Source organism: Primulina eburnea, chromosome 18 (assembly GCF_022965805.1).
Source record: "Primulina eburnea isolate SZY01 chromosome 18, ASM2296580v1, whole genome shotgun sequence".
NCBI lineage: Eukaryota > Viridiplantae > Streptophyta > Magnoliopsida > Lamiales > Gesneriaceae > Primulina > Primulina eburnea.
The window spans coordinates 2,342,108-2,477,681 of record NC_133118.1 but is presented as its reverse complement, the minus strand read 5'-3'; the positions used below and the strand labels follow the sequence as shown (position 1 = coordinate 2,477,681).

The 135,574-nt window shown below is 36.1% G+C and overlaps 15 protein-coding genes across 20 annotated transcripts; 10 read left to right on the top strand and 5 right to left on the bottom strand.

The window, feature by feature from the left end:
- Positions 1–8,876: 8,876 nt before the first annotated feature.
- On the bottom strand, positions 8,877–9,281 carry LOC140820173 (uncharacterized). The gene has a single exon (XM_073180496.1). The coding sequence runs from the start codon at positions 9,279–9,281 to the stop codon at positions 8,877–8,879; it is 405 nt and encodes a 134-aa protein (XP_073036597.1).
- A 16,197-nt stretch (positions 9,282–25,478) lies between these two features.
- Positions 25,479–29,721, top strand: LOC140819512 (maltose excess protein 1-like, chloroplastic). Its single transcript, XM_073179638.1, has 10 exons — positions 25,479–25,709; positions 26,215–26,463; positions 26,591–26,764; positions 26,863–27,153; positions 27,246–27,335; positions 28,213–28,314; positions 28,398–28,516; positions 28,857–28,919; positions 29,015–29,076; positions 29,396–29,721. The coding sequence occupies exons 1-10, from the start codon at positions 25,707–25,709 to the stop codon at positions 29,476–29,478; spliced, it is 1,236 nt and encodes a 411-aa protein (XP_073035739.1). The 5' UTR covers positions 25,479–25,706; the 3' UTR covers positions 29,479–29,721.
- A 1,707-nt stretch (positions 29,722–31,428) lies between these two features.
- Positions 31,429–34,097, top strand: LOC140819513 (alcohol dehydrogenase 2). The gene is made up of 10 exons (XM_073179639.1): positions 31,429–31,690; positions 31,786–31,922; positions 32,040–32,086; positions 32,284–32,609; positions 32,700–32,782; positions 32,915–32,990; positions 33,136–33,197; positions 33,292–33,387; positions 33,630–33,791; positions 33,878–34,097. The coding sequence occupies exons 1-10, from the start codon at positions 31,654–31,656 to the stop codon at positions 33,986–33,988; spliced, it is 1,137 nt and encodes a 378-aa protein (XP_073035740.1). The 5' UTR covers positions 31,429–31,653; the 3' UTR covers positions 33,989–34,097.
- Positions 34,098–35,254: 1,157 nt separating this feature from the next.
- Positions 35,255–39,816, top strand: LOC140819511 (probable beta-1,4-xylosyltransferase IRX10). The gene is made up of 8 exons (XM_073179637.1): positions 35,255–35,698; positions 37,251–37,397; positions 37,493–37,557; positions 37,795–37,864; positions 38,154–38,372; positions 38,960–39,103; positions 39,201–39,336; positions 39,419–39,816. The coding sequence occupies exons 1-8, from the start codon at positions 35,336–35,338 to the stop codon at positions 39,646–39,648; spliced, it is 1,374 nt and encodes a 457-aa protein (XP_073035738.1). The 5' UTR covers positions 35,255–35,335; the 3' UTR covers positions 39,649–39,816.
- Positions 39,817–40,253: 437 nt separating this feature from the next.
- Positions 40,254–41,250, top strand: LOC140819514 (uncharacterized). Its single transcript, XM_073179640.1, has one exon. The coding sequence runs from the start codon at positions 40,420–40,422 to the stop codon at positions 41,248–41,250; it is 831 nt and encodes a 276-aa protein (XP_073035741.1). The 5' UTR covers positions 40,254–40,419.
- Positions 41,251–46,663: 5,413 nt separating this feature from the next.
- On the top strand, positions 46,664–48,962 carry LOC140819515 (psbP domain-containing protein 4, chloroplastic). The gene is made up of 5 exons (XM_073179641.1): positions 46,664–47,189; positions 47,803–47,906; positions 48,173–48,284; positions 48,407–48,634; positions 48,719–48,962. Exons 1-5 carry the CDS (start codon positions 46,871–46,873, stop codon positions 48,781–48,783), a joined length of 828 nt encoding a protein of 275 aa, XP_073035742.1. The 5' UTR covers positions 46,664–46,870; the 3' UTR covers positions 48,784–48,962.
- On the bottom strand, positions 48,180–50,751 carry LOC140819510 (pentatricopeptide repeat-containing protein At3g21470). 2 transcript variants are annotated; one of them, XM_073179634.1, is made up of 3 exons: positions 48,989–50,751; positions 48,550–48,625; positions 48,214–48,312 (listed from the first exon to the last, which is right to left on the bottom strand). In XM_073179634.1, exon 1 carries the CDS (start codon positions 50,682–50,684, stop codon positions 49,092–49,094), a length of 1,593 nt encoding a protein of 530 aa, XP_073035735.1. In that variant the 5' UTR covers positions 50,685–50,751; the 3' UTR covers positions 48,214–48,312; positions 48,550–48,625; positions 48,989–49,091. The 2 variants fall into 2 exon arrangements, with proteins under 2 accessions (XP_073035737.1, XP_073035735.1); XM_073179636.1 differs by lacking the exon at positions 48,550–48,625 and having other exon boundaries at positions 48,180–48,312.
- A 2,355-nt stretch (positions 50,752–53,106) lies between these two features.
- Positions 53,107–55,759, top strand: LOC140820002 (bidirectional sugar transporter SWEET1-like). The gene is made up of 6 exons (XM_073180297.1): positions 53,107–53,220; positions 53,762–53,798; positions 53,926–54,021; positions 54,774–55,059; positions 55,226–55,345; positions 55,556–55,759. The coding sequence occupies exons 1-6, from the start codon at positions 53,178–53,180 to the stop codon at positions 55,733–55,735; spliced, it is 762 nt and encodes a 253-aa protein (XP_073036398.1). The 5' UTR covers positions 53,107–53,177; the 3' UTR covers positions 55,736–55,759.
- Positions 55,760–70,383: 14,624 nt separating this feature from the next.
- On the top strand, positions 70,384–76,980 carry LOC140820326 (transcriptional corepressor SEUSS). Its single transcript, XM_073180673.1, has 9 exons — positions 70,384–71,740; positions 71,878–71,997; positions 72,241–72,289; positions 72,632–72,846; positions 72,931–72,999; positions 73,126–73,223; positions 74,378–74,471; positions 74,948–75,017; positions 75,552–76,980. Exons 1-9 carry the CDS (start codon positions 70,847–70,849, stop codon positions 76,433–76,435), a joined length of 2,493 nt encoding a protein of 830 aa, XP_073036774.1. The 5' UTR covers positions 70,384–70,846; the 3' UTR covers positions 76,436–76,980.
- A 2,578-nt stretch (positions 76,981–79,558) lies between these two features.
- On the bottom strand, positions 79,559–82,516 carry LOC140819955 (uncharacterized). Its single transcript, XM_073180236.1, has 5 exons — positions 82,263–82,516; positions 81,710–81,839; positions 81,140–81,340; positions 80,532–80,699; positions 79,559–80,200 (listed from the first exon to the last, which is right to left on the bottom strand). The coding sequence occupies exons 1-5, from the start codon at positions 82,394–82,396 to the stop codon at positions 79,760–79,762; spliced, it is 1,074 nt and encodes a 357-aa protein (XP_073036337.1). The 5' UTR covers positions 82,397–82,516; the 3' UTR covers positions 79,559–79,759.
- A 569-nt stretch (positions 82,517–83,085) lies between these two features.
- LOC140819381 (small RNA degrading nuclease 5) lies at positions 83,086–89,686 on the top strand. 2 transcript variants are annotated; one of them, XM_073179457.1, is made up of 14 exons: positions 83,086–83,251; positions 83,817–83,873; positions 83,959–84,024; positions 84,596–84,729; positions 84,835–84,947; positions 85,252–85,377; positions 85,486–85,556; positions 86,706–86,765; positions 87,435–87,490; positions 87,951–88,011; positions 88,127–88,394; positions 88,518–88,699; positions 88,805–89,097; positions 89,432–89,686. In XM_073179457.1, the coding sequence occupies exons 1-14, from the start codon at positions 83,156–83,158 to the stop codon at positions 89,550–89,552; spliced, it is 1,704 nt and encodes a 567-aa protein (XP_073035558.1). In that variant the 5' UTR covers positions 83,086–83,155; the 3' UTR covers positions 89,553–89,686. The 2 variants fall into 2 exon arrangements, with proteins under 2 accessions (XP_073035558.1, XP_073035557.1); XM_073179456.1 differs by having other exon boundaries at positions 85,249–85,377.
- Positions 89,687–90,395: 709 nt separating this feature from the next.
- On the top strand, positions 90,396–94,400 carry LOC140819787 (ras-related protein RABC1). Its single transcript, XM_073179998.1, has 7 exons — positions 90,396–90,581; positions 90,669–90,829; positions 91,898–91,966; positions 92,202–92,267; positions 93,311–93,432; positions 93,599–93,727; positions 94,148–94,400. The coding sequence occupies exons 2-7, from the start codon at positions 90,691–90,693 to the stop codon at positions 94,253–94,255; spliced, it is 633 nt and encodes a 210-aa protein (XP_073036099.1). The 5' UTR covers positions 90,396–90,581; positions 90,669–90,690; the 3' UTR covers positions 94,256–94,400.
- Positions 94,401–95,439: 1,039 nt separating this feature from the next.
- On the top strand, positions 95,440–99,379 carry LOC140819504 (chaperone protein dnaJ 10). The gene is made up of 10 exons (XM_073179626.1): positions 95,440–95,970; positions 96,295–96,354; positions 96,658–96,740; positions 96,848–97,001; positions 97,450–97,579; positions 97,690–97,848; positions 98,102–98,280; positions 98,410–98,490; positions 98,697–98,831; positions 99,119–99,379. Exons 1-10 carry the CDS (start codon positions 95,884–95,886, stop codon positions 99,197–99,199), a joined length of 1,149 nt encoding a protein of 382 aa, XP_073035727.1. The 5' UTR covers positions 95,440–95,883; the 3' UTR covers positions 99,200–99,379.
- Positions 99,380–99,442: 63 nt separating this feature from the next.
- On the bottom strand, positions 99,443–119,408 carry LOC140819503 (proline-rich receptor-like protein kinase PERK3). Its single transcript, XM_073179625.1, has 10 exons — positions 118,751–119,408; positions 118,015–118,154; positions 117,651–117,748; positions 108,435–108,787; positions 101,936–102,361; positions 101,596–101,756; positions 101,122–101,195; positions 100,896–101,043; positions 100,403–100,552; positions 99,443–99,857 (listed from the first exon to the last, which is right to left on the bottom strand). The coding sequence occupies exons 1-10, from the start codon at positions 118,962–118,964 to the stop codon at positions 99,780–99,782; spliced, it is 1,842 nt and encodes a 613-aa protein (XP_073035726.1). The 5' UTR covers positions 118,965–119,408; the 3' UTR covers positions 99,443–99,779.
- A 7,690-nt stretch (positions 119,409–127,098) lies between these two features.
- On the bottom strand, positions 127,099–135,099 carry LOC140819854 (probable serine/threonine-protein kinase PBL23). Of its 4 annotated transcripts, none has more exons than XM_073180093.1 (11): positions 134,110–135,098; positions 133,000–133,136; positions 132,265–132,362; positions 130,132–130,496; positions 129,502–129,699; positions 129,054–129,425; positions 128,783–128,943; positions 128,378–128,442; positions 128,127–128,280; positions 127,833–127,982; positions 127,099–127,591 (listed from the first exon to the last, which is right to left on the bottom strand). In XM_073180093.1, exons 1-11 carry the CDS (start codon positions 134,315–134,317, stop codon positions 127,553–127,555), a joined length of 1,947 nt encoding a protein of 648 aa, XP_073036194.1. In that variant the 5' UTR covers positions 134,318–135,098; the 3' UTR covers positions 127,099–127,552. The 4 variants fall into 4 exon arrangements, with proteins under 4 accessions (XP_073036194.1, XP_073036197.1, XP_073036196.1 ...); XM_073180096.1 differs by having other exon boundaries at positions 132,265–132,357; positions 134,110–134,244; XM_073180094.1 differs by having other exon boundaries at positions 127,100–127,591; positions 130,141–130,496; positions 134,110–135,096.
- Positions 135,100–135,574: the final 475 nt, after the last annotated feature.

Sequence of the window (135,574 nt, the reverse complement as noted above, 5' to 3'; positions counted from 1 at the left end):
ATCTCGGTGACGCTCTTTGGTAATGGCCACTCTCTCACAGCTTCCACTTTACTTGGATCGACCTCCACTCCACTACTAGATATGATGTGGCCTAAAAACGCCACTCTATCAAGCCAAAACTCGCACTTACTGAATTTTGCATAAAGCTTTCTGTCTTGTAGTACTTGCAGTGCGGTTTTCAAATGACGGCTATGCTCCTCTCTGCTCTTGGAATAGATCAAAATGTCATCAATGAAGACAATAATAAACTGATCCAAATACGGCTGAAAGACGCGATTCATGAGATCCATGAAGATCGCTGGCGCATTGGTCAACCCGAATGGCATGACCATAAACTCATAGTGCCCATATCTCGTGCGAAATGCCGTCTTGTGAACATCAGACTCCTTAAATTTCAATTGATGGTATCCCGATCGCAGATCAATTTTAGAAAATATAGAAGCTCCTTGGAACTGGTCAAATAGATCCTCAATTCTTGGCAGTGGATACTTATTTTTTATAGTGACCCTATTGAGCTCCCGATAATCGATGCAAAGACGCAAGCTACCATCTTTCTTTTTCACAAATAAAATCGGAGCGCCCCATGGAGAGTAACTAGGGCGAATGAAACCCTTGTCCAGCAGTTCTTGGATTTGATCTTTCAATTTTTTCATTTCAGCAGGTGCTAGACGATAAGGTGCTTTAGATATAGGAACAGTGCCCGGCATGAGATCAATAGAGAACTCCACCTCACGATCGGGTGGAATACCAGACACGTCTTCGGGAAAAACGCTAGGAAAATCTCTCACAACATCAACCTCTTCCAACCTCTGACTGATAGACTCATGTGCAGTGGTGACAGATGCTAGATAGGCTTGGCATCCACGCTTAATAAGCTTCCTCGCACATAGACAAGAGATAATGTGCGGCATTTGTTTGTTTCTTGCCGCCTCGAAAACAAAAGATTTACCACTGGGCGGCCTAATAGATACTGACCGCTGATGAAAATCAATCGAAGCTCCATTCGCTGATAACCAATCCATCCCAAGTATAATATCGAATTCGGGAATAGGAAGCACGATAAGATCTGCCGGAATAACATCTCTGAATAAACGAAGCTCCAGATTCTTAACAATCTTAGACGTGAGCATCAGATCATCGGAAGGAATAGTAACTTTGAAACCCAAACCCATATCTTGAGGAGTAATATTCAGTCTTTTGATGAAAGTTTCTGATATGAAAGAATGTGTAGCTCCTGAATCTAGCAAAGCATAGGTAGCTACACCTAGAACGATAATCCTCCCTGCGGTGAAAATGTCTTTAAATCTTTTCATGTTGAAACATAAGGATTTACTATCATATTTCCCAAGGTTGAATGAAGATTTCGTGTTGAACTTAAACATTTCTAGGAAGAATTGCACCTTAGTCCCTCAACTTGCAAAATTTGCAAAATTGACCCCAAAATTTCGAATTATTGCAATTAAGTCCTTATATTATTCGAAGTTCTGATTAAGCCCTTCATGTTTCGAAATTTGCATTTTTATCCTTAAGAGTTCAGAATTTGCACTTAGGTCCCTTAATTTCGAATATTTGCATTCAAGTCCTTTAAATTTTCGAAAATTGCATATTGACCCCCCAAAATTTCGAAACCCCCTTTTTGATTTTCTTTAATTTTGGCCCTAACACTTTTTATTTGGAATCATAACATCCTTCTCATATAATAAGGCACAAAAATTCAAATCATTTTTCTATGGTTTCTAAAATCATCGCTTAAGTCCAACTAAGTAGAACATGCAATCTAATTTATTCTAGGTTGAAACTTAATCACAATTCAGTCCTAATAACCAATTTAACATTTCATGCAGAAATAAGCAATATAAAAATGTTAAATGACTAGGTTACCCGTGATGAGTGTAGTGTCTGCCTCTCCTTCAGCTTCCTCGGCATTCATAACATAAGCTCGGGCCGTAGTAGCTGCTTTCCTCCTTGGGCAATCATTGGCTATGTGTCCATCCTCTTTGCAGTAGAAACATTTACGAGATCCCCATTCGCATTTGCCAAGATGAAAACGGTTGCACTGTTTGCAAGGTTGCCTCTTAGTAGGCTTTGGTGCCCCCGGATTCTGTGGCTTTGGTGGCACTGGCTTCTTGACTTGACCTTGGGGCTTTTGAGGCCCTTGATGTCTAGGAGGTCCCGTATACGGCTTCTTGGCAGGTTGATTATTATTCTGATGTTGTTGCCTCTTACGCTGTAGCTCAAAGTCGATGTCCCTCAAAGATTGCTCAGCCTGGTATGCATAAGTAGCTGCCATAGCATAATTTCCCGGACGCATCATCATAACCTTATCCCGAACGGTAGGTCGTAGGCCATCCATGAAATGCCTAAGCTTTTCCTCCGCATCTCCAGCAATAAGGGGCACAAAGTGGCAACCCCTATCGAACTTCTTCACAAAGTCGGCAAAAGATACGTCTCCCTGACGGCGAGTCATGAATTCCCTCTTTATCCGACTTCGGACATCAGCAGTAAAGTATTTCTCGTATAATTTCGTCTTGAACTGTGCCCATGTGAGTGTAGCAAGGTCAACACCATGCTCGGCTCCTTCCCATCATAAAGAAGCGTCATCCCTAAGCAGATAAGTAGTGCACCTCACACGGTCGGCGTCTCCCATGTCTAGATAGCGAAAGTGCACCTCAAGCGAACGGATCCAACTCTCAGCAGCGAATGGATCGGTGGTGCCAGAAAATTCCTTTGGCCCTAGCCTCCAGAACTGCTCATAGATATCCTGCTGTGGCCTAGGTGGCGGCTGTTGTTGCATATGTTGTAACTGCAGCTGCAACTGCTGCTGCTGTAACTCTTGCTCGAAAAGACGAGCCATGCCTTCTAATGCGCGAGTAGCAGGATCCCCCGGTGGGGGTGGTGGTGGTGGTGGTGCATTTCCTTGACTGTTCCCTCGACGGTTAACACTGTTCTCGGCTTGATTCTCATGAGCGGGTGCACGTCTAGGAGGCATTATATCTGAATGTTTTCCAAATTCTAACGTAACCAACATGAATTTAAATCTAAGTTCTCTAATCAAGCGACAAATCCTAACTCAATTAGCAAATTAAGCATGCAAAGCATGAATACTCAAAAAGCTAATCATAAACATAATATCCATAACTTCATGCAGGTTAAATCATAAAATCACATAGAGCATGAAAAACTTACAACTTAGAGGCTTGACGACTGATCTTCCCAGCGCTGATGGTGGCACAACCCTTTACAGAACCATTGCTCTGATACCAACTGAAACGTCCTGATGTTTTTATTGCTTTAAAAGTAGTAGAAATTTTGTTTTTTTTAATACTTCGGCCAACTCAATATACACCTGAAAATATTTTTATAAAATATTTTGCCCTTTATAAATAAAACCTCAACCAACTAGCATTTAAAAATTCAAGTGAAATATTCGCAAAGCATAAACGTCTGTTGTTTGACCAAACCTAAAAAGCAATAATTTGAAAAGTATAGCCCATACTAAACCTCTCAAAATCTCTCAAAAAGCATAAATAAATAGTCTTAAAATCTTTAACATAAATCATGAGTCAAAAGTCGTAAATGCGGAATAATAGAAGCGATGGTCCTCGGGTTGTGTGCACCTTCAGTCCAGTCAAATCACCCATCAAGTCCTCCCTCAATACCACCTGCATCCATCACACCTAGTGAGTCTAAAGACTCAACACACCATAATCTTTATAACGAGTAATACGTAATACAGTCAACATATAACGGTGAAAAATATTTGTACTTAAAATATCGTTTTCATGAAGATGCATAAACATAACCATTTTCGTAAACATTTCCATGATACATAAACTTTAAACATAAACATTTTCATGACATGCATAAATAAATCCTTAACTTTTCCTCAACATGACATGAACATTTAACATGATCATAAACATTTTCCTTTATCTTAGTTGAATTCAGATCGTTAATTGTGACTTTCCTCAACATGACATGACATGACGATGGATCCATCTACGTGAAACCTCAGTACTGGGCGGCGGGGGACACCAGCAACACTCTCACCGGTCAACTGGGCCCTGGCCTAACATGATCGAATAGAAATACGATCGTCGGGGCTCCCTCTGGGGCCTTTTCCCATAAATAGGCTCTCTCTGGGGCCTTCTCCCCTCACGACATTCCCATTCTTACCTCAAACCTCATAACCTCATATTCGCAACAATGGAAACACGATCGTCGGGCTCCGACTGGGACCATAACCCTCACGACGTCGCCATCATTAACGAATTAGTCACAATCACTTCAATTCCTTCAACATTTTCATTCGCATCACTTTATAAAAATCAGGCATAACATTTTTCATTTTGAAACCAAGCATGCAACATGTATTTTAAATGACTTCTTAAACATCATAAAAATCCTTCAGGCATTTAAAAATCATAATTAAATCATGAGAAATTCATAAACATTTCCAAACAATCATAATATCATAAAAACAGCATTTAGGGCACTGCCATGACCTTTACTAATTTCTAGGTGTAAAAAGACCGTTTTACCCCTGGACTCGACATTTTACGTTTTCGACTTTTTTCTTGATTTCATGACTCTAACATATCCCAAATAATTATTTAAGCTTACGTGAGTTTTTTCATAATTTTATTTGGCTTAAATGTTAGACTTTTTCAATTATCTTTTCTTAATTGTTTTAACGGTGTTTTAATCCCGAAAAATACCAAACTTTAATATAAAATTCCTAAATTCTAAATTTAGTCTTTTTATATTATTTTAGCCCTTATGGACCACGACTCGACCCCCGTGAGCCGTTTTCCATTTTTTTCTTCTTTTTAAAACCCTAAATGACACCTAAACTTCGACCCCGAGCCAACTTTTGATTTTCGCGAGTTACCCCCAAACCCATCCGAGCCAAAACGTGCCCAACAACCCATAGTACCCTACTGGACTCTAGGTTTGCCAAGAAACCTATCTAAACTTCAAAAATGTGCAGCCCAAAACTCCCCTAAGCTTGGCCGAGAGTTTCACCTAGGAGGGACTCTACGTTATGGAGCTTGTGGCTCCGGCCAACGCCCCAACCCTTGGACCCAACCCATGTGCGCTTACTTAGGACCCTAGGGACTCCTTCTAACGCAGCCCATGACCCCCGAACCAAGCCCCTCACCTCCTGGACACCTATCCTCTCCCAGGCTCATGTAGCGCGTTTCTCGGGTGGGCTAGGACTCCTTCCCAGCCCTTATCGTGAGTCCTAGCATGGCTAGGACTCTCGCCCTGACCCCTGACAGGCCCTGACCGAGCCTTGGCTCAAGCCAAACCCTGGTCGACCACTCCCTCGTTAACCTACGCTTGCGATCTTGCACAGAATTGCACCAGCAGGTTTCCCTCGATTATGCAGTGTTTAGGGTGTGGTTCTAGGGCTCTAACTCATGTAAAAACTTGGCTTGATCATGTCCTAATCATGGCAGCCCTTAGAAGCACATAAAAACATGATTTAGGAATCAAAAACTTTGCTTAACAATTCATATGATGATTAAAAACGAAAATACATAAAAGTGACACTTGTTTTCATGCTTTTCATGCATAAAAGAATACTATGATGTAACGGATGAGAAAATGAGATTAAGGCGTGCCTTTGCGTAGATTATGCTCGAATATCCGTTGACGACGAAGAACGGGACGCGAAACCTTGGCTTAAATCCCTTGGCACCTTCGAAATTCTCCAACAAAATTGTGTGGTGCCGTGTGTGTTGCGTTGTGCAAGGGGTGGGGAGTGTTTTTCAGAATTTTATAAAAAGTGGCCGATTTCTTGTGTGTAGGGGAGACTAGGGTTTTGAATAATTAACACTTTAAATATAAATGAATCCCTAATCTAGACCTTAGGCCTAATAAGCCATTAAATTAGGCCCATTAGTCTATTTTAGGATTAAATCAAAATTATAACAAAGTTTTCTTTTATTTAAAATGTGAATTTAATAGCCGGGTTGCTAAAAAGCTCGCATTTTAGTTGAAAAAACCAACACCGATAAAATTTACGTCCCGGCGTATAAAATCACCTCAAAACCCCTTATTATTTTTTTAAAAAAAATACTAAAAAAACATCGACCATCTTTTAAATAATTAAAAGTAATTATTTAATAAAAATATTTTACATTTTCTTCAGCCCTCGGTCCCCGTTCCTCGATCGTCGCTTGAATATTCCTAAAATACCATTTTATGCATGATGACAGTAAAATCATATTTAACAATTAAACATGTATGTCACATAATTAATTAGTAATTAAAATAAATTAATTACTCATTTTATGAACTTCCTAGATTTGCATGCAGTTGGATTACGTCGTCTAAATTTTTGGACCTTACATGGCGGCTCTGATACCACTAAAATGTCACGCCCAGAAACCGAGACATGTCATCGGCGTTGTTTAACGATTTAAATCGTATAACAACAAGCCATATAGTACATCAAATAACCAAAAGTCAGTCTATTACATAACTCAATAATCGTATTTACAATGCGATTGAAACGAAATACAGAAGCATAAAATACGATAATCTAACTAAAAGATAGAATAACGAGACTGGTCCTGAATCGAATCACCATCCCCAAAAGTATTCTTGTTCTTTATCTTCAATTTGTTTCTCGTTCTTATCTGGGGTGGGAATGTAAAGATTGAGTATTTGGTAAATACTCAGTAAATGTGGGCCGATCGGACATAACAAATATCAAGGTGATAATTATACAAATATATTATCATAATTTCAATGTAATCATAATTTCAATAGTAAGCATGTTGAGTCGAATGTAAACAAAGTACAAACGTATCACTAAAAATCATTTCATTTTTATGGTTTACTGATCACTCTCCTATATGTTACTCCTCTAAAGGGCGAGGCCAAAAGAACGGTTATTATATCCCACTGCATCAGGGCTTTAACAAAACATATCAAATATCGGAATTTCCTTGTCATTTCTAATTCGAATCATTACAGTACATTTCAATTATTTCAAACATACTTTCAAATATTATAACTAATATCCAACAACAAATTGTTCAAGAATTTTCATAACAAATAGAAATGAATATATCATTCTGATCGAATTTCAAAAAACACAAATAATGTATTTTTAAGCAAATGTTGACATACTTACGAAAGAAAAATATGTCGACACACACACACACACACACACACACACACACACACATATATATATATATATATATATATATATATATATATATATATATATATCAAGTAGTACACTTATGAAATGCAATTGTACGTAAAAATATAGCAAAAACCCACTTACTTGATGATAATCTTCAAAGATTTGAGGGAAAGACAACTAAAATTCGGACACGAAAGCTGCTGGACTGCGTTGAACCGGACAAGAATTCGGCTGCTGCGGTGCTTCGAAAATAGCTGCTAGGGAGCTCGAAAGTATGGCTATTTTTCTGCTGAAATTTTCATAATGTTTGTGATGTTTTGTGCCTTTTTTTGGTCATCATGCATAGTATTTATAGGCTCATGGAGGGGAGATGAAAAGGCTCTCATTCAAGGCCATTACATCCATGTTTATGGCCTTCTTGATGACCTTAAACACCATAAACATGTTGTTATGGCTCTTCAAATTCCTCCTTGAATTCATGGCTTGAATGTCATGTTGTTATGGCTCTTCAAATTCCTCCTTGAATTCATGGCTTGAATGTGATTTAAAGGCTTGCCTTGTGTGGTTAATTCAGGTCACAACATCCTTCACACCTTATGAGAAGTTTCGTCCTCGAAACTTAGCTATACTCGATCCTCAAAGAGATAAGGGTAGTGTCCTCGCATCTTTTTTCTCAACTCCCAAGTAGCTTATTTTTCGGTGTGATTTGAACATTGTACTTTAACATATGGAATATTTCGTCGCCTCAGTGCTTGATCTTTGTTATCCACAATTCGGATTGGAACTTCCTCGTACTTCAGTTCTTCATTTAGATTGCCCTCAACCAAAAGTGGTTCAGCCTCTAGAGTATGACTTGGATCAGAAATATATTTTCTTAGCTGCGAAACGTGAAAAATATTGTGGAATCTTGACATATCGGGTGGAAGTGCTAATCTGTAAGCAAGTTTTCCCACTTTCTCAAGAATTTCAAAAGGTCCGACATATCTAGGATTCAATTTCCCAGTTTTATTGAACTGCGTCACACCCTTCATGGGTGACACTTTCACATATGCTTTTTCGCCCATTTCAAATTCCATGGGTCTTCTTTTCAGGTCAGCACAACTTTTCTGTCGATCCTGTGCAGTTTTCAGTCTCTCTTTAATCATAGCAATTTTATCCACTGTTTCTTGGATCAGTTCGGGTCCAACCATGGCTTTTTCCCCTACTTCATCCCAATATAGTGGCAATCAACACTTTCGTCCATACAGATTCGTCCATACAGAGCTTCGTACGGTGTCATTCCAATACTGCTGTGATAATTATTATTGTATGCGAACTCGATTAAGGACAGATGTTCGTTCCAGTTACCACTAAAGTCTAGAGCACATGCTCTCAGCATGTCCTCAATAGTTTGTATTGTTCTCTCAGTTTGGCCGTCCGTTTGAAGGTGATATGTCATACTAAGAGTAAATTTTGTCCCCATAGCTTTTTGAAAGCTCTTCCAAAAACGGGATGCAAACCTAGGATCCCTGTCTGATAATATGCTAACTAGAACTCCATGTAACCATACGATATTATTCATGTATAAGGTGGCCAGTTTATCCAGATTATAGTTCATGCGAACAGGTAAGAAATGTGCAGATTTTGTGAGTCTATCTACGATTACCCATATATCATCATGACTTTGTCTAGACTTTGGTAAACCGAATACAAAGTCCATGGAAATATGTTCTCATTTCCATTCCGGGATTTCCAAAGGTTGAAGAAGTCCACCAGGTCTTTGGTGTTCCGCCTTGACTTTTTGGCACACGTGACACTTGGAGACAAACATTGCAACGTCCTTTTTTTTCATTTCACTCCACCAAAAGTTTTTCTTCAAATCTTTATACATTTTGGTACTGCAGGGGTGGACTGAAAATTTTGACTTGTGTGCTTCATACATTACTTCATGTCGAAGATTTTCAATGTCAGGTACACACAATCTCCATTTCATCCACCCAAATCCTTTGTCATCTGTCTGGAGATCCGATGAATTTCTTTCTTCAGCTTGTTGTTTCAGTTTCACCAAAGTGGGGTCTCGATCTTGACTTATCTTGATCGTTTCCCAGAGGCATGGTTGTGTTGAAAGTGACGACATGATTACTTTTCTAATATTCTTCTGACTCAAAGCATCAGCTACCTTGTTTGCCTTGCCCGGATGATAGTTTATCGTCAAGTCATAATCTTTTAGGAGTTCAATCCATCATCTCTGTCGCATATTTAGTTCTTTTTGCATGAAAAAATATTTGAAAGTTTGGTGATCAGTGAAAATCTCACACTTGGCTCATTAGAGATAATGTCTCCATATTTTTTGTGCAAACACCACTGCAACTAGTTCGAGGTCATGCGTCAGATAGTTTTGCTCATATGGTTTCACTTGCCTTGAAACGTAGGCGATCACCCTTCCATCTTGCATGAGCACACATCCTAAACCTCCTTTTCAAGCATCACTGTAGTTGGTGAAATCTTTTTCTTCAGTTGCCAATACCAATACCGGAGTAGAGACAAGTTTCTTCTTCAAGGTCTTTAAACTTTGCTCACATTCTTCACTCCATTGAAACTTAGAGTTCTTTTGCATGAGTTCAGTTAGGGGTATAGCTATTGAAGAGAATCCTTCAACAAATTTTCGATAATAGCCCGTTAATCCCAAGAAGCTTCGAATTTTTGTCACATTCTTTGGTCTCGACCAATCCATGATTGCTTCTACCTTCTTAGGGTCCACAGACACTCCTGTTGCTGATATTATGTGTCCCAAGAATGTGACGCTCTTTAGCCAGAACTCTCATTTCTTAAACTTGGCGTACAGTTTCTTTTCTCTAAGCGTCTGGAGGGTGAGACGAAGATGTTCATGGTGGTCCTCCTCACTTGATGAATATACCAGAATATCGTCGATGAACACCACAACAAACTTGTCAAGAAACAGTTTGAACACCCTGTTCATGAGATCCATGAAAGCTGCCGCAGCGTTTGTTAACCCGAACGACATTACCATGAACTCATAGTGTCCATACCTTGTTCTGAAGAATGTCTTTGGAATATCTTCTGTTTTGAACTTTAGTTGGTGGTAGCCTGACCTTAAGTCGAGCTTGGAAAAGACTGTAGCTCCTTTCAATTGGTCAAACAAATCATCTTTCCTTGGAAGCAGGTACTTATTCTTGATTGTGATCTTATTCAGTTCCCTGTAATCAATACACAATCTCATAATTCCGTCCTTTTTCTTTACAAATAGGACAGGAACTCCCCATGGGGATGTGCTTGGTTGGACTTGCTTCTTATCCAACAGTTCTTGAAGTTGTTCTTTGAGTTCTTTCTATTCTGCTGGAGCCATTCGGTACGCTGATTTTGAGATTGGTGTAGCATTGGGTACTAAATTAATCTCAAATTCCACTTCGCGGTCGAGGAGTGTGCCAGGAAGTTCTTCAGGGAAGACATCCGAAAACTCTTGTACTACCGGAATATCTCCTTTACCTTGCTTAACATAGCTAGGTAAACTTTTTCTCCACTTTTCATGGTTTTCCAAGTCTAGGAAGCAAATAGTAAGGATTCGTGTTTCTTGACTTTGCCATAGTAAACGATTTCTTCTTGGTTCGGAGCCCTTAGTTTGACGTTCTTCAAACGACAGTCTACAATTGCGTGATTATTTAATAGCCAATTCATTCCCAGAATGGCGTCGAACTCCACCATGTTTAGTTTAATCAATTCAGCTTGAAATAGGTGATCATTGATACAGATCTCACAATCTCTGTGCACCCTATGTGTTTCAATTGTTTTACTAGTGGGAGTTGCTACTTTAAAGGTTCGACAAGTATTTCAGGTATCAGCCTTAATTTGTTATTGAACCTCTTAGATATGAACGAATGAGTGGCATCACAATCAAACAATACATATGCTGACATTTCATTGATTATAATGGTATCTGTCATGACATTGTTTGAGTCATTTGCCTCTTTCTGAGTCATTGCAAACATACGAGCGTTAAGCTTATTTTCCTTTGGCTTGCTGGGGGTAGTATTAGTATTTGACCATGACCCTTTCTTAGGCTTGGGACAATCAGCAATTGGATGTCCCAACTTCCCACAATTGAAGCATGCACCAGTCTTCCTACGGCATTCCTCAGAATGGCAGTTATTGCAGATATGAAATGTCCCACTGGACTGGTTTGGTCTTTTGAATGGTTGTGTGCCTGGAAAAAATTGTCCAGAAGGAGGTCGCTTATTCTTGTTCTCATCCTCTCGGCGCTTGATGTCTGTCTCGACTCGTATTTCTGCGCCCGTCAAGTCAGCAAAACTCGTGGGTTGGTAAACTGATAATGCTGACTGAATACGACTGCTCAGACCACACTTGAACCGGTGCATCTTTAAGGTATCATCAGCCATAATCGTGGGGGCATAGGTTCCAAGAGAGTTGAACTTTGAAGTATAATCCACCACAGACATATTTAAAGTTTGAGTGAAATTTTCAAATTCACTCAACTTCTGTAATCTCACTTTGCTGGGTAGTACTGTTTCAGGAATACCTCTCGAAATTGTTGCCATGTGAATGGTCCATCTGCTGTCAAAGCAGGTGAGACTGTCTCCCGCCATTTGGATGTTTTTTCTTCTAAGAATGGTGTCACCACATCTACCTTGAACTCCTTGAGAATCTCGAGTAGGCGGAGTTGGGACTCGATATTTTGATCCATTTTTGGGCAATTTCGGGGTCGGGGTCGGGGTCTCCTTTGAATGTTTGAGTTCGATTCTTTCGTACAGACTCATAGTGGTACTTGATCCCATGTGCCGGAGGTCCTGGTGGTGGCGGATTGCCGTTGGCATTTGTGTTACCCAACCCTTGGATGGTAGTGGCCACAATAGTTGATATGGTCATTAAGTCAACTTGACTTAGGCCCAGTCTTGGTGGTGGTGGTGGCGTAGGTAGGTTCTCCTCATTGTTGGTGTTATTACGGTTGTTGTTGCGATTTCCCTAACGCGAGTTGCGGTTGTTTCGTACCGATCTTCCGTCCATATCCTACAAGGGTACAAGCTTCAAAAATATTTGTTTGCCAATATATATATGAGTTAATCATGAACTGAAATCGACCAGTGACAAAATCAAATAAAATTTTATTGATTCTAACGAAAAGAGAAGCAATACAAATTCAAGTTTTAGGAAGCACAAAAAGAGAAGAAATTCATGAGAAAACAAATGGATTATAGATCCTTATTATAACTAGTCGTGACACTAAATCCTCAATCATCTAAAATCTCGCCATCTCCTAATGCTTCGTCTTCCATGGGCTTTTCTATTGGTTCCATTTCAGGTTCCAAGCCGATAAGGGCATCCTGAAGTTGTTGAACCTGATTTTGTAAGTGTTTGTTATGCATAATCAGATGTTGCACTGAATCTTGCAATTATTGAATGACCAAGGCATCCTGCTGATGTCATTGGACCGCTGTAAAAGAGGTCTGCTCCAAGAGAGCCCAGAGATGAGCTTTCTGTTCCTCCAGCTCGTGCTTCTCTATTTGCAGAGTATGTAGAGTTGCAATCAATTTCCCGTTGTCTTTCTGTTCTTGGACTAGAGATGCTCGGAGATTCTTAAAGATAGTATCTTTGTCAGGGATGGGTATAACACTCATGCGAGCCGTGGTCCGAGTGCGAGGCATAGAATAATTTGAAGCCATTTCCTGAAATAAAACAAATGTAAAGGCTTAGAATAATAGAATAAGATGGATATCAACGTTAACGGATAGTTTAAAGTGTTTTGACACCCAAGAAAATTTCCAAGAGTAGAAAATTCGGAAATTTTTATAGGGAATTCATGCTTCAAAAGGATTCAACATGCATGGAAGATGTTATTCATGTGCTAGATTATGATGAGGAGGTCAAAATAAGACTGAACCCGAGGATCCACGCTAGGAAGTCTAATTAAGAGTCCTAAGTTACTTGGTAACTAGATTTTTCTTTAGATATCTTTTTTATTCGTAATATATGCACGTCGGGAAAATCCCAGCCAGATTTTGGACCTGGCGGCTCTGATACCACTAAAATGTCACGCCACGAAACCGAGACATGTCATCGGCATTGTTTAACGATTTAAAATCGTATAACAACAAACCATGTATGTGGGGACCCGGACGCTAATCATATTCTTAATCGTTATTGGGACTAAATCAATTATAATAATCAGGGTCTAAATTTTTTTTTTTTTTTTTAAATGCGGAAGGTAATGGAATCAAACTCCTATACATATCAGTATAAAAGTATAAATCTGATAAAATATACAATCATACATACTCAGGTTCAACAACTACTATCAAGTGTTCAAACCCTAGCTCTAATCCAAGTCCGGTATCACCACTCTAATCTCGATCTGTCTTCACCTCTGTGACCCTGAACCTGTCCCACCTGTTGCCATGCACACATACAAACAAGACAACAGCCGGATAACTCCGGTGAGATATAAATATCCCAGTATAAACAATGTATTAAATGCAATCATATAAAACATATATAAAAGCATAAACACACATCAAAACATGTATCTAATCTGACTACATGAATCAATGACTCGTGATCTAATCTTATCTTATCTCAAATCTAGAGATCCCAATCTAATTTAGACTCTGGCATTCTGTATCGAGTGTCTGAGATAGACGTCGATCTACATCTAAGGCTCTTCGATACACCGTAAGTCTAGAGTCTTATCGGTTCTGAGAAAGACTCGGCGGTTCTGCCCTAGCTAGGCTGATCTGCCCTAGACTCGGACTCTAACTCTGTTCTAAGTCAATACATTAACATATCAATCTGATAATCTGCAAATATCAATGCAATAAAGTAAAGTATGTGATTTAGGGAAACTCAAGTCAAACCTAACTCGAGTTGTGCAATCCCGAATCAACATTTATTTATACCTTTCTTGCTGTCTTTCTGAATCTGTCGAAATCTCGAACACAAAGTCTGTCAATACTCAATCTGGCAATGACAATATCAATATATTTTGTATCAATAATCTATCCAAATCACAACATCTCTGTTTTATCAAATTCTGACAGTACAACAGTACAATCTTGCGATACTGATAATACTATATCAGTCTATATCTATTCCAAACATTTACAATCAACCACTGTACCAATCTGATATCAATTCTAGTCAATTTCATTCTGAAATTCATAACAATTCCATATGATATCCGTTTCTCAATCTGACTTCGATTCTACGTTGTCTAACATGTCAAGAACAACATATATGACGTGTATTCAATTCTAACAACATCATAATTTCCAAACATGTCAAAACGTAGTAAAACTTACGTCCAGTTGTAGCCTGTGTTGCTAGGAGCACGGTACCGAAGTTGGATTTAAAATCTAACGGACGGATTTCTCACAAATCAAATTCTAAACTCAAAGATCAAAAGTTTCTCTCGATTTTTACTGATTCTGAAGGATGAATACGTTTTGTATATATATATATATATATATATATATATATATATATATATATATATATATACCAACGTTGCATATTAGGCCAAATGTCAATTCTTCATTCTGCATGTCTCGCGCATATGCGCGACATTTCTGGCGCATATGCGCGAGACCTACTGGTCTCGATCTCGGCAACTCGCGCATATGCGCGACATTACTGGCGCATATACGCGAGGCCTACTGGTACTCAACTGCAAAGGCTCGCGCATATGCGCGACATCTTCCGCGCATATGCGCGGGGTCTTCTGCCTTTTTGGCGCATCTGCGCGCATCCGGTCGCGCATGTGCGCCGATGCTACTGTCCTCGCACATCAATTCTCACACGCGATCTCATTTTGTGTCTCGGTTAGCCCTTTCATAATCGTCTCGATTAAAAATCAATAATCGTAATTTAACACGATATAAAATCTCGGGCATTACAATGTAGTACATCAAATAACCAAAGCCAGTATATTACATAACTCAATAATCGTATTTACAATGCGATTGAAACGAAATGCGGAAGCATAAAATACGATAATCTAACTAAAAGATAGAATAATGAGACTGGTCCTGAATCGGATCACCATCCCCAAAAGTATTCTTTTTCTTTATCTTCGATTTGTTTCTCGTTCTTATCTGGGGTGTAAAGGTAAGGGGTGAGTATTTGGGAAATAAGTAAATGGGGGTCGATCGGACTTAACAAATATCAAGGTGATAATTATACAAATATATTATCATAATTTCAATGGAATCATAATTTCAATAGTAAGCATGTTGAGTCAAATGTAAACAAAGTACAAACGCAGCACTGAAAATCATCTCATTTTTATGGTTTACTGATCAGTTTCCTATATGTTACTCCTCTATGGGGCGAGGCCAAAAGAACGGTTATTATATCCCATCACATCAGGGCCTTAAACAAAACATATCAAATATCGAAATTTCCTTGTCATTTCCAATTCGAATCATTACAGTGCATTTCAATTATTTCAAACATGCTTTCAAATGTTATAAATAATATCCAACAACAAATTATTCAAGAATTTTCATAACAAATAGAAATGAATATATCATTCCGATCGAATTTCAAGAAACATACATAATGTATTTTTAAGCAAATGTTGGCATACTTACGAAGGAAAAATATGTCGATATATATATAAGTAGTACACTTATGAAATGCAAGTGTACGTAAAAGTATATCAAAAACATATTTACTTGATGATAATCTTCAAAGATTTGAGGGAAAGACAACTAAAATTCGGACACGAAAGATGCTGGACTGCGTCGAACCGGACAAGAATTCGGCTGCTGCGGTGCTTCGAAATTAGCTGCTAGGGAGCTCGAAAGTATGGCTATTTTTCTGCTGAAATTTTCAGAATGTTTGTGAATGTTTTGTGCCTTTTTTTGTCATCATGCATGGTATTTATAGGCTCATGGATGGGAGATGAAAAGGCTCTCATTTAAGGCCATTACATCCATGTTTATGGCGTTCTTGATGGACTTAAACACCATTAACATGTTGTTATGGCTCTTCAAATTCCTCCTTGAATTCATGGCTTGAATGTCATGTTGTTATGACTCTTCAAATTCCTCCTTGAATTCATGGCTTGAATGTGGTTTAAAGGCTTGGATTGTGTGGTTAATTTCAGGTCACAACATGGATTACGTCATTTTAATTTTTGGACCATACAGTTGCGACATCGATTTTGTCATTATTTGAAAAAGTGATTTACGTGGGTCTCGAAGTCGAGATATATCTCAAATTAGGAAAATAGATGTCAGTGGACCAAAAGATATAAGATTTTAACGATTTGAGAATGCGAAAAACATAAGTCTGTGCTTGGACAAAATGATTTGATTTTGATGAAATTATTTGATTGTGTTAATTATATACAATATCGTTGTAAAATCCCGAGATTGTCGAAAATCTCTATGATTATTAGCTCTCTGTATTTTCAAATTTTGAGCAAACATACCCCTGAAAACAAGTACAAACAACCATGCATGTGCTCGGGATTTGAAAATATGGAGATGTGTGTGCTCAATATATGAAAACACTGAGAGTTAATAAAAGTTTTTTTCCATTATGTTTTTTTAGCAATATCAGGATTTCACAGAGGTAATGTATGCAATTAAACCTATTTTATTTGAATAAATATTTGAATAATGCATATGAAATATCACATATTTTGGATGTATTTCAAATGCATCACAATTACTCATTACATCTAAATAAATTAGTAAATGAGTCTATTTAAAATTTAACAAACATAAATTAATCAAAACGATCAAATCGATTTGAATATCATGACATCAAATCCGTCAATCAAAAAACAACCTAAAAAAATTATGAAAACAAAATTGTCTCGTACAAATAAAATTTTCAAAAAGATTTATAAATTTTTGCAAATAGATATATATATATGTACATATCTCAAATACTAAATTAATTGTACAAAATATTTATTTATAATATTTTGGTATATTGATATCACCATTATGACCAATAATAAATGTCCACGTACTGAATATATATTAATCAGAAAATTAATTAATTATTATTGCGATAAATTTACGGAATGCTAGAACGACTTGGAAATTATTATTATTATTTTTACAAATTTTTCTAAAATAATTTTGGATAAGTATGAATCCCAAAATAAAAAAATAATAATAATATCAGATCAGGAATCTAACACATTGCTAGATTTCGGATATGTTGAGGCTTTTGCATTGGTTTCCTATATAAAAACACACTCCGACAAATTCTGAAGCGATTAAAGAATGGGTTTTGCTGCAAATTTGAAATTTCGGATGAGGTATTCACACTGAATGATGCATTTATAAAATGGCAATTCAACACATCTCATTATCGAGTTCTTCTCTCAACTCAATACATTTTTATTTGAGTGCTTAATTCTATAATATTTGTGAGGTCTTTAGTTCTCATGTATTCAGAGAGTTTGAGTTCTTTTTTGAAACATAGTGAGTATTGTACACCTGTTTCTCACGAAAATTGCGGGGCATGGCAGGCACGTGATCGTGCCAAATGTGAATGATTCGACTTCTTATACCAAGCGTTGCGAGTCTCGATTCGACTGTTAATTATAGTTCTTTCGATATGGCTTCAAAGCTAAATATAAACTGAGGAAAATAAAGAAATTATAGGGAGAATACATGAGCAACATCAAACTTAAATATGTTGTTCTGAAAATTGCCATCATCAACCTCCTTCGCATCAAGCCACACCTTCTCAAGGTAAGTATATTTCACCATTTTTCTCAATCCTCTATCTTAAAAACATTGTAGATGCTGCACTCGAGGTGTTTGTGAATATGTCTGAATAAGTTTTTGATGAAAAATACCTTGTAAACGCCCACTACTTGATATCTTAAATAATTTGCCTTCAATGTTTACAGCTTTTCAGGATTCAAGCCTCACTTGTTCGGAGACGTTGATTCAAGTGGTAGATTTTTCAAAGCACAAAAGAAAAGTTGGACAGCATGCTCTCGGAGAGAAAGCCTAATTCAACATAAAACTGATATGATGGTCCTTCTGCATGATAGTGAAACCTTGAAAGTTTCCTCTGATAAGATCAAGATCGACATCCAATGCTCGGGTGATGATCTGGTGCAACAAAATCATGCCTATCAGTAGTGGGATGACTTCTTGAAAACAGCGGAGCAGACTCGGGCGGAGTGCCTATCCAAGTGGGAAGAATTACGCCGTCTTGACCTTTCTTAAGTGCTCGTGCATCACCATTAATATTTCATTTGGTATTTTGTTCGACGTTCGGACAACTCTGTGTTAGATCTTTTGATTGGTTGTATTTCTTTGCCATGATTTGGCTTAATGTTGAATTTTGGATGTTGCATAATGCCTGGAAATCGAATTTTGTTGATGGAATTATGTTATATCTGTTGCTTAGGTTTGTCCACATGTGTTTGCACATATTTGTATTTCTGGGATGTCACGTTTACACGGGAAACTCTGCCCGGATTTCTGTACAATAAATTAAAAACAACGGCTAAATAGCTTGTTTTCTTCAATATTATCACAACATGCTATAACCATTGTTCATTATCACCCGTACTTTCCAAACAGCATCAAAGTACCGAAATATGTAATAAACGTACTCTACACGTCATCAATTCGACCATCAAGACAACACATTATTCTCTTAAAAACACATCAGCTGCAAAGGATTCAGTGAGCATATTTTCTTTTTATTTATTCACAGATGCTTCATCATTATTTACAAACAACTTCAACAAGGAATGACTTAAAAGCTTATTCCTCGCATATTTACAGAAAACTTCTTATCAGTCAATATGGCAAAAGTAACCAAGTAGCCATCCAGCCTACTTTGTACGATACTTCTCATCTACTCCATCTTTATGAACCATTTGTCTCCGGCTTTCGATATTTCATTTGAGCCGGTGCTAAGATTAAATTCTTCATTTGTAACTCTTCTTCATCGCTACCTCTACATTTCTCCTCAAATATTACTTCTGCTCCATCAATATCCCACAATTCCTGAGACTGCACTTCGTTCACTAGCTGCTGCATTTTGGATTTCTTCTGAGAAGTTGCAGCGAATTCCATCTCTTCTTTAGTGAACTTAGTCATCGACCTCCTCGATAATAGGTCGGACCATGGGTCTAAGAGAGACCATGGCAGTAGGTTTGAGAACCTTCTCAACTGCTTGTTTAACCTTTTGAGTGTCCATGTACAATGTTCCTGGTTGTCCACACACTAGCCTCTACTGTGTTGGAATTAGATTGATACGGCTGCGAATCAGCCCGTACTTCCACCTCATCCCCTTTCCACATCAACAATAATTGGTGCATGGAGGATGTCACACAATGATTGGAATGAATCCAATCCGTCCCTAACAAAGCATGGAAGCTAGCACTGGAATTGACCACGAAAAAGGCTGACAAAGAGGATCGAGACCCTACAGTAACATTTGTTGGTAAAACTCTCAAGGTTTTGGTGGATTCTCCAGTAAAAGCTGCCACAGAGACTTCTGTCAGAATCAAGTCTTCCACACCTTTGCCCAACTTCTGCAGAATTCTGTGGGGTAGAATATTTAAAGAAGATCCATTATCTATCAATAATCTAGACACATGTTTCCCATTAACATATTCCATGATATAAAGTGGTTTGATATGTTTAGTCATTTCATTGGTAGGTTTCTTCATGACCACTCTTTTCTCTTAATCAACGAGAACTCCAGTACAATCTTTTGAAACATTATTCTTGACGGAATCTGAAGAAATTTCATTTCCCATAAATCCACCAGACCTAAACATTATTTTGCGTTTAAACTCATTTGGTAACATTAATGAGCCTGTGTCACACTCAAATGAGACAAGAATATGCCCTACCTTGAAGGTAGCTTTCTCGACAACGTTACTGTCTTCCTCCGACAGCAAGTCATCACATTCCTCTTCTTTATCCTCAGTAGCCTTCCTGCCGAACTTCTTCTTTTAAATGATACTTCCATTTTCAACCTTTATTCTGTAGCTTTTTCTCTCAACAAATGTCTTTTTTGGGTTCGAGAAAGCGGTGTTGGAAACTTTGGATGTTACACACGTCTCCATTTTTTTTTGGGAGTTACCATCGGAGGAACAACAAAACGAAATTTCCTTTCATATTTTTGATGATCATTCAGGAATGGGGATCCCTGAAGTATCTTTTGGGATGACTGCTGGCAATATTTTCTTTCACCATTCCTGACATTTGTAGAAGAGCTTCCCTCGAGGTAAGGGTTTACCGGCCTCTTGGTCACGGATTCCCCATCATACCTTCCATTCTCCCTTCTGTAAGATATATTCCCCCTGCTGTAATGATGATCTCTTTCATGAAAAGTCTCTGTTCTTATGTCATTGACATCAAATATCATCTTACTGGGTACCCAACACTTCTTTATAGTAACTCTTGCCCGGAAAGATCTGTTTCCAACTACATTCCTCTTCTCATTGATTAGAAATCACAAGTTGGTATTATTCAAATTCACGTTGGCTACAGGAGGAAGATGGTCTTCATCCACTATCATTATCTTTTTTTTTCTCAGGGAATCTCAGGATTCCCTTGTTGATTCTCTCTTGCAAAACATTTTTAAAAGCCCAAGAATCTTAGTATTATGGTTGAAAGAATTATGATACTTACAATAGTGTCTTCCCTTCCTCTCTGTTTGGTACTTTATGATCTGGGAGGAAGGTTGTGAATTTTTCCTTCATCAAATGATCAAAAATTTCTTTTTTCTTTGTTGAATCAAAGGATAAGGCGTTTGAACATGAGAAGCATTTTTTCTGGGAAATTCTTCATTCTTGTGCTTTAACAACGAGACTGTACGTGATCCAGAATTCACCACTTTTGCCAAGGCGACTTCTTCAACTTCCTGGAAGTAAGAGCCAACAGTATACTTCCTTTTATGACTTTCTTCACTCAATAATTCCTCATTTCTGATACCTTGGCAGCAAGCTCATAAAAATCGCGGAACTCCATCCTTTGGAATTTCTTTCTCAGCTCAAAGCCAAGTCCTTGCTGTGCCATTTTCACATATTCTGATTCTGGAATGAAAACTTTGCACCTAATCCTCACTCTTTTGGATTTGCAATTGAAATCATTAGCAGATTCTCAATCCAAAATGAAATCATTAGCAGATTCTCCCGGTTTCTGGACCTCTCTCGACAATTCCGATATACTGATCTCAGGTATTGTTCTGAAAAACTGTGTATGGAACTGGCGTTCCATGTCATGCCAAGTCATAATAGAATTCCAATGTAGTGTGTCATACCAAGTAAATGCAGTACTAGTCAATGAATTGGGAAACAAACGTACCTTGTAGTTGGAAAAGTTATCCAAATTTGCTAGTTCCCTACACTGTATTGTAAACCTCGCCACATGTTCCACGCTAGATTGACTGTCTTTCCCCGAGTACAAAGTAAAGTCTGGAATGCGATATCCTCGTGGGTAAGGATTTTCACAATCAACCACATCGGGATATGGTTTGTGGAACTCTGGTCGGTTGATTGGCCTCACCTCTGGGCCATACAACTCTTGGATGACATCATGTAAAGTCTCGAAGTCCAAGACTGGAGTTCGTCGTAATGGGTATGGGGAATAATTTGCCCCCCGAGTGTTATTCGCCGAACTTGGAACTGAATACCCAAGCATTCTCCCATCACCAACATCCCCGGATGCATGTTAGGAGAAGTCACAGCGAACATATTACCATCTACTTGTTTACCACTGCTGTAACTTTGGTGTTTCGGCCCCAATTCATCTTCCTTCATGTGTGGAGGAGTATACTTTCTTTCTCTAACAGACCCTAGTGTTGGAACTTTCAAGTTCGCAATCTTTGCTTAATTTTGATGCTAACAAAACTTGTTATTTTGTTTCTAATAATCTACCTTAGTGTGCAGTAAGCTGGAACTGAAATAATCAGTTACGAGCCAAAACTAAAGCTGTCGAGGAATGCTAACTGAAGACGTCCAACTGATCGCGTAAACTGAAAACAGTAGAACTGAAGTGCCAACTGAAAGACTAGTTCAACTGAATGTCCAGCTGATGAGCAGTTCAGCAGAAGACCTTCAGAAGCCCGGCCAGCTGATGAAGTGTTCAACTGATGAAGAGCCCAGCTGACCAGTTCAACTGAAAGAGTGAAATCAGTTCAACTGATTTCACCAGCCCAACAGAAGACCAGTTCAACTGACCAGTTGAAAGCATCAGTCAGAGTCAATCAGTTGCAGATCAAGACAAGCTTAATAATGGAATCCAGCTAAGCACGAAGGTACAAAAGCTATTGTACTACCACAGTACAATAAGAGACGTTGCATCAGAGCTTAAAGCCAAAAGTTCCGGAAAGATGTCGAGGAACAAATTCAAAATGCAACGGACACATTATTGAGTCTTACTGTACGGTCAGCCAAACGCCTATAAATAGAAGCTGAAGTTCAGTGAAGACTAACACTGAGAAAAACGAGAACAGAGAACAAGGGCACGCTTATTACATATCAGCTTGTTAGAAGCAATCAGCCCAGAGGGAACACTTCATTGTATTATCAGCTTAGATTAGAAGCCTTTTTCCCTCAGTGTGTGAGAACACTTTCGGGTAGTGTTCATTGATCAGTTCTCACACACACACACACACTCACTCATCATCTCAGATTCCGTCTTGCACACAGACGTAAAACATGTGTATGTAGTCTTTCTCACATAGACGTTAAAGAAGTGTTGACTGGAAGGTGATGCCTTCAGTTTAGAACTAGGAGTTCAGTTAGGCAGTGGGTAAGTCCTAAGCTGGGTGGGTTTGTACAAAGGTTTGTATAAATCAAAGTCTTCTAGTGTATCCTACCCGAGGAGGTAGAAGGGGTGACGTAGGAGCAGTTGAAGTCTCCGAACATCCATAAACATATCTTGTGTTTTGTTTTCAGTCTAACTGTTTAACTGTGTTGTTCTTAATTGTTTCATCAGTCCAGCTGATATCAGTTCAAGTTCTGTCCATAACCGAACTGATATAAGCTCTAACTGACTTCTTTTCTTCAGTTAACCAGTTGCACAAGATATATAAAATTGATCAGTTTGTTTTCTTAACGAAGGATTATTTTGAGTGTCTTCCGCTTAGTTGTTTAACCAAACTCGATCTAATTCATCGGTGTATTTATTCTTAGAACACGAGCTATTGCAGCTCATTGGTAGATTAGTCAGAAGGGTCAACGACTGATGCACAGCTTCGTAACTGATGTTCAGTCGGGGCCCCCATAACCGATCCTGACACCTAGAGTCGGAGATTCTTCCAAGCGGCGGTTTCCATCTGCTTGAGAACTTCCCGACCCCTGGTCTTGGTCTTCACACAGCTTAGTTTCATTTTCTTTGGTTTTACCCACTTCTGGTGACTTGTTCTCCTCATTCGAAGACTTACTACATTCCCTTACTTCTGCCATAAATTCCATCATAACAGCAGTTATGGCTTTGGTCATTTCATAGAGATCATCACGGATATTTTTCTACATGAACAACATAATGTTTGCTGGAAGTCCCTCACCACCAGAAAATAAAATCCCTTCCTTCACAGCCTCTTCTTCGAACTTGTGTATCAATCGTTCCACTGATCTTCCATCAGCATCGGTCTCTTCTTCCTGTGAACGATGACCATTTCCCTGTGATGGAGGAATTCCTTCATGTCTCTCAGTATGCTTTGGAGGCATTTGGTCCCACCGGTTGTGCCAATTTATTTCTCACGAAAATTGAGGGGCGTTTCAGGCACGTGATCGTGCCAAATGTGAATGATCTGACTTCGTATACCAAGTGTTGTGAGTCTCGATTCGACTGTTAGTTATAGTTCCTTCGATATGGCTTCAAATATAAACATATAAACTGAGAAAAATAAAGAAATTATAGAGAGAATCCATGAGCAACATCAAACTTAAATATGTTGTTATGAATTTTGATCAACATTCTACAATAAAGTTGAAGAAATGAGAAAATAGACTGCTTCGAAAATGGAAAATGAGCGAACAATTAATGATATAATTCTGCAGAAGTTTGCTGTAGATTTTTTGTGTTGATTTGTCGATGATTCTTTCTGAATACTCCTTCTGCTTTTGTCACACTCCACGGGGGAGTTTCAACAACATTCCACGATCACTCACGTTGGGTCGTGGCTCAACTCCTCGCATCGTGCCTTTTTTAGGACCAACTGTCTGCAACTCTTGTGGGCTTGGCATATGTTGGGATGTGGCTTGGAATTCCATGGGCTTTGATAACTCCTGTGGACTTAGTTTATTTTAGGTATAACAACACCATAAAATATTATGGTGGAAATCTTTTCATCTTAATCGTGGTTTTTAAACCTAATAATTTTAGGAGTTTTTCACGTAAATATCAGTGTCCGGTTCTATATTTTATTTTCATATTATTATCTCAAATTGCACGTAGTTCATATTTGAATTGTTGGTTTATATTTGAATGTATTTTAATTAAATGGAGCTTGCACGCTATGTTTTGCTATTAAGACATAAGATTTTGGTTTATTTTGAAACACTGTGTTGAAGTTGATTTTTCAATCTCGAAATCTAATGGAGGGAGGCGTTACAAAATCGGATAAAACGGAATTCACGTGGCGTGCGACTTGGAACACACCTTATATCATGCATCTGGCCTTCCGGACAGGCTTAGGAGGGCTTTTGTTTGGTTATGATACCGTTATGAAACTCCTATGTCTATTCAGTTTTCGAATTCGTTTTTCAGCAGATTTCATATGGCTAAAAAAGTTTGTGTTGCACGCTCACTAGGTGTTATTTCTGGTGCCCTGCTCTACATTCGAGATGAGTATCCATATGTGGACAGACACACATGGCTTGCAAGAAAATTTTCTTTAAGATTCATACCATTTTTTGTTTGTGGCAAATAATTGTTTTTGTTCATCGATGTTGAGGAAACAACGGTGAGCATGGCAGTAGCCAGGCTATCATCGGCATCAGCGAAGTTGTGTGGAGGTCTTGAGGAAGCTGATGATTCCCAATCATCGAAGAAGAAGATAATTTTTTTAAACCAAAAAATAATTAAATTAATAAGTCATTATATTTCATTAAAAAAAGAGTAATCTCACGGTCTCACGAATCTTTATCTGTGAGACGGGTCAACCTTACTGATATTCACAATAAAAAGTAATATTCTTAACATAAAAATTAATATTTTTCATGGATGACTCAAATAAGATATATGTCTCACAAAATACGACCCATGAGATCGTTTTACACAAATTTTTTTAAAAATATATTATCTAAATATGGTGAATCCCAATAAGATATTTTGCGGCTATACGGACCTCTCAGATCGTTTGTTTCCGTCCTACTAAACAAGCACATTATACCTCTCACATGCTGCCACCTCTACGTTCTGATTCACAATATTCAAGAAACCCACTCCCGAACACTGCACCGCACATTTAATTTTGGCCCAAGACTTGATTTTTCTTCTTGATTTTCATGCTTCAATCGTCCTGTTCTATTGATGCGTGAGATTTTGGATCTGCTGGTTGCAAGAAAAGACTGAGCATTGGAATGGTGAGTGTTTAGTTTGATTGTTTGTGTTGTTTACTGCTTGTTGAAATGCCCAGGAGAATTTTTGGTTATGGGGAGGCTGGCTTTGAGTGGAATCACGGCAACTTGCTTAGCCCTTTGTGTTTCTTGGCTTGATTACGGATTGTGGTTTGATTGGAGGAAGATGTGGTAATAGGGTCTTGATTAGCCAGTCAAATTGATTGATAAGATGTCTGCACGAGTTCTTGTTGTGTAAAAAATGCAGTTTTGTGAAATTATTACTTAAAAGAATGTTGCAATTGCTGAAGAGGTTTGGTGAATTCTGTAGTTTGGAATTCAGCTATTTCGCTGTTCCCAAAGTAGCATTGTGCTATGTTTGATCGATAATTTTGGCACTTGCTTCAGGGTTCTACAAGAACATCCATGGGGAATAATGGGGTTTTGTTTTTGAAAATGCTACTTTATATATGTTTCTGGCACTAGTCTAAGCTGACCGGACACATAAACCTGCTCTTTTTCTCTGTTATAGTCAATGGCGGTCTCATTACGGCCCTTGTGTAAGGTACCTCTGTTAGCTTCTCTACCATCAAACAGGTGTTCCTTTAGTTGCTATCCTCGAAGTTTAGATTTCGATCGTCGTCGTCAACCACAAATACAACAAGTCATCGATGGGAAGTTTAAGCTGAAAGAGGCACCATTATATAGCCGTCCAGTTAGCTCTCACCATCTCGAACCAGTGTTTGCGCTTAACAAGGACCATCAGCATCCCTCGGATGAGGTACTTGCATTTACGAGAATTACCTTATAATTAACACGGGCACTAATACTTTTTGAATAATCATAGAATGAATTTTCTTTTCCTTTTCTTGTCGTCATTGCTGACTACGGAATAAATTCATATGAAGGAACCAGTGAATTTGAAAAGAGGCGAGAGCTTTGAGCAATGGGATTCAGTCACGGGTAAATTTGCAGGAGTTGCAAATCTACCTTTTTTACTGCTGCAACTTCCCCAGATCATACTAAATTCCAGGAATCTTCTGGGAGGAAACAAGTCAGCACTCCTGGCTGTCCCATGGCTTGTAATGCATTAGTGTTCCATATCATTAGGACTTGGGTTGTGGTTAATATGACCTCTAAGATTCATTCATATCAATTGTTTTTTTTTATTGTTTTTAAGGGTATGCTGACTGGAATGCTTGGGAATCTTTCATTGCTGTCATACTTCATTAAGAAGAGGGAGACTGGAGCAGTGGTGGTGCAAGCGTTAGGAGTGATATCAACTTATGTCGTGATTTTGCAGCTGGCATTGGCCGAAGCTATGCCTATGTCTTATTTTATTGGCATTTCGATTGTGGTTGCCTCTGGTCTCTTTTTGAATTTTATGAAATATTTTGATTTGCTCAAATCTGAAATCTGGCTCTTTTGGGAAGAATTTATTACCATTGGTGGGCTCTCAGTTCTTCCCCAAGTAATAATCTCTGTCATTGCTCAAAAATGCATATACTATATGGTTTCAATGCTACATTAATTTCTTAAAAAGTTCGCCAATGATGCTTTTAGGTGATGTGGTCAACCTTCGTCCCATTTGTTCCCAACTCTATCCTTCCTGGGGTTATTTCATTCGTCGCCGCGATAGTCGCTGTTCTTATGGTAAGCATGTCATTCCTGGTTTCTGCTTCATTGTTTAATCGCTAATACGCATTAAAGATCAAGATGGACAGATTGAAACAAATGCATTACACAAAAAATGGAAAGGTTACGCCCATATCTCTGACGATGCATAAGCAAAAAAAAAACCCACCTTTTGACAATGGTTACCTGATTATACACATACAGATCTTAAAATTTTGGGTCTTCTTCCTCTCTCTTATGAAAACTGATTGTACAAATTAAAAAATTTAACTACAAAGGTATAGAAAAAGTAAATCAGCAAAAATGACATGAAAATATGAAGAAAAACAAGTTGATGTATCATTTTATTATCTTGACGTGATAATAGTTGCATCAAAGGATCGTTACTCAAATGCCCTCAAGTGATTCTGAGTCATCATTTAAGTTCTTTATAGTTCCCTGCTTACTTTTTGGGATGTTTCATTTTTGCTCCACCTCATGGAGAGAACCTGGAATTTTTCGTTTTCATTCAATTGTTTCTTCCCATACATGTCCTAGCATTTATTCTCTGTGAAGGTTTTTTTAGCATTCTCTATTTAGTTTCTGACATAGCTCATTTCAAGGTAGAGATTCTAGCACCACTTCCTGGCTGGGATGATTTCATTTGTGCATTTTGTTTTTATCGGAGTATCAGTTGCCAACATTCTCAGTATTGTGATTCATCCTATATGATGCTAGAAGTTACTCTTGGCCTGAGCTTAATTATTTGAAAACATTGGCTGCTGATTGCTTCTTCAATTTTTTAACCTGCTAGATAATGAATATGAGTTCTGCTCGCACAATTTCTTGTCTTGATTTGCTAGAGAGAACCTTAATTTGAAATTCTTCTTATGTCGCAGCTTCTTAATTTTTTCAGGCTCGGATGGGCAAACTCCCTGAGAAAGGTGTCAAAATTCTAGGATCATTATCTGGATGGACTGCCACACTTCTTTTCATGTGGATGCCCGTTGCGCAGATGGTACTTTACTCTTCTTTGCAGGCTCATTTACATTATCTATGGCCGTAAGAGTTACTTCGACTCGAAATAAATCTTCTTTTCAGTGGACGAATATTTTGAATCCTGACAACATAAAAGGATTATCGGCTATTACAATGTTGCTGGCCATGATTGGCAATGGACTTTTGCTCCCACGGGCCCTGTTTATTCGTGACTTAATGTGGTATGTTGATTTCCTCTGTTCCATTTATGAACTAAATTCCCTTAAAATGTGGCTTATGTGAGTTGGCTAGTATAATAAACATAGAATAGATGGACATCAAAATGGAGTACATCATTTTGCTTTTTACTAGTTTAGAATCACAATGTTTTCAATCTCAAACTGGAACATTTCTTGTGAAGATATTTTGTTTTAGCACAAGCTGTGCAACATCCGTCGGTTACTTCAAACTTTTGTAATCAATCCTCCACTTGGTTTCATCTTAATCACACACATGTTAGTCTTGGGACGGAGGAATTGTTAAAGCGGAGAATTGGTGAGTTGACCACGTCTTAATTTGCAGGTTCACTGGCTCTGGCTGGGGATGTGTGTTTTATGGATGGGGAAACCTTCTATGCTTGTACTGGTAATCTGTTTGATATTATCTAGAAATTAGTCCCTTTTGACAAAATCAGGGCGGCAGTTCTTTACTGGTTTACTAATAATGTGCTTTGATATCAGCTTAAACAGTACAAGCAGGGAGTTCTTCGTGGCTGCAACGCTTGCGTTTTTTGCCTGGATAGGTGTGTCCAATAATCATGTTTCATTAATGATTTAAGTTAATGCCATGCATGTTGAAGTTAAAATACACGAAGTATTGCCTAAACATGGATGATTGCTAGGCCTATTTCAAGACTTATCTTATTCCCATTTTATGTCCTTTCCTTCTCTTAATTGCTCTCAGATGTGCACATTCTCCAGCATGCTCAAAACTTTCTGATAATCTCACTTTTAGCAATTCATTATTTTTTTTAACTTTCTTTAGTGAATCGTAGAATTATTTTGGCCCATTATTTCAAACTCTTCTTTTATTATTGTCCCTTTATTTTCATGTTACTTCAGGACATACTTTCTGGAAAGATTCGCAAGTCTATGGACTTCGTTCCCCATTCTCGTCTTTTAAAGAGCTCGTTTTCGGTCCTTGATGTCAATGACCTCCACTGTTAAATGAATGATGCTGCATGAGAGATTGGTGATCTTTTTTTCAGCTCCATCAAGATTCTAAGTTATATACATATCCCCGTGCTATGTAAATGAGCCGATCCTATCGCAATAGTCTTACTTCTATGCTGAATAATTTGTTGTTTTTAGGAAACTTAAGTAGTCAAAGATGTATACTCTCTACTTGATGTAACATCACCTCTTCAAAGTTTTTTTCCAGCCTTTCATGATCTCCTTTGTTTGCGATGGCTTCTCTGCTACCGTACGGCGTTTTACATTCAAGTTCCTCGTAGCGTTTTCAAGTAACCATATGTTTTCCAGAGTTGAGAACTACTGTTAGTTGATGCTAGAAATGGAGTTAGTTTTGCCATTGATGTATGAATGGTACATGTAAACGAAGGCAAGATCAAGAAATGATTTTCATTGGAGCTGATCCATCATATTATGGAGATGGAAGACTCGCACTTCATTACATATTTTTTAGAAATATAATGGCAAAGCCTGAGAAAATATTCACGCTTAAAAGTTAATATTCAAGTCAATTTTAATTCGTATGAAATTTTGAAAACAAAAAGATATTTTGAAAATAAAGAAGAATTAATTAAAGAGAAAGTATATTTGAAAACAGAAAGATATTTTGAAAATAAAGAAGAATTAATTAAAGAGAAAGTGGGGAAAAGAATGGAAGGATGAAGAATGTCTTTTTCTTGGTTTTATTCATAAATAAAATATATGGTATTTGTTAAATTAATCAAAGTGGTTTTTCTAAAGGAATATTGATAAATTCAATATACGTAATTTGAAAAAATTTCAATCAATTGATCTCAAGATCACGAGTGGACACAGAATTTGTAAATAATTGAATATGATGGGATGAGATACCACTTAATTTGTATTTGGGACCATATTTGGAAGTGATTGGAAGTAATTTATTATAGTGATGTTTTGTGAGACGATCTTACGAATTTTTATTTGTGAGATAAGTTAATCATGTTCATATTTACAATAATAAGTAATATTTTTGACATAAAAAGTAATATTTTTTCATATATGACCAAAATAAAATATCGATATAATAAATTTGATTTGTAATATCGTTGCATAAACTTTTTTGTAAATTTATTATAGCTTTAATATTAAGCACGGTTCTGTGTATCTCATCTAAGCCTAGATTTTTTTTTTTTTTTTTTAATCTTTTGCCCATTTGCAATTTGTTCAATCACAAAACCTATAAAAAATTACCAAAACCATTCAGAGAAGTCTGGAGTGGAAAAGTTGGCAAAACCAGCAGCAAAGCACTGTGTATCTTTGGAAGTCTTTGGAAGATGGTTTTAGAGAAATGGGAATGGCCCCCACCTTTAATTATTTTTATTATTAAATAATATAAATATCGTTCAAAGCACAATCATATACGAGGTGAAACAAAGCATTGCGTAAAGGGAGCTTTGCTTGGGCTTTTCATTAATGAAATTTGTAGAAAAGTAATTCCATATCTTATAGAAGTCAAAAACTTGTGTGAGACGATCTCATAGATCGTATTTTGTGAGATAAATCTCTTATTTGCGTCATCCATGTAAAAGTATTACTTTTATGCTAAGACTATTACTTTTTATTGTGAATATCTGTATGGTTGACTCGTCTCACAGATAGAGATTCGTGAGACCGTCTCACAAGAGACCTACCTGCTCACGATAAAAATTAGAGTAAGTTTTATATGTGATGAGTTGATTCGATTTATATTTAGAGTGAATGATAATAATTTTGAAATAAAAAAATATTTTTTTCATAGTTCGAGTGAGCATATTTTTTTTAATAAGAATGTAAAATATTTCATATTTTTATAAAATAAAATTATTGACAAAATTTAATATATTTAATGCTTATACAAAAGTATAATATCGAGTGCGTGGGACCTTATCATACCATGAAACTAAAACAGCGAAAACAGAGGGAATCCAAGCAACAGCAAAAACCTTGGACCGCCTCGTGTATTTTCAATACAATTCTGTTATCGACAAAAATGTAAAAAATATTCAGTCCAATCAAACCAATGGAACGATTCATTTCCCCACTATAAATTCCTGGCATTTCATTTCAGATCAGCGATTAAAAAAAAATTCAATCATTTCTAACCATTTTACAGTGATCAAGAAAGAAATATGTCGAGCACTGAAGGGAAAGTGATCAAGTGCAGAGGTGTGTATTGTCGGGTTTTTTTCAGTAATGAAGAATAAGTTGGTGGGCTGATTTCTTTTTTGATGATTTTTTTTTCTGGGTCTTTTCTGTTGCAGCTGCGGTGGCGTGGGAACCTGGAAAGCCGCTGGTGATCGAGGAAGTAGAGGTGGCGCCGCCGCAGAAGATGGAAGTGCGATTAAAGATTCTTTTCACCTCTCTTTGCCACACTGATGTGTATTTCTGGGAAGCTAAGGTGACCAGAATTTATATAAAAAAAATATAGGATTATTTTTTTTTTTTTGTTTAAGAAGCTTCATTATCACGATCGTCATTATTATTAAGTTTTCCTTTCGTTTCTTGAATTTTGTAGGCTCAAGACTCCGTCTTTCCTCGAATTTTCGGCCACGAAGCGTCAGGGTATGTTCCGTGATCTTTATTGTTGCTCACTCTATGTGGTGATGGGGATGTTTTGGATCATGAATGAAGGGGATCTGTGTGTTTTGTATGACAGAACTTGTGGTTTTTAAAATTTGCAAATGAAATTCGAGTATGGCTTTGTTGGAATGGTGTTAGAGGGATGGATTTTGAATGTTTCCGTGGTGTTGTTTAATTAGGATCGTAGAGAGCGTAGGGGAAGGGGTCACCGAACTCGCGCCGGGGGATCATGTGTTGCCAGTATTCACAGGAGAATGCAAAGAATGTGCTCACTGCAAATCAGAAGAAAGCAATATGTGTAGTCTACTGAGGATCAACGTCGAAAGGGGAGTGATGATCCACGACGAAAAGAGTCGATTTTCAATCAACGGAAAGCCCATTTACCATTTCCTCGGCACATCTACATTTAGTGAGTACACGGTTGTTCATGTTGGCTGTGTCGCGAAAATCAACCCCCTTGCTCCTCTTGACAAAGTATGCGTGCTGAGTTGTGGGATTTCGACAGGTTAAAATCCAATCCCAAAACGCGTTGTTTTTTTCGTTCTTTTGCTGAAAATATTTGGTAGTGAATGATTTGTTGATGACTTTGGTATAGGACTCGGTGCAACATTGAATGTTGCCAAACCAAAAAAGGGCTCTTCAGTGGCGATTTTCGGGCTTGGAGCAGTCGGACTTGGGGTTTGTTTCTTGATTTCTCATTTATAGATTCTGTTTATTCTGCAACTATATGTTGTTGCCAGTTTATACAGAAAAAAAGTAAAAGAAGTAGACAAGATCTGTCGTTTAATCTTATTTTTAATGAGATTTCAGGCAGCAGAAGGAGCTAGGCTTGCTGGTGCTTCAAGAATTATTGGGGTGGACTTGAATCCCAGAAGATTTGAAGAAGGTAAAATAAGAAAATGTTAAGAATATATTTAGAGTCTTGGAAAATTACATTGACACTGTCTCGATAGACAGACTCCCTTCGGTTCGAAGACTTAAAACCGACATATGCTGTCGCTTATTTAATCAAATGTTGTTTTTACATGCAGCAAAGAAATTTGGTGTGACTGAGTTTGTGAACCCCAAAGACCATGACAAGCCAGTCCAAGAGGTAATGCATTTATCTCACGACGAGTCCTTTCAAACACATCGCCCCGCATATTACACGTACATGACGTTTTCTTGTGCTTGTATCCTGTCCATAGGTTCTAGCTGCAATGACAGATGGAGGAGTGGACAGAAGTGTTGAATGCACAGGAAACATCAACGGAATGATCTCTGCATTCGAATGTGTTCACGATGTATGTTCCTCCAAACACGTTAATCTTAAACCAGACTTGCTTTTCGTTGGATAGCAATAGTTTCCCCGATTGTGCTTTTTGGCTGTTTATACAACACAATGATCGAAACGTGATGTTTAGATTACTGCACCGTTAAAAAGATTTGATTTGCATCAATACTAGTATCTATAGCTTATGATACAACGCCTAGCGCTTGATCCTGCACCATCATCACAAAATTTAATTGGTCACTTGATAAATAGGGATGGGGTGTTGCTGTTCTGGTCGGCGTCCCTCATAAAGACTCTGAATTCAAGACTCATCCGATGAACTTTCTGAACGAGAGGACGCTCAAGGGCACTTTCTTTGGCAACTACAAACCGCGATCTGATCTTCCATCTGTCGTCGAACTGTACATGAAAAAGGTACATTGTTTCAAGATCCCATATAAATTCAGAAAACATTATTGACTACACAGAGTTTCTTTTCTGATCATAGTTCTCCTGTTCAGGAGCTCGAACTGGAGAAGTTTATAACGCATGAAGTGCCGTTTTCTGAGATTAACAAGGCTTTCGATCTGATGCTGAAAGGCGAAGGGCTTCGTTGCCTCATCCGGATGTAGTGATCTTGATGTTTCAGCAGCAAAGGAGTAGAGAATAATGAAGTTGGTTGTATGTGTGTTTTGTTTTCTGTTCTGTTTTTCCCCATTTCCATCATACACTATTCGATTCGGTTAGAGTCAATGTCACATGTTATCTTTGTCACACAAGTACACTTTCGGACACCATTTCGATTCGATGATAGTTTGAGGTTTTCAAAAAAAAAAAAACGATGTTAAATGTTAAAAATAAAAGTGGGTCTCATGTGAGACCGTCTCACGGATCTTAATCTGTGAGACGCGTCAACCATACTCATATTCACAATAAAAGTAATACTCTTAGCATAAAAAGTAATACTTTTTCGTGGATGACCCAAATAAGAGATCCGTCTCACACAAGTTTTTGCCATATATATAATAAATTTAAAAATAATGCACAAATTCTCAAATTTTTAAACACATAAATCTCAAATTGGCAAGGAACGGTTTTGATATGAGATAGTGTGGCTCATGAGTTTCTTTTTTCTCGAAGAGAATGCATTTTGTTTTGTTCTTTTAAAGAGTTTTTTAATTGATAGAAATCGAAAAGATTTTAATTTTAAATAAGATAATTTAAAAATCGAGAAAAAAATCGTATTTAATCACAATTAATCACGATTAACGTTATTGTTTTATTCGTGTTTTTTGCCAAATCATAGTGTTTTTATCACGTTTCATATTTAATCTCGTTTAATTCGACATTTAATCTCGTTTTTTAAACACTATAATTAAAATAATTATTTATAAGATTCTATACTAGGGTTCGTAAATTTTTTAATTGAGATTAATTTTAGAATGATAATATATTTTATTCGTCTTTTTTGTCATATCATAGCATTTTTATCACGCTACACGTTTAATCCCATTTGATCCGGTATTTAATCTCGTTTTTCAGACACTGTAATTAAAATAATTATTTATAAAATCTATATTGGAGTTTCTAAATTTTTTTTAATTGAGATTATCTATACTTCTGTATTATTATATTATTAAGTGTGAGTACATGATAATAACTATCTAGATAGAACACTAATTTTTTTTCCAATTTTACCCTCATATTATACTAATATTTCACTTTTGTTTTTTTTTTTTAAAAAAAAATTCAATACACACTTTTATTTTTATTTTTTTATCAAATTTCACTTTAATCCATCGATAACGATAAAAAAAAATTATACACACGTAAGACATGTGCAGTTAACACGTGTACAGAGTACCTAGATTTTAGAAGGATTATAATTGATGAAAAACCTGACCCATACGACGCCGTCGTGGCCTTCCTTTCACCTGCCAAAATCTCACTTCACAGTAGCTTTTTCGAGGTTTCCATCAATGGCGAGCATGAGCACAAACGCCAAGAGCACCAGATTATTCTCTCCCCACCCCCACCACGCCACCGCCCACTGCACCCGAACGCACCAGATCGGAGCCCTCGTGCTCGTTGCCGCCACCTTCTTCCTCACCAGGCTCTTCGACCACTCCCTCGGCCCCTGTTCTTCGACTCTCCACAGCTCATTGTCCGCCTCCTATGGCCACAATGCTCCGCAGGATGTCGCATTCGGAGACAGCGCGCACCTGGATTTGAAAATTTACGTGTACGATGAGAACGAGATCGAGGGTTTGAAGCTGCTGATGTATGGTCGTGATGGGAAGATTTCTGCTGACGCTTGCGTCAAAGGCCAATGGGGCAGTCAGGTGTTCTTTCTCAATTTATCAGGTCCTTTTTCCGCATTCTGTAATTGTTTTAGGTAATCTTGAAGAGTGCAGTATTTGATAAGATTTCGTAATCCGGGCATACGAATTGGATGAGAAATGGTAGGGGAGGAGAAATTGTTTAGGCTGAAGACTCAAAATACATTGTAAAATGGTGGATACAAGGTGACTGGGGAAATTCAGGCCAATTGTGACGAGTAATGTAGATTAAGGACATAGCAACAAAAAGTTCAAAGAAAGAATTTTCGGCACCTATTTTCTTTTATTTGAGAAGAAATAAATCCATGAGACAAACTATAGTGCAAAGTTCAAGGCTATCCATCTATCTGTTGATTGAGCACCAAATGCTTTCGCATAGTCAGTTGAGTACTAAATAGCTTTGCATCGTCACTTGATCGCTGAATAGCTTTGTGTGGTCAATCTATATAGGCTAAAACATCGTTCAACAGTACTAATCAGCTCATTTCTCTTTATATTGATGGTCGGCTTTTCAATTGTATTGGGTCACTCTGAAATGATTCTTTGAATCTTGATTTCGAAGTGAAGACATTTTGATTTTGTTAGTTCTTCTGTCTGTCTCTACTCTTACTTTTGGATTCTAATGATCTTGTAATAAATGCTCTTAAACCATCTATCTTGGCTCTCAATTCTCTTGGTCATTATCGCTTTATCACTCTTTAGCTTCGATGCACTTGATTTATTCTGCAAAAGATCTATATCTCTATTCTAATAGAAAGCTAGCTTCTTGAAATATAGCCGTTATAAACTAGCACTTGCAAACTAGCCATTACAAACTCTTTTGGATGTTTACTTGTGCCGGTTCTGTATTTAGTAGATATTGTTTCAACTGTCTGCTGTGCAGCACGTTTGTCATGCTCCTGGTTAAGAGGATTTCTATTATGCTTATGGTGAGAGCAAAGCATATACAAAAAACTACACTATTAATTAGACGTGTTAGTTAGTGTTACTCTTGTTTTGTAACAATCAAAATAAATGTCACAGTTTCGATAATATTACGACAATATCCTTGCTTCGTAACAATTTCTCTTTGCAAATTTGATGGAAAAGCAAGCCTGCAAATGTTCCAATTCAATGTAGGTTATTTTTCTGGAAATAAAAATGTAAGATTTGCCCCTACTTGTCTATGCTCTTTGTCGTTCACTAAATGGTTCAGATCCATCATGCTTGCTATCTCATTCAAATTCTTTATCAATGTATTAGGAACTATAAATGCAATAATATCATAGGTAAGATTATGGTATGTGAGGTAGATTATCTTGCATCATTTCCTTGGATTAAGAAAAGATAAGCTCTTTGTAATTTATTTAGTGGAAAATTTCTTTTTGATGCATTAAGCCATTAACATTACTGGAAGTTGTAGAATTAATACTTCACGTATTTGAAGATAATATTATTACCGAGTAGATGAGGAGTGCAATTTTGTTGTTTTCTTTATTTTGAATATTTGTGAAACTACCGCAAGCTAATATTTGCACGTTCCCCTTTGCACCTTCTTTCCTTCCTTTTCCTTCAGGTTAAAATACATAGGCTGCTTTTGCAATCTAGGTTTCGGACTAGAAAGAAAGAAGAAGCAGATTTGTTTTTTGTGCCGTCTTATGTTAAATGTGTCCGAATGATGGGTGGCTTGAATGATAAGGAGATCAACCAAACCTATGTCAAGGTAATAGTGTGATTCAATTTTTCTTGTTAAAGCGTAGTTTCTTAGAAATTATGCTTATGCTATTATTATTTATATAAGCATCTATTTGGTTTCAGGTTTTAAGTCAAATGCCGTATTTCAGGTTATCTGGTGGCCGCAACCATATTTTTATTTTCCCAAGGTATGACATTCAAATCGTGGAGGATGTGCTTAGCATTGACATCTTAAAATTTGTCCCACACAAGTTATAGTACCTTCTGTCATTTGTATGAGCTACTTCATTGAAATATTCATGAGATCAAAGCAAGAAAAGGTGGATAGAAGGTCTTGTTTGAATTTTCTTATTGGTTTCAGCTTTCTTCAATCTGATGACATCTTGTATTGCTTTTCATCCGTACTTGTTTATTTTGAATTGCAGTGGTGCTGGAGCTCACTTGTTTAAGTCTTGGTCTGTGTATTTGAATCGTTCTATTATTCTGACTCCAGAGGTATAGTCCCTTTACATACATATGCCTCGTGTTTCCATAGTGAAGAAAAATTTAAGTTATTGGCATTTCCTTTTATCTTGAGGGCCACATACTAGTATTGAGTTTTTGCTCTCTGACTTAAAACTTTAATAAGACAATGGTGTGAAGTTCTACACGTTATTTTTTTGGATTCTGATGATGTGTCATTCCCCAGGAACAAGAAGTTCATCTTGACAATTATGTTATGATAGTTGCTTAATATTTCGAATTAACATCTGATTTTAAAAATGTAATATGCTTGTACATGCAGGGAGACCGAACGGATAAACGAGACATCAGTGCCTTCAATACATGGAAAGATATAATCATACCAGGAAATGTTGATGATGGGATGACTGCTGCTAAGGGTAGACTAGTTGACCCTTTACCTTTATCAAAAAGGAAGTATTTGGCGAATTATTTAGGTCGAGCACAAGGAAAGGTTGGTCGTATGCAGTTAATAGAGCTAGCGAAACAAAATCCTGATAAGGTACGTCCTTTCTAATTGTTGGTTACGTCTTATTTTCTCCTTTCCTGTTAATTGGAATTGGTTGGTTAATTTAACGGTAGGAAAACAGTTTACCGGAGATAATTATGAATATTTTCTACGCAAGTACCTAGAAGAAAATATTTGCCTATAGGTCATACACTAACAGCTTACTGAAGTCTTTGGACTCCTGCACCCCTTCCTCCAAAGAAGAAAATTAAGAAGCCGAACCTCGAAAGATTCATAATCGATTGGAAGAGAATTTTAGGACGATTTGAAGAACATTTATGGTAACTTGTGCACTAATTAAGGAGGAAACCATGATTAACTTAGATGATGGGAGATGAAACTTATGGGTTTTAGTTGATTGTTCTTGTCATTTTCCGCACCTCAGTAGAAATGTCAAGAGGGATTAACTTAAAGAGAGATTTGAATTTGCAATAGTGAAATCAATGCTACTACCCAGGGTCTATGATCTGATTTCTAGATTTCAAGAACTCAAAAGTAAATTACACTGTTGCTATTTTTTGTTACCACTTACCATAATTTTAAATCCTTCGAAAAGATGTGCATGTTGATACTGTGAACAGGTGGAATCTCCAGATTTGAAGTTCAGCGGCCCAGATAAACTTGGAAGGATAGAATATTTTCAACACCTCCGCAATGCCAAATTTTGTCTGGCTCCTCGTGGGGAGTCATCATGGACTCTTCGCTTTTACGAGTCATTCTTTGTGGTATGTGTCTTACCTTATTCTTACAAGCCCGATGTATCTTTATCTACGAATGCAAATTATATTGAACACACTGCCGCCCGTTATTTGCACTAAACAGGAGTGTGTCCCAGTTATCCTATCAGATCAAATAGAATTGCCTTTTCAGAATGTAGTAGACTATACCCAAATATCGATTAAATGGCCGTTGACTCGTATAGGTCCTCAACTTTTGGAATACTTGGAATCAATTCCTGGTGAGACTACTGAATTCCATTATTGTTCTCTCTTATTTACTAGACCAAATGAGTCAAGGATATATATTTGAGTTTCTTGCAGATAAAATTATCGAAGAGTTAATAGCCAACGGTAGAAGGGTAAGATGTTTATGGGTTTATGCTCCAGATTCCGAGTCTTGTTCTGCTTTTACTGGAATTTTGTGGGAACTTCACAAGAAAGTAAGACGATTCCATCAGTCTGCCGAGACATTCTGGCTGCATAATGGATCTGTCGTAAATAGAGATCTGGTAGAATTCAAGAAATGGAGACCACCCATGTTTTTGCCTTAGCTGTGACATGGAGGGTTTTGGTTTTGGTTTTGGTTTTGGTTTTGGGTTATCTGTACCATTCTTCTTCCATTTATATTCATTTCACTTGAACTTTACAAATATGTAAACGATGTATAGAAAAGCAACTGCTATACTCGAGGGTAATTTAACTGAAATGGGTTTTTATTTCCAACGAATTATAACTTTTCAACTTGGTTTTTGGAGTTTTCCATCGAAGTTTCAGGTCCAGTTTCAACTTTTGCCTGAGTCTCAAATATTTTTTTTTTTTGATAGGGATACTTACGACCATTTGGTCACGGCCAAAAACTTGTGTGAGACGGTCGTGTGGATCGTATTTGTGAGACAGATCTCTTATTTGGGTCACTCATGAAGAAGTATTATTTTTTATGCTAAAGTATTATTTTTTATCGCGAATATGGTTAGGGTTGATCCGTCTCACGTATTATAACTTGTGTGAGACGGTCGCGTGGATCGTATTTATGAGACAAATCTCTTATTTGGGTCACACATGAAGAAGTATTATTTTTTATGCTAAAATTATTATTTTTATTGCGAATATGGGAGGGGTTGATCCGTTCTCACATATTATAATCCGGTGTGAAAAGATCTCTTTGAGTGCTTAACAAAGTGGTATCAGAGCCAGGTTGACCTGATCGAGTGAAGTTAGAAGCCGCAGTCTTCCAACAAGTGCAAGAGAGAAAACAAAACAGAAACTGAGAGTGAAAGAGTGAGATCGAGTGAAACACTTCGAAAAACCAGATAGAGGAGAGTATGATGGCAGCTGAAGGAAGCAATTTCGTACAACCTGCCATACCAAAGTTCGATGGTCATTATGACCATTGGGCCATGCTCATGGAAAATTTTCTCCGATCAAAGGAGTATTGGGAGCTAATAGAAACAGGAATTCCCATAGCAGACAATAAAGCTGAGCTGACAGAGGGACAAAGGAAAACAATCGAGGGACAGCATTTGAAGGACCTAAAGGTCAAAAACTACCTCTTCCAGGCCATCGATCGAACCATCATGGAAACTATTCTCCATAAGGAGAGTTCAAAGAGCATTTGGGACTCGATGAGGCAAAAATACCAGGGGTCAACACGGGTCAAGAGAGCTCAATTACAGGCTTTAAGAAGAGAATTCGAAGTACTGCAAATGAAAGAAGGAGAAAAGGTGGACGAATACTTCGCTCGAACACTAACAATCGCAAACAAGATGAAAGCTCATGGGGAACAAATGGGACAGGTTGTCATCATTGAAAAGATTTTGAGATCGATGACCTCGAGATTTGATTATGTGGTATGCTCGGTGGAGGAGTCCAATGATCTGGATAACTTAACGATAGATGAACTTCAAAGTAGCCTACTTGTTCATGAGCAGAGAATAAACAGTCACAATAGCGGAGATGAGCAGGCTTTTAAAGTCTTTTACGAAGATAGGACAAGAGGAAGAGGCAGAGGAGGTCCAGGAGCATTCCGAGGTCGTGGAAGAGGTAGAGGCAAGCAGACATTCAACAAGGCAACTATAGAGTGCTATAAGTGCCACAAATTAGGACATTTCCAATATGAGTGTCCTAACTGGGAGAAAGGTGCTCATTATGCCTAAATTGATGAAGAACAAGAGAACGAACAAGAGTTGGTGTTGATGGCTCATGTAGATCTTCACAATTCTAAGAGGGAAGAAATGTGGTTCCTCGACTCGGGGTGCAGCAATCACATGACTGGGAACATACAGTGGTTTCTCCATCTAGATCAGACTTTCAGACAAGTCGTGAAACTTGGAAATAACTCCAAAATGTCTGTGATGGGAAAGGGAAGCATCAAGCTACAAGTCAATGGATCAAATCAGGTGATTAGCGAAGTTTTTTACATACCAGAACTTAAAAACAATCTGCTGAGTATTGGCCAACTACAAGAACGAAATCTAGCTATTCTAATTCAGTATGGAGTATGCAAGATTTATCATCCAACCAGGGGGTTGATCATGCAAACTCAAATGTCTGATAATAGAATGTTCACTCTACTTGCTACAATGGAACAACAAGCTACATCAGTCACATGCTTTCAGACAGCCTCTGATGATCAAACAGATCTGTGGCATCGTAGATTTGGGCATCTAAACTTTAAAGGTCTGAGAACCTTGTCTTACAAAAAAATGGTGAAAGGCATGCCCTCTCTCAAAGCTTCCTCAAAATTATGTACCATATGTATGGGAGGCAAGCAACATCGAGAGACCATTCCTAAGAAGAGTCTGTGGAGAGCTTCTCAGAAGCTACAACTTGTACATGCTGACATTTGCGGCCCCATCACACCCGAGTCCAACAGTCATAAAAGGTACATAATCACCTTTATAGATGATTATAGCAGAAAATTATGGACTTATTTGTTAAATGCTAAGTCAGAAGCTTTTGGTGTATTCAAAAGATTCAAAAGTTTGGTAGAGAAAGAGACTGGAAATGTTATATGCTGTCTTCGTACTGACCGAGGTGGGGAGTTCACCTCGGTGGAATTCAATGAATTTTGCAGCACAAATGGCATCAATAGACAACTTACCACAGCATATATCCCACAACAAAACGGGGTTGCAGAGCGAAAGAACCAAACGATCATGAATATGGTGCGTTGCATGTTATTAGAGAAACAAGTTCCAAAAGAATTCTGGCCGGAAGCTGTTAATTGGACTGTTCATCTTCTAAACAGATGCCCTACACTTGTGGTAAAGGATAAAACACCAGAAGAAGCATGGTGTGACTTCACACCATCAGTACATCATTTTAGGGTGTTCGGCTGTGTAGGACATGTGCACATTCCTGAAACCAAAAGGCAGAAGCTTGATGATAGGAGTTTCCAGTGTGTTTTCTTGGGCATAAGTGAGGAATCTAAAGCGTATAGAATGTATGATCCAGTTTCAAAAAAAAATTATTATTAGCAGGGATGTGAGATTTGAGGAAGACAAACAGTGGGATTGGAATGCAAAAGTCAAAGAAGCTCAACATGATGTCTTTGAGTGGGGAGATGAAAGTGATAAGCAAGAGGTCAATGAAGAGGAAGAACATGTTGATGTTGCCACTGATCAAGTCTCAAATACCACAGTAGAAAACAATCCTCCATGTCCAGTCCAAGGGAGGATAAGAAGGCAGCCACCTTGGATGGAAGATTACGTAAGTGGTGAAGGATTATCTGAAGAGGAAGATGATAGTTGTGTAATGTTCACTGCCTTTAGTGATCCAGTATCCTTTGAAGAAGCAGCCAACAATCCAAAATGGAGAAAAGCCATGGACTTAGAAATCAAAGCCATCGAAAAGAATGAGACATGGAAATTAACTACGCTACCGGTTGGAGCAAAGCAAATAGGAGTAAAATGGATTTTTAAGACCAAACTGAACGAGAATGGGGAGGTTGATAAACATAAAGCTCGACTCGTTGCCAAGGGATATTCTCAAAAGTTTGGGATTGACTACACCGAGGTATTTGCTCCAGTAGCTCGTTGGGACACCATCAGAATGATTCTAGCACTTGCTGCTCACAGAGGTTGGAATGTGTACCAACTCGATGTCAAGAGTGCATTTTTGCACGGAGAGTTGAACGAGGCAGTATTCATTGAGCAACCTCAGGGCTATAAAATAAAGGGAGAAGAAGACAAGGTGTATAGACTCAAGAAGGCTCTTTACGGACTCAAACAAGCTCCACGAGCTTGGTATAACAAGATTGAGTTGTACTTCACCAAAGAGGGTTTTGAAAGATGTCTCAGTGAACATACTTTGTTTACTAAAGTGGAAGAAGGGAAACTTCTTGTGGTAAGTGTGTACGTTGATGATTTGATTTTTTCAGGGAATGATGAAGCAATGATCAAAAGGTTCAAGAACTCTATGAAACAAGAGTTTGATATGTCTGATCTTGGGAGGATGAAGTACTTTCTTGGTGTGGAAGTGGTGCAAGGCAGTAAAGGAATTTTCATAAACCAGAAAAGGTATGCTAATGAAGTTCTTGAGAGATTTGGCATGAAGCATTGCAACCCTGTGAAGAATCCAATTGTACCAGGTTTTAAACTTGGAAGATATGAAGATGGTACTGGTGTTGATACTACTGCTTACAAACAAATGGTGGGCAGTATGATGTATTTAACTGCCACCCGACCTGACTTAGCATATGTGGTAAGCTTGATCAGCAGGTTCATGGAAAGGCCGACAGAAATGCATCAACAAGCAGTGAAGAGGGTTCTTCGTTACATAAAAGGTACTACTGAGTTGGGAATATTTTACAAGAGAGGTGGAGGAGAGAAGCTGATTGCCTACTCAGATAGTGACTATGCAGGAGATATAGAGGATCGGAAAAGTACGTCGGGTACGTGTTTTTGCTTAGCTCAGGTGCAGTAGCATGGTCCTCAAAGAAACAACCAGTAGTCACCCTATCAACCACTGAAGCTGAGTTCATAGCAGCAGCCTCTTGTGCATGTCAGAGTGTGTGGATGCAAAGAATTCTTGAAAAGCTTGGTCATGAACAAAGTAAGTGCACGGTTATTTTTTGTGACAACAGCTCGACCATAAAGCTATCAAAGAACCCTGTTATGCATGGTAGAAGTAAACATATTGATGTCAGATTCCATTTTCTTCGTGATTTATCAAAGGAGGGAATTGTTAAGTTGGAGCATTGTGGCTCAAAAGATCAGTATGCAGATATCATGACTAAACCCTTGAAGCTGGAGGCGTTCATAAGATTAAGGGAACTACTTGGAGTTTGTTTAGTACCAGAGATAAACTGACTGTTATTTGCATATCAGTTTAAGGGAGGATATGTTAAGTATGTCAGTTTCTTTGTGACCAAGTTATTTGACGTAGTCACATTCCATTTGTTGCTTCTGTTAATAATTGCCCTGGTTTGTAGGGCTGTAGATTAGGTTTGAATTATTCCATATCGTTTCCTTGTTTTATGCTATTTTTCTGTTTTGTAAGGCTTATATAAAGCCACACCTTTATTCATTCAAGAAGTGAAAAGATCTCTTTGAGTGCTTAACAACATGAAACACACTCTTGGTCACCATGTTCGATTGCATGCGATATTTATTTAACAGAATATTTTCATAAATGGACGTGATTGAACAGGTCTATTTTTAAATAAGGTCCAAATCTGTTGGACTGGTTTAAATAAATGACTGGACCGGTTCCATCGAGATGTTATATAAATTATCAATATGATATAATGAATAAAATATTTTAAATTTAAAACTTAAAAATTGTATATAAATAGATAAATAAATATATTTATCAAAATTTAAAAACTAAATAACTTTATATATACGTAATATAGTTCTATATATATAATTTTAACAAATTCCAAAGCACAAACAATCATTTTTATGTATAATTAATATTAAACTTGAGGTTTTTAAAATAAAAATAATAATTTTTCAAAAAAATAAATAAAGAAAACCGAAAAATCAATTCAAAGAATTGAACCGATTTATCGGTTTATAGCTGATTAAACCGGTTTTTAACCGAGTTTGACCATTGAAACGGTTATCTGGTATATTCTGGACCGGACGAATGACCGTTCCCGGTCAGTCCAGTTCAATTTATTTAATAATTTCCCCTTCCCATCAATTGTGCAGGCCAGAAATAATTCCAGAAAAAATAATAAATAAAAATTTCCTATTAAAACTCTTTTGTACATAAACATTTTAATTTAGAATTGGGAGCCTAGACTTTTAAACATGTGATATATTCAGTCTATGCGGATATTTACTAACCCAAGATTTCAATCCACACTTTTTTGGATATAAAGTTGACCGGTTCACCCAGACCAAAAGAAAACACACAATTGGGATATGAGAATATAAGGACGATATTTCTCGTGTCATTTTTCTATTTTTTTAAAAAAAAATCAAAAATCTTATTTATTTATTTATTGAAGTTCAGATTTTTAGAAATTTTTTTAATTTATATATTTATAGTTTCTAACTCTTGTGTTAAGGAGTGTGAACGAATCGAATCGATTCACAAGTTTTTCGAGCTAAGGACGATATTTCTCGTGTCGTTTTTCCTTTTAAAAAAAATCAAGAATCTTATTTTATTATTTATTGAAGTTCAGATTCCGTAGAAATTTTTTTAATTTATATTATAGTTCTAACACTAGACATTAAAAGTATAAACGAACCGAATCGATTCACGAGTTTTTCAAGCTGACTCGAAAAATATTTGATTTACATTCGAATTTATCGAATTTGACTCAAACTCAAATATGTTTGAACTTTTTTAAAGCCGAACTAGAACCCAAATTATCTTATTTGATAGTTCGTGAGCCGCTCGTGAGCTTTAATATTTTATTAATATAATATAATTATATATTTAAAAAAATTCGAGTCTTTCGAATATTTATTTTCGAGCAATTATTCAAATAGTTTGCGAACATATATGAATCTTTCGAACCGAACTTGAACTTCAAATCGAGCTTGGATCCAAATTCAAGCCTTCAAATTTTCTTGATATTCGACTCGATTCGATTTGTTTACAACGCTCTACACACCGAGTGAGCAATCCGCCATTTATGGGTATCAAGGTAGGACATTTTATTGCCAACCTAAATCCCAAGGCTATTACCAACATCTGCCATTTTCTAAGCAAAAAAGGCCTGTGGTAGTGTGACATGTTCTTATTTTGGTTAATACAGAAAAGTGAACTGGCTCACGTTTTGATTATTTATTTTAAACACATTTGTTCCCGATCTTCTTCAGTTTTTGTCTTTCTTTCGCGACTTTATCTTGAAAACTTTAAATGTTATAAAATCACCTCTTTAACTCAAATTTTCTCCAAAACCATAAAATTTCTTCCTACAATAAAATAACACCAAAATATATCAATTAAGTATGTCAGAAGTGAAGATAATGATAAATATGATAATAAAAATATAAACTATTATTAACTAGAAAAACACACAGTGTATTCTCAAATGAAAATTAATTTCATCTTAAATTACAATTCAAACCATATGATCACGTGTCATACTCTTACATGCCTGATTTTACGCCTCTATCATAATTCATAGATGAGCTGTTTGGCTGTGGTTCAGACAAATTACCTTAAAAAACAAGGAAAATTGATTCCCCAATATCACTCATTATTCCACCAAAAACTAAAAAATCTCGATTTCAACATTTTCTTCGATTTCTTTTTCCCTTTAAATTTGATTATCTCTTATTCCTTCCCACCAAATTCCTCGGTTAGGAGACTATGGGAGCAATCATACAGACCACATGTTGCCTTTCTTGGACAAACAACCACCAGCACAACATAGTATCAGGAACTGGGAAAGTTCCTTCAAGAACTATCAAAGAAACCACAGATTCAAGTTCAACCAACAATACGGGTGTTGATTTTGCAAAACATGAGGAACCAAGAGGGTTGTTTGGTAGAAGGGTAACTGTAGTTTCTGGGGTGTTGTCTTTAGTTTCATCGGCAGCTTTGGGATTTGCTGGAGAAGGATTGGGTGTGGTGAAACAAGGTCTTCTGGCAGGGAGGATCCCTGGACTCTCTGAACCTGATAAAAATGGTTAGTCTTGATGGGTTTTTGTGTAGACTACTTGATTATGTATGTTACGGTTCTGTTGGGGTGTGTCGTATATCATATAGGATTTCGATAAACAGGGATGGACCAAGTGCAGTTGTGGATTCAAGGATGTAGTTGCTAGTATATCTCAGATGGTAACTACTAGTATTTTATGAATGTCAAAAGAAAATTCTTTTCCTATGCGTCGTAACTCGCCGCTGGTGAGTCAAAAATGTGATTAAAAGGTTTTTTAGTGTGTTTCAGACGCAAAAATTATAGTTACTAAAAGTTGGATATCGAACTTTTCATTGAAGTGGCCACTGCATTTTGAACCTCAATCAAATCAGTTCTGTTCGGAGGTATGGTAATAACTTGAACATCTAACTTAACTGTTCTGTTCCTAACAAATTTGGTGAACTAACCCATTACCCACCAAGCTAAAATTTCTGTGTTTCTTTAAGCAAGAGTGTAAACTCCCTATACATCATTAAAATAGCTGCAAATATGTAGAAGTCTTCTTTTCGGATTCATATTTCAATTGTGACAAAACTTTGGCTTCTTTATATTTTTCAATTAAGGAGTTGCCGTTTTTATTAGATAAAAAATGATCAGACAGGTTGGAGAACATACCAGAGACCAGATGAGAAGTCAGGGGGTCACGGAGTTGGTTGGAGTCCCATCATTCCTTATGCATTTTCGGTCCCTCAAGATTGGGACGAGGTAATAATCTGCATTGAAGAACCCTGCTTTGTTTTCAAGAGTTTGATACCACTTATAGAACTGCACAATGCACTTTATAGCATCTTCCACTACTTGTTTTCACTAATGAAGAAACGTAAAAAATTGCTAGCCCTAATTATGTGAATTGTAAAGTTCCAGAGATAGATAGTAGATGCTACGATATGAATCAATTTTGAGTTTTACCCTTTGATCCCTTCTTGGAAGATTTTGTGCTGGTCTCTTATGGTGTGCTGTCTGCTGGACAGGTTCCAGTGTCGATTGCTGACTTAGGAGGCACGGAGATTGATTTGAGATTCGCTAGTCCGAAAGAAGGACGTCTCTCTGTCATTGTTGCTCCTGTTCTGAGATTTGCAGACAGTGGGTTTTACTTCCAAGAATGTTTCGCCTGCATATATATTTTTATGCTTTCAATTTAAGAGGAGAGATTTTTATTAAGAACTTTCAAAAAAATCCTAATTTGGTTGCCCTATAATCTCCAGATCTCGGTGATCATGCAACTATAGAAGCTATAGGGAGTCCAGAGAAGGTTATTAACGCATTCGGGCCAGAAGTTATTGGAGAGAATGTTGAAGGAAAGGTTTTAAGTTCTGCGGTAGTTGAACACTTGGGAAGAAAGTATTACCAGTTCGAGTTAGAGCCGCCCCATGTTCTAATCACAGCAACAGCTGCAGGAAATCGACTATACTTGTTCAGCGTCACTGGAAATGGTAAAGATTCAATTTCAGGCCTCACATAATTGATTACAACTTTCAACAAGAATCCTACTAAATCACGTATGCATATGTCTTCAGGGCTTCAATGGAAGAGATATTACAAGGACTTGAAACAAATATCCGACTCTTTTCGGGTAATCTAGTGGAATTACCATAAGATATTGGGGAATGTATTAGTCTTGTGTATGACTTGTATTCCATCTACTGATATTGTTTAGTGCACAAAAGGTTCAACCTCTAGTTTTGCTCCAAATTACATACAGTTATTGGCCTGAGATAACATGCATTTCGGGCAGAGTCCACTTTTAGTATTACAACGCTATGAGTGTTTTTTTAAATTGTTCCTACCTTTCTTGGGTATGGCGAACTTCTTCCGAGTTCACATCAGAAACGGCACCACCAAATTACCGTCAGATGTTCCCCATATGTTGAAGACCTTAAGTTATAATCTTTAGATAATTGTGCTGCATCCAGGTATTATATCTGACCCTTTATCAGCAAATACAGCTCGCAACCGTTCGGCTGCCTCCCATCTTTCACAAGCTGCATATATATTCGCCAACACCAGATAATGACCATTATCATTGGAACGGTAATCAGAATTCAGCTTGCCAACCAACTCTAGCACCTTGTCTGCCATGACTGCGTCAGAGTGAATTTGACATGCCCCAAGAAGTGATCCTAGAACTGTGTCATTTGGCAATACAGGCATCCCCTCAACCAAGTCCATAGCTTCTTGGAGTTTCCCTGCCCGTCCAAGCATATGAACCACACACCCATAATGCTTTGTGTTGGCTGTCAATCCATATTGCTCCATCTTAGAAAATACTTCTAAACCTTCTTCCACTAAACCTCCATGTGCACAAGCAGATAAAACAGAGAGCATCGTCACACCATCAGCTTTTATACCAGACTTCTCCATTCTCATGAAGAATTCGAGAGCCTCCTTACAATGACCGTGAATGGAAAATCCCGCGATCAAAGAATTCCAAGTGGCGTAGTTTTTCGATGGAATCCCTTCAAAGATCAATCTCGCATTCCCTAAATCTCCGCATTTCGCATACATGTCAACCAATCCGTTGACAACATACTCATTCAAATCAATCCCTTTCTGCACTATCATCTCATGAATTTCTTTACCCACTTCAAGCATTCCTGACTGAGCACAAACTGATAAAACACTCACTACTGTTACTTCATCGGGCTCGATTCCTTCCGCTCCCATGTTCATGAAAGCATCCAAGGCCTCGGCGCACATCCCATTCTGTGCATAGCCAGCAATCAAAGTGTTCCAGCACACCAAATTCCTCGAGAACATCCGATCAAAAAACCCTCTCCCCTTCACCACATCCCCTTTCCTGAAATACCCAGAAATGATCACAGAGCAGACGTAAAAGTTCCACTCCGGCATCACCTCAAACATTTCTTCTGCAGCCTCCATATCCCCATTCCTAACATACCCATCGACCATCACTGTCCATGTGACTACAGTTTTCAACCCCTCAGGCACACTCTCAAAAACTCGCCTCGCCATTGCCACATCCCCATTCTTTGCGTAGCCACCAATCATCTCATTCCATGTCGCTGACGTGCTTCCCTCCATTGTCTCAAACAAACCTAACGCAGATCCCATATCACCATTCCTAACATACCCACCAATCATCGCATTCCAAGTGACCACGTTTCTCTCAGGCATATAGTCAAACACCTTCCGGGAACTCACTATATCACCACACTTGCCGTACATGTCAACCAAGGAAGTCCCCACCATCACATCCCCTTCAACTCCAGATTTTATTGATTCGCAATGCATCTCCGTCCCAAAACGATGATTGAAAAGGGAAGCGCAGGCTTTGAGAACCGAAGGGATGGAATCCAACCCAATGCTGCCATTACCATGGTTCCGAGAGTATATCAAGATTGCTGATTCGGGTTTCTTCTGATCAACACAGTTTCTTATGCTGTAAAACCAGTTTGATGATAGATTTTGAAGTTCAAATGCTTGAGATTTGATTATTTCTTTTGCCGCATCTGTAGTTTTCATATCAGTTACGTAGGCTCAAGATGACCAAAAATATGATATATCTCAGCAGTCATACTAAAATTAGGAAACTCCTAATTAGTCCACCATCCATTTATATCACAGTTGGTAAAAACTCGTGTGCGATGGTTTTATGGGTCGTATTTGTGAGACGGATCTCTTACTTGTATTATCCATCAAAAAGTATTACTTTTTATGCTAAGAGTATTACTTTTTATTGTGAATATGGATAGTGTTGACCCTTCTCACAGATTAAGATCCGTAAGACGGTTTCACATGATATTTACTCATCAGAATTAATTTGTTTTCTCTTGATTTGTCCAGAATAAGCATGTGATCCAAATACAATTCTGTGTATCGAGTTACTCATTCATTACATTGTTTTATTTAATCTTGTGTTTAAGTTAAAAAGACAGAAAATAAACATATGAAGAATTTGTATACTAAAAGTATTATTTTCTGTTTTAAATATGGAATGAATTAATCTACTTCACATAAATATATCGGTGAGACTGTCTCACAATATGAATCAGATTAATCTATTTTACATGTATATCAAGAAGTTACATCAATCTTTATCAAGAATGAAGTGGGAAAAAAGGAGGATGATGACTTGATCGACAAGTGTTAGGTGTAATACAATTGATCATAACGAAGAATGTGGCACATAGCGTAGCGGAGGTACAAACCACAAAAGAGATGATGTTCATTTTATATAACATTTACGAGAAGATATCAACAAATAACAAAGTACATATCATGAAAAAGTTATTCAACTTGAAAATGGGAGAAAGTGCTTCAGTGGCTAAACAAATCAATGAGTTCTACACGATTGTTTCTCATCTAAAATAATTTGAAATTAATTTGATGATGAGATTTGTGCATTTATTATTTTGGTGGCTTTACCAAATGTTTGGAAACCAATGTAGACAGCGGTTAGCAACTCTGTTGGGAAAAAAAAACTACTATTCAATTATGTCAGATATCAAATTCTTGCTGAAGAAGTTCGTATGATGGATTTGGGTGAAGGAACATCATCGAGATCTGCCCTAATTCTCGAGAACAAATAAAGGGGCAGGAGTGCCGAAAAGAGTTCTAAAGATGGTGTGGCAGGTCCAAATCAAGAAATGGAAATTAAAAGACAAAGCATCTTAAAGAAGAATTTGAAGTGCTGGAGTCATGGTGAAACTGGTCACTTGAAAAAGAACTGTAAATCAACAAAGAATAATGCAAATGATGTTATCGAGAAGGTACATAAAGCCTAGTAGATTCTTGGGTAATGGACTTAGAAGCTTCATTTAATACTGCTGGTAATCGTGATGTATTCGATAATTATATTAGTGGAGATTACCGAAAAGTTTTCCTGACTGATGGAAAACCTTTGAAAAAAGTTCGTATGGGTGATGTCTGGATAAAGACCTCAAATGGATCCGTCTGAAAAATTAACAGAGGCATGTACCAAAATTTACACGCGATATGATCTCAGTGGGACATCTCGATGAAGAAGGTCATAATGTGAACTTGGTGATGGTTCTTGGAAAGTAAACAAATGAGCCATGATTGTTGCTCGTGGAAAAAAAATTAAAACATTGTTTATGATTTCCAGGTGCAAATATACTTTAGCAGTTGTGGATGTTAGAGCTAATTCAAGTATATGACATCATAGACATAGCACATGTAGTAGGAGTTTTGAGCAGGTTTATGAGCAATCCAAGTAAGCAACACTGCGAAGCAGTTAATCTAACGTGACTTTAGTAATGTGCAGGTTTAATATTTAATAAATTATAAGTGAAATATGTCTATATTTACAATAAAAATTAATATTTTTGACATAAAAAATAATTTTTTTAATATAACTTTGATACATTTATATCTCACCTAAAGTATAAAAAACTGCTTGAGTAAAGTGACATAAAATTTTTTTAAAAAAAAAATCAGATAATGACATAGTCGTACATCTATACTTGGATACAAAGAATTCCCTATATCATGCAAAGGTATCAACACATACATATGCATTGCAGATTTGGGCTTCAAAGAAACTTTTGTTTGCATTATTACTTCATTCTTTAAAACAAAAAAAAAACAAATTATTTTAGATTTCGATATATATTTTTATAGTACGTTAATATTCTCTTGTATAGTTACGAGCTACGATAATTATTTAAAAGTAAAATATATAAATATGCAACAATTTTTTTTTCCCAAAAAGAAATACTTGTTTGATCAGCAAACTACATACCTAGTTGGGGAATGTAGACAGTCCTCATTTATTACATTACACCAAAAAAATTGTAAGAATATGGATGGAACATAGTACATTTAATGCAATAACTAAAATTGTGAATATTTTTTTTTTTACATATTTAATATGTTTTTGAGGTTCTATAAATATAAGTCATCCTTCACCGCTTGGTTAAACCAAGAAACTCAGTTCTTTTCTATAATTTTCTTGAAAGACTTAATTCTATTTTGTGCTTTAATCCAAGCTGAAAAATGGGTAAAAGCCATGCCCTTCATCTGGCATTTGGGGTTCTTGGTATGTTTAATTAGTTTTAAATTTGTAATATTCAAAATTTCAGAGTGCGTGTCTTTATCATTTTTTTCCCTTGATCAAAATCCATCTATTTGTAACCATGGTTAGCCGGAACGGCCACCAAGGCGGCGTGATCTACCGATCATGCCTTGGGGTGGTCATTTCGACCGTTCCGTGATTGTTATTGCGATTATGAGTCATATAATTAACTTCCTTTTGAAGCTTATGATCTTTGTTTGTAAATATAAAATCTTTCTTTGATATTCTTGAAAAATTTCTTCTTTTGTTGACTTGAAAATTGAATTTTTTCCAACTTGATTTTTTTTATATAAAAAAAAACAGTGGTCAATATATTTTATGTTTTCCTTTTCTTCAATCTAAATTTTTTGATATTTTGTGAGCAGAGATTGACAATTGATGGAGCTAGCTAGTGTGCATGCATGCATGCATTCCCATTTATTAAATCCTATTTCTTGATCATTTAATTTATAATTTATTTGATTTTATTAATTTTTATCTTGCGTCGAAACTAATTAATTTGCAGGAAATGTTGCTGGTTTGTTTTTGTTCCTGTCGCCAGCGTAAGAATCACATATAAATATATATGATTTTTTTGAAATTTATTTTATTATTTAATTAAGAATATATTATAAAAAATAATAATTTCTTGAAAATTTGAACTTGTGCATGCATGCAACTTATTTGAAGGATCACATTCAAGAGGATCATTGCAAGAAGATCGACTGAACAATTCTCAGGCATACCGTATGTCATGGCCTTGCTCAACTGCTTGCTCGCAGCTTGGTAACTTTTCTTCGAACCGAAATAATAATACTTTTTTTTTTATCAGTAAAAAATTTAATCGGTGAAATAGCGATAAAACATTAAATTTTTGTTTGGAGATTTGTCCATTTGGCTCCAAATCCCCTTTTTCCGCTCTTGATTACACGACAATATCGCATGCAGGGACGACGGACAGACCGAGGGGATATAAGATGTAATTATCACCAACTATAATTTCGTGATAAAACAACAAAAATTTAATTCTTTTTATATACTAAAGCGAGCTTGTCACGACACTTGCGCAATCAAACACACTGGTCTGTCAGTGTGTAAGACACTTTATCAGAAGATGTAACTGATATTGAGGATATCGAGAAAACAATAATTACTTATACCGAGAGAATGACGAAAACAATAACCGTCTCTAGTCTCTACATAGAAAGTATCAAAACTTGGTGTTTGTGGGTTGTTACATTATTTAAAATATATGATATGTCAATTATCACCGACTGTAGTTTCTGGTAAAACAAAAAAAAATAGTTATAATCATTTCCATATTATAAAGCAAGCTTGTCACGACACTTTCAAGATCAAATATACCGGTCTATCGATGTATAAGGCATGTGTGAACATCAAATATCAGGTATCTGAAGATGTAATTGATACTTATGATAAAACGACAAACATTCGATCCTTAAACAACATAACATATCTATACATATGGCGAAACTACGCGCACATACTAAGATGCATGTGTTGCCACATGCATGCAGGTATGGTCTCCCTATGATATCAAAAGACAACCTTTTGGTAACCATAATAAATGGAACTGGTGCCATAATTGAGACAATTTACGTGCTGATTTTCCTCATATTTGCTCCCAAGAAGGAGAGGGCCAAGATTTGTGGGCTCTTCGCATGTGTTCTTGTTGTGTTCTCCGTCGTCGCCTCGACCTCGGTTCTTGCCTTCCCACATGACTGGAGAGTCAGGAAGCTGCTATGTGGCTTTGCTGCCTCAGTGTTCTCCATTGTCATGTATGCCTCTCCTTTGTCCGTCATGGTAAGATCGATCGATCGTCGAAATCGACATTAGTTTACGCTTAGAAGGTTTTGTCTATTTCGAAATTACTTTTGTTCTCTTTAATCTGCTCTATATATGTGCAAAAACATTTCTCAAATTTATGAATTGGTAACATAAAATTTTTGGAATTCACTAATTTGTGCAGAGGATGGTGGTACGTACCAAGAGTGTGGAGTATATGCCTTTCTTCTTGTCACTCTTTGTCTTCCTATGCGGTTCTTCTTGGTTTGTTTATGGCCTCATTGGAAGGGACCCTTTTCTTTTTGTAAGTTTAATTTATTTATTTCTCATATGCCAGTGGCGGAGCCAGATTATTATTTCTATTTGAGCTATAATTTTTTAAGATAAGGTCGAGCTAGTATCGGCAAATGAAGTCCCCAGACTATCGAAAAATTAGACAAAATTATATATATACACATTATATTACATCTTTTTTTTTTTTTTGTTTCTAATGATTGTACGTTTACATATGCAGGTGCCTAATGGATTTGGTTGTGCATTAGGTACAATGCAACTCGTGTTATATGCCATTTTCCGTAAAAACGGACGTCGTCGTCGCACCGCGGAACCTAGCAGTGATGGATCTTTGGATATACCTAGCATGGATGGATCCGTCGAAATGGAAATGGACGACAAACCTTATCAATCTGTGTGATTGACGACTGTAATTTCGTCGAGCGTGTGTAAAGAATGTTATCTTATCTTTGTCTAAAAATTAAAAAATTTAGCGTAGCTAGCTATCACCATGTTGATGGGTTTTTTTATTATTAATTTAAAAATTAAAAAAAGTTCAAAAAAAAAAAATTATTTTGCAAAAGCACTTCAATCCGCGCCTTGTAGGTGCAGATGCTCCCCATAGACGAGCGTGCGCGCTTAGTCAACATGGACAAGCATCCGTACTTACAAAACGTGGATGCTCGTCCATGTATTATTATTATTATTAATTTAATTCGAATAAAAATATAATATTTAAGTTTTATTATTATTATTATTATTATTTATAATTTTGAATAATTAATTTAATTTAATAATATTATTTATAATTATGAATAATTAATTTAATTCGAATAAAAAATATAATATTTAAGTTTTATTATTATTGTAAATATTTATAATATATTGTAATTATCAAATATTTTGTATTATTTGGTTTGATAATTGAAAATTAGATATATGAGAGGATTGAAGGGAGAAAATCAAGATTAATAAAAATAGTAGTCTTTCATCAATACATCAATAAGATGTTTAACTTTAGCATATATTATCGATAAAACTTATACTGAATTACAATATTTTCATTATATTCCTAAATGTACATTGTCTATTTTCTATTTAAGCTATTAATATTAATTGAATTTCAGTCACAACATTAAATTAAAATATTAATCACAACATAAAAATACAATATTAATATATTATACAAGTAATTATTAATGCTTACTTGCTTCCTTCACTGTTGGCCTTCTCATTTGTATGGATTGATTTATTTAATAAATCTATTAATAATAATAAACCCATTATATATAATTATATGTTTTACAATTAATTTTTTTAACGAAATATGTGTTTACGTAATTTTGAGAGAATTTGAAACGAGTCTTCCTAAACTATCCTTTTGACCAATTGATTTTATTTATGTTTTCTTGGAACAATAATTTAAAATGGAACAATAATTTAAAAATAAAAAATATTTTTCAATCCTATCATATCTCTCATATTTTTAATCCTCTCATATTTTTAAAATAGAAAAATAAATATTTTTCTATCATCTCATATTTTTAAAATGTTGACTTTATGTATGCTTTCTCTTCAATCCTCTCATATCTCTAATTTTTCAACCATTCAACCAAATAATACAAAATATTTAATAATTAACATATATTATAAGTATTTATATTTTATATTTTTCATTCGAATTAAATTAATTATTCAAAATTATAAATAATAATAATACAATAAAACTTAAATATTATATTTTTTATTTGAATTAAATTAATTATTCAAAATTATAAATAATATTACTAAATTAAATTAATTATTCAAAATTATAAATAATAATAATAATAAACTTAAATATTATATTTTTATTCGAATTAAATTAATTATTAAAAATTATAATAAATACTTATATAATAATAATAATAATAATAATATTACGTGAACGAGCGTCCGCGCTTTGTAAGCGCGGACCTTCGTCCACGTGGAGCGCGGATTGAAGTACTTTTGTAAAATAATTTTTTTAGTTTTTTAAAATTTTAAATTAATAATTAAAAAAAACCCATGTTGATACATATATATTTTCATACTCGGCCCCGCAAAACTATTATATCTTTGTATGCTCGTAAAATTATCAAATTGAAGAAGGTTTAACATAAATTTTAATTCCGAGTAAATTAATTTAAGCGGCAATCTAATTTATTATATCCATCTATCTCAAACTGAGAAATTCTTCTTCTGATTTAATTAATTGTATTCTTCGAGAACATTTGTATATGATGTGATCCGGGCGAAATGGGTGAGCCGGGTCGGATGCTCCACCGGATCTGCTATCGATCATGTTGTTTAGGAAAATGAGCAAGGTATATGGCTTCATTGTAACCTGCACACAAGAAGATGAACTCGTGAATGGACGCCGGAGAGGTGTCCGGCGTGACCACTCCGATGCTTAAGTCAGCAAATGACAAAAGATAGAAAACCTTTCTGAGAAGAGAGGTGAATGCTATTGGTGTGTATGTGTGAATGAATGTAAATGTAAAGAGAACCTGGTATTTATAATAGGAGAAGTAATGATGACCTCGTTCTCCGTGCTACCTATTAATTATAGTAGGACGGCTGAGCACACCCTATACTCTGACATGTCACATCAGTATTCTGTCAGGTACATTTATCGAGGTGCCCGGGTAGAATGCATCCCGGGAGATTTATACAAGAGCCCGGGCGTCTGGTGGCCCGGGGAGGAGAGTATGGGCTTGCACTTGCCCGGCTTTAGAAGAATTTATCTGCATATTCACTCGGATTTGGGAATCCATTTGATATTCCGGGTCATCCATGACCCGGGCTCTTACAAGGGTATCATCACACATCCCTTAAATAGTCGGGCTAGAGTCATACTCGCTGTCCCGATCTTTCATGCTTGGATTCCCAAAGAGACAATCAATTTTGTTCTATAAAAGCATCGAGGGCTTCATGTCTCCCAGAAATGTGATGAAATGCCGGAGTCTAGAGCCAGGTTTGAGAACCCTGAGCTTATAAATAATCAAGGTGCGGAGCCCTGGCCTTCATCAATGGTCGGGGTACGGAGCCATGGGCCAGGGTACGGATCCCTGGACTTAATAGATAACCAGGGTGCGGAGCCCTGACCTTCATGAATGGTCGAGGTACGGAGCCCCGAGCCAGGGTACGTGATCCCTGGACTTAATAGATAACCAGGGTGCGGAGCCCTGGCCTTCATGAATGGTCGAGGTACGGAGCCCCGAGCTAGGATACGGATCCCTGGACTTAACAGATGGCCGAGGTACGGGTCCCCGGGCCAGGGTACGGATCCCTGGACTTAATAGAATGTGCCGGGGCCTCATACCTCCCGGATTTTAAGATAAGAAAGTGTCGGGGCCTCATATCTCCCGGACTTATATATTTGCCATGAAGAATTGGATTTACTGCTAGATTGTATGTTCGAGCTTTAGAAATATCCAAGTAAGAATCCAATATATCAATGTAATCACATGGCCCGATATAAGAAATCCATTACCAAACATCCCAGCTCTCATACCGATAAAATCCCAAGCATATGCAATGTGCCGTGATACGACGTTACACACGTTTTTGAGCAATTCAACATAATTAAGTTGGTCAATCAATAATTCATACGATCTCATAAAGAAAAGCTCGCTATGATATATCCTAAATAATTTCAGTTACAAATTATGACTGATCATAATTGATAAATACGCATAACACTTGATTTTATTAATATGATAAAAGTGATGCGACTTATCTTCGTGAAATTGCACCAAACTCAGCAGTAACGAACCGGGAACGAGGGACCAACCCAGATGTCGGGCTAATACTTAGATATCCAAGCAACAAAGATGATATAACCATGTTTCTCGGCTGATGCCAATTATGTGTGCCGCAACTCAATGGGTGGAGCTATGGAAGCCATGTAGAGTGGCTGCTGATGCAATTAATGGATCCCAAAGAAGTGCTAGCTGAAATTTCCTCCGTTGATGGTATTAAAATCTACATGAGTAAGTTGAAATACAAGACCCCATCACGAACAGCGAAGATAGAGGCCCGTTGCATTCAAACTCGAGAAAACCAAGCAATTGTTGCTAATAGATTATCAATAATCAATGATGATCAGTAGAGTAAGCAACTGTCGATTGCATAGAATAATCACCGAACATAGCTAAATGCATTGAGGTGATGTGCGGAGCTGGAGGTCGAAGTTCCCTGTCGAGCTAAAGTGCCCAGTAATAAAAGGACATGAGTTATAACCGTAGACAAGGCATGTAGGAAGATATGCAATGCATCCCGAGCCCGATGTTAACAACTCAATAAAAATATATCAAGTTTGCACACATTGAACATCCTTGAGCATATTGATAAGTTAAATATAAGTCGAAAAACAAGTGTAATATTAAGATATATAAAGAACAAAGTTTAAAATCTTCCCTGTTATGACATCCATAGATGAAGGTAGTAATGAGACTTTCCCGATAAACTTGACAAATTCTCAAGGTTGAGAAATAGAGAAGCTTCAACCTGCCGATTGTCAAGGTTACCCATAAAACTCCCCTTTCATTTAGCTCCATTTACAGAGATGTAGAGGCCTGATAGCAAGGATGAGAGAAATTGTGCTGTAGAATCAAGCAAGCTAGCAAGACCCGGTTTCGAGAGATATGAAACCGTGCAACCCAAATGTCACGATCAAGCTTGTGTAATATAAGAATTTCGATTATATCTCTTTCTAGCACTCATCCATTCCATCCCCTCAAAACCTTCCTCAAGCACATAAAGGTTGATGTGTCAGAAATGTTTAAATTCGTGGAGAATTTATGCCAATATTCAAGGTGACTTGGACCAGTAAGATAATAAAATTTGCTAAATGCAAACCATCTCCACTCCATGGATTCCCCGATTGATCAATTATCTTGAGTAATTAAATTATCAAGAACTATCCAGAAGCACAAATTTCTAATGGGTTAGTGCAGCTCCATATAAACAAAATAATCCATGTGTCAAACATTGTGGTGCTCGTGACTTTATCATTGAGGAATGAATTATTAAATCCAACATATATCACAAGCAAACATGCACCTTAGGTGATTAATGTATTTTACCTATCACAATCCTCCACATTCAGCTATATGAACAATATTTTTATCAAATAACATATTCAAATCATGTAAAATTAATACTTATCTTTCCGCGAATTCAAGATTTTGGGAACCCATAACATATTTGAGACTTTGTTTTCCATCCTCGAACCAACTCGTGCGCCCTGGCTTCTTAAGATAAGGGCTTATACTTGGGTAGAGAGGGATAACGTTATTCTCCAACTCCGATTATCCCCTTAAGTCGGCAAGTGAAAGCTCTTGTAATATCTTAGTTGAGCCATGAGTCATTTCTCAACAGTTGCATATTTGAATCCTAGCACTTGAAGCCCTGAAATTTACTAGGGAAAACCCACAAATGCCTTATATGCACTCAAATAAAGAGAAGGACCAAAACGAGCAACAAAAAACCAAAGGAGTATAGAGCACAACAAAACTACAGAGAGCCAAAGCCAAACCGATAGCGAATATGCGACTTGTGCCTGATCAATGTTTGAGTCTGGGCTTATCAAAAACTGAAGCAAGTTTTACCCACCCAAGAAGCATACGATACAATCAAAGAACACCACCTCACAGCCCAGAAAAATTATGAAAACCAGATTCTTGGGAAACTAATCGAAAGCTACAGACCCACAATGGAGTAGTTGTTGTCTTTCTTCATGCTTTCCGACTGTTAAATCGCGGTTTCCGGTGGGTGGTCGGTCACGGGGGACACGGGAGGGAGCTATAACAGTGGCGGCTATGCCACTAGATCTAATTCTTTGAAAGCCAGAAATACCATAATCTCTCTACCAGAATGATTTCCCAACGCTAAACCAGAAGGTTTCTTTCTCCCAGCTGCCTGTGTTGTTCCCTTTCTTTTCCATGTGTATTTTTATTTCGTACTCCACATATCTTCAAAAATCCAGTTCACGGGTCTCTCCCACCAGCGGGCGAGAGCCCTCTTCATCCTCTCTTTTTTCTTCCTCCGCGTCTCACCCTTGCTCCTCTTCCGAATGAAAACCATATCTACGCCTTGAGCTCAAGTTCCCACAGACGGCGCCAATGATGCGATCCGGGCGAAATGGGTGAGCCGGGTCGGATGCTCCACCGGATCTGTTATCGATCATGTTGTTTAGGAAAATGCGCAAGGTATATGGCTTCATTGTAACCTGAACACAAGAAGATGAACTCGTGAATGGGCGCCGGAGGGATGTCCGGCGTGACCACTCCGATGATTAAGTCAGCAAATGACAAAAGATAGAAAACCTCTCTGAGAAGAGAGGTGAATGCTATTATTGTGTATGTGTGAATGAATGTAAATGTAAAGAGAACCTGGTATTTATAATAGGAGAAGTAATGATGACCTCGTTCTTCGTGCTACCTATTAATTATAGTAGGACGGCTGAGCACACCCTATACTCTGACATGTCACATCAGTATGATTCTGTCAGGTACGTTTATCGAGGTGCCCGGGTAGAATGCATCCCGGGATATTTATACAAGAGCCCGGGCGTCTGGTGGCCCGGGGAAGAGAGTATGGGCTTGCACTTGCCCGGCTCTAGAAGAATTTATCTGCAGATTCACTCGGATTTGGGAATCCATTTGATATTCTGGGTCATCCATGACCCGGGTTCTTACAAGGATATCAGTATTTATTAATAAAAAGATTTAATTTTTAATCATATTCCATATTATTTTTTATTTTAAGTTTTGTTAAAAATAATAAAATAAAGATAAAAATGATTAATCTGGATAATCGTTATCCAACCAGGTCCAAACCCATTTTAATCGGGTTTTTTTTTTTGCCTCAAAGATTATCTCACAGAATATGTTAAGTCAGAAATTTGAGTGAGACAGTCTCACGGGTCGTATTTTGTGAGACATATCTCTTATTTAGGTCATCCATGAAAAATACTACTTTTTATGCTAAGAATATTACTTTTTATTGTGAATATCGGTATGGTTGACTCATCTCACAGATAAAGATTCGTGAGACTGTCTCACAAGAGACCTACTCGTATGTATAAAGGTATATAGTATATATATATATATATATATATATATATATTATATATGTACATATATATATACATATATATATGTATATATATATATTTGTACTTTTGGAGTTATCAAATTTATATATTAGTATTACATCTTTCAATTGTTGATATATTTTTTTTGGAAACATCGATGTAGTGATAACACTACACACATCAATGTTATATCAGTTATATATCAATATCATGTCATAAAAAATGATTAAAATTATCAAATAAAGCATAGTTTGGTACGCATGATAGGATAAACACGTGATTAATAATATAAGGATAAGTTAAGGATAAATAAGATGTAGGATATTATATTTAATGTTTGGTATGATTTTAATAAGAGTGATTAAATTTATATATTAGATTGTAATGACAAAATTAACCTTATCATAATAAATTTTATAATTTCAAAGTTGTTGAATACTTGAGTTCATATTTTTTATCTGTTAATGTGCCGATAGTACTTGCATGATTTATTTATTTTTACCTATTTTTATATATTATATAATATGATAATTGAGCCCTTGATTTTGTGAGCCAAGTCAAATATCAATTTTTAAGGTTAATCGAGTGATACTAATAATTTTATTGAGATTTATAAAAAATATTTATATAATAAACTCGAATTCATTTATATAATTATCATATTATATAATATATAAAAATAAATAAAATATTTATTTGATTTTAATTTCTACCTACTAGCATAGATTTATAAAAAATCATTTATAAATTGAGGGTAATTAAGTCATTTGTAGTGTATTTTATCATTGAATTAAAATTATCACACCTTCTATTAGGGATATTTTATCCTTCTAAAAAATTATTTATCAAGGGCCCATGATATTATCATGAGCTTTTTAAAAAGGTACCAAACATAGGATAAAGAGGATTATTTATCAATCCCTCTCTTATCTCATGTACCAAACTAAGTAACATATTAAAACTAAAAATTAACAATTTTAAAAGCCAAAATTGTAAATAAACAAATCTGCATGACCTAAAATGTAATTTTCTTCACCTTAAATTTGGATTTGGAATTTCTCAATCAAGAATCCATGCAATCTAATCAATCGATATTTTAATAAACTCGTATCGAATCGATATTTTAATAAACTCGTATAGAAATTATTATTTTTGTGGATAAACATTCACTTTTTAAAAGATAATATCACATAGAAATTTAAGTTAAAATTGTAGAAAATTTTCTCTATTTTTCACCCTTAATTATAACCGATATTATTTTAAACTTGAAATTTAAGTTCTATTATTTACTCCCCAAAATATTTTAAATCTCCATGATTTTCTACATTGACCTTATATATTTATTTTTAATCAACTAAAATTTTATAGGGAGATCTCTATTAATATACAAGTGGAGCCGATGACTTATAACTCATTTGACATCAATATCTCATATTTAAGACAAGATCTCGGATTTGAAATCTGATTATAATTAGACAAAAACTTGTGTGAGACGGTCTCACGGATCATATTTTGTGAGACGGATCTCTTATTTGGGTCATCCATGAAAAAGTATTACCTTTTATGCTAAAAATATTATTTTTTATTGTGAATATCGATATGGTTAACATGTCTCACATGTAAAGATTCGTAAGACCGTCTTACAAAAAACCTATTCTTATAATAGAGTTCTCCTAACTATATATACTTATATATTTCTATTTATTAAGCTAGAGGGTCATTGAGAAACAATAAGGTATCTTGGTATGACAAAAAATTTGAGTTAAAAAATAACTATAATTTCAATCGATTTATCTATTTCAAATTATTCGAATAAAATAGGTTGTGAGAAATAACTCATAGGTCAGTTTCTACTCAACAGTGTCGGCAAAAATTAAACTTAATATTTTTTTTATTATGTTACACACGCGTTGCATGTGTTTGGTCCGCTATTATGTATTATAGATGGATATTATTTTTATTCCCACAAAAAATAATGAAATCGGACGGTCGTCGATGTAGGGTGCACATTATTGATATAGGCCGCGTTACACATAATCGTAACTCAAAAATATATAATTATTTATAATATAGTGGAGATAATTAAATATCTTCTTTAGAACCACATAATGATAGGGGCCAAGGGCCCTACCTCCGCAAATAGCTGTTAACGGCCGTTATCCATTTTTTCTCTTTAATGCGTCATAATAACGGTCCTCCGTCAGTGGCAGTAAAGTATCGTACCTTCCAATCTATCTTAAATAAAATATTATAATTTCTTTCCAAAAATTGAGTTAAAGATTTAATAATATGTCTTTCGGACACGATTTTAAATATTTTTATTCGTATAAATATCTTAAATTACTTATATATATAGTAAAAATTAATATTTTTCATATAAGTGATTCAAATAGAATATATATCTCATAAAATGATCAATAAAACCGTCTCACAAGAGTTTTGTGAATATTTAAATGTCATCACTTAAATATAGAAAAATATTTATATCGAGTATGCATCTAAAAAAAATAGATATTCAAATTTGAACTACGATGGATTCCAAGTTTTATTTTACTGATATATAAGTATTTGTGAAATAAGAATGAATTTCAAATCTCGAATTTAAATTCGTTATATGATGCAATTTGAGAAATTGATTTGAAATATATAGATTTTGATTATAGTTATATAGTTTAAAATGAATAATATATCAAATTTTAAATTCGCACATTGATTATTTACACATTAGTAATATAAATTAAAATGAATTTCAAATGACACAATTATTGAGTGAATTTGAAACTCATCATAATTAACATAAAATAATATATAAACATGTAAGAAGCGAATTTGAAGTTTGCGATATTTCTTCTCTAAATAACAAAAATACATTTAAAATCTGTTTATTTGAAATACATTAATTCAAACACAACATAACATGTTACATAGATGTAATGGTCAAGGGTATGTACATATGCATGCATGAATGACTTCGAAAAGCAAATAATATTAATATCATATATACATGTGATAAATATTGTTCGGGGTATCTTGTAGTATAGCCACTCATTGCATATCATATCTCTCTTAAAAAATATAGTAGATTTTTTATGAGACGATCTCAAAAAAGTTTATCTATCAGATGGATCATACATCACTACAACAAATATGGGTTTCCGCAGCGAACATATATGTTATTTCCGACGTGCAACGCACCCTGCACAATTATAAGCGCACGTGGATGGGTGTTGCATAAATACTACTATTGGTGGCGTGCTTTTAATGTGAGTCGTTGATGTTCCGCCGCGAAAAGCCTTTTTTCTTGTAGTGCATACATATATTTATAATAATAAATAATATTTTTGACATAAAAAATAATATTTTTTCATGAGTGACCTAAATAAGATATATATATATCACAAAATTGACTCGAGAGTCCGTCTCACAAAATTTTTATGTAAAAAATAAATAATAAGAATATACAATTTTTACAGGTTTTTACTAAAAATAAATATTTTCCTCGAGAAATTGTATAACTAAAATTTATCTTATAATAATTTATAATGTTTTTGAAAATGAATGAATATTTTTATCTATACACCGAAAATAATATTAGCTACCTAACATATATACCACGATTTATCTATAATATTTTATAATTTATATTTTTTTAAAAATGAATGAATATTTTTATCCACACACTCAAAAATATCAATATAATTTGTGGCCAAATAGATAATGAGTTATTATTAATAATACATACATGAATAACATCATTCGATGTGTCATCCACTAGTACATGCATAATCAATACAATTGGCTGATAAAATAAATATTATATACATTTTAATTTAAAAATATAATTTTAATAAATAACAAAAAAAATTCAAAAGTTTTAAAATAGGTCTCTTGTGAGACGGTCTCAAGAATCATATCAGTGAGACGGGTCAACCCTACCGATATTCACAATAAAAAGTAATACTCTTAGTATAAAAAGTAATATTTTTTCATCGATTCCCAAATAAAAGATATGTCTCACAAAATATGATCTCCGTCTCACATAAGTTTTTGCCAAAGTTTTATCATTTAAACTGTATAAAATTTCATGTCAACCGAAGACTACCAAATATTTTCTTTCAATTTGGTCCAAAAATAAATACCTAAGCACATATATATCAGAATTAAAGTCGTTGAGAATAGAAATAAATATTTTCTATAAGTTCATAATATAGCCAACTTATTTAATTTTCCTTCTAACATCATATATAGCATAGATGATCTGAGATAAACTCTGATCGACCTCAATTCGGAGAAACTTCATTCTTTTAGACGTGTTTGATTAATTTTGATCAATCAGAATCTAATGAATAAAATATTAAGTCTGACTAAATATTAATTTTTTTTCGAGACCCCATCAATAAATCGGTACGGAGGGCAAATTTTACAAGTTAGATATAAGGGTGTTTAGAATATTTCCATCTTCATTAAGTTTTTGTGATTGTCAAAATAAACAGTATCGAATTGTTTTAGGATCTAACCATTATTTTTTGTATAATAGATTCTTCAGACCATTGGATCAAATAAGGTATTTCAAGCCGTTCAATAATTCAATTCATTATATCACGAAGTCAAAGATGGGGGAAATATCTGAACTCGAGCTGCAAAGTTATCGTATGTCAAAACTGACTGACATTCCAAAGTATTCAAACTGTTGAAAATAAAGCATTGTAATCGGTCATAAAAAATCTAAATCTAAAAGGATACTAGAGTCAATCCGTTCAAGCAATTGTCTCAATTGGAAAGATTACATAGTATCATACCAACTCTTGAACGACAAAAAGCTATCTAATTCGGACATGATGTCTCTGGTTAATGGAAAGAAAAGGACTTGAAGTTAAAAAAGCACAAGGAACATTAATGAACATTTAATGACATCAAAATAACATGTCCATTCTATCGAAAAAAAGTAGAGATGATTGTTGCAAAGCGAATCCGATTGTTGGAGCTTTTCACCTATATATATAGTTGGAGCTTTTCACCTATATATATATATATATATATATATATATATATATATATATATAGATCATTCAAAGTGAAGACTACCGAAATTCTCAACAATCAAAGTATTCACATGTTGTCATATGTTTTCACATCACTTAGACTAATATAATTTTGATGAGCAGTTATGTGTTATGAACTGAACACCTCAGCCCATGGAAAATGATGATGATAGCAACGAGTATTGACGCTCGTCGCCACAATTATGAATCGTCCCACTTTTAAACATTTTTCTTACATTGAGGATAATGCATGTTATAAGTTTGGGATGTATTATTTATTTCATGATATTTGAATTCATGGAATAGTAAGTCTAGTTTGTGCAACAACAAATATTTATTCAGTGTCTAGCATGGTCAAGTGTGTGGAAGAAGAACAGTGGGCCAATGATTTTTTTTTTTTACCAAAATGATTGAGTCATGGTGAATGTGTACAATTTTTAACATTTCACAATCATTTATGCACTTTTGCCATGACTATTGATACACCTGATAAGGAGAGAACATCTATTGCACGCTAGGTATTACTAAATAGGGGACACAAGTTTGAGATTTTTTGTGATTGCTATCTGATATTGAAATAAATGTTATAAGCAGAGAAATGATATAGGCATTCATTGAGTTTCTTTGGGCATGTTACATTCTTAAAATATATCATTTGAAGCACTCTGAACCTAACAAAAAAGATGTGTGTTCTGTTATTTGTTTTAAAATAGACATATCATTATACTGATGCACATGGTCGGTTTGTACAAGTTGATTTGTGAAGGAGAAGTAATCTAGAACTTGGTTTAACAGTACTCTTCAAGGCGAAATATGAATATTGTGTGACTTTGGATGATCTAGGCGATTTTTGGATCGTTTGAGTCTTTCGAGCCTACCAATATATTAATCTCTGGTGTCTCATTTTGATACAATTGAAAAATCGAATGGTGTGTGCCAAGACATGCAATAGCCCCATTCGTATATTTTTCTTAGTCTCATGTCAATTACCAAAAGCTTAAGCAAGTCCACTAATTCATGCCTGGATGTGAGAGAATAAACCCCTTTAACGTTTGTCAAATGAAAAAAAATACTCTTGGGAGAAGAAGGAAATAATAAAAAAAATGAAGAAAAAGTATATATGTATAGTAAAGAGGTGGTGAACACGAAGAAATAAAGAGATTGAAGATGAAAACGATGAAAAAGTATATCAAAGAGGGAAGAGTTGCTAAAAAAATTAATAAATTGAGTATTTTCTCAATATTTGATTTCTATATCTTTATTGAAGTCGTGAGACGTAGTCTAACGATACAAGCTTCAAAGATCTATTAACCAAGTCACACGTATCTAATATACTAGTGGAGAAAAGCCGTTAAAGTTCTATGGGCATTTCAAAAGCACAGACCATGAAACATCCACTATTTTTTTAACTTTAAAATCCTACTAATTTTTTTTAAAACATAAAATTCGAAATTCATATTTAAAATGACTTAACATTCCAACATCCAAAAATAATTTAACATCTAAAAACTAAAAGTGTATAAAAATCTCTAACTCGTTAATTAACTAACAATCCTACATCGACATTTAACAAGATCAACTAACATCAAAATAAAGCATAAAATCCCCAATAAATCATTAACAAAATTTTCATTTCAAAACTTTCATTATCAAGCTAATACGGAAAATAAATGTCTCTCGGGAGTGTATCGGGGGACTCGATCCACTCAAGCGTCAGCGCCTTCCTCAATCTCGTCCTCACCTGCAACATTCAAACCTAGTGAGTCTAATGACTCAGCAAGTTCTATACACGAGTAACAAATAATATATATACAAGCACATCTATTAAAATCATACTTTTATTCAAAATAAGCTAGCATAAATTTGTAAGCATAATTTAATCATGAATCGTCAAATCGTAAAGATTTAAGATATGTGCAACTGAGGAAACACGTTTCCAAAATTACATATCTTATTCTGGCCAGAGATTTATTGCACTATTAAATTATCAGATCACATAGGATATTTTCATCAGTAGACAAAGGTGAATCCCCGACTACAACGCATTTACAACTGCGTATTTCGAAACTACATCCAACCTCGCCACTTGATGACCCTCAATGGAATCGGTAAACTAGTCAAAGTTCATGCTAATACGTAAATCCTCTACATTGTCCCGGCTCAAAGGACTAATGGTGTACAACCCAAACTATTCCACTCAATAAATGATAACCACTTGGATAGTGCGAGAGAGATTTATTCAATGAATCATCAAATGATAACTCATCCGTATGAATGGACATCTTCATGTCCTTAACAATGAAACATGTAGTTTACATCACAGATGCTAGTATCAAACTCAATCGGCATTTATTCTAATTTTAGACGACTGATTCTACTAAGAACCTGTTTAAACTAAATGTTATATTTTCTAATCAGTTTCATGATCTTACATTGACAGACATATCTCATGATACCTATTATATTTTCAAGAAGTAGGTCTCATGTGAGACCGTCTCACAGATCACAATCTGTGAGACGGATCAATCTTACCCATATTCACAATAAAAAATAATACTCTTAGCATAAAAAGTAATAATTTTTCATGGATTATCCAAATAAAGATCCGTCTCACAAAATACGACCCGTGAGACCGTCTCACACAAGTTTTTGCCAAATTCAAGAATTTTATCTATGCAGTTTGTATAAATATATAGATAAAGTAAATGTCATAATCAGATAAAATCGTAAAATATTATTAAAAAAAGATTATTTTTACATAAAAATCAATCAAACCAACAAAATTTAACATATAAATTGACTCGATAAACACATACTCTAATATTCAAAATGATAAAAACTCAACATGAGCTAAAGATTGGTTTTTTTTTTTTGAAGAGGGATTCTAACATGTGGTCTTGTCAAATCGAGAGGTCACTAATTTGCCCACTAGACCAAGACAACAAGCAAACCCACCACCAAAACCAAAGAACTCAACACAAAATCAGAAAAAATCAGAGAAATAGATAAGCTCAACTCAAATAGAAACGAAAATGAGAGAACTGAAAGCGTAACTCTCATGGAAGAGAAGAACCAGAGAGAAGGAAAAGGTAAAGGTACCACTCTCATGGAAGACCAGAGAGACAACGAAACACTTCCGATCGCCTACGTGTTTTTTTAAGGAAGCGCAGTCGTAGTTCCGATCCCCTGTGTCAAAAGTTTACTTCCTTTTGACTTTGAATTTTTCTATTGGAACCCCTTCATTTTCAGACGAGGTTCACACCTTTTGTCTTGAGAATTTTTGTGTCAGGGTCTAACTGGGTTCTTCTCAATTTTGTGTTGTCGGGGTGATTTATAGCAATCGATTGGGAGTGTGTTGATTTTTCAAATAATGGTGCCACAAGGGTCTCCGTCTCCGCTTGGTGGGGCGCAGCAAGTTCAGCCGAATTCTGGGTTTTTGGGTGGAATGCCTTCACAGAACGCATCTCCATCTTTGGTGTCATCCCGCAATCAGTTCAATGGCATGAACATGCTAGGGAATGTTTCAGCTTTGCTTCACCAGTCATTTGGAAACGGGATTCCAACTTCAGGGCTTCAGCGGGGGATTATGGAAAGTGGGGCGGAATCAGATCCTCTCTCTAGTGTTGGAAATGGGATGGGTTTTAATCCGCCTTCCTCATCTTCGTCTATCACAACATCCGGTCAAGTTCAAGGGCCACAGCAATTTCCCAACTCTTCCGGCAGTCAGATGTTGACAGACCAGCTACAACTTGAATCGCAGAATTTCCAACAGAATCAACACCAGTTCTCTGTCCCCGGCAACCCTCAACAGCAATTTCAAGCAATTGGAGCTCCTGGTATTGGACCTGTTAAGATAGAACCGCAGGTGGCTAACGACCAAGCACCGCAGCAGCTTCAACCTCTGCAGAATCTTGCTATGGTAAAATTGGAGCCACAACAACTGCAAAATACAAGAAGCTTGGCTCCAGTCAAAATGGAACCCCAGCAGCTAGATCCATCTTTGTTTTTACAGCAGCAGCAGCTCCTTCTGTCAAGGCAGTCCTCTCAGGCTGCAGCAGCGGCTCAGATGTTGCAACAACAGAGGCTTATGCAACTTCAACATCAGCAACTCTTGAAGGCTATGCCTCAACAAAGATCCCCACTTCAAGCACAGTTTCAACCTCAGAATTTACCTCTTAGGTCTCCTATTAAATCTGTTTATGAGCCAGGAATGTGTGCCCGAAGACTGACACATTATATGTATCAGCAACAACATAGACCTGAAGTAAGATGCCATTATCCAATCAGTTGCTTAGTTTTCATGTACAAGATTGGTGGAAGCCATTTGTTCGTAGATACCTCAGGGTGGTAATAATTGGATGTTGTATAATTATTCTTATTATCATTATTATTATTTTGTAGGACAACAATATAGAATTTTGGAGGAAATTTGTCACTGAATATTTTGCACCAAATGCCAAGAAAAAATGGTGTGTTTCGATGTATGGAAGTGGCCGCCAGACCACTGGAGTTTTCCCTCAGGTCTGTTGGATTACGAATGAAATTATGCACCGACTTCTCTAGTTTTTTCCGTTATTGTACTTTGAAGAACTTTGAAGATTACTCTTCGGTCCTATTTAACCATTTTTTTAAAGTCAGAAGCTTTGCTTTGCGCATGAACACAATAGTAAATCTATGTTGGGCTTATTTTGTACCTTTTGGAGTTCATACCAGTTTTCATGCTCAATAATTAATTATTTGATGTCGCCATGTTAATATGTGTAGGATGTTTGGCACTGTGAAATTTGCAATCGCAAGCCTGGGCGAGGATTTGGTACGTTTTAACGATGATTTCACTCTTTGTCGGTAACTTTTCTGGTGCTAAGTTCTTTTTAAGGTTATCATGAGTTGATAGGCGCTTGCTTTGATGTACTTTTTGGAACATCCACATCACAATGTCAAACACCAACTGCAACATGTGTATTTATACGTAAAGTAAAAAAGAATCAAGGAAGAGAGGAAACTAAATATGTATGTAACAAGCTACTTTAGCATCTAAGGGTAGTTTTATGCATGTCACCCCCAGAAGTGTTCGTGGAAGGAAGAGTTGAATAAATAGAAGGCTAGGTGAGGAATGTCTTTGTCTCCGTCTGACCATAGTTTTTATGCATGTCAGAGGCAACTGCTGAAGTTTTGCCTAGGCTGTTCAAAATAAAATATGAAAGTGGTACTTTAGAAGAACTACTCTATGTTGACATGCCTCGAGAATATCAGAATTCATCTGGGCAAATTGTTCTGGACTATGCAAAAGCAATACAAGAGAGTGTCTTTGAGCAACTTCGTGTTGTTCGTGATGGCCAGCTTCGAATAGTTTTCACCTCTGACCTCAAGGTTACCCTATTGACTAGCAGTTTTCTTTTTTTTCAGGTCTTGACTTATGAAGTTGTTTAATGTTGTGTTCTTTTACCCATTCAGATATGCTCCTGGGAATTCTGTGCTCGGCGCCATGAAGAGCTAATTCCTAGAAGATTGATGATTCCTCAGGTTAAGAGCTCAATCAAGCCTCAGATTTACCTTTGTAATTCTTTTGGTTGAGTGAAGTGGAGTATCATGAGCTGGCATAAATATTTTGATCTTTTACATATCTTGCTTCAATGATCCTCCCTGCAGGTTAGCCAACTTGGTGCTGCTGCCCAAAAATACCAGGCTGCTGCCCAGAATACATCATCCTGTGGCTCTGTTTCTGAGCTGCAAAATAACTGCAACATGTGAGTCTAAGTTACTAGTTATGTGCATGATTCATGTTCTATACATCATTCAATGGCTCTGTCTGAGCTACAAAATAACTGTAACATGTGAGTCTAAGTTACTATTGATGCGCATTATTCCTGCTCTATACCAATCGACTGTTGGCTAGGTGGTTTGTAATTTGCATAACCTTTTGTGGTGTTTATCTTCCAGATCTCTATCTCCACACTCCACGCTTGTTAAAAATTTTGGATGGCAAATTTCTTCTTGTATTGCCGACTGTCAGGAACTGTTCGTTTTTACCTCATTATTGTGATGTTTCTCATTTGGGTCATGAATTTTATGTTAACTTCGTGAAGATTTGTGCTTGCCGGAGGCCCAAAACATTATCTGAATTTTTTTTTGCTGTGATTGGATACAGAACTTGGATAGAGGTGGTTAAGGAGGATAACATAGATCTTGGAAAAGTAATATCCATTTAGCCGACCCCGCAACTAGCGGGAATGCACTTTGACAATGATTATGATGTGATTGGATACAGAATTTCCACTGCCAAATGCCAATATACATTAAAATCAAAATTTATCATCATTTTAGTTGAGGGAATGTGGCAAAGAAGGAAATATGTGCTTGGGTGTGGTTTTGCAATAGATGGAAAAGTTAGCAATAACAGTATGAAGTTATGTCTTTAGCAAATAACAGAAATGAACGCAAATATTTCAACAAAAAGGAATCCCTCCGTTTATTTGTGTTTCAGTTTAGTCATGGCTATGAAATTCTGCACAAGAAGCCTCTCAATCTTAAAGTAGATATGCATCATGTTAAATCTGTATCGTTATTTGATAATCTTCCATTTTTCTCTACAAAGAGATTAACAAAGCGAGACATCTGAAAAATTATTTTAATGACAAGTTAGCATTCAACTCCATGTGTTAATTTTTGATGCACTTAGCCAATTTATTTTTACTAGTACTTTCCATGTCTCATTATCTCTTGGAGCTGCACTAGCCTTTCTCTGTGCATGTAAAGAAAATGTGGATGCCAGTGAAATTGTTGTTTTAGTGCATTTTTCCTATTCTGGGCTTAATGCCACGGGGAGGATTTACTGCCTTTTTCAAGGGGCATGCTAATTAACGTTCTTGTGATCGCTAACCTGCAGTTTTTCATTGTTCAGGCTTGTTGCTTCAGCTCGTCAGATGGCAAAGGCCTTGGAAGTTCCACTGGTAAATGATTTGGGATATACAAAAAGATATGTGCGATGCTTACAGGTAATGATCTTGGAATTTTGAGAGATGGAACACTCACTGAATCTGTAGTCTTTCTACTTCAGTACTTTGCGTTTAGGAATTTTATTTTGTGTCGACATAGATTTCGACTCAATTTGATGGAATAGGCTACTGGCGGAGTGGAAGATGTGGAGTTAAGACAAAAAGTCCTTTTGGTCTGTTTAAATTTTGAGCAAAAAATATGCTTTTGAATACTGGATTTGCATGAATAAGTTGCTGGAAGTAAAATTGGGCTGGATGTTTACTCATGTCGCAACCAGAAATTAATTATCCGAGGCAGATTCTTGATTTATTATCATGTTTTGTACCAATGATCATGAGTAACTAAGACTACAAGTCTAATGTTTGTATTTGTGGAGGCTTTTGATTAATATTTCTCTGTTAGCATACCAAATGCCATTAGTTGCTTTAGTTAGTGGACGCTAATTTCCCTTGTATGTTTATTGTTACCATGGCAGATATCAGAAGTAGTGAATAGTATGAAAGATCTGATTGACTATAGTCGGGAAACTGGCACTGGTCCTATGGGTAAGCCTGAAGTCTCTCTTGATTCTTTCGCATTTGTTGTTCCATACCGAAGGCAAGGTGAAGAGGACTCTAAAGCTCTATGGATTGCATGAACAAATGCTTTTGATAACTTTGCATCACCTTGTTGACAAGAGAATAATTTTAGTATCGAAAACAAGTTTGTCATTTGTTCCATTTTATCTCTTCATGGGCACCTGCGAGACCGTCAGCTATTGTGTTTATAGCGAGATGAAAGTGATGAGATTCATTTTTAGCTGTGCTATTTAGCATGTCTGATTGTATATATGGTTGCTGATCTACTGTTTTTTTCTACCTTTGATCCTCTTTTGGCTCATGTTATGTTTAAGGATGTCATTGGTATTGCATTAACAGCGTTTTTGCTGTTTGTTTGTTTTCATCTAGTTGGTATTTTATGACGATAATGGAATTCCGTGTGGTCATCCACGTATATCTCCCAATTCTTAAAACAATCGGCAATTTATTGTCTTACCATTTGTGCCTTTCATTAATTTATTAACTATTTCTTTTTTGCAGAGATTTTGAGCAAGTTTCCTCGGAGGACAAATCCTTCTCCTGGGTTTCAAGGTCAGCCTCCACAACAAGAGGGTCACCCACAGCAGCAGCAACAGACAGCAACTGCTGCTAGCAATTGTATACCAAGTGTTAGTAACCCTCTGAATTCTGAGCCAGTAACTTCCTCTGCTAGTACCATGGTTGGGCTTCTTCATCAAAACTCAATGAACTCTAGACAACAAAACCCCATGCCTAGTGCAAACAGCCTCTATGGAAGTAACAGTATCCAGATGCCATCTCCGGGTTCTACAAGCAACATTCCACTTCCGCAACTCACTACTTTCCAATCCTCCACACCATACTCGTCAAACAATCCTCAGCAAACTTCACAAGCTAGTCTATCAGGCACCCATGTGAACTCGATTAATTCATCAAATATTCCGATGCAACAACCTGCTGCTTCTGGTAATGCGGGTGCTAATGAATCGCAATGCTCAGTCCAGAAAATTATAAATGACATGAGGATGTCCTCTCAGTTCGGTGGGGGTAGTATGATGGGCATGGGGACGATGGGTAGTGATGTGAAAAATGTTAATGGAATGTTAAATACCAACAATACTGGTCTGAATGGCAGCAACGTTTTGGTAGGAAATGGAGTGGCCAACTGTAACCCAAATGTAGGTGGTTTAGGATTTGGAAACATCAGCAACGGACTTGGCCAATCTGCCATGGCCAACGGGATTCGAGCAGTGCTGGGAAACAACTCTTTGTCCATGAACGGGAGAGTGGGCATGGGGATGACACGTCAACAGAGCATGAGTCAGCATCACCAACAAGATTTGGGGAACCAACTGCTTGGTGGTCTTGGGACTGCTAATGGTTTTAATAACCTTCAATTTGATTAGAAGGGATCTCCCTGAGAAGTCTTGTGCTATTCTTGTCGCCCCTCAAAGGATAAGCTGTCTGGCAGCATAAATTCTCGTTTCCTTTCATCGGGTTGGTGAATCTGGAGTGCATAACCGAAAAGGATAAACAGTTTACTGGCTTTCATCCCCTTCCTGCAGTGCCGATTCCAGAGAAACAAAAACACAAAGCTTAGCGTCTCTTACTTATGTTATCCTAATGTTCCTGAATTTGTTCTAACTTGAATTTGACTGATTGGTGACAGCTCTTCTCCCTCTCTGCACTCATTGTTAAAGTGGGATACAACCAAAGAGATGGCTAATGGTAATTCGCTTTTAACGCTCTTTGTTTCATTATGAATTTGTAACATGTTTTGTGTGCCAACCTCTCCCACTGGCTCCCTCTTCCCCGCTTAAATTTTCTAGAATATGTGAGTATGTATAGTTTGGATTGCCTTGAAAGGTGAGTTTATGGAAGTTGTTTCCAGAATTGAGCAGAAATGAGTTTACTGTCATTTGATTTCTTTAATTCATCTCTTGTTAGTGAACTGAATACCTTTCCACATGGTTCTTAAAATTTTTTGATTACCTTGTGAACTGTATGTGTTGTTTTTGTTGGTGGTGTCTGAGGAAGAAATAATTGATATTTTAGTTGTAACTAAATGGAATTGGAACCGTATGAAATTGGATTTTTATTTTAAAGTCGAAGTCGTCGGTTTTAGAATCGTGTTCGAGCTGTTTAAGCCGTCATTAGGCGTGTATAGCATGAAGACAGTTAAACTTTAGAGAAAGTTCCAATTTTAGAATGTACGTGCCACTTCGTTTTCGATGTTTGAGGTTCGATTTTTTCATGAAATTCCCTTTATCGATTTTCTTGATTTTTTTTTTCTTTCAAATTTCTTATGTAAATTTGCATACAAAAATATCGAATTCGTCAAGTTTTGACACTGTTTTCCCCATAATTTTCTTGATGAATAAATTATTAATGATCAACTATAATAGATAAATTTACTTCAATTTCTTAATCTTGTTATTTATATAGCTAGATATATGGTTGTATGTCTAATTATACAAATAAATTTTTTTTTCTGATGAGTAGAAAATAAATAAATGCCATATTACTTATAATTGATAAATAAATGCCATATCTACTTGAATTGATAGATCTGAAATGATGAATTTTAAATTTTTTGATTTGTTTAGATAGATAGAATATAGAGATATGTCAAATCTATTTTATATAATGCTAATAATTTTTTTGCTAGAAAAAAAAAGTTAAGTAGTTTCGACGATATTTGTTGTGGATTTCAAATATATCTAATATATATTTCATTTGAAATTTTTTTTTTCAAATTTTTTTTAACATTAAATCGCTTATTTCAAAAAGCAGTCTCTTGTGAGACGGTTTCACGAATCTTTATCTGTGAAATGAGTCAACTCTACTGATATTTACAATAAAAAGTAATACTCTTATCATAAAAAATAATATTTTTTCATGGATAACTCAAATAAAATATCTGTCTCACAAAATACGACCCGTGAGATCGTTTTACATAAATTTTTGCCTATTTCATCGATCTAAATTCAATATTAATCAAAGTTATTTATTATTTTCAATATAAGAATATAATATATGCTAATCTAAAATTAATTTTATTACTATTTGTAATTTATCTATAAATTAAATGGTTGTTTTTTGTTAATCAAGGATATTTTGGGCAAAAATTAATAAAGGTTGATCGTTTTGGTTTTTCTTGCATGAAAATTGTAGAAGAATACAATAACTTGTACAACTTTTTGGGAAGTCTAACAATGATAACTGGATAAGGAGGCTTGCAAAATTCTTTACAGTTCCTTTTATATTATATTCCCCTGCTGTATGTAACCTTAAAACTTGGAAGAGGAAGAAATCAAATCATGGGCAGAGGAAATTCAAGAGCTAGATCTAGGTAATTTATGTTCGGAGTTCTTGAAATTTGGCGACGGTTGTTTGAGGGACGGATTTAGGATTTCGGCTCTGGGGCTACTTATAAAAGACATACAGAAGATTGAGATATGAGATGATCAAAGTTGAGTCAATGTCATAGATAGGGAGGAAAAAAAGTTGGTAATACTCTTAGCATAAAAAGTAATATTTTTTCATAAATGACCAAAATAAGATATCCGTCTCACGAAATACGACTCGTGAGATCGTCTCACACAAGTTTTTATCTCGAAACAATTTTGCTCTTGTAGATAGTTTTTACACTCTTGTCACATTTTCTGTTTCAAACGAACAGATAGAATCTGCTAAAATCCTTGCCACACACTATTGGTATTTATTTGTTGGCAAAAACTTGTGTGAGACGGTCTCACGGGTCTTATTTGTGAGACGGATCTCTTATTTGGGTCATACATGAAAAAATATTACTTTTTATGTTAACAGTATTACTTTTTATTGTGAATATCGGTAGGGTTGACCCGTCCGTGAGACGGTCTCACATGAGACTCACTCTTATTTGTTTTGAAAAATTGCTTGTTGCATATTTATTATTCTCATTTCTCAGTAACCCTATTGAGTTTTAGGAAACCAATTTTACATTTCACAAAATAAAAAATCAAAGATTATCAGCTTATTTTAAAGTGCCTACTCCAAATATATTTTCATCAAGTTTTTCCTTCAAACACAGTTCTTACATTGCATTCGACTTTTATTATTCTTTTTTGTTTGTTTCAAAAATATAAAGCTTACATCATATTTAACAGTATTTTTTATACTATTTTACCAAGTCTTGAAAAGCTTAAAATCATTTTTTAATAAATTAAATAAAAATAAAATAAGAAGTTTGTATGTTAATTGTTTCTCCAAAAATTTTCTTAATCTGTGTGGAAAAATAAAGACATCAATATAATTGAGACCGAGATGATAACATTTTTTTTAATTTTACTAACATACTCTTATTAACTAAGTTTTAGAAAATGATACTGTTTTTAAAATTAATTGAATAAAAAATAGTAAATTTGTTTCAAAACTTTGTTTTTTCAATTATTTTCTTAATATAGACGAAAACTCAAACAAAACTAAGACTATATATTTGAGATAGTGTGAGTATTTTAAAAAAACGAGAGCATTTATCTACACATATATCAATTCAAAAACAATTTGATACTTTATATCAAATAAAATCTTACATCGCACACACAATAAGAAGTGTCATATATAAAAGAGGAGAATAATTCAGAACATACATTATCATCATGATTCGTGAATATAATATCATATATTATAAAAAGGGTAAACATACAAAATAAAAATAAACTATCAAAAAGATTGAATCCCTCCACTCCTCAAAACGAGTAATCCTTTAAATCAGCTTTTGAATCACCAAGTTCCAAATCATCCATGCATTCTTCAGCAGTCAAGGGGGGAAGTTGCCTAGTTTTTCGCCTTAGGTTGTGTTTGTGCCAGTCACTTTTGAAGTGTTCCCTGTACTCTTCGGCACTACCCAAGAGCGTGTTGCACGTGCTGCATCTTTGTTGTTTTCCCTCTCCCTCGGACTTCCCATCTTTCGCAGAGAGAGTTTGCTTCTGCAGCTTCTCACTCAGCTGAACAACCGGCCCAGCAGAATCCTTCTGCGTGCTTGATGATTCCTCTTCAAGATCATCGAACTGATCAACCGAGGTATCGGTATCTAGGTGAACATTGACGGCAAGAATGTCCAGTCTTCCTTGTAGATTCCTCATTAAGGCATCGCAGTCACGAAAAAGACTTGGTTCCAATTCACAAATCTATCTCACAATTTGAATCCAATGGAAAACATTTAGAAAGTGTCTAAACTATATCTCATGAATCGAAACAGTAACCACCAATTTTCAAGTGTAATGCTAAAAAGCAATGACGAAAATTTTATAGCCAAAAAAGACAACATTAGTGCCATAGAATGTAATCATTTAACAGTCGTGGCTTTGAAAGCCGAGTCTTTTTTATAGGTTGATGTACCCGGAAGTAAATACCACTTCATTTTATAAAAAGAGAACAACTTTATTAAGTGTGAAATTTGAGGGTACATTACAGGCTTAAAGCTATCATAGAAACTGAGTAACTAAAGATCTGACTTACAACAGAGAGCTGACTTCCAGATTCATCTCTTGAAACAACCGTGGCATTCCAACCATTGATCTTTTCCAAGAGACTGGATACATTCTGTTCAGGCACAGTTAATCGGAGTCTCATTGGAGATCGTTTTATGGGAAAGTGTTTCTGAAGGTCTCGAATGACTTCTAAAGCCTGTAATTGTTCAAACCTTTGTTAGTGAGAGTTAAACCACGGCAATCGTAAATAATACAAAACCATTAAGACATAACTAAGGTAAGTAAGAAAGAATGATAACTGAATATTAAAGTAAGCAAAAAGGGTATGCAAATGGTTCTCAAATATCATTATACGAGAGAAGCTGGAGGTAATTGAGAAATTGGCAGGCCAGTAAACAATATGCTCAATTCAAGTATCTCAAGAGATGCTAAACAATATGCTCAATTCAAGAATAAAAATGGTTCTCACATATCATTATAAAAGAGCGGGTGGAGGTAATTGAGAAATTGGCAAGCCAATAACAATATGCTCAATTCAAGTATCTCAAAAAATTTGTGAGCCAGGAGATGCTAATTTAACGAAAAATTACACAATATATGACCAATAGTAGGAGAAATAATTCAAATGTAACAAACCTGTTTCTTTGAGCTACTGTTTGGATCAACAGCAAAATGTATTTCATGCATGAGCCGCTCAATCATGCTTATAGTATAAGGTCGTCGAGTTTCGGGATTAAAAGTCTTCTGCATTACTAAAGTAGCAATATCCCTAAATTGACTTGATAATTTTGAATCCCTCTCCTTTCCTGCAACTTGTAACTCTCCTTTCTCCAAAATCTGCAGAAGTAAAGTATACCCATTTTCAACGAATCCAATCAAAATCCCAATCACGTTATGAGGAGAAATAGTTCATGCAGCAGCCAAATTCAAGTGCATTTACATAGGAAACTGATAGAGATTAACGTAAAGCAGAAATAATAGCATGCAATCTTTAAGCCGTTGCAGAAGTAGCCAAAACCCAAAGACCATCCACACCCAACCAACCCGAGGTCAGAACAAAAGATAAATGACATGCAAACTGATCGGGTTAGAACATCCATTAGTAGTACCACCAAAACACATTACTGAGCTTAGAACACTGCGCAGATTCAGCAAGACAAAACAAGAAAGAGTCCAGGTGAAAACAAAAGGTTATAATTGACTCACCTCCAAACATATTTTGGTCTGATCATCTGTACCAAATGCAGCAGTTAGATCTTTTGTCTTAGAAAGAACACCCTTTGAAACATTGGAATAGACTGTATGGGATTGCAACACCTCATCAACATCTTTCTCTCTGCGAAATACATTACCAATATTAAGACCACACTTCAAAATCTCAACGAAACCTAATGAAACAAGGTCTATAAAAAAATATCAATAAACAAGCATTTTTTACTACATAAACTCAGTGAAAAAAAAATTATAGTCCACAATAGTAGCAGCTCAAACAATCATGTATCCTGTTGGGATGGCAATTTCTGAAATGTGAAATTTTACCCCCAATGTACACTAAATCGATTCATTTCACCATCCAGCCCAATTCTCAAGGATACACCAGGTCAGAAATGTTTTTTTTTAAAACGACAATTCCAGCACAAATACATGATCAATCCCAAACTCATCACCAAAATATAATAATTTCTTCAAATTAGTAGTAAAATTCATGATAAAAACGTTTGCGGTACATAATTATACGAACACACATATGGACACATACACGCCAGAGCGCCAAGACAGGGCTTTATTCTTATAGCAAGCGATCTCAAAACGATTGCCGTGTTTCCTGAGGCGGACGACCGCTACGTTCGTGAGCCTCTTCTGGCCTATCGGCTGCACCAGGCTCCTCGACATCTTCACCCGTCTGCGGAGGCGGCGGCGTACGTCGGCGAAGTTTTCTGTTTTATGGGATAAACCCCGCTATGGCGCCATATATGGGCTTTTATCGAAGTCGGATTGGGCCAACAATGAATGGGCTTTTTCAGATTTGATGGCTGAAACGAAAAAAATAAAATAAAATATATTATGTATTTACACATTATTACAATATAAAAAAAAGGGTTTTAAAATGCTTTTTTTAAAAAAAATAAAAAACACAAAAACCAAAAAGGTTTAAAAATAGAATTAAAGTAAAAACTTGTGTGAGACGGTCTCACAGATCGTATTCATGAAAAAATATTAATTTTTATGCTAAGAGTATTATTTTTTTATTGTGAATATCGGTAGAGTTGATCTGTCTCACATATAAAGATTCGTAAGACCGTCTCACAAAAGACCTAGTCTAAAATTAATCAAATTATTACAGTACTGGACATTTACAATAATTTAGTGACACTTGCAGGGGAATTAATCTAACATCTTATGGTTGATTCGACGATCGTTAATTCTCTACTTGTAATTTTTATTGTGAATATCGATGGAGTTTACCTGTCTAACAGATTAAAATTTTTGAGACCCTCTCACAAGACATCTACTCAAAAAATAAAATAAAATAGGTTTTATAATTTTGGAAAAACAAATAAAATTTTTGGCTTTATATTAAGAAAAAGTTCATTTTGCTTACACAATTTACCTCTGCGCCGAGAAATCGCAAGTTCTCTAAACCTCGGCGGCATGAGTTCCACAAACGAGGAGCCCGAAACTAACGAAGAAGAAAACGCCAATACCAGTACTGATGCAAAGGCCTTCTTCGATGTCTATGGCCCAGAGGTAATTTCTTGTTTCTTTGAAATTCTTGCACTGGTTTTTCGCCCCAATGGATGTGGTGGACTTATTGTTATTGTTATTTATTTTCCTCTGATTTTGCATCAAACATCGATGTATTTGTTCAAAGATATTGCCACATTCCCCCCTTTTTGTGGGCCTTTGGCTTCTGTTGTTGTAGTTTATTTGTGGCGTAATAAGTGAAAGTGGTGTGAAAAATGTGCTGAAAATGGAGTTAAAGAGGAGATTTTGTCGCTTGGTTCAGTGTCTCTATGGCTAAATGACAACTGTAAGGATCTTTAACTCAATGAATTTGGTCGATAGCTTATGTTTTCCGGTCAGAGGTATGGGGAGATTTTGTGTTTAATAGCATTAGCATAATTGGGAGCTATGATATAACACAATTTAATCATGTTTGTCTGAATCCTTTGATCATTTGAATTTTAGCTGCACGTGTGAGCCATTGGGATTTACTTTATTGTTTGATGATTCATGATTTACTTTAGCATTTGTAGTTTCTTTGAGTGATTTAAATGGGACTCTATATAACATTTGGTTGGCTGAGATGCAGGCCAGAGCGGACGTCGTTTTCAAGCATCCTGAAGCAAATACAACCTTAAATCTAGTTGTATGTCCTGATTTCCTGACTTGAAATTTAAATTTCTATTTAGTTTGTTTCAAGGTCTTAAACTTTGATGGCACGTATGTTGCAGGATGTCCAAGGACTTGTCAACTGGGTGCTTGCTGAAGGCTTCATGCCATCGTGGGTTTTTATTAAAGTAAAGGACATACTTTCCACATCCTTATTCGCTTGTTAGGTTGTTTTATTACATATACATGCTCATATATCTGCATTTTTTATGACCATGATGAGAAGTGGGGATTTGAAGTTGAATATCTCATTCCTTTGTGACTTTTCTGTTTCGTGGTTTTGATGGCTATTGTGCATTCCACATTTGTGTTATTGTTGGGTTTGGAGAATAAAATAACCTAATTACTCGATACAATGTGCTTTAGCACACTGTTCTGATTTAGGAATTCAAAAACTAGATATTTGAATTTTTATTATACTGCTGAATCAACCCTCCACCATCTACTAATGGGTTTTATCTTTCACTCGAATTTCTATACTCTGCATGTTTGAGCTTACTTTTGAACCAGTCTCTTCTGGTTTTGGGGTAACTTGTTTTCGTCTGGAAACTGTTCCTATTCCTTTTATTTCTATCTTATCATTTTTATTCTCTATCTTATCATTTTTATTCTTTCTATCCTTTGAACTATTATGTAGTTTTCTATGGATGAATTTGATTTGAGATTTTTTCAATGAGTTATTACCCTTTTGATGTGCAGAACAAGCCCCTAATTTCAAAGGTGGTTATGCTTTATGTGCCTGGCCTTGATGCTGCACTGTACTTATCTCAGTCCAAAATACTAAAAAGTTTTAAACAAAATTGTGGCATTCCTAGGGCAGTTTTAGCGCTCAGGTTAGTAGTTATTATACTAAGTTTATGCAAACACTGAACTGCCGAAGTCAAATTATTTTGTCTGCTATTCTAATAATTCTGTTTCCTTGTTTTGTTCTGTGCTAGCTGTGTATCAGATGGAATGCAGACTATTGATGCTCTTCTTACATGCAAAGTGAAAAGAAAAAGGGATGAAGCTGAAGTTGTTCGAAAGAAAGTTGCCCAAACATCTAATCAAGGTTCGGTTTTACATCCCGAAGCATCACTACTGCGAAGGTTTTATCCAGATTTTACGAAAAAACTCTTGAGTTTTTACGATTTTGCCATTAACTATTTTTTCTAATTTTCTAGTTTATGATTAAACCAACATTTTATTTGTGCTTTTACTACAAAATGGCTTTATGAGACTTGCCTAAAATAGTATTTGGTTACTTGTAGTACAACATTATAGATTAGATGAACGAGTCAGTTTCATCTGATTTTGATCGCAAATTTATCATGGCTGTAGTCTTTACTGAAGATTGTTTTTAATACATCTAGCAGGAACTTGTTCTCTATTGGACAATCCGTCTCCTGTCGACTTAACAAAAAATTTGCCATTCCCTTTGACATACTATACTCTTACAGTGAAGCAATTGGAAGATAATGGGTACTGTTCCAATAATCCTGGTAATGCCTTGTATAAGTGTTTGATTTTGCATTATTTTATTCTTTTTGCATTGTTCTGTTTACTTGACTTAGACTAATGTAGTTTTGTATGATCTTTGGCAAATGCAGAATTTTCTCCAACCCTGCCTGCTCCATCTGGTACACCACCACATAAAGTTTTAGCGCTAGACTGTGAGATGGTATGTCTTTATGTAGTCTCTTAGTTTGGATGTGTGTTTTTATTACTAAAATCTTGCCACCAGGAGCTATTGCTTATTACAGTAGTTATTTTATTTTATTTTATTTTTGAATATATTCCAGCAGTTGTTTATTTGATATGTTTCAGGAAGAGTTTTAATTCAGTGAAGTGCAGGTGCACAAGCACGCTAAAAGGAATTAAATTAGCCCATCTCAATAGTCTATACTGGTTAAACCTCTAGGATACGTTGTTTTAGGTATCCTAACAGGTTGGATTCTCAACTCAAAAAATAAGAGGAAAGAATGTGTTTGGCCTAAACTATTTGGGCCCATTTAATTCGGCCCAAATACAAAAGAATTGAATCTCTGATAATTAGTCCGTAAAAGCCCATGAGTGTTCAAATAATTTGAATTAATATAGAAGCGGAAAATCAGTTTTTATGGAAAGATCGTGGCCCATGTAGTGGCAGAAGTGGAGAAACTATCCAGAACTGAACAAAGTGGAAATCAGCAGAGACTGACAACACACAACTCAACACATCAAACTCAGAAAATGCTCCAGCAGCAATTCTACGAATTTTAGTCAGTCTAGTTCAAGTATTTTCATCTTTTTATTTAAGATTCTAACACTTTTAATCTATTTTAATTCTAATTTCCAATAAAATAATTATATTTTCTATGTTTTGTGAATTCTTTGTGATTTGTAAATACATAATTATGACATAAGGTGATTAAAACTAGTAATCAAATTAGGGATTCATAGTCGCTTTGTATTTAGAAGTTAGATTTTTTACCCTTTTACTCAATTTGGTGCATTTTGCACCTGACACGCTCGCAACGTCCGGAAATTTGTGCAAACAGAATGCATTCATGAACGCTAGGCTTTTTACGTGCTGGATTTTCACTTGTCTTGCAGTAAGGCAGTTCCACGCACTTAATATTTTTCCATGCTTTTTTTACATTATCATGTGTTTAATTATTGCTTTAAGTCTACATATGATTTATTTTCTTATTAAAGATATAGTCTCAGCTAAAAAAATCGACGTAGTATCCTTTTTACCAGTACTCTTGATTTGGAAACTCTTATTTTAATGCCCCCTTTACTTCTATTAATTAATGGTGCATTTGTTGATACAAACTTTGGTTATCAGTGCATTACATGTGAGGGTTTTGAGCTCACAAGAGTGACTCTGGTGGATGTTGCAGGACAGGTATGATCTCTGTCTGCATTGTTTCAATATGCTATCATTCAATAGTCTGTGTGCTTTAATGTCGATGACAACTTGTGGTACTCAGTGTAAAGAAAAACACGTGTATGCAAATTTGGTCAAATGCCATTTCCTCGGACGACGAATGCGCTTCTTTTAATAAGAAATTCTGGAGGGTTATATGTTGATACTTGATATAAAATGGGAAATCTGTGGAAATAGCTATTCTTAGTTTAATAAATGGAGATTGAAATTTGTAGAGATTGAGCTGATTTGTAGTTACAGTTTAGGTTTCTACCTCAATAGGATTATTTTCTGCACTATAATATTGTTCAAGTATGGAGAAAATATATACTTCTTGATGATTGCAGTATGAAAGCTTCTGGACAACATTTTTTTGGGTAATGTTTTAACATAAGTGGGCATTACACCCTGTTAAGCGGTTTATATCATCAGTGGCATGATGGTTACTGCTGGTGCACATAGTATTTGAGTTTAGACATGAGTTTTGATGTCTATATTAAGTGTAACACACCATCAAATTATAGGAATATATCTATTCCCTCGAAGATTAATTGCATGTGTTTTTTTTTCTTTCATCGATCACTTGTTATGATCTGGTTGTGATTTTCTTGTGGTCACATTATGCCTAATTTTCTCAAATCTTTGCAGGTATTGTTAGATAAATTTGTTAAACCAGCAAACGCTATCACTGATTACAACACAAGGTACTTCCTCAATTTGAAGTTCAATGATTAAATAAACTTGAACACCTAGTCGAACTTAATTTGAGCTTAGCTGAGAGTTGAGCTGCGAGAATTTCTTATTCTCTTTGAATGAGTGTGATCGTTTTGATCTTTTGTTAAAAAATACTGATTAGAAACTTTGGTTCTTATTTGAAATTGTTAATTATGTAATTTAAAAAGATGATAGGATAATGTAGCCTTTTGAGGAGATCCAGGACATTTCATGGGAAATCAAGTATGCTGTGTTTTGTTCTTTGAACATTGCTTGGTCATGAATCACTTGGTGGAGTGGCACAACGAGACGACAAGTGGGAGCCTGGGAGGCATGCTGTTATTATCATGTCGTTTGCCTTAAAATTTTCATTTATCTTAGTTTTGGTTGAGAAACCGGCTGAACCTACTGTCAAGGTTTATTGCAAACCTGTAATTTTGGATGTTACAGGTACAGTGGAATCACACCTGAGACTCTGAGTAATGTGACCACGATGCTTAAAGATGTCCAGGTTCAGTTAGAACCCTTGTGCTTTTACTTACCATTCTTATTATTACAAACTAAAAACTATGGAATTTGACTCGTCAGATACTTTTTCTAAAATTGACAAATGCTTCATTTTTCAGGAAGAATTTCTTCAACTGGTTTGCAAAGAGACCATCCTTGTTGGACATTCATTAGAAAATGATTTGTTAGCATTGAAGATTCGACATGACTTGGTGATTGATACGGCTATCTTATATGGGAACCCGCGTGGTCGTTCTTATAAACCAGCTTTACGTGTGTTAGCCAGGAGATTCCTTTCCAAAGAAATACAGGATTCAGCCAAAGGGCATGATAGTGTTGAAGATGCAAGATCTGCGTTGGAGCTTGCATTGCTAAAAATTATGCACGGTATATTTAATACTTGTATTAAGTTCAACTTGTTATTACTTTGTGCATTGAGGCTACGTTTCTTATCAAAAAAAAAAACTTTGTGCATTGAGGCATATGCTGAACGTAATATTTTGGACACAGGGCCTGGGTTTGGCTTACCTTCAACATTTTTAAAGAAAAAACTCCTGACTGTGTTGAGCGAATCTGGCAAAACCTCATCTTTGATCGATAGTGTATCTATAGTGAAGCGATATGCCTCAGAGGCATCTCACTCAATTCCAGTCACTTCTGACGATGAAGCTCTGTTGAAAGCCAAAAAAGAGGTAAATCTTGAATACTTGTTTCTTACAAGAAGTTGAGGTGTAAGATAGGACACGAGCCAGCTCCATTGATCATCTTCCTGATTAATTTTTTCTGGGTTTTCTCAGATAAAAAACAACAAGGTGCATTTTATTTGGACCCAATTCACAGAATTGTTTTCTTATTTCAAGAAACAAGCGGAAGATGACAAGCACCTAAACACAAAGCTAGCAGAGATGATATCATTGGTTACATGTAGCAAATCCAAAAGTCAGAAAAGCATAATGTACGAAGTCACATCAGAACTGAAAGATATTCTTAGTCGGATTAATAACCGAGTCAGCAGCTTATATGCCAGTCTACCTTGCAACACTATGCTAGTTATCTGTACCGGCCATGGAGATACCGTAATGGTACAAAAGTAAGTTGTTACACGTAATTTATATCCAGCATTGAATTTCATAGAAAATCATCTAAGGTCTTATGCAAGTATAATATTACTCGAGGGTTCGCACGAGCCGCATCGAGCTCGACTTGATTAGCTGTACCACCACAGTAGTGTTGTATTCAAGTTTGATCGAGTTGTCAAGTGATGCACTCGAACTCCCACATGTTCGTCAAAGTTGTTTTGAGCATGAAAAAGTAGAAACGACTGATCTTTATTTCCAATCTTTTTATAGAATCAGTTGTCAGCATATAAGTATTTTACTCCAAAAACAAATGTATAGAGCTAAGTTGGCATAAATTTTGTGAAGATTAAGGAAGATTTTGGAGCGAAGGGAGACAGCAGTTTGCCGAGAGAAGATAGTGAAAGTGCTTGAAGAGCTGCAAGCCCAAGCTGAAGTTGGCTTATGTTTTGTTGGTATTAAACATTAATTTTTTTAACATAATCTCAAATATATTAGGATTTTGTTTTTTAAAATGTTTTAATGTTTATGTCCTAGAATAATATTTTGTTCCTTATTCTCTCTATGGTTCCAAGAAAGATAAGTGAAAATAGAATTGCTGTATTTTGTGCTATATTTCATGTCAATATGTGTGTGTATGTGTGTATATATATATAGGACCAAATATGTCCGTACAGTTGCTCATTAACACTACTTTCACCGACTTGCAACTTATGTGAATTGAATATATACACCAACTTTTTAAATATTTGTCATTTAATCCATGTATATATTATATAATTTAAATATTTTAAATCGTAAAATAGTCTAGTCATCTAATACCGATATTAATTTTAAACAAGCTATATAAACTTCCACCAAAAACAAATTAAAAGTAAATATAATTAATATTATACAAATTTTTTTATGAAATTGTCTCAGATTCAATACAAAAAAAATTATTATTTTGTATTTTGTATACAAATTTTTTTATGAAATTGTCTCGTATTCAATACAAAAGAAATTATTATTTCGTATTTTGAGTATAGATCTGGTCACCATTCCAAAGATAAATGTTACAAGCATCGATCTATTGAGTACAATACTCCTGGACAAAAACTTGTGTGAGACGGTTTCATGAGTCGTATTTTGTGTTTACGGATTTCTTATTTGGATCATCCATGAAAAAATATTACATTTTATGTTAAGAGTATTATTTTTTATTGTGAATATCAATAAGTTGTCTCGTCTCACAGATAAAAATTTGTGAGTCCGTCTCACAAACCTAATCATACTCTAGAAGCAATTTCTTTTGCATATATATGCATATGTGTCTCTCTTGTTTCTCAACAATTCTTCGCTTTTTTTAGTTAATAAATTATTATTATTTGTTATTAATATTATCATACACTTGCATAAGAAGCCTCTACAGACATTACACATATTTACATTTGCGGTTGATCACATCGGTGCGTGAACGTATGCCCAATTCAGATCTGCTTATCTTTCTCTCGATCAGGTTTGCTATCTGGGTTTGGTTCTTTACTGTATTTTGTTGATGGGCTTTTGGAATCGTGCATCACCGATTTGAGATTTTGTGTTCCAGGTTCTTGAATATTGACTAAATTATGGATTCCTCTTCCGGGGCACCGCAAGAATTTGATTATTTGTTTAAGCTGCTGTTGATTGGTGATTCTGGGGTGGGGAAAAGCAGTCTTTTGCTTAGCTTTACTTCTGATACTTTCGAAGATCTCTCTCCTACAATAGGTAACTTTATTATTTATTTTTCTCCCATAGTTGCGTGTATCTTTGTTTATTCGTTTGTTCGTAGGTCAATTTTGGAGTCGACGTTGTTTGTTTTTGGGTTGTACGAGGGATTATGCCGAAGACTTGTGGAAATTTTGGTTCATGCATTTTTGAATGATCACGACAAATTTTTTCCTTTTTCCTCTTAAGTTTAAGTTATTGGATCGTGTGTGTTTCCAGATATGAACCCTGTATTATATGTCATTATCATATAATCAGAATATTAGATGACTGCCATATCATGGTAGCATATGTTTGACTGAAGTTTTATGGAAGGTGCGTTACTGATTTTTGTTTCAACAAAGTGTTGATGGTTTAATTCTATTTTCAACATTTTTTAGTTATGAGAAGTATTTAGTCTTAAATAACTATTGGTCTCTCGAGGATGTGGCTTATAGGATGGTGTTGACAGAAAAAAGATTGTTTTCTGACAGTTTGTTTTAAGACTCCATCGAGAAAAGTAATCACAACCAGTATGGGTTGATTTATTTTTTGATAGGAGACAAATTTTAATATGAAGCCACTTAGACTGGTCATACTCATCGTCTCATCCTACTGAGTCTGTTTATCTTGACCTTTTCTGCTGATATGGATTTTCTGGTTTGCTAATGCAATTCATAGTTTACCTTGCATTTTTTGTGTTTGCGCCGTATTACCTCTAATATGCGAGGTTATTTACCCATCCTTCCCACTCTTTGATGCCTAATTTGAGTTAAGGGAACATTGAATTAATAACGGACTCAATCTAAGTAGAGAAGCTTTGTCGTTTATTAGTTCTCATGAACGATTTTTTTTCAACATTCTCATCATTTTAAATCAAGGTCACTAGCTTCATAATTGAATAAATTCATATTTACAAAAGTTATCTGAACGATAATAACCTTCAATTTTTATTCTTAAGAATTAGGTGTATTGTGGTGTAGTAGATGTTGACCAATGATTATAATTATAAAATTTATTGTTTCTTGTCAACCGGTCGTTAGTAGTTTGTATTTGGCATTTTTTATTTGCTTTGTTGGTTGACTACAGGAGTGGATTTCAAGGTGAAGCATGTTACAGTTGGAGGGAAAAAGTTGAAGCTTGCAATTTGGGACACTGGTAAGAGCTGTCATGACTTGCTGTATTATCTTTTGAAGATTGGCTAAAGAAGTTTCCTTTTTTGCATCAATCGAGGCTGCATAGGAGCTTGTTTTGTACAGTCAATTGCCCATGTGGTTATAATGAACTTATTACCTTAGGATTTTGGATTCTTTAGACATGTAATATATACCGCTTTTCTTGAGTCGTTCAACATGTAAATTATTTGTGTAATCTGACACTTCTCATTTTGCAGCTGGGCAGGAAAGATTTAGAACTTTGACTAGTTCATATTACAGAGGAGCACAAGGAATAATCATGGGTAAGCGCTCTTATGTATTTTTACTTCCTTTTCTTGAATGTTAATTTTGTAAGAAAATACCCAAAATAATAAGATAAATAGAATTGTGGTCAGAAATTATTGTTGCTGTTGTTTGATGCTAGAATTGTAGCTCTGTGTGATGGCCCTCGTGATTTGATGGTTGCTGGCTAGATAGAATAAGGGCGCTTCAGCATATTTAGCTTGTACTTTTGAGTGTCTACTGGTTGGATGATACAGTATTATAGAACATTACAGAGAGAGTTTTGTAGTTGTCAGTTGTGTCATAAATCTATTGTTCAAATTAAAATGTAATATGGGTACGTTGTAGAATGTTGATACCTTATGTTATTCACGCTCATGAACTCTCATCACAAAGAATGGTAACGCGGAATACCTTTGGCGATTGTGTAAAACAAGAACATGTCAACCTCTTTGCATAGGTATTAACACGTTATGATCTTTTTCTTGGTGAACCTGATTATAGGTCTTGCTAATTTAAGAGAGAACAGATTTGCAGTGATCACGAAATTAACCAATTTACATGAATGTGCTGTTTAATGCTTCAATTATCATCAGTTGAACCATCTTTCAATCACTTGATTTCGGTGAATCGTGAACTTTATCATGTGTTAGTAAGAATAATTCTATCCACTTACCTATTCCCAAGCCCTTGTTCTTTTACCTCTGAACATCTTATTCATGAGCTTTAGATTTTAAAATATGTTTCACTTTTTGTAATGGAAGGGAGCGGTTCTTCACCTAGAAGTCTCTTTTTATATATAAAAAAGTAGCTTGCATGATCATTAATTTCCTAGTGGAATCCCTCGTGGTCTTATCCTGAGTATTCTAACTTAAGTTGTGGGGTCATGTGCCATATTTTATTAAAATAATTATTTTGGCATGTGGGTGCAGCTACCCTACATTGCCTCCACTGTACCTTCTTTCCAAGTATAGAAATATTACTTCAAATAGATTCTCTTAATCTCTTTATTTGATTTAAATTATGATGTGTTCAAGAAACTAACAAGTTATTTTGTTTGTAGTTTATGATGTAACCAGGCGAGAAACCTTTACTAATTTGTCTGATATTTGGGCGAAAGAAATTGACCTGTACTCCACAAATCAAGATTGCATTAAAATGCTAGTTGGAAATAAAGTTGATAAGGTATGTTCTCATCTTTTAGAAAACTTGTTCTATTTCTGTGTTTTAGAATTTTTTGGGCGTAATGTTTCTCTCTAATGTTTGCAAGTTTCCTCGACTGTGAGCATACCCTCGTTGTTGTGCTGTTGTTTTTCAGCAAAATACATTTCACATGCCTTATCTTTTGTAGGAAAGTGAAAGGGTGGTCAGCAAAAAAGAAGGAATAGACTTCGCAAGGGAGTATGGATGCCTCTTCATCGAGTGCAGTGCCAAAACTCGAGTCAACGTGGAGCAATGTTTTGAGGAACTTGTCTTGAAGGTTAGTGTAATTTCATTCACGGTTAGTAAATAAAGATCAAGTCATTTATTTGCATTGAGTTGAGTCATACAATTGCAAGAGATGCAACCGCACACAATGATGCTGGTACTATGAACAATTGATCTACACCCACTTCTACGAATGTTGCTTGGGAGACATCTGTGCTGTGTGTGATTGTCTATGTAATATATCAATCGAAATATAGCATTTGAGATCATCAATAGCTTTTGGTGTATTCGATTCGAGGTCACTATTAAGTTGAGTCTGATGACACGAAACTTTGCACCACAACATCTATGCCACGAACCTACCTAATTTAGCCCATGCCTGTTAATTTGTTTAAACATATGTCATGCATTCTTAAACCAGCCATATTTTGCTACGAATATCATATTCTTCTGAAATTATTTCTATACACAGATATTGGAGACACCGAGTCTATTGGCAGAAGGTTCAGCTGTTGTGAAAAGAAACATCTTCAAACAGAAACCTCCAGAATCCAGCGCATCCACCAGCAGTTGTTGCTGAATCTACTGTGCCTTCTTCTATATAGTTTTCAGATACTTTGTTTCACTTTGTCACTTCCCAGTAGTTTGTGTGATCAATCTTTGGCTTAACTGCTCGATGTTTGTCTAACCCAACATTTCACATCAATTTCATTTACGTTCTTTCATATATTGCATGGCATAGTCGACCCGTCCCGTCGGATTTGTTTGTGCTATCTTGTTTACGTTATATGTGGAGTGATTGAACTTGTGCAAACACGAAGTGTTCTCCAATGAGTTCTTCTGCATTTGACTGGAGGGCATCGTCATGGTATGGAAGAAAGACTTGATAATCATTTTATATTTATATTGTATATGTAAATAAAGATACTCTTATATTTATGTAATTTTAGTTATTTTTAGTTACGTGTGTATATCAAATCTAATCAATTGCAAATCAAGAAGATTAGTATGTCTACGATTATATAATTTGTTTGTATTTATAAATTATAAAAATTTATTCTTTATATAACTATTAAAGCGTAAGAGTTTTTTTTTAAGAAATTTCTGGTAAATTTAAGAAGTAAAGGACATGATACATTGACATGACTAAAAGTTGGCTGATGGAGAAAAGCAAATTACTATATAAGCTGAAAAATGAAAGGATGTATTTTTCATTATGTTGGTCGTTTTAACATAAAAAAAAAATTGTTTAGGAAAAATACATTTTCTTATACTAAACTTGTGATTTGTCTACCACCCCACCCCACCCACCCACTTGTGATGGGGTGATATGATAAACTTCTTTGTGATGTCTGAGGTATTATGAAACAACTTCGTCCTTGTGTCATTAAAAAAATTTATGATTTGTCACACTTTAATTTTAGGCAAAAACTTGTGTGAGACGGTCTTACGTGTCGTAGTTTGTGAGACAGATTTTTTATTTGGATCGTCTATAAAAAAGTACTATTTTTTATGCTAAGAGTATTATTTTTTTTATTGTGAACATCAGTAGGGTTTCGTCTCACAGATAAAGATTCATGACAATAGATATATTCTTAATTTTATTATATATATTAATAAGTATCTTAAATTTTTATTTGTTTAAAATAATTTTGAATACTATATATATTTATATATAAAAAAGAAAGGGTAAAAAGAAAGAGATGTTGGGCTGTCATCTCCAATCAAAAAAAGTGGCGTTTGTAAAGGGAAATGTATGTATTAATAGATAGCACGCACAAATGATCAGCGCCACAAAGTGACAGTTAAAATACTGTTTTCTCCCGCTTAAAAAAGCTTCCACCAACTTTTTTTCTGACTGGAAAGTTGCCTCAATCTCGTGGGAGGCCAGCCCAACAATGAATTCCAACCTAAAGTTCAATCAAAATTAACAACATTAAATTTATATGTTGCAACATTAAATTTATATGTTGAAGTGTTAAAGATCTTTAAAGATATAGTGTATATGAGATTTATTTAATTTTTTTAATGTATTTTTAAAAAAATCACATGCCTACTTCTATCTTCACACAGACGCACATTCTTGGTTTCCCACTTTTTGTTTTCTTTTTTGTTGTTAAATCATACTTTGGTTTCTTGGGATCATTTATTTTTCATATTCTCGAAGATTTTGATAATTGGAGTTAGTTAGTAAGCAGGGAGTTGAAGATGGTTAAAGAAACTGAGTTTTATGATGTTCTTGGAGTTAGTCCTGCTGCTTCGGAGGACGAAATTCGCAAAGCTTACTATCTAAAGGTCTGATCTTTTTCTTGGATTTGAAGCCATTTTTGTTTTTTTTTCCTGAAGTAATACCAATCTTTCTATGATGCAATAAAAAGATAAGTATGATCTGTTGGAGCTTGATGTAGTGTCTCTTTTTCCAGTTTCTTCTGTTATTTTGAACTCTATTTTATTTTTCTAGCCTTCCCTATCATCCTATATGTCTGATGTTAAAATGGAATATGGCTCCTTTTTTTTCTTTATTCTGAAAATAGTAAGTTTCATACTATGAAATATGTTCGAAATTTTAGGTTTCTTGATCAGTTAATCATTTGTCTAATTTGTTTTTGAGTGGTGCAGGCAAGGCAAGTTCACCCTGATAAAAATCCTGATGATCCTCAAGCAGCTGAAAGATTTCAGGCAATTTTCTTCTGCTTCTGATTTTTTTGTTTTCTTGATTGATTTGATCTTAAGACTAGTCAAGAACATCAGATTAATCCATCACTCTAATGTCTCTGATGAAATGAAACTGTGTTCATTTTTTTAGGCTTTATTCAAGGGCTTAGATCACTTTCTTGATTTAAATTATATATTTTTCTTTTTTTGATGGTCCAAATCTGTGAGATAAATCAAACAAAAGAAAAGTGAAATTTGCACATAATTTTACCTCAAGTTATCACCATGTAAACACTCATGACATGCAACTCTTGGCTTCATTATCAGGTACTCGGAGAAGCATATCAAGTTTTAAGTGATCCGGTGCAAAGAGATGCATACGATCGGAATGGAAAGAACTGCATCTCTAAGTCAGTCTTTTTTACATTTCTGAAGTTCATAAGTTTATAAAAATAAATATATTTAGTCGATCCCTTCTGATTTGGGATAAGTTCATTCTATGTCTCTGACTTTATAGGGAGACAATGCTGGATCCCACTACTGTTTTTGCTCTTCTTTTTGGAAGTGAACTTTTTGAAGATTATATAGGACATTTAGCTGTGGCATCAATGGCTTCTGCTGAGTTATCTGATGATAATGACAATCCTGACAAAGTTCATGACAAGCTCAAGGTACGAACACGTGTGTGTCTGTATGCATGTGTAGATTTGTGTGTGTACTACGTTGTCTATTTGCAATCTTTGAGTACAGATTGAGTCACTGGCAGAATGTGGCTTCTGGTCTTACAGCAAATGTTCAAAAAATTGATGTTGGGCCACGGTAATTGTCCCCCACTAAACTGTAATGTTGCCTTTTAGCACAGTATTTGAAATGCCGAAGGTCTCACATTGGCTATAACTTATAATACCATGTTAGATCCTCGATCCTATAATTTAAGCAACACCATAGTTAAGCGTCTCGCTGGCTCACCACATGCACATAGGCCATAGAGGTACCGTGTCGACTAGACGATCATATCTACGTGTCTCATCCTTTAATTGATCATGAAATGTTGCAGAAGATTTGAGTTATTTTTATCATAAAATATATAATTTTAACATGTATCCCTGATGAATCAAGGCTGTGCAAAGAGAAAGAGAAGAAAAGTTGGCTAGAAAACTCAAAGATTTTCTTCACCAGTACGTGTGGGGTGACAAACAAAGCTTCTTAAGACATGCTGAATGTGAAGCAGAAAGACTTTCATCTTCAGGTCAGTTAAGTTCTACCCGAAGTTCTACTTCTCCAGAGGCAGAACCGAAAAAATTCATCTCTATAAAAATAAGCCATTCTCTTGCCTTCTGTGTTCCTGATAAACAATAGCCTTCGGAGCTGAAATCTTGAATACAATTGGATACATCTACACAAGACAGGCAGCACAGCAGCTGGGGAAAAAGGCTTTATACCTTGGAGTTCCATTTGTGGCCGAATGGGTTCGCAATAAAGGCCACATCTGGAAGTCACAATTCACAGCAGCAAAAGGTATTCGTTCATTTTTCTCAAAAGCTATTTGTGTAAGATCAGGTTCCAACTTGTAACTGTTAAAGTGAGTCCGGATTCGGATTTGCTCATTCAAAACAATCGGTTAACAGCCAACCACTCTATCAATGGTGTTACAATTTTGGTACATGAACTAGATATCTAGCACATGTTACACTGACCAAGTCTTAAGAATAAGTTCATGGACATGTACAATTCGATGAAACTCGTATGATTTAGTATGTGTACTATTCAGGCGCGTTTCAGTTGCTACAACTACAAGAAGATATCAGAAGACAATTCAAGATGGAGGGCAGTGCTGAAGAAAACAATGTCGAATCCCATCTAAGACTAAACAAAGATACAGTGATGAATTCTCTATGGAAATTGAATGTGGTCGACATTGAGATAACTCTATTACATGTGTGCCAAATGGTTAGATTACTTTCTTTTCTTTACTTTTTTTGAAGTTTCTTACAAATTCAAAGTTGGTTTATTGAATTTAAACCGTATCTATCTATAAAGTCTACCATTTTCTTGAATTTTTTGACTTGGGATTTCCAGGTTCTGCAAGAAAGCAATGTCAGGAAGGAAGAGCTCAAGATGAGAGCTGTGGCTTTGAAAATTTTGGGAAAGGTTTTTCAGGTGACTTGTACTTTAAACAATTTTATCCCTTATAATATCTTCGGTTGTCATTCTAATCTATTTGCCAATATGTTTCGTTTCTAATTCCATCCGTTGTCGTGCAAGTGATGTAGATCACATCCATCTTGTGGACCACTCTTTTCAAGAATACAAATTTTGCGTTACTACAAGTGTAAATCGAGAAGAATAAATGTGTTTGTTTTCAGAGCCAAAAGGCACAAAATGGTGGGGCTTCAAGGAAGAAGATTGCTTCAGCAGAGGCAGATGAAAGAAGTTCTGATAGTAGCGACGAAGAAGACTCGCCACGAATTCTAAATTATCGAACTCCTTTACTCACACAGGTACAATGGTCGAAACATGGCTACGGATGTATTACTCGTAGAATTTCATGAATACAACTCATGTTGTATCATCCCACGAGTTTTATATGGATAGCACCAACCCTTCGCAGGTGGATCTAACAGGGCAATCTAGACCAGATTTCACTATTCTAACTAAAAATTCAGAAGTTCTGTTCATTATCTTGAGAAATTTAAGTTAGGCTTGCCCCTGTTTTTAACAAGTTTTTTAAGGCGTTGGAATTTTTGAATTGCCCGACTTCATACGGTTGTTTCTTCTGCTGTGACAGGGCATTGGCAGACTCTTTAGATGTCTCTGTAACCCAGCATTTGATGTAGACGATGAAGAAATTGTGTATAGAGGAAGATGAGAGTATGAACTATCCATGTGTGATGGAGATTTAGAGATTGTACTAAATTCAAACATGTCTGAAATAGGGAATGGTATTTACTGTACTGAACTTTGAAAGAAAACCCGAAGGAACCATGATCTTGTATGTGTTTGTAAACAAACTGTGCAGTTTTTAACACCTGATGTTGATCTACTACAATACTGAACTAACTGATGTTCTATTGTTATCTGGTAAAAGTGGCTCGACTTACCAGAACTCAACTGTAATTAATGCTCGATGGCTCGACTGAGAAATAAGGGAGAAATTTCATGTCCAAATGTAGGAGTTTCTGAAACACAGCAACGACTACTAAAAAATTACCAGATAAAACACTTCATTTTTGAGGAAGCAGCAATTGTTTTCAGATGAACATGTTGCTTCCATCTGAGAGTCGGAGTCGTCCTAAACAGTACACAACATCGAGACAACAGCATTTTGTTTCCTGATGAACTGATACTTTTGACCATGTACAGACACGACTAATGAGATATAAATTGCTGTCCGTGGCGGTGTATACGATTGTTCTCCCTGATCAAGACCGACCTGGTAGCAACCATCATTACTTGCTATAATGTGGTATGAATTGCTCTGTCAAGCGGTGGATATTATTGTTATCGCCCTCAAGAAGCCGTAAGACCTGCAGTCATTACCATGATGAGACGCGTGAAGGTAGTATGGCAGATTAACATAACTTGAAAAAACTACGAACAAGTGAAAAAATTACTGACATGTTCACATGAATGGACATGTACAGATGAGCTATCTATCTATCTACACACAGATGTGTGAGTGAAATTTTCGAAAATTTCAAAATTCAAAACCTACCCAACCCCACACCAAAATGCCCAACGTATCCTCCATGAGAAAATACTGGGTCTGCGTACTATGACAGAAGGCGGAAATTCCTAGAGTTCAGCGGACAGATCGATACAATTATGATTTTGAAAGAGGGCTGGGTCAAATCTCATGGAAGGTAGAATAAATTAACCTGTAGTTCAATAAGGTGCATAAAGATGCTAAGAGAGCGAGAACATAGTATACGATACTTTTAAAACAGCAATTTCTCAAATGCTATTAGTGTTAAAATGACTCAGGTTTCAAGAAACACTACCGTTTGCCAAATAAAACTTTTATGGTTTGGCAAATGTAAAATAATAATATTGAAAGCATAGAAAAAACCACCTCTGCCATTGACGGTCGCATCTCGGGATCGGTTTGGAGGCATAAAAATGCTGTTCTAGCCATGTGATATAGCTGATGAGTGTTATAAGATTCTCCAAGACGAGGATCGGCAAGCTCATGTAATGCAAGCTTCTCAATCAGGGATAATGCCTGAGACATGGATAATAATATTTCTTTAAAAAAAATCTTCCAAAATAGGAAGAGAGGTTTAGCACAGAGGGACTTTCCGTAGATAATAACTACTACTTCCCAGAAAAAGATGGAAGAAACTTTGCTGGAAGGAGTTGAGAAAAATCTGTGTTATCAAGCATTTTGATTTTTTGAAGTAATTATCACCCTTTCACATAAGTGAAAAAATTATGGAAATGTTCCTCTACCTAGATAACAATACGTCATATCAAGGATATCGTAATCTTAATTATCTTAAATCCGATTTGAGAACAAATAAATTAATTGATCGATAACAAAGCAAACACATAGCCAAAAACCATACCCATTGTCTAAGAGATGGTTGATAATCCTCTCTAGTTAAGTCCACTGCCTTGCGCCCAGATATTAATTGTATCAGAACAATGCCAAACGCATAAACATCAGTCCGTACTGAAACAATGCCATTCTCTGCATACTCAGGCGCAAGATATCTACAGAAAGCCAATAAATCTCAACCCCAATTTATTAAAAGACGTATTCAACACATCAACTAAATGGCATATACTTACCCTAGAGTGCCTAAAATTCTAGTCTGTATATCGTCGACGTTTGTCGTCCACTTTGCAAGGCCAAAATCCGCAAGCTGTGTATGGATTAAAAATAAGGAAAGCCATTAAAAGCTCAACAGATTTGAACATCCAAACTCAAAATTATGTTCGATTTTCATCAAGGAAAAATTATATAGCCAAGAAAAACATAATAGCCAAGCATCATCGATCTTATGCTGAAGAAGAAAACAAAGTTTTGGTTATTTCGATCGTATATATATGAAAGTGTAACTGATTTAAATCCCTTTTTAATAACAGGGTGTTTGATAGTAAAATTCATGATAAACTAGCAAGAAACTACCAGGTGTAATTTCAAAAAACAATAGTATACAACAGAGTGAAAAAAAATTGGATGACTAAAACTTGCGTGCCATTATAAAGGCCAAACCATATAGATTAATGCAACTGGGAAATATATAGGATCCAAGAAAATACCATGGGAACAAAATCATGTGTTATCAATATATTGCTTGGCCGCACGTCCCGATGAATAATGGGACTTCCTCGACACTCTTCGTGGAGGAAACGCAACCCTGTCGCGGTTCCAATGGCAATGGCATGTCTTCGATGCCATTCAAGAATTTGATTAGGATTATCTGTCAATATGGATAACATCACCATATATCCAAATAAGATTATATCTACTTATGAACAAATTGAGAGACAGAAGCCACCAACAGAACTTAAGAGACGTGATTTTGTATCAAATACACTTCTCACTTTTCTTAATAAAACAGTTGGCATCAGAATTTCAAAAATTACAATATTTACTTACCAAACAAATGCCATTCAAGTGAATTATTGCAGATGTACTCATACACCAAGATGTTGAGGTTTTCCTTGCAACAATAACCAAGAAGCATCACTATGTTTTTGTGGCGTGCAAAGTTTAAGACATACACTTCGGAATGAAATTCCGAAAATCCTTGTGTACTAGCTTCCTTTCGAACCTTTGCAGCAATTTGCTGCCCATCCTTAAGCTCACCTTTATATACACGACCATACCCACCTTCTCCTAGTAAATTATCCGACGAAAAATTGTTTGTGGCAAGCTGAATTTCGGAATAACTATATTTTTTTGAGTCCAGCTCAGTCTTCATTCCACAACCAATGCAGAGAGCAGGCACGTCAGAGGATCTCTGTCGAGTGGGTTTTCTTCGTTGAGAGACCTTATATTTCACATCCACCTTAGTATGGTTACCTGCGAAAAATCATTCATTTTGGTTACAATCCTCGCCTCTTTATATAAGTAAAATATATTGAGAATTGAGATATATGGTAAAAAAAAAACCTTTCCCGATATCATTTTTTACTATAATTTATTATTTGATTTCTAACCAACAAAATTCTTACGTCTTAAGCCACAAAATCATAAGCCCGTAAGTGATATGAGAAAATTCAATTTGGACAAAGATATTCCTGGACAAAACATCAAGACGTGAGAAAAGGACATCCATTTTTAAATGAAAAATGAAATTTATTAAAAAAATATTAAATATATAATCCAAGGATAACACATCCTTCATACTAACCTGTAGCAAATCTAAATGTCTCTTAGGTTTTCTTTGGATAGATACTTATCTGTCTTTATTTGTATTTTACATTTTGTATTTTAAATTCTTAGGATTAGGTTGTTTTATCTCCTGAAATAGTTATATATATATATATATATATATATATATATATATATATATATATATGCAGCTTGAAAGAGCTGCGTCAAGGGGACTCCTAAGTTACAGAGTATTTCACTGCCCTTACCCCCCCACCCCCCAATGGCAGCAATGGATCTCTTCGAAGTTTCGTTTATGAGTGGGAGTGTCCAATTTATGCGGGTCACTTTCGTGATATTGTTGATAAGGAACGGATCTTCAAGTTCTTATCAGGCCTTAACACCGCACTTGATGTACGCGGCAGGATTCTGGGAGCTAAGAAGTTGGCTACCCTTCGAGCCGTGTTTTCCGACGTCCGTCATGAGGAGAGTCGACGGAAAACTATTTTGGGACCATCCACACTACCCTCCTCTACTGATGCATCCGTGTTCGCTGCCCAACATCACATGTCCACACACGGCGACAATTCTAGTGGTGTGTGTCATTCCCAGCTACTGCCCACCAATGGCCAGTTCAAACACTGTCGCCCATGGTGTCCAAAGTGCCACAAGCCCACACATACGCTTGAAAATTGTTGAAAGATCCATGGAAAACCTGCTGATTGGAAGCCAGCACGTAACAGGCATGCTAATACAGCAGTTTCTGAGACTCAAACTCCACCTTCCGAACAGCAGCCATTCACGAAGGAACAACTAGAGGCCCTTCAAAAAATTGTGTGGCCAGCAAACTCTCGCACCTGCCCCATCACTTGCTGGCACCGGTAATATGGCTCATGCAGGTATTTTCTCATTTTCGACTCCACAACATGTTTTTCCATACCACATGACTGAGAGCCTGGACTTGTTTACCACTTTTCGGCCTTGTCATGCCAATGGCACACTTTCTCAAGTCATTGGTTCTGGTTCTGTTCAGTTAACTAAGGATATTTGTCTTCATTCGGTCTTATTTGTGCCTGCCTTACTTGTAATCTGCTGTCAGTAAGTAAACTAAATTGTGATCTCGCCTGCAAAACTAATTTCTTTGTTAATTCTTGTGTTTTCCAGGATTTGGCATCGGAGAAGATGATTGGCAATCCTGATCGTTCTACAGGCTTGTAAATTCTCAAGATGGATGTTTCCTTAGTTAGGACTTATGCCATCAACATATCCCTCCATTTCTCCCTTCAATTCAAATAATGTTAGGGATGTTTTATCGTGGCATTATCATTTAAGTCACCCGAACTTGTTGTACCTTAAGAAGTTGTTTCCTTTCTTATTTAATAAAAGTTCTCTCTCTCCAGTGTGATGTTTGTCAGTTCTCTAAACATATTGACGCATCTTTCACGCCAAATCGTCATGTACATTCCACGTCTTTCTCTCTTATACACAACGATATTAGGGATCCCTCTAACGTACCAAATCTTGGGGCACTCATTGGTTTATCTTATTCGTCGATGGTCACACATGCTTGTCTTGGCCTTCCTCGTGAAAGAAAAATCTAAAAGTGCTCAAATTTTCAAATATTTCCATAGCATGATTAAAACACAATTTACTTCCCATATTCGGCTATTACGCACTGATAAAGCTCGTGATTATTTTAATTCTGTTTTGGGGGGTTACCTGCAGACAGACGGTATAATTCATCAAAGCTCGTGTGTTGACACCCCCACAACAAAATGGGGTCTCTGAGTGTAAAAATATAAATCTTTTTGAGGTTGAAAGCACAACTATCTTTTGCAACTTAGACACCTAACATACTATTATACCACCTAATATGAATACATACCCAATAGTGCTTTTTCTGTCATCCAGGTCACCAACCATGTCGGCATCGACAAAACCTTGTAAGCCCAAATTTGACCCCCTGAAGCATAAAGATAAACTAGCAGTACCTTTCAAGTACCTAAAAATCTATTTAGCTGCTTCTCAATGTTGTTTTCCTGAATTGCTCATAAACATGCTCACAACTCTCAGTGTATGCAATATGTCAGGTCTTGTGAACAATTGCATACATGAGGCTTCCGACAGCAGAAGCATGAGGAGCTTTGTTCATATAATCCTGCTCTTGCTCCTGCTCCGTCGATGGTGATTGTGCTTTAGTTAGTTTAAAATTACTAGCCGAATGAGTACTCATAGGTTTAGCTTCATCCATATTAAATCTGTGAATCACCTTTTTCACAAACTCTTCTTGAGATAACTTCAAGATTCCATTCACTCTATCTCTTAAGATCGTCATTCCAAAGATTTACTTTGTAGCACCCAAATCCTTCATACCAAATTCTTTTGATAACTCTTTTTGAGTTTATCAATCTCTTCTAGACAAGCTCCTACTATCAACATATCATCTATATATAGTAGTAGAATGATACAAGAACCATCAAGCTTCTTCATATAACAACAATGATCAGACTGAAAAAGCTTCATATAACAACAATGATCAGACTAAAACCTCAGGAAACCATTATTACTCATGAATCCATCAAACTTCTTGTATCACTGTCTTGGAGGTTGTTTGAGACCGTACAAACTCTTCTGATGTTTGTACCCCATTTTCTTTTTCCGTCATACTTCAAATCCATGTGGCTGCTTCATGTCAATTTCTTCATCTAGGTCACCATGAGGAAAAACCGTCTTTACATCTAACTGCCCCAAATGTAAATTTTCTTTTGCCACTAATCCCAGTATAGTCCTGATAGTGTTAACTTCACCACCGGAGAGAAAATCTCGGTGTAATCAATGTCCCTTTTTGTGAAAATCTTTTACAACAAGTCTTGCTTTGTACGACTTGCTACCATCATGTTTTTTTAATTGGTACACCCACTTGTTATGCAATGCTTTTTTGTCATGCAGAAGTTCTGTCAACTCCCACGTCTAGTTGGATAAAAGTGAATCCAACTCATCTTTCATGGCTAACTCTCACTTGGTTGAATCATCATTTTGCATTGTCTCTTCATAGATCTTCGGTTCAATTTTGTGTGTAAGTAAAACATAGTGAAGTGCAAAGGAGTATCCTCAAGTGGTCTAATTGTTCTCAAAGATCTCTTGAGTTCAATCACCGGAGCTTGTGGGTCATCATCTTGTGCAGTTGCTTCTTCATCTTCATGATTACTGCTTTTCGATTCATTCACAGGAATATCTATCAATGACACTTCATCGGTCTTCTTGACTTCAAGACATTCATCTCCAACTTCAATGCTTAACTTGTCCACGTACTATACTTGCTCATTGAAGATTACATCTCTGCTTTGAATGATCTTCCGATTTTGGCCATCCCAGAAATGATAACCAAACTCATTATCTCCACAACCAATAAAGAAACATTTCTTTGATTTCGGATCAAGTTTTGTTCTACTCTCTGAATCAATATGAACATAGGATAAACATTCAAACACTTTAAAGAAAGAAAGGTTTACTTATTTGCCGCTCCATACCTCTTCGGGTATTTTGCATTCAAGCGGTATCATCGACTTGAGTTAGCTCCAGTATCCACAACTGCTAATGTATATTTGCAACTAGAAGTCATATAAAATGTACTAGTTTTCTTTCGTCGAGCAACAACCATGGCGTCATTGCTTATTTTCCAAGAACCATCACCAAAGGTCACATAATGGCCTTTATCATCGAGCTGTCCTACTGAGATCGGTGGTAATTTTGGTATATGTCTTACTTTGTTGATTTTCCAGACAGATCCATTTGCATCCTCATACGGACATCACTCATACCAGCTATTTCCAAAGGTTTTCCATCCACCAGAAAAACTTTTCCATAATCGCCAGCAATATAATTATCGAATACATCACGATTATCAGTGGTATGGAACGAAGCTCCCGACTCCATAACCCAAAAATCAACTGGACTTTCCACGGATAATAATAATAAAGCATCACGTATATCCTCAGTAACAACATTAGCTCTTTGTTGATTTGCAGTTTATTTTAAATGACCAGTCTCACCACAGCTCGAGCACTTCATATTCTTTTCAAATGTGTTTTTGAATTTTCCATTTATTGACTTGGATTTACCGTGCCATCGGTTAGAACTCTTTATCCACTTCCACCACTATTTAGAGCAGATCTCGATGATGTTCTTTTACCCGGATCCATCCTGCGAACTTCTACAACAATAATTTGATCTCTGACATCATTGAATTGTAGCTTTCTTTGTCAACAAAATTGCTAACCGTTGTCCGCATCGGTTCCCAAACATTTGGTAAAGACGTCAAAAGAATAAGTGCACAAATTTCATCATCAAAATTAATTTTAACCGATGTTAACTGAAAAAAATTGTGTTGTGTGTTTAGCCACCAAAACACCTTCTCTCATGTTCAAGTTGAATAACTTTTTCATGAGATGTGCTTTGTGATGGCTTCTCGTACATGTCCGGCAAAATGGACATCATCTCCTCCGTGGTTTTTGCATCTGCCACGTTATGTGCCACGTTGTTTGTTAGGGTCAATCGCATTAAACCTCTAACATATGTCGCTCAAGGAGCTCCCACTCATCATTCTCTATCTTTTCTGGCTTCTTTTCTGATAGAGGTTAATGCAATTTCTTGCCATACAAATAATCTTTAACCTATAACCGCCTAATGAAAAATTTGTTCTGTCAAACTTATTGATTCTAGATCCCGATCCATCATCTTCGGTATCGTTTCTCTAGCCTTAGCAAAAAATCTTAAAAATCTTTTCTGACGTAGAAGATTAGACAAAGTTACAACTAAGCATACTAAGAATTCTAGAAATTTTACAACAAGCCTCAGATACCAGTTATAGTTTACCCCAAAGCGATGACAATCATGACGGTAGTAAAACACCAAAATTGCGGAATAAAATAATCAACAAAAACACAAAGATTTACATGTTTCACCCAATATAGGCTCGGAGCTACTGCAAATCTTTAATATAGATACAAATTCTACAAATGTATACAACAAAACACTCAATATTTCAAACTCCATGCATGAGTATAATCAATAAAATAATTTCTCTAACTCACATAAGAGAACCTATCAACACTCAAGAAATATTTTTTCTTTTGCTCTCTATTTTACGATGCTTTGAAAATCTTCGTTGGGATATTTGAAACTGAAGCGAAGGAGCTCTAATTTTATAGAGCTCCTTGTGCATGTGACTGCATCGAATGCAGCTGTCACACCTAACATGCATGCCACCAACCACGATGTTAGGTGAGAAATTAAATACAGTTACCTAACATTCATTTCACGTAGTAACAAAGTACCATGTCCAAAATTTGTCTTTCTATCACAAACACTGCATGAGCTTGAGATTTTCTCTTTCACGGTTCCTTTAATTAGGTCCACATATTTTGGAGTTTGTTTTGTATAGGATGGTAATAAGATAAATCAGTCCAAGATCATTAGTTTTGAAAGATCCAAGTTTCCTAGGGATGAAAGAGATGCAAGTTTCAAGCATGGACAACACCATGACCATTGTTTTACAAAGTGACAAGTAATCTTCCTCTACAAAAGAGGAAACAAGCGAACAAACTGACATGTCAATAGCTGCACCGATTCATTTACTTTCAGAGCCACGAAGCATAACTAGGATGTCCACGGGTTGAAAGTAAAAGATTGCAAAGCTGAGAAATTAAGTAGGCAGCAAAAGGACTGAAACGGGAAGAAGTTGCTAAAATTTCAGTATATCAAAACAAATAACCTTTCTAACCTGGTTCCTCTTGCTTGTGATTTGGCCCAATATCTTCCAATGATGAAAAGCTGTGATTTCTAGAGTTTGACCCAAAAGAAGACAAGAAACTACTCTTGGCCATATCATAGCTTGCTTCTAGAGAATAAACAGATGCTGGGTAACTCTCAGAAATTTCGGACTGCTCGAGCTCATTCTCTTGCACAGGTGGTAGTGGGACAGGCTTGGATAGTGTGTAGAACCTTTCTTCACTGTACTCAGTTTCCTTATTCGTATAACTATGTCTCAACACCTCCAACGACAAGTTATCAAGGACTAGTGCAACCTTGCAAGATATGTGTTTAAGATAGAACCTTGTTTCCTTTCTTAGGGACCTGCAAATGTAGATCATCAGTTTAACCAGTGAAAATAAGGTAGAAACTAAACAAGCTTGACACATATACTAAAATTTTACATATTCATGAGTCAATATAGGAAACCCATTCATATTAACATGCAGTGGAAGCATGCTTCTTGAACAATTTTATCCTTAAAGAACCATGCAATTACTTTTCTTCAAATAAATAGATTTATGTCCAAAAAATCCTAAACTTATATTAAAGCCAGTACATGATGGAAGGACAAATATACATGCCAATGAAAACTTACAGTGTGTATAAATGTTATTTTCATCAATTCTGGTCCTGGTCTTCTTTTTTTTAAATGAATATCATCCATTACAATAAGGTAAAAAGAGCTTTTTACAAGGACACTAGACATCCTCAAGAAATAGCAAATATCTCACTAACTTAAGATCAACTTGCGGCCATTGGATGGGAGGGTTTATACCAGCAAGAGGATCTGTATATATAAGCTAAGGAGTTGGTGGAAAAAGGATGATCTGATCACACCCAAAACCAGAGAGCAAGAAGCGAGAAAAATTCCCTCAATATTCAAGAGTTACTTTGTAATTCATAGGGGAGAAAAAAATGAATTCGAGATGTTGATTTGTATTGAAATTTCTCTGTTGTAAACTGATTAATTATAATGAGAGTATCTCCCGTGGATGTAGATCACTTTCTTTGATCGAACCACATAAAACCTCGTGTTACTTGCTTATGTTTCGTGCATGCTTTCTGTTCTTGATTATCCCATCTGCAAATAAGAATTGATTGATTATAATTCTGGTGAAACATGTTGCTTGATCTTGGTTTTAAATCGGGTGGATTCAAGTTACATATTCTTAAAATGGCATCAGATCCAGGTTCTTGGCTATCAAAGAACTCGATATGTTTCCAATAGAATGCTTTGATGGAACTGGAGACTTTTCTCATTGGCCTAGAAAAATGCATGCCGTTCTTGTCCAACAGAAGGTGGCTAGAGCCCTAGTCGGTGAGAAGAAACTATCAAAAACCTCAACGCGGATCAGAAGGCGGACATTATTTACACGGAATTCGGTACTCTCATCCTACACCTGAGTGACAAGGTACTCCGGGTAGTATCCTCAGAGAAGACAACCGATGGAATCTGGGCAAAACTTGAGTCTATGTACATGACAAAATCGGTGCAAGAAATGATCTATCTAAGAGGTAAATTTTTTGGTTTTCAAAATGACCTATTCAAAATCCATCGGTGAAAATCTTGATGAGTATGATAAACTCATTCTTGGCTTGGAAAACATTGGAATTGGAATTGAGGATGAGGATAAGGCCGCCACCATTATTCTAAATTCAATGCCAAGTACATATTCCGTATTTGTTGATACAATGAAGTGTGCGAAGGAGAATTTGGGGTCTTTGATGAAATTCGAAAGGCATTGAAGGCAAAGGAGTCATAGAAACAAATGGAAATAAAAATAAAGCTGACAATTTGCATATTAAGGGTAGATCAGAAAAGGAGTATCACAACAAGAAAAGAGAAATCTAGTCCCAAAACAAAGAAACTGAAATGTTTCTTATGCCATAAACACGGTCATTTCAGAAAAGATTGCTCAGAACGATTCAAACCGGGTGACAAGAAAAAGGGTAAGGGAGAAGCATCGGTTGGACATGATGGCTATGAAAATGCTGAAGTCTTGTATTTGCAGAACACAAGGCTGATCAAGGCTGGATCCTTGACAGTGGATGTTCTTTCCACATGTCATCAAATAAGAATTGGTTCCTATCTTTTCAAGAAATTGATGGAGGACAAGAGTCTGATATGAAGCACGTTCCGCCATATCATAGTGAGAGAAATTTTTGAAAATGCTCTCTCCCTCGTACTTTTCACCTTCCACCAACTGGAGTTTTCTTAGCCATTTCCGTTTTGTCCTTTCCTAAATATCGCCGACCGATTATAACTCTTCTCCGTCGCCGGTTGCCTGCTGTCGGCGGCCCTTTTCTATCTCATTTCTCATCGCCTTCGTTCTTTACCTCCTCGAGTTTTCCCAGTCGGATCTTTCGGGATGAATAAAAGGTACATTGGAAGTCCGTCTCTTAGGTATAATACCATAGAAGAAGGGGTGAAGATCGAGTTCAAGTGGTTCTCGGTTAAGGTAGCCAACAGAGGAAACACGGTGCGTTGGACTGAAAGAACCAGGAATGCGTCTTACCTTCTGGATACGGACCGTAGCGAGGCTCGATGGATCAGCAATAAAATCAGAAACTTCATCAGCAACCCTCAATCTTGCTCGGACTTTTACCGTTTCAGGAGTGGCAATGATACGATAGTAACTCAAAGATTTTTTAACAAAAGATGATGGTTCTTGGAAATTTCCAGACTTAGCCCTAATGGGAAGAAACAAAACATAATCATACCCAGCGGGCTAAAGCTACAAGGATGGATTAGGATTTCGGATACTCTCATTAAAGTACTGTCAGGGAGAATTTTGTCGCCGGGGCACAAGGTTGTTCAGCAAAGAAACGTTCCTATACATTATTCAAGGGATCAGAAGAGAAAAAAGGCTGAAGATAGGGTTATTACTCAAGTTCCGAACAAGCCCAACGATGCTACTTATTGTATTTCAGCAGAGACAAATTGGGATGAAGCTATTATCATCACTAGAGGAAGGGTGAATGTGTCTTGGGATCAGGTTGTCAGGGTGTTGGGTAATGATGTTAAGAGAAGGATTAAAATTCTTCCTTTCCAAGCTAATAAAGCGGTCTGGTGGCCCGCTCATCAGAAGGAACGGGAGCATTTTACTCAACTAAAAAGAGGTTTCTTCGAGGGTGGTGTGGCTTTAGATTTCGAGAACTGGAGACCTGACATCAATTCATCAGAATTGGTTCTCAACTGCTGCAATAGCTGGATCAAGATTGCAGGGCTACCTTGGCATTTATGGACAACCGACATCTTCAATATCATTGGGGAGCAATGTGGGGGCCTTTTGGAGATCAGCAAAGATACAACCATACTCAGAGATTTAGGAGCAGCTAAGATTAAGGTCAAAGGAAAAAGAGATGGCTTCATTTCCAATCGAGTTAGACTGCCGATTAATGGGATCATTAAGGAATTTATTATCACCGTTGATACTTTCGATCGTAAGGCGTACGAGCTCTATGGTAAACAGACTTACGCTCAAGCATTGATCAATGGGAAAAGGACATCGGAAGGCGGGATTAATAATAATATTAACAAAGATAAGCCGGGTTGTGGAGAACCTACACGGTGCGTCGCGGAAGTCAGACAAGAGGTGGAGGATATAGGGCAAACTATCAGAACAACGGAAAGAGCTAATCATAATTCTGTGAGATCAGACAACTTAAAGGACAGAAAGGTGGAAAAAATTTTGAAGCGGTTATCTCCAAAAAAAATAGAGGATTTCAACAGCTCTCCTATTCACTCGCTGTCTAATGGTCAAGGAGAGGAGAATCATACTAAGTCAACAGCCGATGTTCATTCAAAACAGAGCAAAGATGTACACAATAACACATCAAATTTCAATAATAATATTAACTTTTCTACAGGGTTAGGTAACGGAGGGGATCCAGATTTTATTCAAGAATTGGAGGATCTTAGCAAGACTGGAGAATGCGACTTTAATGATACGGCAGATTTTGATTCACAGCAATTAGAAGATGACCAAATGCTAGAAGGTTCCGACTACTCGGAAGCAGACAGCATCTTCTCCTCACAATCAGAGATGAGGCATAATCAAGAAGCAGTAGATTTGGATTTACAGGAACTATTTCAGCAAAATGAGGAAGTTGAACCTCTCAAACAAACAGCGATTCTCGAAAGCAATGAACCTATTGTGGGTAAGGTACTTTCTTGTTTCCAATCTTCGAATTCAATGCACCCCTTTTCCCTTCATTACTTCTTCCCCGCGTCTTTTTTTGCTATGGGTCAGTCTAGTGGGCTTTTAGGTGGGGGTCAATCATTGTTTCCTAATAAATTGGGGTCCGAGAGAGATATACAGCTGCGGTTGGGAGAGTCAAATGAAATAAAGGAGCCATTAAGCCCTCCTAAAAAACGTGTTAGTCTGTCATTGGAAAAGGAGGTGCTCAAATCTTCGGGTAAACTTAGTCGAGAGCTTGTGAGGTTGCAAAGTGGAATCAACTATGAGAAAGGATCAGCTTCGAAGGGGCCCAATCGTTTGTTATGAAGATTTGTTCCTGGAACATTAGAGGGGGAGGATCACCTCGTAGAAGGGAAATAGTACGAATGATAATACGAAAGGAAAATCCTGATATCGCAGTGTTATTGGAAACTAAGAGTATCAAAGCTGATTGGCGATTTGTTACAAGTCTTTGGAAGTCTAGATTTGTTGATTGGGTGTGTCTACCGGCGGAAGGAAGATCGGGTGGTATTTTGGTATTGTGGGATCCTCGAGTGGTTGAGGTGTGCGACAATATGATTGGGAATCACTCGGTTTCAATTCATATCAAACGACAGGGTGGTATCTCTTGGTGGTTCTCGGCAGTTTATGGCCCATGTAAGCCACGACATAGAGAAACATTTTGGGAGGAAATAGCAGGATTGCACTCAATTTGCGGTGACAGATGGTGTGTTGGAGGCGACTTTAATGTAGTTCGAAACTTGAATGAGAAACTGAATAGCAATTCACTAACAACTAGTATGAAATGCTTTGATGCTCTCATTGAAGAGTTGTGCCTCATTGATCCACCCTTATTGAATGCGAAGTTCACTTGGTCCAACTTCAGAGATATTCCAATCTGTTGCAGATTAGATAGGTTCCTATTCTCGGAGGGCTGGTCAAATATATTCCCAACTTGCAGACAGTTGGTGCTTCCAAGATTAACTTCCGATCATCACCCAATCGTTTTGGATACAAAGAGGCTCAAATGGGGGCCTTCACCATTCCGCTTCGAGAATGTATGGTTGTCACACAATTGTTTTAAACAGTCCCTGACTTCGTGGTGGATGAATGGGAATTATCAGGGTTGGGCAGGATACAAATTTATGACGAAATTAAAAGAAATAAAAAATAAGGTCTCTATCTGGAATAAGGAAGTATTCGGTGATGTTAATATCAAAACCAGAGAGTTACAATTCAAGGTATCAGAATTAGATGCAAAGGAGGAATCGGGTATCTGGTCAAGTGAATTACAGGAACAGCGCAGCGCTGCTAAAATACAGCTGGAATCTTTAACTATTCGGAAACTTCAGATGGATGGACAAAAAGCAAACGTTCAGTGGCTGAAAGAGGGGGACCAAAATTCTAAGTTCTTCCACTCGTTGTTAAAAAACAGGAAAAACAAGGCACTTATCGAAAAGATTGAGATGGAGGATGGATCGGTAATCGTAGATGAAACAGAAATTGTTAACGCCATCATTGATTATTATAAGAGATTGTTCAGTAAATCAGAGGGGAATGGGGTGGGCTTAGCAGGTCTGGAATGGATGCCCATAAATCACGAGGAAGCTTCTAAATTGGAAGAGCCATTTTCTGAAGAGGAGATTAAAATTGCAGTGTTTCAGTGTGATGGGAATAAGGCCCCGGGACCGGATGGGTTCACTCTAGCTTTTTTTCAAAAATGTTGGGACATTGTTAAGGATGACTTAAGCGCTGTTTTTGCTGAATTTTACAGAGATGGCATTGTAAACGGGATCACCAACGAGACTTACCTGTGTCTCATCCCAAAAAAACAAGAGGCAATGAAAATCAAAGATTTTAGACCTATTAGCCTAATTACCAGTCTATACAAAATCCTGTCCAAAGTCCTAACAAACAGACTGAAGGAGGTGATGAGTAATACAGTGGCGGAAAATCAATGTGCTTTCATTCGGGGAAGGCAAATCACGGATTGTTGTATGGTAGCCAATGAAATAGTTGAGGAGCATAGAAGGAAAATGAAGAATGGATGGATACTGAAAGTAGACTTCGAAAAAGCTTACGATAATGTGGATTGGAGTTTCCTAGATTTCGTCCTTGAAAAGAAGGGTTTCGGTGATAGATGGAGAAAGTGGATCAAAGGTTGTGTCTCGAATGTCTACTATTCAATTTTCATTGATGGAAAACCGAGAGGGAAATTTAAAGGCGAGAGAGGATTGAGACAAGGGGATCCCTTATCCCCATTCTTATTTAACTTAGTGATTGATGGGTTAGGGAGAATGGTTGATCAAGCTAAAATTACAAGCACTGTTAGAGGACTTGAGGTGGGGAGAAACAAAATTCAAGTCTCGCATATTCAATTTGCGGACGATACTTTATTCCTAGTCCAAACCGAGAGTCACCTGAAAGCTGTCGTCGAAATACTTAAATTGTTTTGCTCGAAATCTGGGCTGAAGATCAATCTGGAGAAGAGCTCGCTGCTAGGGTTGAATCATTCGGTTGGGACAGTCGAGGGCGTTGCGATGGCAATTGGTTGTAAGTCAGAAATTTGGCCTATAAAGTACTTAGGCGTACCTTTAGGAGGAAACCCAAATAGTTTGGATTTTTGGATACCTGTTATATCGAAGATGTCAATCAAGTTGGCAAGCTGGAAAAAGGGCTTTCTTTCAAGAGGTGGTCGTCTAACTTTGATTCAGTCGGTTTTAAGCGCTTTACCGAACTATTTCATGTCTTTATTCATGGTGCCGAAGAGGGTGGCGAGGCTTATGGAAAAACTTATGAGAAATTTCTTGTGGGATGGACCTGACGGGGAATCACATTGTCATGTTATTAACTGGACACAAGTTTGCAAACCGAAAGAGAAAGGGGGATTAGGATTAGGAAACATTCGGTTAAGGAATATGGCATTACTCGGAAAGTGGTGGTGGAGATGCGCTACTGAGGAGAGAACCTTGTGGAAACGAGTTGTGGGTAGTATATATGGCTTCCAAGATAACGGTTGGGATTTAAGACTTGCAACAAATTCAAAGTTTAGAAGCCCGTGGAAGTATATCTCTCGGACCCATCCTCTTTGTCAGCAAATGATTGGCACGGTGCTTAAGGGAGGGAACATTTTAAGATTTTGGGAGGATAGATGGGTGGGTTTGAGTCTTTTTTCAGATTGTTTTCCTCTCTTGTATTTACTATCTGATTCTAAACACAAAAATGTTAATTTTTTCTACTCGGCCAACGTCAGTCAGGGTCTTTCGTCAGTTCAGTGGGATGTCTGTTTTAGGAGAGGGTTGAATGACGCTGAATTGGAGGAGTTCATAACTCTTTCTGGTTTACTAGACTCCGTTTCTTTGAGTGAGGGGGTTAGGGACACTAGGGTGTGGCTAGGGGACTCTTCGGGTCTATTCTCTGTCAATTCCTTGTATTCCTCCTTTTTCAGCTTACATCCAATTTCTGATTTCCCGTTTATCACTCAAATTTGGAAAGTGCCACTCCCACATAAGGTGAAAGTGTTCTCGTGGATTGTTGCGTTGGGAAAATTGCAAACTTCAGACAACGTACAGAAAAGGTATCCAAATTATGCACTTCGTCCTCAATGGTGCGTATTGTGTAAAAAAGAAGAGGAAAATCAAGATCACATTTTGCTCCACTGCTCCTACACGAGAAGTATTTGGATCAAGGTCATGCAACATCTGGGATTTCAATGGACATTTCCTCTCAACTCAAGAGACATGTTCCTTACGGAACATGGCTACCTTATAGGAAAGAATCTTCGACAATTCTGGTGCATTATTATTCACTGCTTATATTGGTCCGTTTGGCTCGAACGCAACAACAGATTATTCAATGACGAAGAAGAACTGCCACTTAACCTATGGGAAACAATTAGAATCCGCGTGGCAAGATGGACTCTGACTATACCGGCGTTTAAGTACTTATTTTTTTCAGATCTTGTTAGGGATTGGTGTTTTATTTCTTGTTAATGCGTACTAGGAGTTTCACTTTTTCTTTTTAGATTACAGGCGTTGATTGTGGATCACTGGTCCACCTTTCTCTGTAATTCTTGAATTATTAATATTAATATAATAGTTTCCTATCAAAAAAAAAAGAAATTGATGGAGGACATGTCATCCTTGGCAACAACAAGACATGCAAGGTTCAAGGATTAGGCTCCATAAAACTTGTTATTCGTGATGGAACCGAAACCATTCTAAAGTTAGTAAGATATGTCCCGGAATTAAAGAGAAATCTGATCTCTTTGGGTACACTTGACAAACTGGGCTACACATTCAAGGCTGAAAATGGCAGATTGACGGTCTTCAAGGCAGATTGGCGGTGATAAAAAGAGTTAGAACAAATGCCCTCTATAATATGAGTGGTGGAACTCTCATTGGGCCTGCGAGTACAATTGAGAAACATGACACAGACGCGATGTTGTGGCACTTGAGACTTGCTCACATCAGTGACAAAGGGCCGCAAGAAGTTCATAAACAGGGTCTACTTGGAATTAAATCCTTAAATCAAGTAGATTTCTGTGAAGACTGCATAAAAAGGTAAATAAAATTGAGTAAAGTTCAATAAAGGAATCCATGTATCCACTGCTCCTCTGGAATATGTTAATTCGGACCTTTGGGAACCATCAAAGGTCCCATCAAACGGAGGAGCAAGATATTTCATGTCTATTATCGATGACCACTTGCAGTCAGGATCACATGCAGCCACTCCCAATTTAAATTTCTAGCTATTTGTAAATGTAAATTGAAAAGGAACAGTTTTTGTGATGACTATAATAGAGTAGCGCCAATTCTCCTTTCCTCGTTTTACATGTTGACATGTCTAGGCAAATATTTTATTTTCTCTCTCTTCATCAAATAAAAATAGAAAACATAAAATGAATAAGTTTCTAAAGAACACTCGCTCTTTAGTCCTCCACAAGATTGACACTTGACTGATAAACCAAAAGAAGTTGACGAATATTAAAAATATAATGCTACCTATCAAGAATAACCCATGTTGCATTGGAAGTAGCAACTTCTTGTATGGAAACCTTCCTCATTGGATTTCCAGCAGTGATTTTGACTTCAATGTCCACCTGTAATAGACGAATATGTGAGAACCGACTCTAAAGACATAGAACCAAATACAAAATACATACACTCTTCACGCTATATTTCCTTATGACATGTAATTTTGTGTTGGAGATAATATTCTCTGCGCTACCGCCATTTCCCGAGACTGAATAAAGGAATGCTTTTAAATTTTAGAAACAGATCTATGATCTCGCTGTTTTCATATACTATAAGCGTGAAAATATATGTTTAATAAACAATAAAACAAGTCTACAAGCGAGTTATTTACCCCTTCGCCTTCACATTCTTCAGCGCTATACTGGAGCATGCCTACATACAAATCAACCTTTTTTGATACTTCTTCTTCCATTGCACGTATATGTGATGTGCCAAGGAAGTTATCAGGGGCTACTTGCATTTGGTAACCCACTGTGAAAAAATGGTAAATAATAAATGAAGAATAATAACATTAACATTGACATCAAATCAATACCATTCTGTACGAAGTAATCAAACTAAATACATATAAACACGATTTACCTCTTCATTCACCAAAGTTATATGAAATAATTATGTTTGATAGATTATATCAAAAGGTAATGAATTGCTTAAACAAAGCAACAGGAAAACATCATATATAGGCATGTTCACTAAGAGGGATAATCTAATAAAGCGTTGAATATCAATTACTTCAAATGTCAGTAACATTTAGTAGTTTGATTGAATATTGCATGACATTTAACAAATCATCCCCAAAGTATAAGCGCCATATTGCATATGCTTCTTTCTCAGTGGCTGAATGAGTATAAAACACATCATCTCCCATAGGTGAAAAGGAAAAACAATGAAAACCACTTGCATCATCACTAGCAATATGCAACACCACCAATATATCAAAAAATTAGGATAAAAAAACCATAAAACTAAAAAATCCAACCTTAAAAACCACATAGAAAGATCTGAAAACTAGTAATTCAATATGCAGATCATCTAAAACACTTGAAATCAAGAAGCACAAGACTTACTGGGATGCAAGACTTTGTGCAACACTCCAAGAACCGTAATCGTAACGCCTGAACGTATAATTCCACCGTACATCCGAATGTTATGAATAGTATGCCTAAACTCATCCTTATTTCTATCTCTGGTAGCATCATATATGATCAGAACACGAGATGGCGTCAGAGGATTATCCCTACTTCTATTATTGTCGCTACTATTAATACCCTCCATTGGCATGCAATTTTTTAAGAAAATCAGAATCCCACAAAACAAAAGTGTGCCTAAACGCAATGCACCTACTCAACTAGTCCAGATGCTGCAGCACACGACACAAGTCTCAAAATTGAAAAGTTTATTGAGAAGGAAATCTGGGAAATAAAATCCCTCACAATAAATAAACACCCCTTTTACTCCAATCCACCCCTGTTTGTCTCCATATGCTTGGTTGTGTTTCTTGAGGAGAAAAAGAATATTTGGCGCATATTTTCCAGGATCATTCTGGTATATTCGAAAGCCTGGATGTGAGGCAGTGAAGTCATCCAGTAAAGAGTGATTAAAAAACGATGATTTCAAAGCCATTGAAGACATGATCAAAGAATCCATTTCGGGGTTTCTGGATCGTTTGACGCCCGATATATGCAACCGTGCTTTTCTCCGAAATCCTGCATGTTCAACATTGCCGTTCGGCCCCTGAAGTTTCAGAGTAATCTCAATTTAATCCTTTAACTTATTATAAATTTTAATATTAATGCAAAACTATTAAATTTATCTATACTTATATTATATAATTATTTTATATATAAATAATCTACCTGATATCTTAGTATGATTATTTTATAAATAACAATACTATTCTTATCTCACTAAACAAATATTTTTCAAATTTCATTATCATTCTCGTACGTGTTTGATTTTTAAAAACGCAATATTTAAAAATATATTTAATTTACATAGATTGTCTTAAAATTTTTTAGATATTTCACATTGGTAATCAATGCAATTTACTCTATTATTTTAATATTATTAAAAAAAATATTAATTTTAAAAAACAACAATGCAATCTTTTTATTAGATGAATAGATATCAAACAAGACTACGTGAATCAAACCAAAACATTGAACAATATGGAAGAAGTATATTATGAGCATTCCATCCGACCAAGCCTTGCAAAGAATTCTGACACGAGTGGAAAGCATATTCTCTAAAAATAAATGAAATCATCTTGCTTCGAATGTTGGATATGCTAAACCATCTACAAAGAGTTCATTTCCCACCTTGACGGGTGTTTGAGTTGGTGGATTAAGTGAGCGTTCGATCAATGATCAGGAGTTTGATTTCTTCTACCAACAGTTTCTCACACGAGAATGTCTTACAGAATTTTCAAAATTTGGTTTATCTGGATAAGCTTTTTTGTAGGCTACTTGTTAGCTTGGAGTTTACCTAGTGTGCACTGAAGAGTAGCGACTGCGAGCTTCATAGTCATAGAAAAAAAAAGTTCATTTCCCAATAAATATGAGAGAGGTGGATTAGAAATTTTAGGAGAATGGATCGAATTATGATGTTACCAAAAATTTAATGTGCATTGGGTTCGATCTGGTAAGCCAAATACTATACTCCTTGTTGAATTGAGTTGATCAAGTTCCCTGGTCGAGTATGGGCCGAGCAGAACTTCAGTGTGGATCTGCATGGACGAAAAACATTAGAGGGTGCCAGAAGTGTTTCGACATAGCTCCTCCGATACTTAAGTCGGTCAAGAGAACAAACTTAAGTGTGAGAGAATGCTAATGCAATATATGAATATGTAAAATCATAGAGCATACCTGATATTTATAGATTTGGAGGGGCCTGATACCTTGTATGGAAAAAAATATAGTAAGTCAAGTTCCCTAAAATACAAGATTTGTTCTCATCTTATATTATCTTTGATAATTTATTAATTTGAATGGTAAATCTCGACTTCTTCGGGATTCTTTCCTTATTTAAGAAGATTTATTCAAGATTTTTATGTGGATAAGACATTATTCACTGTCATATTTATTTGAGTTCGGATCTATGTACTTTCAGTTAGGTTATTCGACAAACATTGTTAGGAGGTCGGCTCGGTAAACTCTGCTAAGAGCTCGGATGCTCGAGTATTTCGATCTTGTGAGCCCTTTTCTCGAATAGAGAATAGCCTAGACTATGTGCAAGGTCTTAGGCTCTTTAGTTTATTTGCAACAGTTATGAGTCTTACATTTTTGTAGATGGGCTCGGGTCTGGATTAGTTCGGGACGGATTTGCTACATTGAAGGTATGTGTTTTATTAGGAGATTTATTTATATTTATCGTAGTTTCAGCATGGGCTCGGCTTGGCTATCCATGATTATGCTCAGTTATGGCTCTACTCTTCCATGGATCTGCTCTTCCCATTGTGCGGCTCTTCTGCTCTTACCATGATGTTGCTCCTCTGTTTTTTCCCTTTATGATGATGCGTTGCACTTCCATGGTGCAACTCTTATATTTTCCCATGATGCAGCTCTTCCATGGTCGGCACGCGTATGCATAGGAAAGTAGGGTTTTACTTTGGAAAATAACAGAACTGCTTATACTGGCATCAATTGTACCTCCTCCTTTGTGGTCTAAATGAATTATGAATTTTAGATCAATTTTTTGGGTCTGATCGAGAGTCGAGTTAGGTTCTCAATGTCTTAAGCAATAGTCGATCCAAACCATAGATTTGGATGGTGATGTTGTTGATTCCTATGTAGTTCCCACACAAATAGAGCTCTAAACCCCAACATGGTTTAATCACCATGAAACATTGCTAATGCATTCTCCCTCGAGCAGAGTATCTGTCGAGTAATAATAAAATACCGAAATTTTACCTAGTAATGAGTAGTTTGCCCGAGCAGGATGTTTGATTTAGCCGTAATCGAAATTAAGTTAAATATGATGAAATTTTACTAAGTAATGAACTATTTACCTGACCAGGACCTCTGCCAGGACTATTATTGAAAGTAAGTAAAATTTATCGAAATTGTACTATTGAACTATTTACCCGACCAGGACCTCTGCCCGAGCTTTAATTGAAAGTAAGTAAAATGTACTGAACATTTACCAAAGAACTGTTTATCAGAGCAGGACCTTTGCCCGAGCTGTAATTGAAAGTAAGAAAAATTTATAAAATTTTACTAAGTATTGAATCATTTACCCGAGCGAGACCTTTGCCTGAGGCGTTCTGGTTCTAACTCTACATTGAGCTTTATAGATTCCCAAGCTAGTTGGACATTGTAATGTGCTAAGCTATTTGGGATTCTTTATCCGGTCAGGTTATGCTAGGCTTTCAAAACGGCCAGGTTGTGCTAGATTTTTAAACTGACCAGGATGTGCTGGACTTTTAAATCGGCCAAACTGTGCTGAAATTTGAATCTGCTAGATTGTGTTGGACTTTTAAATCGGCCAGGTTGTGCTGGGTTTTGGGCTGGTCAAACTTTTGTAATTTTACAAGCTCTATTGGACTTAGTCATGTTGAAAAATACAGGTTTTTTTAAAAAAGCTATGACATTTTTGGTCATTATAAGTCCAAATGATTGAAATTTATATATCGGAAAATCTCAACTTAGAAGGTTCTGGAAATTGATCGGCTTATCCGTGGGTCTACCGACTTAAAAATTTTGAATAGTATATATTATATTATATATTTTATTTTATTAATATATAATATAATTTAATATAATATTAAAAAAATTAAAAAAAAAAAGAAAATAGGATGAAGGATAAAGTTGAAACGTGAGTTTCATTTCCTACAGTAGACAACGGAGAAAGAGAGATGGGAGATAATAGAGTTTTTGATTTTCTTTTCGATCATGCGATTTATCGGTGTATCCAATCGACGAACCGACTTCAGTTTTGGTATCGTTGACACGAGGTCTTCGATTTGAGGTATAAATTTTATAATTTTGGTGATGTTTGAAATTCGTCGATTTTTGGAATAAATCCGATAAATTGTTATATCATACTGGAATTGAAGATTGTTGAATAATGTATGATTTTAACGAAGAAGATATGATTATAGTGTATGTTATTTTGAATTATTCTCAATTTATTATAATTAGGAAATTTTAATCGTTGGACTGAGATTGAATAATTATTTGTCAGTTATATATGCGGTAGAATAACTGACAAGAAACTAAATTTTGAAGTCAGAATGGAATTATGCGATGATTTGAAGCTGATATGAATTTTTGAAGTTTCAAAAGATATTTGAAACTTATATTGTTGATTTTGAATGGTGTTATTGATTGAAACGAATACGTTATTGATGTAGATAGCTTATTATACTGATATCTAAAGCTACATCAATTGGAAACGAAGAATTGAGGTATGTTGCGACCAGGTAACATACGACATGTATCTGTATTATATGATATATGTTGGATTGGTTTGATTGATTGGAACGGGAATATGTGTCTATATGTCTTATTTGTTGATTGATGTGGCATACATGACATTGAAATTGAGATATCGATGTATAAAATAAATGTTTTGTTAACACACATCATTTGATGCATACATCGATACATGACATGCACGTTGAGCTATGATCCTTGGATACCCTGATATGATCTGATTGGATTCTGGGGTGTGTGAACACAATTGCTATGCTGGTATTATATGACCCGTAAAGCATAGACATTTGTGGCCCCGATGATTGGATATGAGATTTGGGATTTGATGCGCTTTGTCGACGCTATCATACGATTATCCCTTATTGAGGCATGTGTGCCAGCTTGAGCATTGATTTGATAGCGATTCGTTTGATTCTGACATGTGCTCAGTGGATGGGCATTTGACCTGATACCTCCACGACATACATGCATTGCATACCGGGGCATGTCTCGAGGATATGAGTTGTTTGTTTGTGATTGGATTTGATTACGTGTGGGCATGTTTTATGATGTGAGATGGAATACTATTTTTAGTATTCAAATAAAAAGATCTGGGCTCGTCGTAAAGAAAAATCCGCAGTAATTAATTAACCCTAATCAGATTGTGTTGTAATAATGATTAGGAGCTAAAGACCCCACAGTGTTGGACTTTTAAATCGGCTAGGCTGTGCTGGGTTTCGGGCAGGTCGAATTTTTGTAATTTCCCAAACTCTGTTGGACTTAAGTATATGTTGAGCAGGTCGGACTTTTGTATTTTTCCAAGCTCTGTTGGACTTAAAGTAATGTGTTAGGCTGTGTTGTGCTTTTAGAGTGCCGAGTTGGTCGGGTTTTGTACAAAGCTCCGTTGGACTTAATGTAATGTGACGTGATGTGCTAGGTTTTTATATTTTTCAAAGCCCCATTGAACTTAAGCATGTGCCGAGCAGAAAGGGTTTTTGTATTTTGTCAAGCTCCGTTGGACTTTATGTAATGTATCGGGCTATGCTTGGCTTTTGTTTTGCCAAGCTCAGCTGGACTTGAGTATGTCACGAGAAAGTAGGGCTTTTGTGTTTTGCCAAGCTACATTGGACTTAATGTAATGTGTCAGGTTGTAATGTTCTTTTAGAGTATTGAGCTGGTCGGGCTTTGTAGTTTGCTGAGCTTCATTGGACTTAAAGTAATATTTCAGGCTATGCTAGACTTTTAAAGTGCCGAGTTGGTCGAGCTTTGTACTTTGCCAAGCTTCATTGGACATAATGTAATGTGACGGGTTGTCCTGGGCTTTTAAAATGTCGAGCTGGTCGGGCTTAGTATTTTGCCAAGCTTTGTTGATTTAATGTAAGGTTGTGTTGGGCTTTGAAACCAGCCAGGTTGTGCTGGGCTTTTGTACAAGTTTTTTGTGTGGGGACGTTATTGTGAGATGATCAAAATGTGTTGGGCTTATATTTTATTGTATTGAATAACTTTACTACGTCGGATGTTTTAGATATAACTATATGACCAATGTAATAAAGTGTAATAATGACCTAAGCAAAATAAATAAAATAGCATTAGATAAATCCGAGCAAATTTATATAAATGCAACCAAAATTAAAAGAGAGTTTGATTGATTGATTGACTTGATGAGAGATCTCCGAAGGAGTAGCATCTTTTAAGAATGATCAAGATCTACTCTTTCAAGAAAGACCATCGTCTGAATATGACAACAATGATTTATCCCTGTGATGATTAGTATAGGCTCTTCCAAGGATGACCATGATACGCTCTTTGAATATGACAACAAAGAGTTATGCCAGTGATGATTAGTATCGGCTCTTTTAGAAATGACCACGATGGTCTCTTCCGAGAAAGACCGGGATGTGCTCTTCTGAGTAAGACCAGAATGTGCTCTTATTTGGAATAACAGGTTGAGCTGTTCAGGGGAAGACTAGGGTGTGCTCTTATGTGGAAGACCAGGATGTGGTATTCGGGGAAGACCAGAATTGACTCTTCTAATAATGACCATGATGAACTCTTCCGATAAAGAACAGATTGTTCTCTTCTGAGTAAAAGCAGAACGTGCTCTTATGCAGAAAAACAAGATGAGTTGTTCGAAAGAAGACCGAGATGTGCTCTTATGTGGAAGACCGTGATGTGCTCTTTTGAGAAAGTCCATAATTTGCTCTTTTGTGGAAGAGCAGGATGTGATGTTCTAAAGAAGTCCATAATGTGTTCTTCCGATGAAGACTAGAATTGAATCTTCTAATAATGATTGTTATGAATTCTTCTGAGAAAGAGCAAGATGTGCTCTTCCGAGAAAGAACATAATGTTCTCTTATGTGGAAAAACAAGATGAGTTGTTCGGAGGAAGACCAGAACGCGCTCTTATGTGTAAGACCGGGATGTGCTCTTCCTAAGAAGTCCATAATGTTCTCTTATATGGAAGAGCAAGATGAGTTGTTCGGCTGATTTGGTCTCCCGTGAGGTTGTTCTTCAAGGTATTCATCTTCTTGGTGTTTATCCTCACAATTCTCTTTTTATAGGTTCTCTTGACGATGAACCCTATTTCCACTTCCTCTTTGATTATTCTCTTTTTTTTCTTTAAATTTCTACAGACATCGTCAATTAATGATACCAAAAATTTCATATATATTAGGTTCGATTTGGTGAGCCAAATACAATACGCCTTGCTGAATTGAGTTGGTCAAGCTCCCTGGTTAAGTATGGGCCAAGCAGAACTTCGGTGTGGATCTGCACGGACGACAAACGATAGAGGGTGCCGGAAGTGTTTCTAGCGTAGCTTCTCAAATGCCTAAGTCAGTCCAGATAGCAAACTTAAGTGTGAGATAATAATAGTGCTAGTGATAAAAGTATATGAATGTGTAAAACCATAGAGCATATCTGGTATCTATAGAATGAGATGAGCTAGATACCTTGTATGGAAAGAACTTTAGTAAGCCAAGTTCTCTAAATACAATATTTGTTCTGATCTTATATTATCTTTTATAATTTGCAAATTTGAATAGTGTATCTCAACTTCCTCATAATTTTTTCCTTATCATAGAAAATTTATTCAAGAATTTTATATGAATAAGATTTTATTTATCGTCGTATTTGATGATTGAAATGAAAGAATGAGACACCTATTTATAGTAGAATTTCGAGGTGTGAAACTGCGTATTAAAACGCGTTCCGTCTGAACGCATCGTTTCATTTCAAAATTCTTTTCGACCATTTTGACATTCATTTAAAATGTGTGCCAACTTATTTGACTGATGAACCGACACGGCTTTTCTTCTCTTACCATGATGCAGCTCCTCTGCTCTTCCATGATGCAACTCCTCTGCTCTACCCATGATGCGGCTCTTTCATGGTTGTCACTGATATGCATAGGAAAGCAGGTTTGCTGGAGAAAGATCATATCTACTTGTAGGGGCATCAAATTCTAATTATGATCTGATTTAATTCCCAAGTTGGGTGATCCGATTTGTTGATAAACAACAAAATAATCGAATCTGATTCAAGATAAAATGGGAAGCAACGATATTACTATCAAATATCTAATCCCATCATGTGGTCTCATTGACATGAGAACAAAATATTGCATATCTAATGGATCATTCAAATGCCTTTTATCCAAGTCTCCCATGATATATTTTTATCATGCTCTTCAAAACCTTTTTCCCCGCATATTTATCCAGACGACTATTTTGTCCAATTAGGCACCAAAATATCAAACCATTCTGAAATAAAGTTTCGAAAAAAGCAAAGCAAGCATAAATCCAAAATAGGATATTTTGATACCCCGACGTGCCAAAATTCCGAAAATGAAAGAATCCGCTATGCTCATCACGATTTATTGTTGATCACAATAAGCTCTAAGAACACCAAACACTAATTTTCAAGCGAAACAACAGTTTTGTCGGAATATAAGGTTTCAATGATGACAAAACTGAGACAAGTAAATGGTCCTATATCACATTAGCAAGCATCAAGAAAGTAAAGAAACCGTGGCTAACATCCACTTAATATTATTGAAAATACAGACAAGTGTCGTCGTCGTCGTCAAAGAAGAAGAATCATCCAAAAAAGTACAAGTTTCTGTATCCAGGGCGTTCATTAATTAGGTTAGAGAATCTAAGAAACTCATGTATATTCAAGAAAATCATCAACACAATTATGTCAACTAATGATCTATATCTTGGCCAAATATCTACCAGTAGTTCTTCACTTCCAACTTTGTCAACTAGTTGATCTGGTTGAACCATAATAAATAAATTGTGACATGAGAGCTTGATGATAAAAGAGTATATGGAACGGGGGATTCGTAGTTGAGAAATTGTATCAGAAGAAATATTGATTTCAACCACAACTACAGGTTGTCAATCTACATATTGTCTGTTCGCATGCATTGTCCCGTTTCATTTGTCCTGTCAAGTGCTATAAATGGACGCTTTTTCCCTCAAGAAGGCGCAAAACCTGGACAAAGGAAAATCTTTAAAATGCTGACAGAGAGCCGAGAACTGGTGCTATATACGAGAAAATCAAATATTTTTAGCAAGTTGTAATGCAATAGTTTCTCATATTTAAGATTGTTTTTGGAGAAGAAAGTGACTTACCTTAATTTTCCAGGTATAGACTAGACAAGACTATTTACAAAGAATTAAAATTCAATTGAGAAAGTTTTGGAAGATAATGTACTCAATGAATCATATTTCACCTCTCCCATGGATGGGCGTGTCTCGGGTTCGGTTTGAATACATAAGCATGCAGCATTAGCCATGTTGTACAGTTCATAAATGCTATATGAGTCCCCAAGTCGAGGGTCCACAAGCTCGTCTACTGCAAGCATCTCTATCAGTGGCAGTGCCTGAAAAAACAAAAACGCGAGCAGCAAAAATAGATAAATATGAACTCATCGATTTTACCATAGGAATTAAATTTGAGGAAAATTTTCTTTATTTGAAACTTGTTTGGAAAAATGGGCAACAGCCGAAAAAATTGCCACACTTACCCACTGTAAGAGAGACTGATTATTGTTACTTCTCGAAAAAACCGCTGTTTCACACCGTTGTCCTGTTATTAACTGTATCAGAACAATGCCAAATGCATAAACATCAGTTTTAATGGAAAAGGTTCCATTCTCTGCAAACTCCGGTGCGTGATAACTGCAAAAGAGAAAAAAACTTGAGATCAATCAAGGGGCACTGATATCCATGGAAATGCAGCTATCTTTTTCATTATGAGATAGGAACCAAAACTCACGCAATAGAGGTGGCGTGGGTGGTTGTCGATTTGTTATTCTTGCTTGTGAGGCCACAGTTTCCTAGCTGTACATGAATTAGAATGAACACAATTCTAATTAAACATGAAGAAACCTCGAAATAAATGTTCAAGCAATGAAATCATGTCCTTTAATAGCACTTAATGTCATGAAATGAATAATAGCCTTTTAAATCCGTTATATCATAGAAGCAGAGATCTAAGTAGCTATGGAGATGATGACATTCAAGAAAATCGGACACAAAAAAAAGGGGAGAAATGTATTCCGTAAAGATTGAAATTATCTATGACTATGCTTGATCAAGTTGAGTATGTCTTAGACCATAAAAAATTTCAAAAAAAAAAACACAATTGAAAATCACAGGTATAGAGGAAAGAATGATTTACCAATGGATCAAAGTCATGTGTGAGCAATACATTGCAAGGCCTCAAGTAACCATGAATTATAGGACTTCCTCGACACTCTTCGTGTAGAAAACGCAGACCTTTAGCGATTCCAATGGAAATAGAATGTCTCCGGTGCCAGTCAAGGACAGGTTCTGTGTTATCTGCATCATAATACCACTGAATAATGAAACAAGGGAGTACAAGATTGGTTCGTTCTAAGAATAGAAGGGAATCAACTTAGTTCGTTTCTACATACAGCAAATTTGCTCACCAAGTAAATGCCGCTCAAGTGATTTGTTGCAGACAAATTCGTAGACCAAGATGTTAAAGTCTTCATTGCAACAATAACCAAGAAACATCTGGATGTTTTTGTGGCATGCAAACCTCAGGAATTCTGGGATCCCTTGTGTATTTGCTTCCTTTTGCACCTTTGCACTAATAAGCTGACCATTCTCGAGCTGACCCTTATATACAACTCCATACCTCTCTTCGCCCAGTAGATTATCAGGTGAGAAATTATCTGTTGCTATATTTATCTCAGAATAGCTATATCTCATAGAACCCGATTCCATTTCCAATCCACTAGACGTACTAAGAACAGGCGCAGATTCATCATATTTAATTAGAAATTCAGCATTGCTACCTGTGGAAAGTATTTAATACAGTCATAAAGATGCATGGTGCTAAGATCAGGACCATTATTGCAGTTCCATACCCACCTTTCATTGCATTTTCAGATGAACAATCAGCTGTAACAATCTCTATCTCAATATCAACATAATCCATCGAATTTTGAAAACTCTCCATCTTCTTATCGTTACAAAGACAAGGGGCATCAGAATAACTTGGCAGACTTAGCTGTTCTAGCATCACCGGGGAAGAATCATAATACTCATTTTTCATTTTAGCATCAACACCTGCGGAATTCAGGACAGCTCCTAGTTATGATATTTTAGTCATAATGGCGAAAACAAGTTTATAAACTGAAGGTAGAAAAAACAGACAGCTCAAGCACCTCATTTTGTACTCTCAAGGTGTTTCACCGAGAAAGAGTATGAAGCATAACACCAACTAACAATTCTTTAGGCAAGGAGACATGACATTACATTTTACTCAGTTATCCACCATGGACCGAAAGAAAGAGCGTGAAAAAACCCAAGCAATTTAGTCAAATTGTCTCCTCATGACTAGGACAAATTCCAATAGTGATATTATAGAAAGTTCACTGATGGATTCCATGCTGTGATTAAGCTTAGAGCAGAGATGAAACAAAAAACTTAGATCAGACAAATTAAAGCATGGCACCAAGAATGCGCATGTAAAATCCAAATTGTTCAGTGTATAGTAACCTTTCCAACCTAATTTTTCTTTCGGAGAATTTGAGCCAAATTCTTCTTGCATGGAAAAATCAGGTTCCTTGGAGTTACAAGACAGCGATGTCACCAAGATACTCTTCTGAATCTCAGTATCTTCCATAGAGTTCATAATTTCAGGGCCAGCAGAAGAAATGACGGACCTCTCATTGTTCTCAATATCTTCAGTTGGCGACACCAAAACAGGCTTGGATAGTGAATACACCAGTTTATGTTTCGGAACACCATTGGCACTGTCAGAACAATAGGGCCTCATAACATCCAAGGTCGAATTTTCAAGAACCAGTGCAACCTTGCAAGGCACGCGTTTAAGGTAATACCTCAGTTCCTTTCTTAGGTGCCTGTCATAGCAAATTATCAGCTATCCATTGAAATAATTTCATAATACGTGTTTCAGGAAGTACCTAAAAACGTGCCAAACTAAATGTTTGTCATCAAACTAATTGGAAATCCAGTATCAAAATCAAGCTATCTGCTGACCAAGTTAATAAATTAATCAAAATTTAGGGAAACAGGATTGAGAGAAGAAAATGTGAAGCTCGTTTTATTGCGCGAAGTAAAGGTAAAGGAACTCCCAACATCAGTTCTTTTCTTTAGCAGTTGAAACATAACAATGTGAATGCAACAGGAATTCTGGTATTGTAAAAAGAAATTAGAAATTTACAGACATAAAAATTGAGGTTAAAGTTGACTAGATTACCCAGGATATTCAAAGGAGTGGAAGCATAATTTTCAGAAATGCTCTGAATTAGAAAATCACAAAAGTTAAAAGATGTGGCTGATAGAAGGGGGACGCCTTTTTCAATGTTGGGGAGGTTAAAGATTGTATCTGTGCACTCAATGCAACTTTGTTAAAATAGTGACCATATTTTAAATTACCAATATATGGAGCGTAAAGTACTTATTATGCTCAGGAGAAAAAGATCAACCGAGAATATACGAGAGAGAAAATGACAGTGGAAAAAAAACTTATCTGTTATTCTATTTTTTTGTCACTAAAAAGCAACAAAAAGTTCTGAGTAAATAAAAGATCTATCAGAAATTGCATCTCATGGTTAGTGAAAAGTAAATTTTTTAGAGATGTGATATATTTGAAATGGAAAAGAAAATGTAATATAACACTATGCACACGATAGTTCACAAGTTCCGCACACATTCTTTCAGGATAAAATCCTGCATGAGCAAGTAACCTCCATGTATTAAAAATTTCATTTGAAAGATAGCCAGTCTCTCATCCACACGAAATAAAATATGCAGACATCATTGGCGGCTCTATTCAATTACTTGCGTTAAAATATTATTTGTATTACCAATTCCATCATTCTGGACGCACCCATATGAACTTCATGAATCATAGAATCACAGCTAGTTTCTTATCTCATACAACCTAGTTGATTTATCATTTGGTTGAGCCATATGGGAAAGGAGAAATTTCATCAAGAAAGACACTAAATTGCTTAAAAGATTTCTCTCACTTCATTATCAAAGTTCAATGTGTTGGTTCAGAGCCGAACAGTTGTTATTGACCTGCATTGCTTATGAATAGTGAAATGAAATTGAATTCAGCATAAGAATTCTTAAATTAGAATTAAGGCATTCGTGGTTAATCTTCAACTTAAATCTAACGACTAACAAGTGTACTATTTTCAATAGAAAGAAAGGTATGGTAGCAAGATAAAGCATTACTAATTCCATTAATCCGTTTTGAATCTCATTTTCAACCATTTATATCCTCGATCAATCTTCATTCCCATTTTTCATTGTTTGACGAATTAAAATACCAAGCCTCTTTTTGTACCTAGAAAATTGGAGAAAAAAGTAAAAGGAAAAGAAATTTTATGTTCCATTATCTTTTCGTTACGGATGACAGAAGGAACTGTACAAACTATATTGATATGGTTGACTATTATCAGAAACAAACAAAGCACCTGCACATATAAATACATGCTCATTGATATATCCAACTCCACTGTTGTATCTAAGATCAAAATGAATAACAAAAAAAGAAATCTATGGAAATAAAAGAATTAATAAATTACAGCCACATCGAATAAATAGCAAATAATCAAATAAGCCAGATGAGAATGAAAGAGTTAAATCAGATCTTACCAATCAAGTACAACCCATGTTGCATTTGAAGCAGTGACTTCTTGTAAGACAACTTTCTCCACCGGAGCTCCAACAGCAATTTTGACTTCAATACTTATCTAAATAAAAAATACATTAGTGTTGATGCAATGTAAAAATACATCCATTCTACCCTTTTGAACATAAAACCAAATTTAAAGTAATGTGCTATAAGTTAGTGCATGTTGATTTGTCATCAGGTATCAATTGTACAAATGGGAAATCTAATCCCCAAGAAACTAGAAAAACTGAAAAGACGGTGCTCGTTCCAAAACAGGGAACTCAGTCTACACTACATTGTTCAGAGCGAGTCCATTTTTAAATTCATTAAGTTCCCGAAAGCCCAAGTTAACCCTACAGGGATCATATTTTGTCAATAGAATTATAACCTTGGAAACTTTCAAAGGCTGTTAGACCATTTTATTTTGGATTTGCCAAAAATTCACCAACTACACAAAGGCCGCAGCCTGGCTAAATTTTGTCCAGCAGAAAGTCATTTAATATTTCCATATCAATTAGCTGATATTAAATGGCACATTGAAATTAGTAAACATCTATAAAATGACTTTATTTGAGTTTGGAATACGAAAAAGTCACAAGTTAACTTCAACACCAAATTGCATCTGAGGTTTCTTTAGATGACAAAATAGAAATATTCAGCATAACAAATTTAGGGTTCTTCAATTTTGCAACAAAGATACATAATGGTTCTATTACCCCATTGCCTTGACATTCATCAGCGCTACGCTGGAGCATGCTTACATATGCGCCAAGCTTCCTTGCGGAATCTTCCTTGATTACACGTGCATGTGTTCCGAACAAAGAGTCGGGACCTATTTTCATATGAAAGCCCACTGTGCAGATATAATAGTTAATAATGAAAACTGGATAACATATTTTAAGCATGATAAATGAAAGAAAGGTTGAAGTAAATGAAATAAATACTCCAATAGAAATCCTGTCCAATTTCCCTCAACCATATTGTTCAACTTTTTTTAAACGTCCTTCTTAAGCAGTGTATTCTCCAGTAAGTAATCTGTGATAGACAAACTGACATAGGCTAGATAAAGAAAAAATGGCTAATTTCCAATTTCCACAGCAGTATATGAATATCCAATTACGTAACAAAAATGTCAAAAATCTTCATAGTGTCTCTATTCTATTCATTTTGGTTTGGTTTTCTAACGTGGGTAAGATATATTCAAATTCAAAAATTTGTTCAAAAATATCAGGAACCAGGTACTGATGTAAGAAAGAGCATTTTGTACTGTCGAGAAAAGTTGATTCTGAAAGTTGGTGAAAACAAACACCTAGTGCTTACTCCTTGCCAAATGAACACGGATACATTTCCTATTTTGGGAGGAAATTGTAAAATGTAAAGCCACTCAGGAATCAAACCTCTGTTAAAATTTAACTAAGTTTTCCACAGTGCCAGACAATACACGGTCAATAGAAAAATGACGGACCAAAAGCAAGTGTAATTCACAGTGGTAGGAATAAACTAGTGAAAGTAAGATAAGCATTAAGCAGGAGGCATTTCAAGATTTTCAAACACATTCTACCCATTACACAATTTTGTCAAAACCATCAACGTTACCACATTTTCCATATGCTAACTCTCTTAAACTAACTACAATAAAAGCTAATTTTTCATCAATCAAGTTGCTGTTACTTGTCTACTTCTGTAAAGAATAAAAAATCAATTCGAGCAAACTGTTGCCATCTTATAAGGCAGCATACTATTGATAAATCATGATTACAGATCATATCCCAAAAATGTGCTTTTCACATTAATAGTTGCAGCATTCTTAAATTACATATACTTACTAGGGTGAAGTGCTTTATGCAACACTCCAAGCACGGTAATAGTATCCCCTTCTTGAATCATGCCATCCTGCTTCCTTATATTGGTAATAGTGTCTCTGAACACCTGACTCGTTTGATTTTTAGTCGCATCGTACGCAATCACAACGCGCCCTGGCATGAGAGGAGTGCTCCTATTAATGAAGCTACTCCTTTCAACGGATGATGCCATCTAAATTACAATCAAAGGAATCGGAGTCCTGAAAAAACTTTACTACTTTACTTGAGTTCAATGCACCCCTCAACTGATTTCTTAAACGAACTTCGAGAAATCTGTAAGATTGCACCGACTTCTGGTTTAGTCTTTCTGAGTCTGACTAATCATTCTTGGACTCAAAGTACCCTCTGAAATAAATAAAACAGGGATCCAAGAAACGGGCAAGATTGAAAACCCTGTCCCTATAATTCTTGAACTGAAATATTTCCCAACTTTACAGCTCACTCATTTCGTTTTTCAGTCGATCCTCCCGACTCCTCGTTGGTGCTTCAGGGAGGGAATATTTCTGGGGCATTGAATTGGGTGTTTTTGCAACATAAAAAGAAAGCATCCATGGAAGAGCGACAATGTAGATGATTACGAAGAAGATGAAAATAAGTTAGATAACATCAAAGAATCCATTTTGGAAACCTTGTGCCAGGTACCAGATACGAATTGCCTAGATTTCTCCGATGACAGGGGCGTGTCTTCTTGTTGCACACTTGTAAACTTTGCTTTTGCTTTGCTGTGGATTGGATATGTCCGAAGAATCCAAGGATCCAATCATTGCTCAAAACTTGTCTGTTGAAATGATTCACCGGAAAGAACGTTGCAAACATGGCTCCATGCAAGATGAACTTAAGACATGTTTCCGCCACGAACTCGTCAAATAGACTACAAGCCATCGTCATGTATTAATTGAGATTTCATTCTAAAACGCAATCAAAATCTTCGATAATTATCATATTTTACAAGCAAAAATCGACTCATTTCTACTATACTGCTCAATATAGATATCACAATAAAAAGTATTATTTTTTGCATAAAGATGACCAGATAAGAATATGTCTCATAAAATACGACTCGTGAGACCGTCTCACACAAGTTTTTTCCATTTTATTATAAAAAATAATATTTTTTCGTCAATCAAATTAAATAACATATTGATTTGTCTCATATAATTTATCTATGATACGATCTCGTAAGAATTTTTACGATGACATAAATATTAACATCGGACGACGTCGTCACCAATCATCATATCATTACGTGAGATATGGATATTTCAAATAACAGAAAGTAGTTTAAAATTTTAAATATATATATATTATATATATATATATACGTATATAAATAAGTTTATAATATAAAAGTATTAGGGTGTAATATGATAGGTTGGAAAGTATATTTAACATAATCTCCACCAATTAAGAAAAATACTCATATATATAG

Bases quoted from the DNA above. Each gene is read 5' to 3' on its own strand.
- LOC140820173 (XM_073180496.1), bottom strand. From the start codon at position 9,281: ATGTCGTCACTTTCAACACAACCATGCCTCTGGGAAACGATCAAGATA.
- LOC140819512 (XM_073179638.1), top strand. The intron at 26,765-26,862 runs GTAATGCATTAG...ATTGTTTTTAAG, and splicing joins TCCTGGCTGTCCCATGGCTT to GGTATGCTGACTGGAATGCT. The intron at 27,154-27,245 runs GTAATAATCTCT...TGATGCTTTTAG, and splicing joins GGCTCTCAGTTCTTCCCCAA to GTGATGTGGTCAACCTTCGT.
- LOC140819513 (XM_073179639.1), top strand. From the start codon at position 31,654: ATGTCGAGCACTGAAGGGAAAGTGATCAAGTGCAGAG. The intron at 32,991-33,135 runs GTAAAATAAGAA...TTTTACATGCAG, and splicing joins TCCCAGAAGATTTGAAGAAG to CAAAGAAATTTGGTGTGACT. The intron at 33,388-33,629 runs GTATGTTCCTCC...CTTGATAAATAG, and splicing joins CATTCGAATGTGTTCACGAT to GGATGGGGTGTTGCTGTTCT.
- LOC140819511 (XM_073179637.1), top strand. From the start codon at position 35,336: ATGGCGAGCATGAGCACAAACGCCAAGAGCACCAGATTATTCTCTCCC. The intron at 35,699-37,250 runs GTGTTCTTTCTC...CTTTTCCTTCAG, and splicing joins AAGGCCAATGGGGCAGTCAG to GTTAAAATACATAGGCTGCT. The intron at 39,104-39,200 runs GTATGTGTCTTA...TGCACTAAACAG, and splicing joins TTTACGAGTCATTCTTTGTG to GAGTGTGTCCCAGTTATCCT.
- LOC140819514 (XM_073179640.1), top strand. From the start codon at position 40,420: ATGATGGCAGCTGAAGGAAGCAATTTCGTACAACCTGCCATACCAAAG.
- LOC140819515 (XM_073179641.1), top strand. From the start codon at position 46,871: ATGGGAGCAATCATACAGACCACATGTTGCCTTTCTTGGACAAACAAC. The intron at 47,190-47,802 runs GTTAGTCTTGAT...ATGATCAGACAG, and splicing joins CTCTGAACCTGATAAAAATG to GTTGGAGAACATACCAGAGA. The intron at 47,907-48,172 runs GTAATAATCTGC...TCTGCTGGACAG, and splicing joins TCCCTCAAGATTGGGACGAG to GTTCCAGTGTCGATTGCTGA.
- LOC140819510 (XM_073179636.1), bottom strand. From the start codon at position 50,684: ATGAAAACTACAGATGCGGCAAAAGAAATAATCAAATCTCAAGCATTT.
- LOC140820002 (XM_073180297.1), top strand. From the start codon at position 53,178: ATGGGTAAAAGCCATGCCCTTCATCTGGCATTTGGGGTTCTTG. The intron at 54,022-54,773 runs GTAACTTTTCTT...ACATGCATGCAG, and splicing joins AACTGCTTGCTCGCAGCTTG to GTATGGTCTCCCTATGATAT. The intron at 55,346-55,555 runs GTAAGTTTAATT...TTACATATGCAG, and splicing joins GAAGGGACCCTTTTCTTTTT to GTGCCTAATGGATTTGGTTG.
- LOC140820326 (XM_073180673.1), top strand. From the start codon at position 70,847: ATGGTGCCACAAGGGTCTCCGTCTCCGCTTGGTGGGGCGCAGCAAGTT. The intron at 71,998-72,240 runs GTCTGTTGGATT...TAATATGTGTAG, and splicing joins CCACTGGAGTTTTCCCTCAG to GATGTTTGGCACTGTGAAAT. The intron at 73,000-73,125 runs GTTAAGAGCTCA...TCCTCCCTGCAG, and splicing joins GAAGATTGATGATTCCTCAG to GTTAGCCAACTTGGTGCTGC.
- LOC140819955 (XM_073180236.1), bottom strand. From the start codon at position 82,396: ATGTCGAGGAGCCTGGTGCAGCCGATAGGCCAGAAGAGGCTCACGAAC. The intron at 81,840-82,262 runs GTATGTGTCCAT...TGTATTTCGCAG, and splicing joins CTGTCTTGGCGCTCTGGCGT to AGAGAAAGATGTTGATGAGG. The intron at 80,700-81,139 runs GTTTGTTACATT...GAACAATTACAG, and splicing joins ACAGTAGCTCAAAGAAACAG to GCTTTAGAAGTCATTCGAGA.
- LOC140819381 (XM_073179456.1), top strand. From the start codon at position 83,156: ATGAGTTCCACAAACGAGGAGCCCGAAACTAACGAAGAAGAAAACGCC. The intron at 88,395-88,517 runs GTATATTTAATA...TTTTGGACACAG, and splicing joins ATTGCTAAAAATTATGCACG to GGCCTGGGTTTGGCTTACCT. The intron at 89,098-89,431 runs GTAAGTTGTTAC...AATTTTGTGAAG, and splicing joins GATACCGTAATGGTACAAAA to ATTAAGGAAGATTTTGGAGC.
- LOC140819787 (XM_073179998.1), top strand. From the start codon at position 90,691: ATGGATTCCTCTTCCGGGGCACCGCAAGAATTTGATTATTTGTTTAAG. The intron at 90,830-91,897 runs GTAACTTTATTA...GGTTGACTACAG, and splicing joins AGATCTCTCTCCTACAATAG to GAGTGGATTTCAAGGTGAAG. The intron at 92,268-93,310 runs GTAAGCGCTCTT...TTTTGTTTGTAG, and splicing joins AGCACAAGGAATAATCATGG to TTTATGATGTAACCAGGCGA.
- LOC140819504 (XM_073179626.1), top strand. From the start codon at position 95,884: ATGGTTAAAGAAACTGAGTTTTATGATGTTCTTGGAGTTAGTCCTGCT. The intron at 95,971-96,294 runs GTCTGATCTTTT...TGAGTGGTGCAG, and splicing joins GCAAAGCTTACTATCTAAAG to GCAAGGCAAGTTCACCCTGA. The intron at 98,832-99,118 runs GTACAATGGTCG...CTGCTGTGACAG, and splicing joins GAACTCCTTTACTCACACAG to GGCATTGGCAGACTCTTTAG.
- LOC140819503 (XM_073179625.1), bottom strand. From the start codon at position 118,964: ATGCCAATGGAGGGTATTAATAGTAGCGACAATAATAGAAGTAGGGAT. The intron at 118,155-118,750 runs GTAAGTCTTGTG...ATTTTTTCACAG, and splicing joins GCACAAAGTCTTGCATCCCA to TGGGTTACCAAATGCAAGTA. The intron at 102,362-108,434 runs GTTAGAAAGGTT...GATTTTTCGCAG, and splicing joins TCACAAGCAAGAGGAACCAG to GTAACCATACTAAGGTGGAT.
- LOC140819854 (XM_073180093.1), bottom strand. From the start codon at position 134,317: ATGGCATCATCCGTTGAAAGGAGTAGCTTCATTAATAGGAGCACTCCT. The intron at 128,944-129,053 runs GTGAGCAAATTT...ATTATGATGCAG, and splicing joins ACTTGAGCGGCATTTACTTG to ATAACACAGAACCTGTCCTT. The intron at 127,983-128,126 runs GTAAGTGTGGCA...TTGTTTTTTCAG, and splicing joins ATCAGTCTCTCTTACAGTGG to GCACTGCCACTGATAGAGAT.